The sequence below is a fragment of the Pistacia vera genome, unplaced genomic scaffold (genome assembly GCF_008641045.1).
Source record: "Pistacia vera cultivar Batoury unplaced genomic scaffold, PisVer_v2 Contig630, whole genome shotgun sequence".
Taxonomy (NCBI): Eukaryota; Viridiplantae; Streptophyta; class Magnoliopsida; order Sapindales; family Anacardiaceae; genus Pistacia; species Pistacia vera.
This window is the reverse complement of record NW_022196480.1, coordinates 278,294-419,039: the sequence shown is the minus strand read 5'-3', so window position 1 is coordinate 419,039 and position 140,746 is coordinate 278,294. Positions and strand designations below refer to the sequence as shown.

The 140,746-nt window shown below is 36.4% G+C and overlaps 6 protein-coding genes, 2 long non-coding RNA genes and 4 pseudogenes across 13 annotated transcripts; 10 read left to right on the top strand and 2 right to left on the bottom strand.

Annotated features, from left to right (window-relative positions):
* Positions 1-6,106: 6,106 nt before the first annotated feature.
* On the bottom strand, positions 6,107-6,982 carry LOC116111321. Its single transcript, XR_004125051.1, has 3 exons — positions 6,523-6,982; positions 6,312-6,356; positions 6,107-6,233 (listed from the first exon to the last, which is right to left on the bottom strand). It is a non-coding gene; the product is annotated as an uncharacterized LOC116111321 (long non-coding RNA).
* A 144-nt stretch (positions 6,983-7,126) lies between these two features.
* On the top strand, positions 7,127-10,622 carry LOC116111322 (carbon catabolite repressor protein 4 homolog 4-like). Of its 2 annotated transcripts, none has more exons than XM_031397519.1 (6): positions 7,127-7,301; positions 7,690-7,784; positions 8,847-8,887; positions 9,427-9,475; positions 10,221-10,289; positions 10,507-10,622. In XM_031397519.1, exons 1-5 carry the CDS (start codon positions 7,249-7,251, stop codon positions 10,247-10,249), a joined length of 267 nt encoding a protein of 88 aa, XP_031253379.1. In that variant the 5' UTR covers positions 7,127-7,248; the 3' UTR covers positions 10,250-10,289; positions 10,507-10,622. The 2 variants fall into 2 exon arrangements, with proteins under 2 accessions (XP_031253379.1, XP_031253378.1); XM_031397518.1 differs by having other exon boundaries at positions 7,687-7,784.
* Positions 10,623-22,195: 11,573 nt separating this feature from the next.
* On the top strand, positions 22,196-26,152 carry LOC116111296 (annotated as a pseudogene).
* Positions 26,153-27,832: 1,680 nt separating this feature from the next.
* LOC116111268 lies at positions 27,833-40,082 on the top strand. Of its 2 annotated transcripts, none has more exons than XM_031397466.1 (19): positions 27,833-27,988; positions 28,347-28,470; positions 28,560-28,622; positions 29,473-29,574; positions 29,676-29,844; positions 29,955-30,053; positions 30,853-31,002; positions 31,495-31,534; positions 32,731-32,788; positions 32,909-32,991; positions 36,010-36,108; positions 36,215-36,330; positions 36,423-36,541; positions 36,973-37,043; positions 38,321-38,426; positions 39,027-39,166; positions 39,273-39,431; positions 39,513-39,616; positions 39,875-40,082. In XM_031397466.1, exons 1-19 carry the CDS (start codon positions 27,944-27,946, stop codon positions 40,065-40,067), a joined length of 2,040 nt encoding a protein of 679 aa, XP_031253326.1. In that variant the 5' UTR covers positions 27,833-27,943; the 3' UTR covers positions 40,068-40,082. The 2 variants fall into 2 exon arrangements, with proteins under 2 accessions (XP_031253326.1, XP_031253325.1); XM_031397465.1 differs by having other exon boundaries at positions 27,869-27,988; positions 28,344-28,470.
* A 15,046-nt stretch (positions 40,083-55,128) lies between these two features.
* On the top strand, positions 55,129-66,212 carry LOC116111295. The gene is made up of 8 exons (XM_031397495.1): positions 55,129-55,302; positions 55,396-55,683; positions 55,776-55,835; positions 55,943-56,035; positions 56,253-56,481; positions 57,758-57,864; positions 58,624-58,720; positions 65,881-66,212. The coding sequence occupies exons 1-8, from the start codon at positions 55,297-55,299 to the stop codon at positions 66,210-66,212; spliced, it is 1,212 nt and encodes a 403-aa protein (XP_031253355.1). The 5' UTR covers positions 55,129-55,296.
* A 23,392-nt stretch (positions 66,213-89,604) lies between these two features.
* On the top strand, positions 89,605-91,514 carry LOC116111269 (cytochrome P450 71D10-like). Its single transcript, XM_031397467.1, has 2 exons — positions 89,605-90,552; positions 90,735-91,514. Exons 1-2 carry the CDS (start codon positions 89,653-89,655, stop codon positions 91,344-91,346), a joined length of 1,512 nt encoding a protein of 503 aa, XP_031253327.1. The 5' UTR covers positions 89,605-89,652; the 3' UTR covers positions 91,347-91,514.
* A 44-nt stretch (positions 91,515-91,558) lies between these two features.
* LOC116111270 lies at positions 91,559-99,437 on the bottom strand. 3 transcript variants are annotated; one of them, XR_004125037.1, is made up of 6 exons: positions 99,024-99,437; positions 93,022-93,140; positions 92,728-92,933; positions 92,343-92,647; positions 92,229-92,235; positions 91,559-92,075 (listed from the first exon to the last, which is right to left on the bottom strand). It is a non-coding gene; the product is annotated as an uncharacterized LOC116111270 (long non-coding RNA). The 3 variants fall into 3 exon arrangements; XR_004125036.1 differs by lacking the exon at positions 92,229-92,235 and having other exon boundaries at positions 99,024-99,183; positions 99,268-99,437; XR_004125035.1 differs by lacking the exon at positions 92,229-92,235.
* Positions 99,438-101,291: 1,854 nt separating this feature from the next.
* LOC116111294 lies at positions 101,292-104,321 on the top strand (annotated as a pseudogene).
* Positions 104,322-105,114: 793 nt separating this feature from the next.
* LOC116111260 (ABC transporter C family member 3-like) lies at positions 105,115-111,099 on the top strand. 2 transcript variants are annotated; one of them, XM_031397450.1, is made up of 10 exons: positions 105,115-107,606; positions 107,777-107,863; positions 107,948-108,592; positions 108,788-108,952; positions 109,266-109,560; positions 109,644-109,858; positions 109,941-110,246; positions 110,333-110,396; positions 110,489-110,728; positions 110,815-111,099. In XM_031397450.1, exons 1-10 carry the CDS (start codon positions 105,195-105,197, stop codon positions 110,940-110,942), a joined length of 4,557 nt encoding a protein of 1,518 aa, XP_031253310.1. In that variant the 5' UTR covers positions 105,115-105,194; the 3' UTR covers positions 110,943-111,099. The 2 variants fall into 2 exon arrangements, with proteins under 2 accessions (XP_031253310.1, XP_031253311.1); XM_031397451.1 differs by lacking the exons at positions 110,333-110,396; positions 110,489-110,728; positions 110,815-111,099 and having other exon boundaries at positions 109,999-110,138.
* Positions 111,100-111,905: 806 nt separating this feature from the next.
* LOC116111252 lies at positions 111,906-122,938 on the top strand (annotated as a pseudogene).
* A 3,640-nt stretch (positions 122,939-126,578) lies between these two features.
* LOC116111293 (ABC transporter C family member 3-like) lies at positions 126,579-132,211 on the top strand. The gene is made up of 9 exons (XM_031397494.1): positions 126,579-129,171; positions 129,338-129,424; positions 129,515-130,165; positions 130,357-130,521; positions 130,867-131,161; positions 131,264-131,478; positions 131,558-131,863; positions 131,992-132,055; positions 132,153-132,211. The coding sequence occupies exons 1-9, from the start codon at positions 126,784-126,786 to the stop codon at positions 132,209-132,211; spliced, it is 4,230 nt and encodes a 1,409-aa protein (XP_031253354.1). The 5' UTR covers positions 126,579-126,783.
* A 1,345-nt stretch (positions 132,212-133,556) lies between these two features.
* Positions 133,557-140,746, top strand: part of LOC116111292 — a 9,656-nt pseudogene continuing 2,466 nt past the window's right edge.

Genomic DNA, 140,746 nt, shown 5'->3' with positions numbered 1-140,746 from the left:
ACATTCAGCATGCATACTATGCAATGTTATTGCCCTATTAACATTACTTGTGTAGGGAATTCTTTGATGATTTGATCTTCTAAAAATCCGTGTCATCCGGACATTTCACATGCAATATTAAATATAATATAAATGAAGCAGAAAATCAACATGTGAAATAAGAACACTTTCTTTTATTCATAATACATTTACAAGATATAATGTCCTGAAACCGATAACACGATTGGTTCTTAGGGCATACACTAACACTACACCTATGAGTTATAGACAAATCGGAAACTTGATTTGAGTCTCCTAAAACTACGAGAATGTGTTGCCTATATTCATGACCCTTCCCATAAATATGGAAAATTAGGTCCAAGGGGGAAGAAATGTATCTTCATAAGACACTCAGAACATTCTAAAAGACACGTCTTCATAGGAGAACAAGAAAGTGGTAACATCACTGAGTTTGAATCACGAGATGTCACGTTTTAGAAATCGATTTTCCTAAGAACGGCGAGATAGGTCAAGACTTGCTTCTATATGAAATATAAGACCAAGGCAATTACTCTATTGAAAACCAGTTGGTTATATTACATCCTAGTGGGAGCGATATGGAAGTTGATGAATCAGTTTCAGATCCTCCATTGTTCCCCACTGACGATTCGACTATGATAGCTAGTCCAAGTGGGAGTAACACCAATCAATCTCCAATACGTCGATCAAACAGAAAACAAGTTCCACGTCGACGATTTGAGATTGAAGAAGGAATTTTTCTAGTTACTCCACAAGATGAAGAAGAGCCAATGAATGTAAATGAGGCTCTCAAATGCCTTTCTAAGGAAAAATGGATGAAAGCAATGGAAGACGAAATGAAGTCTATGAAATCAATGGGAATTGGTTGATTTACATAAAGGACACAAAGCCATTGGGAACAAATGGGTTCTTAAAATCAAGCGTAAATCTGATGGCAGTATTGAAAGATACAAAGTTTGCTTGGTCGCGAAGGGGTATACACAACAAGAAGGAATAGATTATGAAGAAACTTTTTGGCTGGTTGTGCAGTTTACCTCAATCCAACTTATTATAGCTATAGTCACTAACATGGATCTTGAATTGTGTCAAATGGATGTAAAGACTACTTTTCTCAATGAAGAATTACAAGAAGAGATCTATATGAAACAACCAATAGGTTTTATTAGAGAAGGTCAAAAACATAAAGTGTGTCGACTTTCAAAGTCAATTTATGGCCTCAAGTAGTCATCACAACAATGGTACATTCGATTTCATAATGCGATAATGTCGTATGATTTCAAAATGATTGATAAAGATCACTGTGTGTATACAAAGAGATCCAATGACAAGTTTGTTATATTTTCATTATATGTCGATAATATACTTATAGCTGGAAATGATAAGGGATTTGTCAATGAAATCAAATGATGATTATCATCTCATTTTCAGATAAAAGATATGGGTGAAGCTGCATATATCCTTAGAGTCAAGATTTCAAGAGATCGCTCAAGAAAATTAGTATCTCTTTCACAAGAGCCATACATTAAGAAAATTCTTAAACAATTTCATATGCAAGATTGTAAACTCGTAGACAACCCTATCGTGAAAGACGAGACTAGTGATAGCAATGGGCCGGGCCGGGCCGGGACCGGGTATCCCTTGGCCCAAGCCTAAGCTCGACCTCATGAGAAAGGCCCAAGCCTGGCCCGGGCCCATCACGGGTATGATAGGTAAAGCCCAAGCCCAGCCCGATGGGCTTTTTGTAACCTCAGGCTCGGCCCAAGCCCGCCCATTTTTATAATTTGATTTTTTAAATATTAATAAATTTGATTTTTTTTTATATTTTTAATTCTAAAAATAGTTTTTAAATATTAATTTATTTTTGAATACTCATCAAATGGAATGAGATTAGGGTTTGGGAAAAATGGGTATATATATGTAGGATAATCTTGTAATTAAATATATAGTATAAAGATAATTTAGGAAAATTAATACTAAAATTATCGGGCCGGGCCGGGCCTGAAGGCGTACCCAAGCCCGACCCATACCCAAGGTCGGGCCTTAAAATCAGGCCCAGGCCCAAGCCCAAACCCGTAAACACTGGGTAAAGCCCGACATTTTCAGGCCGGGCTGGGTACCCGAAAATATCGGGCCCATTGTCATCTCTAGATGAGACTTTGAGTCATAAATTATGTCCAAAGACCCCACAAAAAAAGGAACAAATGAAGAATGTTCCTTATACAAGCGCTGTTGGAAGTCTCATGTATACTATGATGTGCACAAGACCCGACATCTGTTACGTTGTTGGGTTGGTAAGCAGATATCAGTCCAACCCAGGACAAGCACATTGGAAAGCAATGAAGAGAATCTTAAGATAACTAAAGGGAACAACTAATTACTCATTATTTTATCAAGGAAATGATTTACACTTGAGACCGATGCTGATTGGGCAGAAGATTTAGATGAAAAGAAATCTACTTCTGGATATGTTTTCTTACTAAATGGCAAGGTCATATCTTGGAGCAATAAGATACAATCATGTGTAGCCTTATCTACAATAGAAGCTGAGTTTGTAGCATTTTCAACAACAGTGGAAGAAGTCGTTTAGTTGAGATAGTTTATGAATTATCTGGGAATAATTAATGTTGCTATTGAACTAGTGAGAGTAAACTGTGACAGTCAAGCAGCAATAGCATACACTAAGGATCCCAAATATCATGGTAAAACAAAACACATAGATATCAAATACAATTTTGTGCAAGATTTGGTGGCACAAAAAGAGGTGAACATGAAGTACATATCTACGCATGACATGGTTGCTGATCCATTTACAAAGCCTATACCAAGAGATGCATTTAATAGACATGTTAGATCTCTAGGCTTACGTAGATGTTGAATGTACTCATACTTTAAGATTTTCCAAAAAATGTTCACGATTAACTTATTAATATTAAATAACAATATTGTCAATGCTCAATTTCGTTTACTATGGAACATACACTAAGGTGTGTGTGTGTGTGTGTGTGTGTGTGTGTGTGTGTTGTGTAAAGCATGTGGAACAGTTAAAAGATTGACCTTCTCACACAGGCAATCGTCTCCATTCCTTTGTGGGAATGAAGATGAGATGATTTTAAGCTTATTATCTAGGTGATAATAGAGAGTCAAGCTTAAAATATTTAACGTCGTCTAAAACAGAATAAAAATAATGTCATAATGAAATATGACCATAAGTGATAAATTATCATATTTATTACTTTATCTGTCTAACTGCCAGATTAAAGTTCTGATGAATTAAAAATATGTAAAGTGAACTCAAGTTAGACATTGGGCATGTCTGAACTAAAATCTGTACGACATTTACAAGAAAAAAGAGACATGCACTTTATGGAAAAAGAGGAAATGTTGTAGCATGTGATTCATATCATGTGTGCAAAACTATTGACCAAGAGGGTAATGAAAGTCAAAATCTCAACTTTAACATTTGTGAGACCCTGAGATTATAAGAATAAAATCTCATAGAGTACCCTTATTACCATATTCTGTTTTTTGAAAACCTTATTTAATGATTGCTATATTAGAGTGTTGCCAAAGATTAAGATAAATTCAATCTGCTGGGACATTTCTGGAAAAGCAAATTAAATGAAAGTTGCAAAAATTGAGAAAGAGGAAGATTACAATTTTTTGGATTATCACACTACAATCATGTGTATTCATTGGTCGACCAATTATGTTTTGTTTTTTATGTAAGGACAAAACATAATTATGAATACAACATATGTTATGAGATTATTAGCAAAAAAAAAAATTGATAAGTAATTTAGGGTATTGCATACAATATACAACCCAAGTTTAATAATTCGAGAAGTTATATACTCTTAACAGATATATAACTAATGTGCTCTCGATGTATGCATAATCACACGACATATTTACGAAAGTATGAACCTTGAAGAAGTACAAAGAGAAATAGTCTCATCATGTGTGAGTGAGAGATATTAGATATAGGTGAAACACCCATGATAGGACCCACCCAATTTTATCTTGCAGGAGTTTCCTTGAAGGCAATTGTCACATGTATATAAGAGTTTTTTCATTGATGAAAAACACTCTTAACTCTCTTAGGCTCAAAATTTATCTCTTCATTGAATTGAAGAAGGTTGTGGTCTATGCTTGCGATTTTTAAGAAGGAGGTATTTATGCTGTGATTTCTTTATTGCAGTTCGTTTATAAAAATATGATTGCAATAATGACATGTTAATATAATCTTGGGATTGAATTAAGAAATCTGTTATTCTAATTTACTAACAAGTTTAATACGAGTGTGACTGTGGGGGGTTGCTGGAAATGAAGCCAGAGTTGGAAGGTGGGTTTAGTCGTTCAGATTGATGGCAAAGTAGGTGAGGGCATTAGGGTCATTTAGCCTCATTTGGTTAAAACTAACCAAATAATCTGCATGGTAGTAGATTCAAAGTATGAGGGTTTATTGATTATCACTTCTCAGCAAACCTTGGGATTTAAAGCTTAATTTTATATTTGAATAACTATTCTAAGATAATCTTAGCACATATAAACAACATATTTCTGTAGCCCTGCGTAAACTTTTATTTTAAACCACTGCAATGCTTATAAATAGTAGACCTGGCAAAACGGGCGGGTGGACTGGGTACTGGTTGGGTCCAAACGGGTACGGTCCCAATTCGGGTCGAGGTATACGGGTCCAAAATATTGGACCCGTACCCTACCCTATACGGGTATGGGTGGACTCGCGGTACCCATTTTTTCTCTCTCCAGATTTTAATTTTTACGTTTCACCCCAATAGTTTTTAATTATGATGTTACACCCCCAAAATTCCTGCAATTTTAATTTGTTACATTTACACCCCCTAAATCAACTACTCTAAATGCAATTCAATTTAGAATATAAACAAATAGGAACCAAAATAAACAAATAACAAATAAACAAACAATAACATATAATACAAAACTACAAATACCAACCACAATAAACAAATACATAATCATTAATAAACAATTACAAATAAAAAAACAAAACAAGTCAATAAACTATAAATACCAACTAAAATAAACTAATACATAATCCAATATTCAAGAAAAAACATTCTTAGAAGGTTGGTTAGAGTTTCCAACTAAAAGGTCCCTTATGTTCTCATTGTAAACCTCCAATATGCTAATAAATAGCTCATATCTCATGACACCAGTTTTGTCTTTGGAAATATGAAACAACTCCTCTAAAGTCCTGTAGTTCACTCCTCTATTTTCAGGTGTACCCTCCATTGTAAATGTCTTCCCAGTTCCAATTTGTCCATATGCAAATATGCAGACATTATAGCCATCTGGTACTGAAGTCACAATAGGTTTAGTTTGTGCAAAAACAACCTCTGCATATAGTAGAAACCCAGGATTAAATATTTAAACAGTTCAATATCCATTATAGCAATTGCTTTGCATTGTAAAAATCATTCATGAGATCAGGGATTACCTTGATTGTCCTCGGGCTTAAACACAAAATCAAACTTGAATTGCTTTTTAGAAGAATCAGAAGAAACAATTTGTAGCTCATTTTATTGAGAAGAGTCAAATTCAACAACAGAACTGGACCCATTAGTAATTTTAGCTTGATTTAAAGGTCTACATCGGTAGAAGACTCTAATATTGCCTTTCAGCTCAATCACTTCATTGTAAAGCCACTTTCGTTCAGAGGACTCATCTATGTATTTCTTTTTTAAAAGCTCATATTCATTACCTAATACCAAAATAGCAATTAAAATCACTAAAACAAAAGAAAGAAAAAAAAAGACGAGAAACAATTGCCAAAATCAGTATCTGATACTCACTGAGATTCTGAAGATTGTCTAAAACACCAGGGCCAGGAAAACAATCAGTATTCATGTTCTTCACTTGATCTGAAAGACTTGAGTGATCTCTCTTCAAATCCTATAACATAAAGCATCAACATTAATCCCAAAACCAATAAAAAAAACAAAAACAAAGAGAAGACTCTAAATTTTACAGAACTTGATACCAAACAAAGCAATTACCTACACTAACAAATAAACTGAACACAAATCGTTCATTTTCTGAAACTCANCAAAATTTTCCCTAATTAGTATCAGACTAAAATTAAAGCTTACTACCACTCAAACAAACAGTTGGCTCAGTTGGTTCCTCAAAACCAGCACAAATGGCCCTCAGGACAGCACCTTTCTCCAACTTTACTGCAAGAAGCAGCACGTACTTCAGTAAAGGGAAAAACTTCACATTTTTATCTACAAAACATAACATCACATACAGACCTCAATATTGTGATGGTTACATCACCCCTTGATCCTTTTACCAACCTACAGAAAGTGCTCTTATCAACGTGGTTATGTATAACTGAGCTAAGAACACCAATATTGAAACAGAAAGGGAAAAGAAAAGCATTGCATAATGTAACTTTATGTGCCTAAACATACTGAAACATATCAAGATGTACTAAAATTTAATAACAGTACAAAATATTACCTGGACATCTACTCTTCTTTCAGAACAGGACTGTCAACGTCTACCTCAGAGTCTCCCATGCACCTTTCAATTTAAAAAAAATAAATGATTTACCACTAGCTAGGTCACAGATCCTCCTCCCTTTCTCACTCCTGCGAGTCGTACCAGAAGAAGGTACACGCCGCAATCCGACCCGCCAAAGCCGTAATTTTTCTGTTATGGACTACTGCGAGTGGTGGTGGTGTTAGAGGACAGACGACGGTGGTGGTAGAGGCTCGAAAAGTGTGGGTCCTGTAAAAGGATAGAGCGTTGGTGGAAGAAGCAGACCGAATGACTACTGCAAGTGGTGGTGGAAGATGATAGCCCGCGGTGCTGGTGGTAGGGCGGTGGTGGTGGGAGAGCAATTTCAATTTTGGGAGAGAGATTTGATTAGGGGAATGAGTGATATTTGATTTAGGAGAAGGTGTACAATTTTTGGGAGAGATATTGATTTGGAGGGAATTAAATTTTTTTTTTTTAAGATTTTGAGCGTGAATCTGACGTGTGGCATATGCCACGTAGACTGACACATCAGTTAGATATGTCAGTCGGTATTTCAGTCCGCCAATGTAGTCTTATCGTTTAGTTTAGGCGGTTAAACTTAAACCTCAAAACAAGAAGCATTTTAACAAACAGTTGGTAGGCAACAAATATCGATACTCTCTCTATGATTTCCAAAGCTGCAGTGACAAGTCAAATAGCTGTATCATGCTAAAGACATCTCCCATGCTTCATCGGCTGTCTGTTGCCTCCTTCACGAGGTTTCTCTTTCTCGCGATTAAATTTTACATTCAAATTTCTATGCGGTTCGCTTTATTCCATTCTATGCTTCAAAATAATTGTAAATGATTTCGTTCTAGGTTTGATATTATTTTTGTATTATAGTCTTTTCCAGCTGGTTCAACCGTTAGTGTGAACAATGGAGAGAGTTTAAAGAAAACATTTATTTCTGTTTGTTGCCATTGGAGTGACAGAAAAATGTGGTGAACATCTGAATAAGGCAACATTTTTATAAATTTGGCTTGTTTTTATATATGCGTGAGTGCATAGTACATGCATATGCAGATAAGATCGCTTTGTAGAAAGTGCTTATATATATTTTTAATGTATTTTTCTTAATTAGAATTCTTTTGTTCAAATCTTCAACAGAATTTGTTGCAGAAGAATGAGCTCAAAGCCGTCATTAGCAAGCCCAAAATTCATTTCTGTTGAAGGGGGTGATACCCATTCAAGTAAAAGTGATGGTATGCAACTATTTGACTTATCGGTTAATTATTTGCAATCATGCACAACAGACATTTTTTATTATTACTGTCATGATATTGACACTTTGATGTGTATTTTCCCTAACCATGTTTTTACTAAAGATAATTATTTTCGTTCTTGTTACATCTGAACAACAGTCTTGAATCTTGAGTAATCTAACTCTTACCAATGGGAACTCTCAAGATTGATATTTTACAGGAGTTAAGATTCTTAAAAAGCACATGGACTCTAATCTACTTTTACCTTGCTCCAAATATAAAATTAGGCCCGCAAGTTTAGCCATTTTAATGGTAGTGAAGACTGAAGGGCGCACAGTTTGGGAAATTATGTTTGGCTTTCAAATATTGCTTTTTGCCACAATTTTATTGAGATTCAGGATGTACATTGATTATGATGACTTAAATTGTTTGCGAAAATTGTTGAGTGTTCTGACACTACATTCGATGCGGATGCTATTCAATAGTACCAGTGATTGGCAGTTTATCAGTTTTGGAACTTGCTCAGTTGTGCAGGGCAGCTGTGGTCATTTAATGTTATTTTCATCTCATTTTAATTGTTATGCTAATGTTGTAATAACGAAATAACTTGGTATTCCAAGTGATGTGACAACTAATTTGGTTTTACCACATAAATGAAGGGACAATGTTTTAAAGTACATAACTATGTTTCAATGAAGATGTAAGGGGTTCAACTCTCCCTGAGGTTACTACTTGTAGTGACAGGTGTCTAGAGTACAATTCCTTAAACCAAAAATTATTTTTGGATGTATTAAATCCAAATGCATGGTTTCGGGTTTTTATTTGATCTTTGTACCCTCCGTACAAAAGTCAACCAATAAGTTTGCTTTTACCCTCATTCAAAACAGCAGATGCAAAACTTTGGGCATAGCTTCAAATAGAAACAACTTCTGTAGTTGCTGGATGTGGTTTGTGGTTAGAAAGGAAACATTATGATGAACAGAGAGATTTTTGTTCATTGTCTCTATCATAACATCTCGAAATCTGATAACTAAGCATGATTTCTCAAATTTGATATTTCAGGTGTCAATTTCAGTCTTGTCTCCTATAACATTTTAGCACAGGTACGATAAACTTATCACCTGCTGTCAATTGTTAGTAATTTAACTGATGTATTGAGACTTTTTAACCTATCAAGTTTCTTTCATCTTATCTATTATCTAACTGGGTACTTATAGGAAGTTGTTGCTTTTGTTTGGTGCCAATATCACTTTGATTGAAGAGCATAAAGATGTAAAGCATTCTATTTTAAAATCATGGCCTCCCAACTTTATGATACCATGTTTACTTTGTGCTAAAAGCAATTGAAACTTTGGTGGGGAAAAAATGTGACACTTTGAAGGCCAAAAAATATGTAAATTCTTTTGGGTTGCATCGTGCAATTAAAATATAGGGATTTGTGTATTCTATTGGAATGGAGCTCATCTGGTTTTCTATTAAGGTTGAGTTCTATATAAGCTTAAACATGGAATTCAATAGATGTAGTTTTGAGATTTTAAAAGTGTCTGGTGGCTGGTGTATAGAAGTACTTTTTGAATTAGCAGGTCAATTTTTGCAGCTGTTATAGCTGATTCTAATGTGCCAGAGATTGTTTTATTATTAGGTTTATGTGAAGAGTTCTCTCTTTCCACATCTCCATCTGCTTGCCTCAAGTAAATCTTCATACTTTGTTCCATCCCTTTGATAAGGTGCTTCATTGGTTTTCATTTGATTGATGTCAATAGTTTCCATGCTTATGATGCACTTTTAGCTCTAGGACAAAAGATAAAGTTGTGATGTACTTGTAATTGAAATCATTGATCATGCTTTTGTAATAAGCTTTATTCTGACAACATTTGGGTTGAAAACACACAACCTGATTTGTATTCACACACTTTAAAAAACTATGCTTTAGAGCTTCAAAGAGCCTCTTTTCTCTTATCATTGATATTAGGACCTTCTAATATTGCTTAGGGATGGCTTTTCTTTTTGAGCTTCAAGTCAAGGGCTTCTGATGTTTATTCCTTAAAAAAAATATCTATGGAGCTTCAAGAAGCCTCTTTTTTATTCATTGATATTAGGACCTTCTATAACATGATTAGGGAGGGCTTTTCTTTTTGAGTTTTAAGTCAAGGGCTTCTGATGCTTATGGATTGACAACTTCCACTCGTTTGTTGGCAGATTAGGTATCTTATAGTCTGCCATCTGCTTTAGAACTTTTGACTAAAATTTTGTTTTAATTAATGTGATTTGTATTTGTCTGCTTAGTTACTGACTAGTCATCATTTGCTGGCCTAGTCAGTAAAACTAAGCATACATTTTCTGCAGCTGTAGGGGTTGATGTTCATTATACATATTTATTGACACCTGAATAAGTAATTACACGAGTTTTATGTTTATAATCTGTGTGCATCACAGGTGGAAGCACCGGTCAAAGGCAATTGTAACTTTCTGAAGAACTTTGGTGCCGACTTCCTATGCTTACAGGTTTCATTTACGTATATATGTGGTGGGATTGGTGGTTTCTGTCTTTGCTTTAGGCCATTTCTTCCTGCATAATCTATGAATTTTAAAATTTTCTTTACCAAAAACTGTGTTCCTTCATATTTATCATCTAGTCAGGTGCATAAAAGCCTGTGTTCTGCTTTTATTACGGTCATTTTTGTAATATATGTCTTGTGAGGTTTATTATGAGCTTGACCAGGAATTAGACGAGATGACTTTACAAAGCAAATTTGAAGACTGATGGTTATTCTAGTATATATATTCAGAGAAGTGGGCAGAAGCGTGACGGGTGTGGAATTTTTTTAAGGACAACTGGTATGCTGACTTTCTCCTTTTTTGATTCAGGATAGATGTTGCTTTTATTAAGACTATGTGCCCCATTGGATAAATATTTAACCATGTTATAGGAAATACTCGTAAGTTCTTAAAAATATAATCCAATATTTGTATTGATTTCAAACAAATTTTTATTTTAACTGAAACAAGCCATGGGCATCCATAGTTCTATACTATCATGGGTAATTAGAAAAGAACTCAAAATATCTTGACCCTAAACCTTGGTTGGTTACATGTGCTTGGGATATTCTTAAATGGGTGGCATGGGATTGGAATCAGTCTTAGGCAAAAATATTACAAATCATAGTAAAAATTTAAAAATAGTTGGCTGCCCTGATTTTAATTTCTATTGCAACTGGTTGGACTGTCAAGTTACTGAACTTAAAAACTTAAGCTTATAGGTAAGGATGCAACATTTATTTTTAAGTTCTAATATGCCATGCCACTTTCAAGGCATGTGAATCTAACAAAACCACAAAATCTACAAAAAGGGATGAACACAACTTAGATATAACTAATTATTAAGGATTTTCACTTATATCAACAGTACAACCTAGCACAAATATATACACACACTAAATAATTGCAAGTATACCCTTTACACTATACCTATACATAGTTTCCAACACTCCCTCTCAAGCTGGAGCATATATATCTATCATGTCCAGCTTGTTACAAATATAAGTTACCCTTTTACCTACTAGAGACTTCGTGAAGATGTCAGCTAGTTGTTCCCCTGTTCTAACATGATTAGTAGCAATTAACTTTTGTTCAAGTTTCTCTCGTACAAAGTGACAATCCACTTCTATATGCTTAGTCCTCTCGTGAAAGACTGGATTGTTTGCTATATGTATGGCTGCTTGGTTGTCACACCACAAGTTCATAGTCCTTGGGTCACCAAACCCAATTTCTCTAAGAAGATGTCTTGTCCATATGAGCTCACACGTAACTTGTGTCATAGCCCGATACTCAGACTCTGCGCTTGACCTAGCTACAACCGATTGCTTCTTACTTTTCCAAGAAATAAGATTTCCTCCAACAAAAACACAAAACCCAGTCACAGACCATCTATCCACAAAGGATCCTACCCAATCAGCATCTAAAAAACCTTCTAACTTATTATGACCATGATCACTGTAAAGAATCTCACGTCCAGGGGCTCCTTTTTGATACTTCAAAATATGGAGGACGACATCTCAATGAGATGTCCTAGGAGATGACATAAACTGACTCACCACACTCACTAAAAAAGCAATATTTGGACGGGTTACTATAAGGTAGTTTAATTTTCCAACTATTCGTTTATACCTCTCTGGATCACCAAACATCTCTCCATCCTTAGCATTCAATCTCACATTAGGAACCATAGGAGTGTCACAAGGCTTAGCCTCACTTAGACCCATTTCGGTCAACACATCTAACACATACTTGCGTTGAGAGAGAAAAATCCCTTTCTTACTCCAAAAAACCTCAACTTCGAGAAAATACCTTAAAGTACCCAAGTCTTTTGTGTGAAATTTGGAAGCCAAACAGTTTTTCAAACTCTGAATGCCAACATCATCACTGCCACAAATTACAATGTCATCAACATAAACAACCAAAAGAATGATGCCAGAACTAGATTGCTTATAAAAGACAGAATGATCATAAGCACTCTTATGTAAACCAGACTGAGTCACCACTTCGCTGATCCTCCCAAACCACGCCCGTGGAGATTGTTTTAAGCCATATAAAGATTTTCTCAGTTTGCATACCTTTCCTAACTCCCCCTGAGCAACAAACCCCGAAGGTTGCTCCATGTAAACCTCTTCAAGAAGATCACCATGTAAAAAGACATTTTTTACATCAAGTTGGTGAAGAGGCCAACAATATGAAGCTGCAAGAGAGATGAATAGTTAGACAGAGGTCATTTTAGCCACTAGGGAGAATGTCTCAGAATAATTAATACCATACGTTTGGGCATAACCTTTAGCAACCAACCGAGTTTTCAATCGAGCCACAGTCCCATCGGGATTAGCCTTCACTATGAAAGCCCATTTGCACCCAATAGCCTTTTTATTTTCAGGCAGCCCCATTAGAACACATGTATCATTATGTTCTAGAGCCAACATCTCTTCTTCCATAGCCCTTCGCCACCCATCATGAGCAATTGCTTCAGACACAGAGTTGGGAACAGACACGAAGTCTAAAGAGGCAATAAAAGACTTGGAAGATGAAGACAGAGAGTGATAGGAAACAAATGAGGAGATAGGATAGGTACAAAAGCGCTTACCTTTACGGAGAGCAATGGGAAGATCATAATCATGATCATGGTCAGAGGAATTGCTCATGATGTAAGCTGGGTGATAGGAGGACAAGATGGTAGAGGACTATGATGGGTAATGTGGTAAACAAGAAGATCATCAGGGGGTGCTTCAAGAGAAGTAGATGGAGTGGAGGACTCAACATATGGAGTGGTTTCAAAAAAGGAAACATCAGCGAAGATAAGGTACTTACCTAGGATAGGAGAAAAACAGCGATAACCCTTCTGATATCGGGAATAACCCACGAATATGCACTTGAGGGACCTAGGTTCAAATTTGGATGCATAAGGTCTAACATCTTGAACAAAGCACGTGCACCCAAACACTTTAGGAGGAAGAGAGAATAAAGGCTGTGATGGAAAAAGGATGGAGAACGGGATTTGACTACCCAAAACAGAAGAAGGCATGCGATTGATCAAGTGACATGCTGTAGAGATAGCATCTGCCCAAAATTCTGTAGAGACTTTCATGTGAAAAAGGAGAGTACGAGCGACTTCTAATAAATGACGATTTTTGCGTTCAGCAACTACATTTTGCTGAGGTGTATAAACACATGATGATTGATGAATAATACCTCTAGTAGACAGAAAGGAAGAGAAAGGAGCAGAAAAATATTCTTTGGCATTATCACTTCTGAGAATTTTAATAGATGAAGTAAATTGATTTTGTATTTCAACATCAAAGGTACAAAATATGGAGAATAGTTCAGAACGATTTTTCATAAAGTACAACCAAGTTACACGTGAAAAATCGTCCACAAAAATAACAAAATATCGATATCCAGACTTAGACAACACAAGGCAAGGACCCCAAACATCGAAGTCTATAACATCAAAAGGGGTTGTGGCTCTTTTGTTTATCCTAGGGCTATAGGACACTCTATGGTGTTTTCCAAATTGACACGCCTCACACTCAAGGTGTGACACTGACCCTACATTAGGACACAGCCTTTTCAAAATGGGAAGGGGAGGATAACCAAGGCGACCATGTAGTATGGGTAGAGATGAATCACTGGTACACGCAACAGGTTCAGAGGCAGGAGTGGAGACATCATCGAGCACGGCCCCTACCAATAATCCGCCTTGTCCCAAGATCCTGAAATATACAATGAGTAGAAAAAAAGTAAACACCACAATTGAATGCATTAGTAATTTGACTAACTGATAAAAGATTAAAGGGAAAATGAGAAAGGCATAAGACAGAGGAAAGAGACATAGATTTGTTGAGATGGGCAGTACCACATCCAATAGTAGGTGCAGTAGACCCGTTAGCTAAGGTAACCGAAGACAAATTGGGAGAAGGTGTAAATGAGGAGAGAATACATGTATTGCCTGTCATATGGTGGGTAGCACCAAAATCAATAACCCAGTTACTACTAGAAGTGGACAAACAGACTGTAGGATTACCTAACTGGGTTAAAGTAGTGGTAGTCGATGGGATGGATGACTGGGAGCAAGAATTCTGAGTGAGACAAGCATATTCTACTGCGGAGATAGTAACCTGTGATGGGGTGGGTAAGAGACCATCTTGAGTTACAACATGAGCAAATTTCTAAGTGTTTTGCATATTCAGGGGCTTGCCATGGAGCTTCCAACAATTTTTCTTTACGTGACCCTCAGCAACACAGTGAAAGCAAGTACGAGAGCCATTACCACGATTGTTCCTAGGATCACGACTTGTCCCTTTATTACCTTTGTCGTCACCAGACTTCATGCTAGCTAGGGCCACATGATCAACATTAGGATCCTTAAGGGTTTCTTTGTCCTTAGACACTCTTCGATCTTCCCCCTTACTAACTCTGAGAAGTCGAGCAAAGACATCCGTAAGAGAGGGAAGTGTCTCACCGATAAGAAGTTGTGTACGAGCTACCTCATATTCCGATCTCAGTCCAACCAGAAAACATTGCACTACCACTTGTTCTTCTTGTGCTTGCATCATTTTCACGTCAATAGGGATAGGAAACATAGCCTTTTTTTCTTCAAAGGCTTGTTTTATCTCTATCTAATATTCGAGCAATGTCTTCTCTTGCATATTTGTTCGATAGATCTTCAATAACAATTTGTGGGCATGAGACAAGTCTTGTTTAGCAGCATACAAGAACTCTAGATACTCCCATAACCCCTTGACTGTATCACAGTGACCAATCACATCATCCACGAACGAATCAAGAGTCTTTTGAATCTGATTGAAGAGCTTATCATCTTCCATGAGCCATCTTTTTCAAGTTTTATTATCATTTTTTGTTTTCTCATGTGGATCCTCGATTAAATGATCTCCCATATCAATGCTGGACACATATCGTCGGATAATCCGCTTCCATTGAATATAATTCTTTTTTCCCAATAATTTCCGATCAGTAATTTTAGTGGAGGAAGTGACAATTTCAGTCACCATCTTCTTACCGTCCGCTGCCATACTGTCCAGCAAAGAACTCTTAACTCCACAGATTCACAACAATCTCAACCCCAAACAACCCAAGCAAACACAACAACTCAAACAACCAGGATTCACAACAACTCTGGTATCACATTTTCCAACTCCAAGCCAACACAAAGCATTCCCATTTTGACTAAAAAAAATGATTTACTGCACCAAACCAACAATCAGAGAAGGGAGAAATGATTTACTGCACCAAACCAACAACAAAGAAGAGAGAAATTTGAACAAAATGAGCACTCGCCGGAGAGAAAAAAAGAGAAACAGAGTCATATGTCGGCAGAAAACAGAGGGAAGAGGTCAGACGTCGCCGGAAAACAGAAACACGCAAATGGGTTTATGGTTTACGCATCCAGAGCTCTGATACCATGTTACTTTCTATATTTTCACTTATATCAACAGTACAACCTAACACAAATATATACACACACTAAATAATTACAAGTATACCCTTTACACTATACCTATACATAGTTTCCAACAATATTGCAAATTATCTAAAACTTATGGAAGTAGATTCTATGTACGTTCCTGTACCGTGAATTTCATTTTATAGGATTTGAAGGAAAAGGGAACCAAGGTATGTAACTTTAGTTACTATGTCTCTCTTACTGGTTAAAACTTAATTACTGTAGATTTTGGGTTCTATGATTATTTACTTTTCAATTCTTCAGATTTTAATCTTCACCCTGATGAACTTGACGTTGTTCATGAATATTGATCACATCTTTGAATACACGAGTTCCACAAATTGGGAAGTTCTCACCCCATTTTACAAAATAGTGTAAAGTGCAACCCACACCTTCCCATAATCAGTCACATAAACTACAAGTAATAAGTTTTTTCTCTCTAATCTTTGTTTATCTTTCTCTTACTGAAGTAGACTTCTGCTTCTCTTTATAGTTTATTATCATTATGAGATATATTTCTTGTCTATTTTTTCTGTTCATGCCATACAAATGGGTGAAAAGGTACTTCTATCTTCGCACATGCCATAAAAGTTTTAGCGCAAAGATGACGTTGTCTTCTAACAGGTATATTTCCTGTCCTGATATTCTTGCAATTGATAATTTAACTTTGTTGTATGTGAAGACAACAGGGTACTTGTTGCTACATGGTCCTGAATGTTATTTTCTATAATTAACTTGTAAATCTTGTTTAGCTATTATAGCTATCAGTAACTTGCTTTAGTCATTTCAGTTTCTCTTTTTTGAACATGCATGAACCCATTTGTAATCTGTGGCGGGTATTAGCTAGCCTAGTGAGGGAAATAGAAAGATAGACTAAGATAGAGAACAAGTTAGAAATGTGGGACATAAGAAGAAGTAGAAATGGGGGGAATTCAGAAGAATTAGGGAGAGACAGAATATATATTAGAATATGTGTTTGTGGGGCCCATTGGGGTAAGGATGCCAAAACAAAAAATAGGTGGATAAAAAATTTTCATTCATCAAGAGGATATATTTGGATGAGCTAGTGGTATGCTTAATAACCTCATAGAAGTATAGGGAATAATCAATATAATCCTTGCTCCGTGTATAGATTCTTCTTTGATCTTATTCTGTAGACCCTACATATTCGTTTCTAATGAGATTGGTATATGTTTCATGTCCCAAGTTGCATGAGTACGTATAGAAACAGTTTCTGTAAGTTAATGCCTTCTCTGTGCATGAAGTTCATTATTTTTTCTGATTAAATTTTGATGATTAATGGAACACTGATCATACATTATTTTGGGTTTTGTTCTCATATGAATGTCTCTCCTATTGATTTGGTAATAACTCTATTTTGTTGCTTCAGGTGATGTAGATGCTCTTTGGCAAGTGACGTTGATATGATGGATGTTTTTTACCAGTCTTGTTGAATATCTTCAGCTTGAAAATGCATAACTTTTGTTTTGAATCCCAAGCTTGAAGCGAAGAGCTAAATATGATTCGGTGATTACTTTGGGAAGCATATATATATTCACCGTGACATTGCTTAATGGTTTCAATTTCTTGTTAAATCTTGTTTTTGGGGGAAAATTGCATGGTACTCTCAGCTATGTCTCTACTTACCATATATATATATATATATATATAATATTATATATATATATATATATATATATCATAAGAACCCTGTAAAATTGTATTAATATCAATATAGTAAACCAGCAGTTCACTCGATGAACCAAAACATTGCAGATGATAAAACAGTACAGTCGCCTCCAAACTCAAGTCAAAACAACCTCCTAATCTGTATTCATAATTGAATAAGTAAAGATGCTGAGGATGAAATTTTATCCCACTAGAAATTAAGCCATCCACATTAGAATCTTCTCTGCTTATAACTTCCCGACCTTTTTTATTCTAGTGTTTTACTGTTGTGCATGTTCCTAAAGTATTGATTAAATTTATTATATATTGCATTGATTTCCCCCCAATTTCTGATTCTAAAATCTTTTCCAGGAGAGGTTTATCCAAATCTGAAATAACTTTTCTTAAAGGTACTCGTTTCTTTTTTGCTTCTGCTATTTCCATTTGCTATTTGCCACTTATTGGAGTCTTTAAGAATTTATGATTTTGTTAGTTCTCCATATTATAATCATATTATGATACTCCATTCTACTTTTTGATTCCTCAAGTCTGGTATGGAGCAAAAGTTTCTTCACAAATAAAGATTTTGGACGACACTAGCCTTGGTAAAACACCAATGACTTACCCAAGATTAGAAAACCCAAGACGCCTCTTATTGGTTGACTATGTGTAAAAAAGAGACTCAGGTTTAGACCACTTGTTTTGAAATGCCCTTTAGCTTGCAGTTGGGTCTAATCTTATTTATAACTCTAAGCAGGGACACTCAGGAATTAATTTTAGAGGGGGAAAGTTAAAAATATATAATAACATAGGGAAAAAGTAAATGAGTGGGGTCAAATTTAGAAACATTAATACAATATAGTGGGTCAAAGAAAAAAACCAACCAAATTAGTGATTTTTTTTTTTTTTTTTTTTTTTTTTTTGTGAGTGGGACATCAGCCCACACGCATCAATATGTAGGTCTGTCTATGCCTCTAAGTTCTTTAGGCTCTCCTTCTCATGTTCCTATCCTTTCAGTAAAAAAATTGAGCATTTGGGGGTGATGGAAAAGCTAGTTCAATGGGCATGTGTTGTTATGACTATTTTTTGGGTCATTTGGATAAAAGAACAGATAATTTTGAAGCAAAAAAGGGATGGGTTGAATTCTAGTACAAAGCTAGTCGGCTTCTATTTCACTGAATTTCTTGAGATGACCCTTCCTCTTTATTGTTCAGAATTGGGAGGCTGCAGTGATTTGATTAAATGAGTATAGTTTGTGTTTTTGTGGATATCAGGGCCTTTTGTATTTCTATATAAAAAGGAACCTTTTAGTATGTTCTGTATCTTTGGCTAGTTTGGGCTGTCTTTACCCATTCATGCATAGATATTCTGTGGACAGCTTGTCCCTTTTATGCTTACTTTTTAATTTATTTTTGTTGAATTTCTTAAAGGAATAAAATAAATAATGACACTTGAGGTGCTTGCTAAATTTGCTGCTTTTATAAATATACAGGACTCTCTTATTGTTCCTTTGATGTTTTAATTATGTTAACAATCAGCACTTACAGTTTTCTGTTTAACAGAGTAAGAGCTTGCAACACAAAATTCTTCAGTCAGGGAGTATTCCAGATAGTCTTCTTGGTATGAAAGATAGTCCAATTCTGATTTATGCTGTTTCTCTGGAGGTTTTTGAATTTTTTATTATCATTTTCAAATTGATTTCCAGAATTAAGATATCATAATACTAAATAATTTACAGCGCTCAATAAGATTAAGAGACCATTATATCAAAGCATCCATGACGAAGTTTACCTGACAATAGCTGAGGACACTGATACGGTTAGTACTATTGCATACTTTATGAAACTGTGTAATGTTACGTTATTTATTACCTGAGGAGTTGTTTTTGATTTATTTTCATTTTGTCGGTCAAATGCACAAATGAAAATGAAGATTACACTCGAGGGAATATTGCTGTATGTTTTTATAGAAAGTAACTGCCATATTTATAGTTGAGGTTTTTATTTAAAGGAAAGGGATATTGTGTGCCCGAGTAGTTTTATTGTGGTCTTTTTCTTTGTTTTATGTTCCAGTTGCAGATATTTTGAGACTTGTATTATCTGATCTATAATGTAGTGCATTTTTTTTCTTCCAACAAGGCTTTCGTCAAGATGAAATGAAGATAATGAATGACACATTTCTTTGGGTTCAAGTGTTGGTTTCTTGAATATGTTTGCCTATATAGTTTTGGTCTTTTGAAGTGGATTGCGGGCTTATTATGTTAGTACTATTTTATTAAGCAAAATGATTCATGTTTCTTATTTGATAGGAGAAAATAGTGGATAAAGAAAGTAAAGGTTTTTTAAGTGGAGTGTCTTGCTACCATTTTTTAGGGCCTAGAAGTAGCTGCTATTTTGGAAGTTTGTGAACATGTAAGGAAGGTTGAGGGATTTTTTAGGTGTAAAAAGAGTTGAGAATTGCCACTCCCTTTGGCATTAAATTTTGTCGAAGAGGAGTAATCTGTGAATTATTCACTGAAAATTATACCTTATGAGACCACTATCGCACCTTAATAGGACCTATTGGCGGCAATCTAAATTCATTTATTGTGATATGATATTAGATCAAGTTCATAAAATGTTTTGGTCCAATATCCTATTGTGACCTCATTGGACTAGCTAATAGTGGATACACTTCCCTTTTGGTTGCCAACATTGTAGTATCAGTTCCAAGCAACCATTTTTCATTGGTTGCGGTGGCTGTATTTTTATTTCATTGATATCCACGTACAGATTTGGACACTACTTTTTGAAATATTTAATCATGTCATTGCTCTTTCTCTATTAGTGTCATTTTAATCTATTTCTCATTTGATCTTTATTAAAATTCTATAATGGGGAAAGTTTATAATGTGTATTTAGATAAGAGAACAACCAGTGGATAATTAATATTATTATCCAATGCTTTACTAGTTAATTTATTAATACAAGGCGTTATTGTTGGTTCTAATCTTCTATGCTACTGATCCTTTAGATTGTGAGTAACTTTCCAAATTTGTTGGCGCTCAAGTGTTACTGGTGGACCTTTATTAATTTAAACTTGTAGATTTAAACATAATATAAGAGTAAGTTTGATCATGAGATCCTATATTGGAACCACCACATGTCTGCATTTATATTTGTGCTTTATACATTTGAAAGTTTGTTAAATTTTAGCTTTGCGAGTGAGCGGTTGTGGCAAACCGAATATACTATTGATGGACTAACCTATTAGTTAACGTGTTTAGGTCAAGTGGTTACTTCACTGATGCCTATTCATTTATCTGAAAGTTGAAAGAGTGGAGAATCTACTGGAAAGCCCAAACTTCAATTTCATGCGATCTGCCGTTTTTATGGTTTTAAATTTTATTTTTATATCATTTGCTAGTTGGATCATTTAGGAGGTCCTAGGGTTCCATATCTTTGTATTCTCTGGATATTTTTGTTTTTCAAGATTAAGTTTATGTGGATGTCCAAATAGCCCTAAAAGAAATATTGGTAAGAATACATACAAGTGTAGAAATTGTCTGTTACTATAAAAAAAATTAGAGTAAAGTAAAAGAGGAGAGTGTTCTAGTATCTAAAGCTAAGAAGCTTAATTTTCATGGCAAAGCTATTTTTTTGGTATGTTCTTGGCATTAGTTATTAGTGATTTTTAAGGTATTATGTTTCTTTGTTTGAGAATTGAGTAAAATGATTTTTATTTTTTCTTTGAGATTTCTAATTGCTTCACTTTGCAATATTATGGTGGAATATATGTTTACCTTTATGCAATTGATTTCTTCTTTCAATGAAATATCTCGCTTATCTAAATATAATATGAGGGAAAAATTGAAACAAAAAAAATGCCAGGGTTCCTGGGCTGAGATTTTATGGTTGGCTGAGATGCCATTATGGTGCATAGTTTCGTTGGCTTTTGAATTTTTTTTTATGGTTGATTGCTGTTAGAACTTTCAGGACTAGGTGAAGACTTACTATGCCTAAAAGGGCTTTTTAAGCAATTGGGGTTGCAGTTGCTTTTGGAAGCAGATAGGCTGTTAGGATTTGACAGGAATATTTAGAGCTCAGTGTGGTTGATTTTGTAGATAAGCAATCTTAAAGATCACTAAGATCAAATTTGTGAAGAAAGACCTAAATAAGAGTAGAAATATGAAAATAATCACTCCTTGAAAGGAAGACATTCAAGCCTCATGGAAACTGGAAAGCTGCTGGAATTTTCGTGGTGTGTCATACTGGTGAGAGAGTACCTGGACGTTTATACTATGTATCTTTGATTCCTGGTAAATAAACCTGGTTTGCTAGAAGTGCTCTAGGATTAAATGTGATGGAACAATGACTTCACTAGATGCCACCCCCATCCATACACCAACTAAAATTCATGTCCTGCTAAATTTTATTTACAATGTTAACCGGGCCATTAAAATTAAAAAAAATCAAACAAAACTTACCTAAGATGTTCTGACGAAGCATAATTTGTCTCCCTTTAATCCTAAATTTATCATTCTAAGTTTTTCAGCCATAAATCAGTGCTGGATTTCCAGATCAAGTTTCAGTTTCCTCTAACTTTAACACTTTGTTGGATAATTCCATTGACGTTGTCAATAAAATGTGGAATCTCTTGTAATTGAAATATTATTCAACTCATTCCCAACTACAATTGTTTTATATAATTTATGTCATTATTTTCTATAAAATATGTATCATAAGGGCTTGTTGTCATGGATTTACTGTATTCGGTGGAAGGTACACATTTGTCTGGAGCACTTAATAACGTTGAGAAGTTTTATCAAGGCAAGGACACTGCTGATATTATTCAGAGCAAAGTTTTACAGGTATGTGGTCTCTTGTTTCGAGATGCAAATTGATGAAGCATGCCACCCATATGATAGGTTTGTTTCTTTTAATAAAATTCCTTTGTTTCTATTTATATTTCAAGTTATTGAAGGGAAGAATGAAGATACAAAATTCTTCTTGAAAAAAATTAAAATCTGGGACTTTAGTGGTCTCATGCGAATGCCTCACAGATACATGGATTGGAAAGGACAGGTTCTTTCTCCTCTCTTTCACTCTTCTCTCCTCCCTCACACACATGCAAGCACAAAGCATTTGAAGCATAATTTATATACTGTCTCTTGGGCATTTTTGATTTAACTGCTGGCCCTTTCTCATGGGGGCCTGCTGTTGGTGGAGAAGGTGTTCGTACTGAACTTATTCCAAATGTGGAAAGACCATTGGTGCGGTTGCAGGTACCGTCTGTAGTTCTCTTTCATTAAATTTCTCTTGTATGGGATGGAGATTTTCTCAGCTACCAATGGAAAAAAAGCAGGTGTTGATGTTCAGTATATTATCAGAAAATCTGCAATGTTCCTTGGCACCAATACGTATTATATATATTACTTAGTGGTCGATATGTTCTAAACGTACTGTCGTTTTGCTTGTTTCCACTTACTCCATGATTGTTTTGCCTTACTGTAGAAAATGAACAATATTAAATCTTTGACATTACCCTACATGGGGTTGGTTCATGGGTTGCCGACTAACTTTTGGTATTGTTGTCATTTCTACTTTTAGTATATGGCTTATTGGTGGTATGCATCATTGAGATTTTTGTGCAATTTCTGTTATCTTCTTCACGATAGTTACTTACATAATTCATTTTATACAGAAATTTCTGAAGATAAGCTGAAGATCGCTTGCAAGATGCTATCCAGGAAAAATTTGCAGTGTTTGGTGATGTATGTTCTTTGTGGTGACAAAAGAAGTCATTGACTATGTCAAATCTTCTGTCATCTATTTTTCTCTAAGAAACTAATAACTGTTTGAAAATTTGTTCTATTTCTTCAAAAAGAAATTGACTAAAATAAGCTCAAGGCAGTCTTTTAGTTGAACACTCTATTAGTTGGAAATGTTTTCTATTGATTAGGGCATAGGATCATAAGTTAAGTAGACACTCGCATAAACTGGAAGAACTGGAGTCAGGTTTTGGGGATCTTTCTCTATGAAGTTCAATCTAACGTTGTTAAAAGAAATCCCACTGCATTGTTTTCATCTGGTCTGGTTCGGCGTATTGACATAACAAAAGTTTTCATAACCTCGCAATGACTAAAGCAATTTCTAAAGTTCAAGAAAGAGGTTTTAATAGCTTTCTTGTTAATTGTGTTTCAGTATTTTGGCCTACACTATGGATACTATTACTTTAGTTGACAATCTCTTGCGGCTTAAACTCTCTAACTGTTTACAAGAAGTCAAGAACTGCACGAGCTATATATTCTATTAACCGTCCTCATAGCAAATAAAAAGTTGCATTATTATGACCAATGGTATTATAGAAGTTATTTATGTCATTGAATGGCATTTGTAAATGTCACGTATTGATTCCAAGTGTCTATTCATTGTGGCGATTCCTTATTATATATATGGACTATCAACTAATTTTGTGATTTAAATTAGTGACATTATTCAGTAGCCATCTCTTCGTTGCAATTAAATGGTTCAGAAGTTGCAAATAACTGTCTTGACCTTCTCTTGACACCATTAGATGTGCATAAATCATGGGCAAAAAATTGTCACAAATTTAAGTTACAAATTAAGTTGATATAGCTTGACCTCTTATTATTGCACGTTGTGGTGAAGGTACTAGAGAACTGTCTAGTGTGCATTTGTGCACTAAAAATAACTCTAGATTGTCAATCACAAATATATTTGAGATTGTGCGTATGGAAGTTTTTGAATACTTGTTATAGGAAGTATTTGAGTTAATTGTTGGTAATTCTTTGGTTTTGCGAGAACTTTTTGGTTTTGGTATTCTAAATTATGATCCAATTTGTAGAATTATGCAAGAGCGTATTTTTTTAACTTAAGACCAAAGGCACTATTTAACCCACATGGGAGTTAATAATGTTGTGTGTTTTAGTTTCTTCTTTTCTGGTTTTTGTTATACCCTGTTGTAATTTATCATATTCATATTGCAAAAGATCATCAAGCAATTGATATTCTTCTCGCAGAAATTGATATTTATGAGCTTTTGCTTTCAAACACTGCAAGGGAAGGAAAGTTAAACTTGCTCTTTGTGAAGGTGAGTATGTTCAATGTAGCTTCAGCTGCTGTATAATACAAATCAAGTCTGCTGTTGTACATGAATTTTTTTTTTTTTTTTTTTTTTCTGGGTCCAGTTTGGAATCAATTTTGTGTCCTTATATTAGTATTCTTTCATTTTTTTTTTCTTCCAGTTCTGGGTTGTGGAGTTGGGCTGATTAAAATGTTTGGTTTGCTGTACCCTAGTTTGCTGTTTGTTTGTTTGGAATTCAATTCTTACGCTTTTCACATGCATGTCCAAGATTATAGTAAACACAAAAGAAAAAATATTCATGGTCTCTGTCATTTTTGCCTTAGATCACAACACTGAGATTACTAATTGAGACTTTTGTCTGGAACACCCTTGAGTTTGGACAATATGTCAAATGTTATGGTTTTGATAAAACTGTCAAATATTTCAGACTAAGGGCTAGACAATTTAGAAAAAAAATGTGATGTACTTCTGGACTTAAAAATGCCATTTGTGTTTCTGGTATATGGGCTTATGGTGCAAAATGATTCCTTTTTCTGCTATTTTTTACATGAATTGTGGCTGTTGATCTAACATTTAATCACTCCGATTTCAGAGCTTGACGAGAGAATCAGGATTTAAAGAATGAGCTTCAGGCTTTTGATGGTGAAGAGTATGATGAAATCATAGGAGAAGGCCATAGAGGCCTTAAAACGATGGAACTGGAATCTATTCAGTGACACTTTGAGGTAGGCCGCTGGCCCTTTAGTATAAATGACACTTTTTTCCCTGTTTCAAGCTTGGATTATGCTTTCAAAGGGAGGACATGTTGCACTAAATCATATCTATGCAGATTATCAAAACTACACAGTTGCACGGGATACTTTTCTTGCACATTTAGGTGCTACACTGTGGGGATCTATGAGACCATTATATCGCCATCAATTGCTGATGGTGCATTCCACTATTGAAAATATCCTTTCAGTTGTTTTTCATCACTCAGGAGGTATCATGTATGTTTGATTGTTCTAAGGGGGCTTTGTTATAATCAAACATTGTCTTACGCCTAAACTTTATTGATGCAGAAAGTTAGCCAAGTCAACACTTGCCTGTGGATTTGAAGGCTGTTATGGATGGGCTCTCCTCTTTGTTGTTACCTTCACAGAACCAACATTTAGTCCACACATGTATGAAGTTTGCTCTGTCCTATATCTTATTTTATTTTCCCAAAATCACTCCCTGTGATTCTGCATGCACTTGGACTCCATTTTATCTCTTTCATCCTCTATATGGTACTTTCATGTTACATTGTTTTCATATTAGTATTAAGATACTACTATTAGATATTTGTTGTTGTGTCTTTCTTCCATCAAAATGGATATAATTGTCTTTCCTTTCGCATTTATATTGTTAGCCGTACTGATGGTGAGTATTTCAGGTTAACACTTTCAGAGGATCCTGCTTTAGCGATGGCCTTTTCAGTGGCACGGCGAGCAGCAGCTGTTCCTCTGTTGCTTGTTAACGGAACATATAGGAAAACTGTTCGATCCTATCTTGATCTTCCATCCTCCAGTATCAATTGCAAAGGCTGAATGATCACGGCTCTCTGAAAGGTCACCTACTGCCTTAAATTGCCACTTGTTGCCCTTCGCCCCATTAAATCATGAAACATTATATACGTGCTTCTCCTATTTTATTTTTATTTTTTTAATTTTTTAATTTTTTTAAAATTCCTGCATGCAGTATAATCTTCTTGCCTTTGCATTGTCAATATTTATATCCTTTCTCTCAGTTTCTTCATATCCACATTAAATCAGAAAGTTTCCCTCTACATTTCTTAAACAATTGAATATATATAATCTCAGACTTTGTATTATACAAAATTAAAGAATGATATAACAATATCTACTTGTTTTGTTTTGTAGTTAGCTCTCAACCTACACCTAGTATTTTGTTTCTTTGAGCACTCATAGGTCAGGAGTTAGTTAATGAGAATTATACCTGGCAGTCAAACCCAAACCTGCAATACTTTCAAAATAAACAGGTTCATGGTGTCATCTATTGCCAAATGAAAAGCAGGTAAACTCAATCTGACAGATTCCTGACTGGTGTTGTTTCAGTTGAGCATTTGAATCTGAGTCACCCAGTAAGCACATCCCAATTCCCAACATATTTTTTCATATGGAAGCACATCAAAACACTCATTCCCCCTCATGTGTGGACTTGGATGTCTGTTTTCGAGTCTTACCAAATCTGGGTTAATCTTGATTCGAATTAAAGTGAAAATGTGGTGGGTTAGGGTTACTGTTTCTCAATCTAATTAGATTAGCCTAAATTGACCAATTTTGAGATCTGGTTGGGTTAGGATCTATATTTTTTTGAGAAACAGTTTCCCTTGTACCAGTAACAAACTAAATATGTTATTGAATTTGTTGTAACTCTTGGAAGCCAGTGTTATCTCTCTAACCCTTGTTTAATTAAAATTTTGGACAATAATGCCCTTATATTTAAAACAATTTACAGACCACCACTGCCACCCAGTCACCACCACCACTACCACCCAACCACCATGAACCGCCGCTGAAAAGTCGCTAGAGTCCCTAAAAAAGAACAAGATTCGGTGGGAGGCTTAGGGAGGCTTCGATATGGCAGTTTCCGGCCATATTAATGGATGAAAATGGCCATATCAGGCCAGATCGATGGAACTGGCTGTTAACGGCCAGATCTCTTCTAGATCTGGTGAGAATACATCTAGCCTGATATGGCCGTTTTTGGCCATCAATATGATCAGAAACGACCATATCAGAGCCTCTTGGTCACGACGAGGGACTGACGGGGACTTTTAGAGACTTTCGGCAGTAGTTTGCTGTAGCGATAGCGGTGGCAGGAGGTGAGGGTGATTTCGTAATAAATTAAAGTTTTATATAAGCGGGGGTGTTTTAACTAAATCTGAAATATTGGAGGGTTAAAAGAAATTATTCAAAAATTAATAATAAAAATAATATTATATTAATATTTGAAAAAGGGACAATTTGATAATTTAAATAACATACCCACTAATTTATTCCACATAATCAAACATATTAATATAACATATCTACTAATTAACCAAATATATTTTTCTAAAGATTTTTAATAATTTTGTAAGATAATATATTTTTTCAGTAATCGATATTATCAGTAATCGAACATTTCTTAACCTAACGCCCCAAAGTACTATTTATTTTCCTCGAATTCTTTTGTTAATGGCCTTGTTGGGTTTAAGCCAGCAGTGAACGGACACATCAAATTCCACGTCTGTAATAATGACGTGTATTATATTTTCCTCGCGGCCATCGTATTTAACAATTTCAGGGTCGTCGGGCAGAGGTGTGTTCGCAGTGTGTCGACTCTGGAGTCTGGACTCATCATCACATACTCAATGGATCATCACAGATCCACTTTCTTCATTTTTCTTCTTTTACTGGTAACCATCACTTCACATCATTTTCTTTTTCATTCTCGTCTTTCCTTCAATTATCATTTTCTTCATTCTTGCTACCAATTTTAAAAACAACATTTTAGGTATTTTAGAGAATCATTATTTTGTGATAAAATTCGTCGGTCAATCTTTGTTAGAGATAATGTAATGAACTTACCTTTGAATCTTGATGCAGTTGTGATAGAGTTCTTTAATTTATCTTGAATTTCTTGAATTTTGATTTTTTTTTTCAAATGAATTGAACATGATTTATATACCGCTGAATCAAGTAGAATTTTATTTGTTTATATATTTGTAGTGATTTATCTCAAAGAAATACTAATTATGGAGTTATGTTTAGCAGTTCTTAGTATCTGGGTCGTATGGCGCTGAGTCCGGGAATCGTAAAACTGGAAAGTCATCGGTTTTTTCTTTGTTTAACCTTAAACAGAGGAGTAGATTCTGGAGCGAGGGTGTTTTACATGGTGGTATGTACTTGTCATGCTCATCATAATTGTTAAAATGGCTTTGTTATCCTTACTCTTTTTAATTTCATTATGTGTGTGTTAATTTTCAGATTTTGATGATCTGGAATCTTCCAGCCCTGGCAAAATGGGTGCTCTTAATTTCAGCAGGGCAGGTAGTTAGTTTTTGTTTTTCAAATTTTTAGTAAAAGGCTGCTACATATATTGTAATGGTTTGGCCTTTGTCTGCTATAACAACGATGTTACTGTATTCTTCTTTGGAAAGGGCCTAGATAATTCCTTTTGCAAGTTCTCCTTTTTCGTAATCTTTGGAAGTGCTTCTGCAATTGAGACCTCTCTTATGACTGTAGAGGGTAGCAATTTTGTTGAGCATTGTTGTGGAATTTATAACTACTGGTGCTTCTCACTCAAGGATTTGATGATTGTCCTTGAGACTTTAGGCCTGGTAAAGATGTTGAAGACAATTTGCACATCCTATCCTACTTCCCTGGTTCTTCTTCTTGCCTTGGGGTTTGGTGGCCAATTTGGAGGGTATTGTACCTAAGACTTCAGGGCCAGCACCGAAGCATGTCAAAGACCATTTCCTTTTTTCCTGATTATTTGTCATAAGAGAAGGAAAATCTTAAAATTTCCAGGGGCTTAAGATGTGTTTAGTAAATGGTAACATATTGGGTCATCTTCCCTAAATTGTTTAAATCTCTCTAAATTTTCATAATACTTCTTGGTAATCACAATGTTTTTATCTATTTTAAATTTAATGCCATTGGTTGTTCTGAAATCATGTAAATTAGCCAAAATTTAAACATGGGATATTAGTGAATTTTGGTGATAAAACTAGGTTCTTTAATTAGCACCTTGAGTTTATTATTAATTTCTTACTGTTTTTATCTGTTTCCTGAACCTTAAATGAAGATATTTCAAGCATCCCTTAGGAAATAAGGATCATTATTTTGGACATCGGCAGCACCTAAGCCTTCTAATTAATTTTCTTGATTTGTGTTTCAGGTAATATTGCAAATTATCTAAAACTTATGGAAGTAGATTCTATGTACGTTCCTGTACCTGTGAATTTCATTTTTATAGGATTTGAAGGAAAAGGGAACCAAGGTATGTAACTTTAGTTACTATGTCTCTCTTACTGGTTAAAACTTATAATTACTGTAATGATTTTATGGGTTCTATGATTATTTTACTTTTCAATTCTTCAGATTTTAATCTTCACCCTGATGAACTTGAGCGTTGGTTCATGAATATTGATCACATCTTTGAACATACACGAGTTCCACAAATTGGAGAAGTTCTCACCCCATTTTACAAAATTAGTGTAGATAAAGTGCAACGCCATCACCTTCCCATAATCAGTCACATAAACTACAAGTAATAAGTTTTTTCTCTCTAAATCTTTGTTTATCTTTCTCTTACTGAAGTAGACTTCTGCTTCTCTTTAATAGTTTATTATCATTATGATGATATATCTTCTTGTCTAGTTTTTCTGTTCATGCCATACAAATGGGTGAAAAGGTTACTTCTATCTTCGAGCATGCCATAAAAGTTTTAGCCCGCAAAGATGACGTGTCTTCTAACAGGTGAATTATTCCTGTCCTGATATTCTTGCAATTGATAATTTAACTTTGTTGTATGTGAAAGACAACAGGGTACTTGTTGCTACATGGTGCCTGAAGTGATTTATTTTCTATAATTTAACTTGTAAAATCTTGTTTAGCTATTATAGCTATCAGTAACTTGCTTTAGTCATTTCAGTTTCTCTGTTTTGAACATGCATGATATGCCACATATTGTAATCTGTGGCGGGTATTAGCTAGCCTAGTGATGGGAAATAGAAAGATAGAACTAAGATAGAGAACAAGTTAGAAATGTGGGACAATAAGAAGAAGTAGAAATGGGGGGAATTCAGAAGAATTAGGGGAGAGACAGAATATATATTAGAATATAGTGTTTGTGGGGCCCATTGGGGTAAGGATGCCAAAACAAAAAATAGGTGGATAAAAAATTTTCATTCATCAGAGAGGATATATTTGGATGAGCTAGTGGTATGCTTAATAAACTCATAGAAGTATAGGGAATAATCAATATAATCCTTGCTCCTGTATAGATTCTTCTTTGATCTTTATTCTGTAGACCCAATACATATTCGTTTCTAATGAGATTGGATAAATATGTTTCATGTCCCAAGTTGCATGAGTACGTATAGAAACTAGTTTCTGTAAGTTAATGCCTTCTCTGTGCATGAAGTTCATTATATTTTTCTGATTAAATTATTGAGTTTATTAATGGAACACTGATCATACATTATATTTTGGGTTTTGTTCTCATATAGAATGTCTCTCCTATTGATTTGGTAATAACTCTATTTTGTTGCTTCAGGGATGATGTAGATGCTCTTTGGCAAGTAGACGTTGATATGATGGATGTTATTTTTACCAGTCTTGTTGAATATCTTCAGCTTGAAAATGCATATAACATTTTTGTTTTGAATCCCAAGCTTGAAGCGAAAAGAGCTAAATATGGATATCGGTGAGTACTTTGGGAAGCATATATATATTCACCGTGACATTGCTTAATGGTTTCAATTTCTTGTTAAATCTTGTTTTTGGGGGAAAATTGCATGGTACTCTCAGCTATGTCTCTACTTACCATATATATATATATATATTTTCATAAGAACCCTGTAAAATTGTATTAATAATCAATATAGTAAACCAGCAGTTCACTCGATGAACCAAAACATTGCAGATGATAAAAACAGTACAGTCGACTCCAAACTCAAGTCAAAACAACCTCCTAATCTGTATTCATAAAATTGAATAAGTAAAGATGCTGAGGATGAAATTTTATCCCACTAGAAATTAAGCCATCCATCATTAGAATCTTCTCTGCTTATAAACTTACCAGACCTTTTTTTATTTCTAGTGTTTTACTGTTGTGCATGTTCCTAAAGTATTGATTAAATTTATTATATATTGCATTGATTTTCCCCCCAATTTCTGATTCTAAAATCTTTTCCAGGAGAGGTTTATCCAAATCTGAAATAACTTTTCTTAAAGAGGTACTCGTTTCTTTTTTGCCTTCTGCTATTTGCCATTTGCTATTTGCCACTTATTGGAGTCTTTAAGAATTTATGATTTTGTTAGTTCTCCATATTATAATCATATTATGATACTCCTATTCTACTTTTTGATTCCTCAAGTCTGGTATGGAAAGCAAAAGTTTCTTTCACAAATAAAGATTTTGGAACGGACACTAGCCTTGGTAAAACACCAATGACTTACCCAAGATTAGAAAACCCAAGACGCCTCTTAATTGGTTGACTATGTGTAAAAAAGAGACTCAGGGTTTAGACCACTTGTTTTTGAAATGCCCTTTAGCTTGGCAGTTGGGGTCTAATCTTATTTATAACTCTAAGCAGGGACGGACTCAGGAATTAATTTTAGAGGGGGAAAGTTAAAAAAAATATATAAATAACATAGGGAAAAAGTAAATGAGTGGGGTCAAATTTAGAAACATTAATACAAATATAGGGTGGTCAAAGAAAAAAACCAAACCAAATTAGTGATTTTTTTTTTTTTTTTTTTTTTGAGTGGGATCATCAGCCCACACGCATCAATATGTAGGTCTGTCTATGCCTCTAAGTTCTGTAGGGCTGCTCCTTTCTCATGTTCCTATCCTTTCAGTAAAAAAATTGAGCATTTGGGGGTGATGGAAAAGCTAGAGTTCAATGGGCATGTGTTGTTATGACTATGTTTTGGGTCATTTGGATAAAAAGAAACAGAATAATTTTGAAGGCAAAAAAGGGGATGGGATTGAATTCTTATGGGACAAAGCTAAGTCTGGGCTTCTATTTCACTTGAATTTCTTGAGATGTACCCTTTCTCTTTATTGTTCAGAATTGGGAGGCTGCAGTGATTTGATTAAATGAGTATAGTTTGTGTTTTTGTGGATATCAGGGCCTTTTAGTATTTCTATATAAAAAAGGAAACCTTTTAGTATGTTCTGTATCTTTGGCTAGTTTGGGCTGTCTTTACCCATTCATGCATAGATATTCTGTGGACAGCTTGTTCCCTTTTATGCAATACTTTTTAATTTATTTTTGTTGAATTTCTTAAAGGAATAAAAATAAAATAATGAGCACTTGAGGTGCTTGCTAAATTTGCTGCTTTTATAAATATACAGGACTCTCTTATTGTTCCTTTGATGTTTTAATTATGTTGAAACAATCAGCACTTACAGTTTTCTGTTTAACAGAGTAAGAGTTTGCAAACAAAAATTCTTCAGTCAGGGAGTATTCCAGATAGTCTTCTTGGTATGAAAGATAGTCCAATTCTGATTTATGCATGTTTCTCTGGAGGTTTTTGAATTTTTTATTATCATTTTCAAATTGATTTCCAGAATTAAGATATTCATAATACTAAATAATTTACAGCGCTCAATAAGATTAAGAGACCATTATATGCAAAGCATCCAATGACGAAGTTTACCTGGACAATAGCTGAGGACACTGATACGGTTAGTACTCTATTTGCATACTTTATGAAACTGGTAAATGTTACGGTATTTGATTACCTGAGGAGTTGTTTTTGATTTATTTTCATTTTGTCGGGTCAAATGACAAATGGAAAATGAAGATTACACTCTGAGGGAATATTGCTGTATGTTTTTATAGAAAGTAACTGCCATATTTATAGTTGAGGTTTTTATTTAAAGGAAAGGGATATTGTGTGCCCGAGTAGTTTTATTGTTGGTCTTTTTCTTTGTTGTATGTTCCAGTTGCAGATATTTTGAGACTTGTTATTATCTGATCTATAATGTAGTGCATTTTTTTTCTTCCAACAAGGAGCTTTCGTCAAGATGAAAATGAGAAGATTAATGAATGAACACATTTCTTTGGGTTCAAGTGTTGTGTTCTTGAATATGTTTGCCTATATAGTTTTGGTCTTTTGAAGTGGATTGCGGGCTTATTATGTTAGTTACTATTTTTATATAAGCAAAAAGTTCTTATTTGATAGGAGAAAATAGTGGAATAAAGAAAGTAAAGGTTTTTTAAGTTGAGTCTCTTGCTACCAAGGTTTTAGGGCCTAGAAGTAGCTGCTATTTTGGAAGTTTGTGAACATGTAAGGAAGGTTGAGGGATTTTTTAGGTGTAAAAAGAGTTGAGAAATTGCCACTCCCTTTGGCATTAAATTTTGTCGAAGAGGAGTAATCTTGTGAATTATTCACTGATAAATTATACCTTATGAGACCACTATCGCACCTTTAATAGGACCTATTATGCGGCAAATCTAAATTCATTTATTGTGATATGATATTAGATCAAGTTCATAAAATGTTTTGGTAGCAATATCCTATTGTGACCTCATTGGACTAGCTAATAGTGGATACACTTCCCTTTTGGTTGCCAACATTGTAGTATCAGTTCCAAGCAATCCATTTTTTCATTGGTTGCGGTGGCTGATATTTTTATTTCATTGATATCCACGTACAGATTTGGAACCTACTTTTTGAAATATTTAATCATGTCATTGCTCTTTCTCTATTAGTGTCATTTTAATCTATAGTCCCATTTGATCTTTATTAAAATATCTATAATGGGGAAAGTTATGATATGTGTATTTAGATAAGAGAACATACCAATGTGATAATTAATATTATTATCCAATGCTTTATCTAGTTAATTTATTAATACAAGGCGTTATTGTTGGTTCTAATCTTCTATGCTACTGATCCTTTAGATTGTGAGTAACTTTCCAAATATGTTGGCGCTCAAGTGTTACTGGTGGACCTTTATTAATTTAAACTTGTAGATTTAAACATAATATAAGAGTAAGTTTGATCATGAGATCCTATATTGGAACCATCCACATGTCTGCATTTATATTTGTGCTTTATACATTTGAGAAGTTTGTTAAATTTTAGCTTTGCGAGTGAGCGGTTGTGGCAAAACCGAATATACTATTGATGGACTAACCTATTAGTTAACGTGTTTAGGTCAAGTGGTTACTTCACTGATGCCTATTCAATTTATCTGAAAGTTGAAAGAGTGGAGAATCTACTGGAAAGCCCAAACTTCAATTTTCATGCGATCTTGCTGTTTTATATGGTTATAAATTTATATTTTAATATCATTTGCTAGTTGGAATCATTTAGGAGGTCCTAGGGTTCCATATCTATTGTATTCTCTGGATATATTTTGTTTTTCAAGATTAAGTTTATGTGGATGTCCAAATATGCCCTAAAAGAAATATTGGTATAGAATACATACAAGTGTAGAAATTGACTGTTTACTATAAAAAAAAAAATTAGAGTAAAGTAAAAGAGGGAGAGTGTTCTAGTATCTAAAAGCTAAGAAGCTTTAATTTTCATGGCATAAGGCTAATTTTTTGGTATGTTCTTGGCATTAGTTATTAGTGATTTGTAAGGTATTATGTTTCTTTGTTTGAGAATTGAGGTAAAATGATTTTTATTTTTTCTTTGAGATTTCTAATTGCTTCACTTTGCAATATTATGGTGGAATATATGTTTACCTTTATGCAATTGATTTCTTCTTTCAATGAAATATCTCGTCTTATCTAAATATAATAGTGAGGGAAAAAATTGAAACAAAGAAAAATACCAGGGTTCCTGGGCTGAGAGTTTATGGTTGGCTGAGATGCAATTATGGTGCATAGTTTCGTTGGCTTTTGAATTTTTTTTTATGGTTGATTGGCTGTTAGAACTTTCAGGACTAGGTGAAGACTTACTATGCCTAAAAGGGCTTTTTAAGCAATTGGGGTTGCAGTTGCTTTTGGAAGCAGATAGGCTGTTAGGATTTGACAGGAATAATTTAGAGCTCAGTGTGGTTTGATTTTGTAGATAAGCAATCTTAAAGATCACTAAGATCAAATTTGTGAAGAAAGACCTAAATAATAGAGTAGAAGATATGAAAATAATCACTCCTTGAAAGGAAGACATTCAAGCCTCATGGAAACTGGAAAGCTGCTGGAATTTTCGTGGTGTATCATACTGAAGTGAGAGAGTACCTGGACGTTTATACTATGTATCTTTGATTCCTGGTAAATAAACCTGGTTTGCTAGAAGTGCTCTAGGATTAAATGTGATGGAACAATGACTTCACTAGATGCCACCCGCCATCCATACACCAATACTAAAATTCATGTCCTGCTAAATTTTATTTACAAATGTTAACCGTGGCCATTAAAATTAAAAAAAATCAAACAAAACTTACCTAAGATGTTCTGACAGAAGCATAATTTAAGTCTCACTTTAATCCTAAATTTATCATTCTAAGTTATATCAGCCATAAATCAGTGCTGGATTTCCAGATCAAAGTTTTCAGTTTCCTCTAACTTTTAAACACTTTGTTGGATAATTCCATTGACGTTGTCAATAAAATGTGGAATCTCTTGTAATTTGAAATAATTATTCAACTACATTCCCAACTACAGATTGTTTTATATAATATTGATGTCATTATTTTCTATAAAATATTGTATCATAAGGGCTGTTGTCATGGATTTACTGTATTCAGGTGGAATGGTACAACATTTGTCTGGAGGCACTTAATAACGTTGAGAAGTTTTATCAAGGCAAGGACACTGCTGATATTATTCAGAGCAAAGTTTTACAGGTATGTGGTCTTCTTGTTTCGAGATGCAAATTGATGAAGCAATGCCAACCATATGATAGGTTTGTTTCTTTTAATAAAATTCCTTTGTTTCTATTTATATTTCAAGTTATTGAAAGGGAAGAATGAAGATACAAAATTTCTTCTTGAGAAAAAATTAAAATCTGGGGACTTTAGTGGTCTTCATGCGGAATGCCTCACAGATACATGGATTGGAAAGGACAGGTTCTTTCTCTCTCTATTTCACTCTTTATCTCTCTCCCTCACACACATGCAAGCACAAAGCATTTTGAAGCATAATTTATATACTGTCTCAGGTGGGCATTTATTGATTTAACTGCTGGCCCTTTCTCATGGGGGCCTGCTGTTGGTGGAGAAGGTGTTCGTACTGAACTTAGTTTACCAAATGTGGGAAAGACCATTGGTGCGGTTGCAGGTACCGTCTGTAGCTTCTCTTTCATTAAATTATTCTCTTGTATGGGATGGAGATTTTCTCAGCTACCAATGGAAAAAAAGCAGGTGTTGATGTTCATATATTATCAGAAAATCTGCAATGTTCCTTGGCACCAATACGTATTATTATATATTACTTAGTGAGGTCGATATGTTCATAAACGTACTGTCTGTTTTGCTTGTTTCCACTTACTCCATGATTGTTTTGCCTTACTGTAGAAAATGAACAATATTAAATCTTTGACATTTACCCTACATGTGGTTGGTTCATGGGTTGCCGACTAACTAATTGGTATTGTTGTCAATTTCTACTTTTAGTATATGGCTTATTGGTGGTATGCATCATTGAGATTTTTGTGCAATTTCTGTTATCTTCTTCACTGATAGTTACTTACATAATATCATTTTATACAGAAATTTCTGAAGATGAAGCTGAAGATCGCTTGCAAGATGCTATCCAGGAAAAATTTGCAGTGTTTGGTGATGTATGTTCTTTGTGGTGACAAAAGAAGTCATTGACTATGTCAAATCTTCTGTCATCTATTTTTCTCTAAGAAACTAATAACTGTTTGAAAATTTGTTCTTATTTCTTCAAAAAGAAATTGACTAAAATAAGCTCATAGGCAGTCTTTTAGTTGAACATCTATTAGTTGGAAATGTTTTCTAATTGATTAGGGCATAGGATCATAAGTTATAAGTAGAACACTCGCATAAGACTGGAAGAACTGGAGGTCAGGTTTTGGGGATCTTTCTCTAATGAAGTTCAATCTAACGTTGTTAAAAGAAATCCCACTGCATTGTTTTCATCTGGTCATGGATTTCGGCGTATTGACATAACAAAAGTTTTTTCATAAACTCACAATGACTAAAGCAATTTCTAAAGTTCAAGAAAGAGGTTTTAATAGCTTTCTCTGTTAATTGTGTTTCAGTATTTTGGCCTAACAACTATGGATACTATTACTTTAGTTGACAATCTCTTGCGGCTTAAACTCTCTAACTGTTTACAAGAAGTCAAGAACTGCACGAGCTTATATAGTCTATTAACCGTCCATCATAGCAAATAAAAAGTTGCATTATTAATGAACACATGGTATTAATAGAAGTTATTTATGTCATTGAATGGCATTTGTAAATGTCACGTATTGATTCCAAGTGTCTATTCATTGTGGCGATTCCTTATTATATATATGGACTATCAACTTAATTTTGTGATTTAAATTAGTGACATTAATTCAGTAGCCATCTCTTCGTTGCAATTTAATGGTTCAGAAGTTGCAAATAACTGTCTTGAACTTCTCTTTGACAACCATTAGATTGTCATAAATCATGGGCAAAAAATTGTCACAAATTTAAGTTACAAATTAAGTTGATATAGCTTGACTCTCTTATTATTGCACGTTGTGGTGAAGGTACTAGAGAACTGTCTAGTGTGCATTTGTGCACATAAAAATAACTCTAGATTGTCAATCACAAATATATTTGAGATTGTGCGTATGGAAGTAGTTTGAATACTTGTTATAGGAAAGTATTTTGAGTTAATTGTTGGTAATTCTTTGGTTTTGCGAGAACTTTTTGGGTTTTGGTTATTCTAAATTATGATCCAATTTGTAGAATTATGCAAGAGCGTATTTTTTTAACTTAAGACACAAAGGCACTAACTTTAATAACCACATGGGAGGTTAGATAATGTTGTGTGTTTTAAATTTCTTCTTTTCTGGTTTTTGCTATACCCTGTTGTAATTTATCATATTCAATATTGCAGAAAGATCATCAAGCAATTGATATTCTTCTCGCAGAAATTGATATTTATGAGCTTTTTGCTTTCAAACACTGCAAGGGAAGGAAAGTTAAACTTGCTCTTTGTGAAGGTGAGTATGTTCAATGTAGCTTCAGCTGCTGTATAATACAAATCAAGTCTGCCTGTGTACATGAATTTTTTTTTTTTTTTTTTTTCTGGGTCCAGTTTGGAATCAATTTTGTGTCCTTATATTAGTATTCTTTCATTTTTTTTTTCTTCCAGTTCTGGGTTGTGGAGTTGGGCTGATTAAAATTTGTTTGGTTTGCTGTAGCCTTAGTTTGCTGTTTGTTTGTTGTGGAATTCAATTCTTACGCTTTTCACATGCATGTCCAAGTAGTATAGTAAACACAAAAGAAAAAATATTCATGGATCTCTGTCATGTTTGCCTTAGATACACAACACTGAAGAATTACTAATTGAGACTTTTGTCTGGAACCACCCTTGAGTTTGGACAAATATGTCAAATGTTATGGTTTTGATAAGAGACTGTCAAATATTTCAGACTAAGGGCTAGACAATTTAGAAAAAAAATGTGATGTACTTCTGGACTTAAAAATGCCATTTGTGTTTCTGGTATATTGGGCTTATGGTGCAAAAATGATTCCTTATTTCTGCTATTTTTTACATGAATTGTGGCTGTTGATCTAACATTTAATCACTACGATTTCAGAGCTTGACGAGAGAATGCAGGATTTAAAGAATGAGCTTCAGGCTTTTGATGGTGAAGAGTATGATGAAAATCATAGGAGGAAGGCCATAGAGGCCTTAAAACGAATGGAAAACTGGAATCTATTCAGTGACACTTATGAGGTAGGCCAGCTGGCCCTTTAGTATAAATGACACTTTTTTCCCTGTTTCAAGCTTGGATTATGCTTTCAAAGGGAGGACATGTTGGCACTAAATCATATCTATGCAGGATTATCAAAACTACACAGTTGCACGGGATACTTTTCTTGCACATTTAGGTGCTACACTGTGGGGATCTATGAGACACATTATATCGCCATCAATTGCTGATGGTGCATTCCACTATTATGAAAAGATATCCTTTCAGTTGTTTTTCATCACTCAGGAGGTATCATGTATGTTTGATTGTTCTAAGGGGGCTTTGTATAAAATCAAACATTGTCTTTACGCCTAAACTTTATTGATGCAGAAAGTTAGCCAAGTCAAGCACTTGCCTGTGGATTTGAAGGCTGTTATGGATGGGCTCTCCTCTTTGTTGTTACCTTCACAGAAACCAACATTTAGTCCACACATGTATGAAGTTTGCTCTGTCCTATATCTTATTTTATTTTCCCAAAATCACTTCCATGTGGATTCTGCATGCACTTGGACTCCATTTTTATCTCTTTCAATCCTCTATATGGGTACTTTCATGTTACATTGTTTTCATATTAGTAATAAGATACTACTATTAGATATTTGTTGTTGGTCTTTCTTCCATCAAAATGGATATAATTGTCTTTCCTTTCGCATTTATATTGTTAGCCGTACTGATGGTGAGTAGTTTTACAGGTTAACACTTTCAGAGGATCCTGCTTTAGCGATGGCCTTTTCAGTGGCACGGCGAGCAGCAGCTGTTCCTCTGTTGCTTGTTAACGGAACATATAGGAAAACTGTTCGATCCTATCTTGATTCTTCCATCCTCCAGTATCAATTGCAAAGGCTGAATGATCACGGCTCTCTGAAAGGTCACCTACTGCCTTAAATTGCCCACTTGTTGCCCTTCGCCCCATTAAATCATGAAACATTATATACAGTGCTTCTTCTATTTTATTTTTTAATTTTTTTAATTTTTTAATTTTTTTAATTTTTTAATTTTTTTAAAATTCCTGCATGCAGTAGTAATCTTCTTGCCTTTGCATTGTCAATATTTATATCTTACTTTCTCTCAGTTTCTTCATATCCACATTAAATCAGAAAGTTTCCCTGCTACATTTATCTTAAACAGATTGAATATATATAATCTCAGACTTTGTATTAATATCAAAATTAAAGAATGATATACAAATATCTATCTTGTTTTGTTTTGTAGTTAGCTTCTCAACCTACACCTAGTATTTTGTTTCTTTGAGCACTCATAGGTCAGGAGTTAGGTAAATGAGAATTATACCTGGCAAAGTCAAACCCAAACCTGCAATACTTTCTAAAATAAACAGGTTCATGGTGTCATCTATTAGCCAAATGAAAAGCAGGTAAACTCAATCTGACTAGATTCCTGACTGGTGTTGTTTCAGTTGAGCATTTGAATCTGAGTCAACCCAATGTAAGCACATCCCAATTCCCAACATAGTTTTTCATATGGAAGCACATCAAAACACTCATTCCACCTCAATGTGTGGACTTGGATGTCTGTTTTCGAGTCTTACCAAATCTGGGTTAATCTTGATTCGAATTAAAGTGAAAATGTGGTGGGTTAGGGTTACTGTTTCTCAATCTAAATTAGATTAGCCTAAATTGACCAATTTTGAGATCTGGTTGGGGTTAGGATCTATATTTTTTTGAGAAACAGTTTCCCTTGTACCAGTAACAAACTAAATATGTTAATTGAATTTGTTGTAACTCTTGGAAGCCAGTGTTATTCTCTCTATTTCACTTAAATGTCAACAATACACCCTAACTCAAATATATACACACACTCAATAATTACAAATATACCCTTTACCCTTTACACTATATATATACACATAGTTTCCAACACTCCCCCTCAAGCTGGAGTATATACATCTATCATGCCCAGCTTGTTACAAATATAGGTTACCCTTTTACCAACTAGAGACTTCGTGAAGATGTAAGCTAGTTGTTCCCCTGTTCTAACATGATTAGTAGCAATTAACTTTTGTTCAAGTTTCTCTCGTACAAAGTGATAATCCACTTCTATATGCTTAGTCCTCTCGTGAAAGACTGGATTGTTTGCTATATGTATGGCTGCTTGGTTGTCACACCACAAGTCCATAGTCNTTTTTTTTTTTTGCCTATTTACATTTATTGTCAGATCTTATTCTCCTCTAGACAGATGTTAATTCTGACAAATGTCCGCTTTTGTAGTGTTGAATTTTGGTTGTAACTGTTTTTTTTGTTTGTTTTGTCTTTACTTTTTCTTCAGCGATTTCCTTGTATTAATTCAAATTTGAATATTGTTTATGTATTTGTGTCTCTCTTTTTGATTCTAATGTTTGGTCCCATGTTAATGTTTTCCCTTATATTCTTTTAGATCCTTTTGTTTGCTGGTGTCACTTTATAATGTGTCTTAATCATGGTATTACTGTAGGGTTTCATTCGCTGATCCTGTTGCTGTGAGACATTCTCTGGAAATCCTCTCTGATTTGGCGACAAGGGATCCTTATTCTGTTGCAATGGCATTAGGTGACTTTATCATCTATTGAACACTACATATTCTTGTGGTTATACAGCCTCAAAAATATCCTTTTTCTCATGTTGAATCTAATATTTTAGTTGTTTCTATGTGTCTAATATTTACTCATAATCTTGATGCAGGAAAGCTTGCTCTCCCCGGAGGTATTAATCCCAATCTCTGTTGCTTGCATTTTTTTTTGTAGCTATAGCAAGGAGGAAAAATAAAAGAAAAAATAAATTTTTTTTATCTTCACATTTTTCTAAATAATAAACATGTATATTTATTGACTGAAATCATATTTACATGAAGGTGAAAATGAAGGGCACTTCTTGAAATTTTTAGACCCCATGGTTAAAGACCATTATCTAATCTTGTCTCACAATGTTGAGATCTTCTCTTCATTGTCTAAAAAAATTCTTCTACTCTAGGCATAAAACCCAATTATGATAAAATTGCACAATCTTTTAACTCAAGCTCAAAATCACTCATTGCGAACTAAATAACAAGAGAGTGCATCTACTCAATGGAAGTGCTAACCTTTATATTTCACTAATATCAACAGTACACCTAACTCAAATATATACACACTCAATAATTACAAATATACCCTTTACACTATATATATACATAGTTTCCAACACTCTCCCTTAAGCTGGAGCACATATATCTATCATGCCCAGCTTGTTACAAATATAGGTTACCCTTTTACCAACTAGAGACTTCGTGAAGATGTCAGCTAGTTGTTCCCCTGTTCTAACATGATTAATAGCAATTAACTTTTGTTCAAGTTTCTCTCGTACAAAGTGACAATCCGCTTCTATATGCTTAGTCCTCTCGTGAAAGACTGGATTGTTTGCTATATGTATGACTGCTTGGTTGTCACACCACAAGTCCATAGTCTCTGGGTCACCAAACCCAATTTCTCTAAGAAGATGTCTTGTCCATATGAGCTCACACGTAACTTGTGCCATAGCTCGATACTTAGACTCTGCGCTTGACCTAGCTACAACCGGTTGCTTCTTACTTTTCCAAGAAATAAGATTTCATCCACAGAGGATCCTGCCTAATCAGCATATGAAAAACCTTCTACCTTACTATGACCATGATCACTGTAAAGAATCCCACGTCCAGGGGCTCTTTTTAGATAATTCAAAATATGGAGGATCGCATCCCAATGAGATGTCCTAGGAGATGACATAAACTGACTCACCATACTCACTGAAAAAGCAATATCTGGACGGGTTACTGTAAGGTAGTTTAACTTTTCAACTATCCGTCTGTACCTCTCTGGATCACCAAACATCTCTCCATCCTCAGCATTCAATCTCACATTAGGAACAATAGGAGTGTCACAAGGCTTAGCCTCACTTAGACCCATTTCGGTCAACACATCTAACACATACTTGCATTGAGAGAGAAAAATCCCTTTCTTACTCCGAGAAACCTCAACTCCCAGAAAATACCTTAAAGTACCCAAGTCTTTTGTGTGAAATTTGGAAGCCAAAAAGTTTTTCAAACTCTGAATGCCAACATCATCACTGCTAGTGATTATAATGTCATCAACATAAACAACCAAAATAATGATGCCAGAACTAGATTGCTTATAAAAGATGGAGTGATCATAAGCACTCCTATGTAAACCAGACTGAGTTACCACTTCGCTAAACTTCCCAAACCACGCCCGTGGAGATTGCTTTAAGCCATATAAAGATTTCCTCAGTTTGCATACCTTTCCTGACTCCCCCTGAGCAACAAACCCCGGAGGTTGCTCCATGTGAACCTCTTCAAGAAGATTACCATGTAAAAAAGCATTTTTTGCATCAAGTTGGTGAAGAGGCCAACAATATGAAGCTGCAAGAGAGATGAATAGTCGGACAGAGGTCATTTTAGCCACTGGGGAGAATGTCTTAGAATAATCAATACCATACGTCTGGGCATAATCTTTAGCAACCAACCGAGCTTTCAACCGAGTCACAGTCCCATCGGGATTAGCCTTCATTGTGAAAACCCATTTGCACCCAATAGCCTTTTTATTTTCAGGCAACCCCATTAGAACCCATGTATCATTATGTTCTAGAGCCAACATCTCTTCTTCCATAGCCCTTCGCCACCCATCACATTAGAACCCATGTATCATTATGTTCTAGAGCCAACATCTCTTCTTCCATAGCCCTTCGCCACCTACCATGAGCAATTGCTTCAGACACAGAGTTGGGAGCAGACACGGAGTCTAAAGAGGCAATAAAAGACTTGGAAGATGAAGACAAAGAGTGATAGGAAACAAATGAGGAGATAGGATAGGTACAAGAGCGTTTACCTTTACGAAGAGCAATGGGAAGATCATGATCATGGTCAGAGGAAGGAGGAACCAGATCAGAGGGCGAGGCAGTCGATAGAGGCAGTGGATCAGATGTTGCTGCAGGTGTCTCATGGTGCTGGTGAACCCTGCGAGAGTATACTTGGGTGATAGGAGGACGAGATGGTAGAGAACTATGATGGGTAATGTGGTAAACAAGAAGATCATCAGGGGATGCTTCAAGAGAAGTAGATGAAGTGGAGGACTCAACATATGGAGTGGTTTCAAAAAAGGAAACATCAGCTGAGATAAGGTACTTACCTAGGACAAGAGAAAAACAACGATAACCCTTCTAATATCGGGAATAACCCATGAATATGCACTTGAGGGACCTAGGTTCAAATTTGGATGCATGAGGTCTAACATCTTGAACAAAGCACGTGCACCCAAACACTTTAGGAGGAAGAGAGAATAAAGGTTGTGATGGAAAAAGGATGGAGAACAGGATTTGACCACCCAAAACAGAAGAAGGCATGCGATTGATCAAGTGACATGCTGTAGAGATAGCATCTGCCCAAAATTCTGTAGACTTTCATGTGAAAAAGGAGAGTACGAGCGACTTCTAATAAATGATGATTTTTGCGTTCAGCAACTCCATTTTGCTGAGGTGTATAAACACATGATGACTGATGGACAATACCTCTAGTAGACAGAAAGGAGGAGAAAGGAGCAGAAAAATATTCTTTGGCATTATCACTTCTGAGAATTTTAATAGATGAAGTAAATTGATTTTGTATTTCAGCATAAAAGGTACAAAATATGGAGAATAGTTCAGAACGATTTTTCATAAAATACAACCAAGTTACACGTGAAAAATCATCCACAAAAATAATAAAATATCGATATCCAGACTTAGACAACATAGGGCAAGGACCCCAAACATCAGAGTGTATAACATCAAAAGGGGCTGTGGCTCTTCTGTTTATCCTAGGGCTATAGGACACTCTATGGTGTTTTCCAAACTGACACGCCTCATACTCAAGGTGTGACACTGACCCTAGACTAGGACACAACTTTTTCAAAATGGTAAGGCGAGGATGACCAAGGCGACCATGTAGTATGGGTAGAGATGAATCACTAGTACACACAACAAGTTGCGAGACAGGAGTGGAGGCATCATCGAGCATATACAGGCCACCTAATACACGACCCCTACCAATAATCTGCCTTGTCCCAAGATCCTGAAATATACAATGAGTAGGAAAAAAGTCAACACCACAATTGAATGCATTAGTAATTTGACTAACTGATAAAAGATTAAAGGGAAAATGAGGAAGGCACAAGACAGAGGAAAGAGACAGATTTGTTGAAATGGGCAGTACCACATCCAATAGTAGGTGCAGTAGACCCGTTAGCTAAGGTAACTGAAGACAAATTGGGAGAAGGTGTAAATGAGGAGAGAATACCTGTATCGCCTGTCATATGGTGGGTAGCACCAAAATCAATGACCCAATTACTACTAGAAGTAGACAAACAGGCTGTAGGATTACCTAACTGGGTTAAAGTAGTGGTAGTCGATGGGATGGATGACTGGGAGCAAGAATTCTGAGTGAGACGAGCATATTCTGCTGCGGAGATAGTAACCTGTGATGGGGCGGGTAAGATACCATCTTGAGTTACAACATGAGCAAACTTTTGAGTGTCTTGCATATTCACGGGCTTGCCATGAAGCTTCCAACAATTTTTCTTTACGTGATACGAGGGCCATTACCACGATTGTTCCTAGGATCATGACTTGTCCCTTTGTTACCTTTGCCATCACCAGACTTCATGCTAGTTAGGACCGCATGATCAACATTAGGATCCTTAAGGGTTTCTTTGTCCTTAGACACTTTTTGATCTTCCCCCTTACTAACTCTGAGAAGTCGAGCAAAGACATCTGTAAGAGAGGGAAGTGTCTCACTGGTAAGAAGTTGTGTACGAGCTATCTCATATTCCGGTCTCAACCCAGCCAGAAAACATTGCACTATCACTTGTTCTTCTTGTGCTTGCATCATTTTCACGTCAGTAGGGACAGGAAACATAGCCCTTTTTTCTTCAAAGGCTTGTTTTATCTCTGTATAATATTCGAGCAATGTCTTCTCGTGCATATTTGCTCGATAGATCTTCAATAACAATTCGTGGGCTTGAGATAGGTCTTGTTTACCAGCATACAAGAACTCTAGATACTCCCATAACTCCTTGACTGTATCACAGTGACTAATCACATCATCCACGGACGAATCAAGAGTGTTCTAAATCTGATTGAAGAGCTTATCATCTTCCATGAACCATCTTTTTTGAGTTTTATTATCATTTTCTGTTTCCTCAGGTGGATCTTCGATTAAATGGTCTTCTATATCAATGCTGGACACATATCGTAGGATAATCCGCTTCCATTGAATATAATTCATTTTTCCCAATAATTTCCGATCAGTAATTTTGGTGGAGGAAGTGACAATTTCAGTCACCATCTTCTTACCGTCCTCTGCCATACTGCCTAGCAAATAACTCTTAACTCCACAGATTCACAACAATCTCAACACCAAACAACCCAAGCAAACACAACAACTCAAACAACCAGGATTCACAACAACTCTGGTATCACATTTTCCAACTCCAAGCCAACACGAAGGTATAGAGGATTACGAGTGGTTTACCGAATGATCAAACCTGTGGACTTTTGTTGTATAGATACAACTTTCCCTTCCTTCAACGTGAAGTTCCTCAGAATATTCTGATCAAAGCATATCACAAAGCATTCACATTTTGACAAAAAAAAAAAATGATTTACTACACCAAACGAACAATCAGAGAAGAGAGAAATGATTTACTGCACCAAACCAAAAACAGAGAACAGAGAAGACTGAACAGAATCAGCACTCACTGGAAAACAGAAATAGAGGGAAGAGGTCGCCGGAAAACAGAAACAGAGGTCAGACGTCGTCGGAAAACAGAGACGCTGCCGGAAAACAGAGGGAAGAGGCCAGACTTTGCCGGAAAACAGAGGGAAGAGGTCAGACTCGCCGGAAAACAGAAACACACTAATGGGTTTAGGGTTTACGTGTCCAGAGCTCTGATACCATGTTAACCTCTATATTTCACTAATATCAACAGTACAACCTAACTCAAATATATACACACACTCTATAATTACAAATATACCCTTTACACTATATATATACATAGTTTCCAACAGGAAGTTAGAAATCACCAACAAATTAAGCATACTTTTCTAGCAGTAGGACAATACAAAAAAATTGAGATTGAATTTCTTTGAGCTTTTTGTGGATAATATACTAGTTTGGAGAAAGACACGTCCTGACTGTTCATTTTGTTCCTTTGAGTGATCGACCACGCTAAAATCTTTACTGTGCTTGGAAACCTAGCCTTCAAAATTAATATTTCTGGTATAGAAAAGGAAATGTAGAGCCATCAATTGGGCTTTTAAGTCTTGCAGTTCTTTATTATGGAATTGGAACTTCAATTTTAAGAGAATTTTGAATGAAAGGGAAACGAGAGATTTCATTGAGCTTGTGGAGTTGGCAGGAAATATATGAACATTGATGAGACTAAAAAGGACTGAGGATTACGGAATTTTGAAGCTTTGGCAATTACTCTTGTGAATCCTATTATCAATAATGGGATAATCATTTACCCACCATTCATTAGTCTCAAGACAATATGGAGGTCCACAATCCCTCCCAAAATCAAAGTATTGTTGTGGGCTTTAGCCAAGACAAAATCAATACTGGAGATGTGATTCAAAGAAGGTATTCTTTGATGTGCCTATCTCCATGTTGGTGTGTGATGTGTAAAAAAGTGTGGAGAGTGCGAATCACCTTATCCTTTATTGTTCTATGGCTTCAAAATTATGGCCTATAGTTTGTAAAAAATCTAGGATATCATATGCTATTCCAAGTTCTTGGAATGCTTTACTTGCAGAGAATGTTTTGGCTTTTAAGAAGGAAAGAAGGCTAAATCTCTTTGGAGATGTGTCGGTTCAACCCTTTTTTGGGTTACATGTGGTGAGAAAGGAGGTGATGATTGTAAGCCTTTATGGGATAGAGTTTGGCTTATTTCTTCAATTTGCGCTTCACTTTCAAAGGAAATGGGCTCTTCTTTTTTCTTCATACATCTTACACAAGAGTGCACAATGTAAGTATGATGTTTACAGTTTTCTATACGTATTGATCTTGTTTTTGTTATTTCTTACTTGATTTCTAAGACCAGAAAAAGTATTTTGGATGTAGTTGTCATCTTCGACTTAATTTTCTATTTTCTTTGAGTTCATGCACGGAGACTGCAACTTTGAAGGCTCTACTATGCTCCTTCTAGCAACACTGAAATTCTGTCCAAATTGTATGAAATTGTCTTCAGCATTCTCGATAAGGTTTGTCCTTATTGAAGCTTTCATTCATATTTGAGAGAAACTTTGTGTTATTTTCATATGTTCTTGCTTACTGAATATGATTTTTGGACTGTAGAGAGAAATTTTCTCTTTCTTTTTAATTAATTTTTTTTTTTTTTTTTACTTTCGTAGCAATAACATTTTTTGTTTGTCCTATGATGAATTTGCGAATTGGTTGATTGAAAAAGTCACGTTTTTATCATCACAAAAAACATTACACCTTCTTGCTATTTAAATGTCCTGGGATTTTTATGTTTTGGTATTATTAGGTTTTAGGTATGAGGTTTGGGAATAAAATTTAGGGTTTCATATAGGCATTTTGGCAGTGTCATGATTCATTAGTTCCACTTTTTTTTTCTAATATTTAAGTTCATTCTTTACACGAATCTGGAGGTAATTTTTCTTTCCCACTTTGGTTTCATTTTTTAGTGAGTAATATTTCTCAAAGAATCTTCAGTTTGTGCTTTTTGTTAATATGGCAGGAAACACATTTAGAAAAAAAAATGTTTGCTTTGATAGTTTTTTTGTTGAAATATTTATGGGGTTGTTGGGAAATTACTTGAAATTGACAATGTTTTGCCCTCTATTATTGTTTTTTTTTTTGGATAACATGTTATACCTACTGTTTAGTTTCTTAACCTTGGTGCTTTCTTGTGTTTCCTTGGAATTCACTTGCCAAAATATGATTTGATATTTTATTGATATTCAGGTTGCTGATGTCCCCCAAAAACGTAAGAAGGGCATGTTTGGGACTAAAGGTGGTGATAAGGTGAATAGAACTGATGAGGAGGATGATATTTGTAATCGGAACATTTTACTGTTCTGTCTAAAATGTCATCAGTGTCATTGCCTAAAATGTCATCACTGTTGTCTATTTTTACTTAATACTTTATATATATATATATATATATTAACCTTGTAAACATATCTCGTGCAAGAAAATCTAAATAAAATGAACAAATGTAAAATTTTATTGTGATGCCTGTACAATTTCAGTTTATTTTTTTCTATTTAAATTTGTCAAGATTTTTACATGGCAATTATTTTCTGTAGTTCATTCACTTTCAAAGTTATGAGATATCTATTCCTTTCTTGCAATGCTCGTTACTCTTGCTAGTAAATTGTATGGTTGTTCATATTTTCCTTTCCCATGAACTATGTTGGAACTTATTATCATCTCCTTGCTTATAAGTGGTAGAGTTAACTGTAAGTGAGTAGTCAAAATGTCTGAACAGTAGTAGCCTATAAAAATATTATTGCCCCTTATTATAGAGTGATATTGTTGACTTATGGGGGCCAGTCTCCTGCTACTTGACGTGCTCCCTGAAAAATCAGTTAAGCATGTAGGATTATCTACTTCTACCTATTGGTGCTAGGAGGTACTTACAATTCATATTCGCATGTTTTTAGTTGTGGGGCTATGTGTTACCTTTTAAGGATTAAATTGTGCATCTTCCTAGTAGCTTAAGCTTTTGTGAATGTTGCTTATTTTGATTAGATGGGCTGCATGATTGCATTTATCTGTCCTTAATCAGATTTTTTTTTTGTTTGTTTGATTAAGTGTGCCTTATTTCAGATTTTACCAGTAAATTAGAATGTGGAGATAATCCCAGAACATATGCTATTAAATTATTATCCTAATCGTTCTCCTTAAATATTGGTTATTGCATTCCTACTTAATCTGGCATTGAATGTTTTTTTAGTCAATTATCCGGAGTAACTTGCAATATGCTGCCCTAAGTCTTTGAGGAGACTTCCTTTGGATCCGGAAATCCAGCATTTCTGCATCGTGCTGTGCAGGGTTAGTTTTTCTACTAGGGGTCTTATTTTTGTAACATTTACTTGTGTTGGCACATTACTTTATTAGTTTCTTTATGCTGCATGCATTTAGGTAGCATTTCAGTACCAAACATTGGACTTGACATCTAGTTTATGCCTGCCAAGTTTTGTTATCTGTTTCCTTGCGGAGTTGTTGATTATGAATGTCTTATTTTTTTTCTTTAAGAAACGAAATTTACTTATCCTATTGCTATGAAAAAACAATTTTTTTTGAAGTAAAGTATAATGTAATGAAGTAGGATTCTATCCATCCTATACTCACAAAACTTTTTGAAAAAACAGTGCACATATCTAGGAAAGAGGACTGCTAATCCATTCAGAGAAGGGGAAATTTTAGTTTCACAAAAGTTCTTTTAGTTAGAATCTTTAGCCTATAGTCTCACCACCACAACATTGCTGTAACCATGTCTTAAGATAACTCTTTTTATCCTGTATCTTCAAACTTTGAAGATAAAAGTTTGTTGTTCAATATTTATCAATTTATACATCAATGGTACATTTTAGTTTATTTTAATATTTTACTCTATTTCAATAGTTTGTTTATTATTCATTCTGTTTCTTTCAATTATTTGTTCTATAGTTTTTCTTTTCTTTTTTTTTTATGTCTAAGATCCCATGTCATGGAAAATATAACAAAAGTAGGATGATTAATTTTTTTTTTTTTGCCTTTTACATTTATTGTCAGATCTTATTCTCCTCTAACAGATGTTAATTCTGACAAATGTCCGCTTTTTAGTGTTGAATTTTGGTTGTAACTGTTTTTTTTGTTTGTTTGTCTTTACTTTTTCTTCAGCGATTTCCTTGTATTAATTCAAGTTTGAAATTTTTGTATGTGTTGCTCTCTTTTTGATTCTAATGTTTGGTCCCATGTTATGTTTTCCCTTATATTCTTTTAGATCCTTTTGTTGCTGGTGTCACTTTATAATGTGTCTTAATCATGTATTACTGTAGGGTTCATTCGCTGATCCTGTTGCTGTGAGACATTCTCTGGAATCCTCTCTGATTTGCGACAAGGGATCCTTATTCTGTGTGCAATGGCATTAGGTGACTTTATCATCTATTAACACACATATCTTTGTGGTTATACAGCCTCAAAAATATCCTTTTTCTCAGTTGAATCTAATATTAGTTGTTTCTATGTTGCTAATATTTACTCATAATCTTGATGCAGGAAAGCTTGCTCTCCCCTGGGTATTAATCCAATCTCTGTTGCTTGCATTTTTTTTTGTGCTATACAAGGAGGAAAAATAAAAGAAAAATAATTTTTTTATTCTTCACATTTTTCTAAATACAACATGTATTTTTATTGACTGAATCATATTTACATGAAGGTGAAAATGAAGGGCACTTCTTGAAATTTTTTAGACCCCATGGTTAAAGACCATTATCTAATCTGTCTCACAATGTGGAGATCTTCTCTTCATTGTCTAAAAAAATTCTTCTACTCTAGGCATAAAACCCAATTATGATAAAATTGCACAATCTTTTAACTCAAGCTCAAAATCACTCATGCGACCTAAATACAAGAGAGTGCATCTACTCAATGGAAGTGCTAACCTTTATATTTCACTAATATCAACAGTACACCTAACTCAATATATACACCACTCAATATTACAAATTACCCTTTACAAATATATATACATGTTTTCAACACTCTCCCTAAGCTGGACACATATATCTATCATGCCCACTTGTTCCAAATAATAGTTACCCTTTTCCCAACTAGAGACTTCGTGAAGATGTCACTGTTGTTCCCCTGTTCTAACATGATTAGTAGCAATTAACTTTTGTTCAAGTTTCTCTCGTACAAAGTGACAATCCCTTCTATATGCTTGTCCTCTCGTGAAGACTGGATTGTTTGCTATATGTATGCGCTTGGTTGTCACACCACAAGTCCATAGTCTCTGGGTCACCAAACCCAATTTCTCTAAGAAGATGTCTTGTCCATATGAGCTCACACTAACTTGTGCCATAGCTCGATACTTAGACTCTGCGCTTGACCTAGCTACAACCGTTGCTTCTTACTTTTCCAAGAAATAGATTTCATCCACAGAGAGACCTGCCTAACAGCATAGAGAAAACCTTCTACCTTACTATGACCATGATCATGTAAAGAATCCCCACGTCCAGGGCTCTTTTTAGATATTCAAAATATGGATCGCACCCAATGAGATGTCCTAGAGATACATATGACTCACCATACTCACTGAAAAAGCAATATCTGGACGGGTTACTGTAAGGTAGTTTAACTTTCAACTATCCGTCTGTACCTCTCTGGATCACCAAAAACTCCCCATCCTCAGCATTCAATCTCACATTAGGAACTATAGGAGTGTCACAAGGCTTAGCCTCACTAAGACCCATTTCGGTCACACATCTACACCATACTTGCTTGAGAGAGAAAAATCCCTTTCTTACTCCGAGAAACCTCAACTCCCAGAAAATACCTTAAAGTACCCAAGTCTTTTGGTGAAATTTGGAAGCCAAAAAGTTTTTCAAACTCTGAAGGCCAACATCATCACTGCTAGTGATTATAATGTCATCACATAAACAACCAAAATAATGATGCCAGAACTGATTGCTTATAAAGATGGAGTGATCATACACTCCTATGTAAACCAGACTGAGTTACCCCTTCGCTAAACTTCCCAAACCACGCCCGTGGAGATTGCTTTAAGCCATATAAAGATTTCCTCAGTTTGCATACCTTTCCTGACTCCCCTGAGCAACAAACCCCGGAGGTTGCTCCATGTGAACCTCTTCAAAGATACCATGTAAAAAGCATTTTTGCATCAAGTTGGTGAAGAGGCCACATATGAAGCTGCAAGAGAAATGAATAGTCGGACAGAGGTCATTTAAGCCACTGGGAGAATGTCTTAGAATAATCAATCCATACGTCTGGGCATAATCTTTAGCAACCAACCGAGCTTTCAACCGAGTCCATCCATCGGGATTAGCCTTCATTGTGAAAACCCTTGGCACCCAATAGCCTTTTTATTTTCAGGCAACCCCATTAGAACCCATGATCATTATGTTCTAAGCCACATCTCTTCTTCCATAGCCCTTCGCCACCTACCATGAGCAATTGCTTCAGACACAGGAGTTGGAGCAGACACGGAGTCAAAGAGGCAATAAAAGACTTGAAGATGAAGACAAAGATGATAGGAAACAAATGAGGAGATAGGATAGTTACAAGAGCGTTTACCTTTACGAAAGCAATGGGAAGATCATGATCATGGTCAGAGGAGGGGGAACCAGTCAAGGCGAGGCAGTCGATAGAGGCAGTGGATCAGATGTTGCTGCAGGTGTCTCATGGTGCGGGTGAACCCTGCGAGAGTATACTTGGTTGATAGGAGGACGAGATGGTAGAGAACTATGATGGGTAATTGTGGTAAACAAGAAGATCATCAGGGATGCTTCAAGAGAAGTAGATAAGTGGATGACTCAACATATATGGTTTCAAAAAAGGAAACATCAGCTGAGATAAGGTACTTACCTAGGACAAGAGAAAAACAACGTAAACCCTTCTATATCGGGAATACCCTGAATATGCACTGAGGGACCTAGGTTCAAATTTGGATGCATGAGGTCTAACATCTTGAACAAAGCACGTGCACCCAAACACTTTAGGAAAGAGAGAATAAAGGTTGTGATGGAAAAAGGATGGAGAACAGGATTTGACCACCCAAAACAGAAGAAGGCATGCGATTGATCAAGTGACATGCTGTAGATAGCATCTGCCCAAAATTCTGTAGACTTTCATGTGAAAAAGGGAGAGTACGAGCGACTTCTATAAATGATGATTTTTTGCGTTCAGCAACTCCATTTTGCTGAGGTGTATAAACACATGATACGGTGGACATACCTCTAGTCAGAAAGGAGGAAGGAGCAGAAAAATATTCTTGGCATTATCACTTCTGAGATTTTAAATATGAAGTAATTGATTTTGTATTTCAGCATAAAGGTAAAAATATGGAGAATAGTTCAGAAACGATTTTTCATAAAATACAACCAATTACACGTGAAAATCATCCACAAAATAATAAAATATCGATTCCAGACTTAGACAACATAGGGCAAGGACCCCAAACATCAGAGTGTATAACATCAAAAGGGCTGTGGCCTCTGTTTTGTCCTAGGGCTATAGGACACCTATGGTGTTTTTCCAAACTGACACGCCTCATACTCAAGGTGTGACACTGACCCATACTAGGACACAACTTTTTCAAAATGGTAAGGCGAGGATGACCAAGGCCCATGTAGTATGGGTAGAGATGAATCACTAGTACACACAACAAGTTGCGAGACAGGAGTGGAGGCATCATCGAGCATAACAGGCCACCTATACACGACCCCTACCAATCTTGCCTTGTCCCAAGATCCTGAAAATACAATGAGTAGGAAAAAAGTCAACACCACAATTGAATGCATTAGTAATTTGACTAACTGATAAAGTTAAAGGAAAATGGGAAGGCACAAGACGAGAAAGAGACAGATTTGTTGAAATGGGCAGTACCACATCCAATAGTAGGTGCAGTACCCGTTAGCTAAGGTAACTGAAGACAAATTGGGAGAAGGTGTAAATGAGAGAGAATACCTGTATCGCCTGTCATATGGTGGGTAGCACCAAAATCAATGACCCATTACTACTAGAAGATACAAACAGGCTGTAGGATTACCTAACTGGGTTAAGTATGGTAGTCGATGATGGGATGACTGGGCAAGAATTCTGAGTGAGACGAGCTTTCTGCTGCGGAGATAGTAACCTGTGATGGGCGGGTAAGATACCATCTTGAGTTTAAACTGCCAAGCCCCTATTTTTATTTAATTCATCGTCCATCACACACCCCCTTTTTCTAAAGGGCAGCATCAACAGCAAGTGAAGTTGATCACAAAAATGGCTTCAAAACTCTTCTTCGTATAAATATTAATATTAATAATCCAAAAATCCTACCGAATTTCTGTCTTCTCAAACCAACCAACCTAAAATCATGGCGGTAAGTTAGACGTTAAATCACTTCCCAGATCTCATTGTCTATATCTAACTACTCAATTTACTTAATAGAAATTAATTTCATTTTTATTTGCAGGACTCTTCAGGAACCACTTTAATGGATCTGATAACGGCCGACCCGTCCACAGCGTCGGCAACGGTGACGGCGTCGTCGGGATCGACGGCGCCGTCTACGGCTGCTCCGCTATCAGTGTCGAGCGGTGGCGGAGGGATTCCGACGAAGACGACATTGGGAGAGAGGAAGTCAAAGAGAGCGGCGTTGATGCAGATCCAGAGCGATACCGTTTCCGCGGCCAAGGCCGTTTTGCATCCGGTTCGTGCCAACATCAATATCATGCCGCAGAAGCAAAAGCAGAAGAAAAAGGTTCCGTAATTTCTCTTATTTTTTTTTTTATCTAAATTAGGCTAAAGGAAGTGTATATGTGAATGAATTTGAATTGAAAGCAACATTTACAGCCGGTTTCGTATGCGCAACTTGCCAGGAGTATTCATGAACTAGCTGCTACTTCGGATCAGGTGAACGTTGCCTTTTTTTTTCAAATTAATTTTCAAATTTTATTTATTTATTTTACTTGCAGTTTGTTTAAAATTTTAATCTTCTGTTTTGTATGATTTGTGAATAGAAAAGTTCACAGAAACAATTAGTTCTCCATGTCTTTCCGAAGCTTGCTGTGTATAATTCTGTTGACCCTTCATTAGCGCCATCGCTTCTCATGGTATGTTATAGTTCTCTAATTATTGTATACATCATTGTTCTATCTGATTGAGTAGAAGCTTACTTTGTTTTTGTATAGTGAGTTAACATTAACAATTTCATATTTGTTTTCGTGGGAACGCTCTTGTAATAAAGGAAACACAATAGATTCATTTATTTATAGAACACGTTTATTGTGGTTGATGCTTGATATCTGTTCGTTTTAATGAATTCAACAGCTTGATCAACAATGTGAAGATAGGAGTGTACTACGCTATGTCTATTATTACTTGGCCAGAATTTTATCCGATACTGGGGCGCAAGGCTTAAGTCCAGGTGGTGGGATCCCCACTCCAAACTGGGACGCCCTTGCTGACATAGATGCTGGTGGAGGGGTGACCAGAGCCGATGTGGTTCCGAGAATTGTTAACCAGCTTACAACAGAAGCTTCAAATCCTGATGTTGAATGTAAAGTGGTTTCCTAGCTTTACATGATATGCAAATTTTTATTAATTTGATTGATTGAGTAGTTTGAATATTTACATGCTTTCACAAGTAATATATTGATGTTCATATGTACTTAAGTGCTTTTGCAATTTACTGTTTCAACTAATCTTAAACCCTTGAAGGTTGATCAGACCCTGAAGACCTATGTTTAGTGTCATTAGTTAGCATTATGTATGTGACATTTCTTTTCTAATTGTGGAATTCTGTCTGTTGTTGTCTGTTCTAAGGTTAATTTTTCTTAAAAATATTCTACCAAGAATTGTTGGAGAGGTTCATTAAATTGTTCTTGATACATTTATATTTTGAAGTGACAAAAGTTTGGTTGTACTCTCCCTCATGCTTCCTACTTTTTTTCTTTTTTTTTTAAAACTTCTTTTGTGTTTGTCAGCAGACAGTTTTTAGTTCTTTTTTATCTTTTAGTAGGAATCAAGAGATTTTATCAGAGGGTTGAAATTGCAGTAATAGTGTACGAAGCACTAATATGCAAAAGTCAAAAGATAATTTACTACAATTAACTCCAAATTTAGCCACAACAACCTGCCAATATTTAAACATAAAGAAGAAAGAGATATCATCAAATATTTAGAAATCCTATGGGATAGAATTCCTTTTTTTTTTTTTTTTGGGTAATTTGGAAGAGAGAAAGAGCTGAATTTTTGAAGGAAAAATTAGTGAAGAGGTTGGTGGCCTATGGGACATAATTCATTTATTTGCCTCTCCTTGGCCTTGTATGACCAAGGAGTTTAAAGACAGTTCCTTTTCCTATTTTAATTTGAATTTGAATGAGTTTTGTGATAGTTTGTTCTTGGAGTTGTAATCTTTTCCCTTTCATTTTGGGGTGGTATATTGGTTTGGGTAATTTTGTATAGTTGGTGAATGTGGTTGACTGGGTTCAACAGTTTTACTAGTCTTTGATCTCTGATAACTTAAGTACTGATTCACTTGGAAATTATATGGATGAGACTTAGTAAAGTTGTCATCACTCACTTCTATTACTGTTTTGGCTAGATTCTTTTTGAATAATTTCTTTTAGAATTTTGTATTAAATTGTCTACCTTTCTCTTGTGATATATTGTGATTGAGGCAACAATAGTGCATAATGTAAGTATGATGTTTACAGTTCTATACGTATATGATCTTGTTTTTGTTATTTCTTACTTGATTTCTAAGACCAGAAAAAGTATTTTTGGATGTAGTTGGTCATCTTCGACTTAATACTTTTCTATTTTCTTTGAAGTTCATGCACGGAGACTGCAAGCTTTGAAGGCTCTTACTTATGCTCCTTCTAGCAACACTGAAATTCTGTCCAAATTGTATGAAATTGTCTTCAGCATTCTCGATAAGGTTTGTCCTTATTGAAGCTTTTCATTCATATTTGAGAGAACTTTGTGTTATTTTCATATGTTCTTGCTTACTGTAATATGATTTTTGGACTGTATAGAGAAATTTTCTCTTTCCTTTTTTTAATTTTAATTTTTTTTTTTTTTTTTTTACTTTCGTAGCAATAAGACAATTTTTTTTGTTTGTCCTATGATGAATTTGCGAATTGGGTGATTGAAAAAGTCAGCGTTTTATATCATCACAGGAAAAACATTACACCTTCTTGCTATTTAAATGTCCTGGGATTTTTATGTTTTGGTAATTATTAGGTTTTAGGTATTGGAGGTTTGGGAATAAAATTTAGGGTTTCATATAGGCATTTTGGCAGGTGCATGATTCATTAGTTCCACTTTTTTTTTCTAATATTTAAGTTCATTCTATACACGAATCATCTGGAGGTAATTTTTCTTTCCCACTTTGGTTATCATTTTTTAGTGAGTAGATATTTCTCAAAGAAATCTTCAGTTTGTGCTTTTTGTTATATATGGCAGGAAACACATTTAGAAAAAAAATGGTTTGCTTTGATAGTTTTTTGTTGAAATATTTATGAGGGTTGTTGGGACAATTACTTGAAATTGACAATGTTTTGCCCTCATTATTATTGTTTTTTTTTTGGATAACATGTTATACCTACTGTTTAGTTTCTTAACCTTGGTGCTTTCTTGTGTTTCCTTGGAATTCACTTGCCAAAATAATGATTTGGATATTTATATTGATATTCAGGTTGCTGATGTCCCCCAAAAACGTAAGAAGGGCATGTTTGGGACTAAAGGTGGTGATAAAGAGGTAGAAATAGAACTGATGATGATGATGATGATTTGTAATCTGAACATTTTACTGTTCTGTCTAAAATGTCATCAGTGTCATTGCCTAAAATGTCATCACTGTTGTCTATGTTTTACTTAATACTTATATATATATATATATATATATATATATATAGCCTTGTATAACATATCTCGTGCAAAGAAAATCTAAATAAAATGAACAAATGTAAAATTTTATTGTGATGCCTGTACAATTTCAGTTTATGTTTTTCTATTTAAATTTGTCAAGATGATTTTTACATGGGCAATTATTTTCTGTAGTTCATTCACTTTCAAAGTTATGAGATATCTATTCCTTTCTTGCAATGCTCGTNCTCCAAAAAACACCAAACACCAAAGCTATAGCCGATTTTCATTCTCTCCATCAATTGAACTATTCAGATACCATATCTTAAACATTATATCCGGCCTCCAAGCACCATAGAAATCACTGCTACTTACGTATTACAATACAATCGTTTTTCCAAGTTTTCTTTTACTGCCTTTTTATACTTTTTTGAGGAATCTTTTTGTGTCACTACATTCATAAACCCTTGTTGGGGAATTTAGGGTATTATAATACAATCGTTTTTCCGCACAACAATATAATTGATAATTTGGTTTATATAATTTTTAAATTAATTGTTTAGATTATATGTTTATTACTTCAATATATATTTTATTGTAAATTTATCAACTTAAATGTTTTCTCCATTGTAAATTATCCTTGAATGTAACATTTCTTTTAAACTATTGGATTATCATGAATTTGTGTTACAATTTTATGTTAAAATAGCTTGACCCATTATTATGATAAATAATCTTGGGTTTGTTGCTCGAAACCTTACGAGGTTTTCTCCATAGTATATAAACCGCGTAGGTATCCAAAAATTACCCTAAATTCCCTAATGATACCCAAATGATATAAAATATAGGAATCGACAACTTTTCCCCACCCAAGGTTTGGCCTAGTGACATTTCCCACCCAAAAAGTCTCTAAACAACACTTTTACTACCCAATGTTATGTTTCGTTAGTAATTTCTATTAAATACAGTGCATTTTTGGTGTAAAGACGAAAATGTCATTTACTATTTAACTTAAAAATATCCTTTCCTACCTTAAAAATTGTCAATTTCTCCCTACTTTTTTTGAGTGAGAAAATAACTAGAAAAAGGGAAAGAAGATCAACATCGACGCGTGCTAACGTGCATCAAAAATAGTGACTATGATAACGTGAGTCGATTCAAAAATTTTGAAATTTTTTTAGGTGACACATCACCAGTTTGACCCACCGGTCAAACTGGTTAAATCAATCAACCCGAGACCTGGCTTCTTTGTTGGGTTTAGCCCCAAGTTGCTTTTTAAAACATTGATAATAATATTCCTATCCATATTCCCAGTCCTATTCCCAAAATACTTGTTTGTTTTATTATTTGAGAAATACTATTCTATTTTTCTAATTACTTTTAAACCCCTTCAGTTTATTAATTTAATTAAACACTCCACAGAAAAAAAAAGTTTAAAAATTAACAAAAACACCCCCACTCACCCATAGTTACCAGATTCCGGTAACCATCGTCGGTGGTTGTTGGAATCTGTCACAATAGCGTAGAAACGATCAAAAATGGTCGAAAAAGGCCGATCTGACCTTTTCCGGTCATATCCACACTGGATCTGGCCGTCGTTGACAGCCAAATCTAGTATTTTGCGACTGTTGAAGGCTAGATATGGCAGTAGATCTAGCCATATTGACGCACAATCAACTAGATCCGACCGGTCTGCGTGGTAACGCCATTTTTCGGTCAAATTCCGACGGTGCTAGCCGGAATCTGACACTGTGGGTGGATGGGGGTGTTTTTGTTATTTTACAAAAATTTTATATATTTGGGGTATTTAGTTAAATTACCAAACTTAAAGGGTTTTTTTGTAGATTTTTCAATTTTACCTCGTAATACTCACCCTATTTAACTACCCATATTATTCCCAAAATCCTATCCAAAATAACAAAACAAACAGACCCAATAATTTTTCTTCCACTAAAAGGAAAATTATTTTGAATCCATGATATATATTTGTTTCACAAGATTTATTTCTTTATTGTAAATTACAAGATATAAATATGTTGTAATTACAAGATATTATTAATTGATTTATATAAATCAAATAAAATTTAACAAATATTTTTCAAAAAATAAAAATAATGTCCCTTACCCTCACAATTTATCTTTTTGTATTTTAGGCATTCATGTAACCGTTTTTCACCTAACACCATCGACTAAATTGAATATTATTTAGTTAATTTAAAAGATAGGAAAAATAAGATTAATACTGCAATACTAGTTAATATATTGTAAAATATTAACTGAAAATATGTACTATACTATTTTATGCTATACGCATAGCATATGTGACCCAGTGTATATGATAATATATGGACCCAATATTATCAATTAGGTAGATCGACTTAAAACCACTTTTTTAAAACCCGGACCGAAAGGCAACCCGCTCTGTTGTCCCAGTCATGGTTCAACTAATCCAACCGATTGGACCGCCGGTTGGACCAATGACGTCAGCACATTAAAAAAAACCTTTTTTTTTTTTTTTTTTTTTTTAAGATTTCCATTTTTTAATAAGATAATAACAACTTAATTACTATCTAACATGATTTAAAGTTCAAATTCAATAACAATCCCAACATAGTTTAAGTATTTAATAACAATCCAAAGTCTAAATCCAAACATGATGTTGTATTCATCCATTACATATTAAATGATAAAATACATAATAATTAATAACAAAACATTTGGTGTAAGTGTTTTTTCTTTGATCCGTCTCCATGTTGATTGAGCTTCACACATTAGCATCAAAATTCATCACCATTACCACCATCATCATCATCGTTACCATTACCATCTTCTACGTAAATTTAAGTAAAAAATAGAAATCATAAGTTAAAACTTGTAATTTAATTTAAATAGATACTAAGTTGCTTAAATATTTGAAACCAACCTTCTGAACCATCGGTTGAATCATAAAAAGAAGGGTGATCAACAACTCCAGCAAGAATAAATCCTTCTTCATATAACATTTGTTCCAACTCCTCATAATTAAGTTCACTGACCTCCTCTTCATCGTCAACTATCCAACCTTCAGTTTTGTCCATATTTTCATAATCAATAGGATTGAAACTTATTCTAAACCCCACAAATCACAAACTCAATTAACCCCCACAAATTGCTAAACCCTAGAAACAACAAACATCATTCAACCCAAAAGAATAAATAAAACCCATACGGAAACCAGGAACTTAACCACTTCAATACAAATTCAAAACGTAATAAATCCTAAATAGTAGCCCCAAAAGTAAAATAAAAAATCAAACCACCACCGTGACATCGTCTAATCCTAAACGTAAAATCTATCAACATTTCAAATCCCGTTTGCTTTGAATCCTCTCTCCGTCTCAAACTCCCAAAGGTTGAACCACCAACGTGACACCGTCTGATCTGTCTTGACATCTCCATAACTCCATTTTCTGGCCTAATCACCATCATGACATTTCAAATTCCGTTTAAATCTTGTCTTTACTCTCCAATTCCCTATTCATTTTTTATTCAATATTATGCAGTAACTAAGCACGACTCCACTTCAGTCCAATCGATCACCGATTCAACTGCCCTAGTAGGCATGACAATGTTCCCCGAAATTTCGGGGACCCCCAGCCCCATATGGGGTGGGGGAGTCCTAGTTTTTTCGGGGATAAGGGCAGGTGTGGGGGTGTTTTAATCCCAGTCCCTGGGGATGGGGCGGGGATGGGTGATGCCTTTCCCCCGCCCCGGCCCGCCCTGTATATATATATATACTTTTCATTAATATCCCTATATTTCACCTAATTACATAATTATCTTGCCTATATAAACCTATATTTTTCCGATTTCCCTCACCCTAAACAATTGAACAAGAACAATCCCTAACCCATATTTATGTAAAGTTAATTATGTTTAAATGATTAATTTAAATGTTTGTCATGTGGATGAAAATTAACTATTGTGTTTGGTAATGCTCAAATTAAGTTAGGTTTATGTAAAGTTAAGGGGAAAGGACAGGCCTCCAACATTTCTCTATGGGGCGGGGAAGGGGAATTTTTTTCTTCTCGTGACGGGGATGGGGCGGGGGTGGGGAGTGATTTTGAAAAAGGGGATGGGTACGATGAATGAGATCCCTGCCCCGCCCCGCCCCATTGCCATGCCTATGCCCTAGGTAAGAGAAATCTTAAAATCGGTTGTATATTGTGTTGATCGATTTCCAGCAAAGGAAGAAGGCGTCGTCGCGATTTCAGAGGCTTGAGTTGCGATCGATTTCAGTAACAATTTCAAACTCAAAGAGTGGATTTCATTGAGATTGAGTGGCGATTTGTATGGGATTTCAAATTTTCATATTTGTGTTAACATTTTTTCAAGAGGATTTTGAGTAGAGAAAAGAGAAATCAGAGTAATTGAGAAATTAGAGATTTTTTCCCCTTTTCAGACGCTGGACCGGTTTTTCAATCATTCTGGTCTGACAGACGGTTTACACTGTTTACACGATTTATAACGGTTCATTTATTAATGCTGGGTTTTATGTTGACTTGAACTGGACAAGTGACCGAGTCCCAGTCCAATCTGGCTTTTAAAACAATGCTTAAAACTAATTTTCATATAAATTGAAATTATTATATGATAAATAGCTTGAAATCCATGCTATTTGAATATGATAGAAAAATGATTTATCTCTCATCATAGATAATAATCACAAAACATTCATAATTTAGTATTATTACTTAAATTCAATGTATTCTTCTTAATCTTAAGTTTACTTCAATCAAAATGGAAATCTCAAAAATATCTTCATACAGAATTAGATTTTCTCTTAAGTTAACTTTAAGAGACTATCTAAGCTTTTTATAATATTTTGACAAATGGTCATCACAATAGTAATATTTGATTTGATATTTTTATTTTATTGTCATTAATTTTAAATATTAATCACGAATAAAGTCTCGTTTGATTTTTTTTTTAAATAAAACTTAGATTTCTTATGAGTTATATGAAAATATAAGTGATACAATTCGACAACAAAATGAAATCATACAGACAATTTAAAAGAAGAAAGAGTTAACAATTACCTTGAGCTGGATTCGCCATGTATGAGATTTCAAAATTCCAATGTTTTGGGGATTGGTTCACCTTGCTCTTCGTCATAATCAAAGATGAAACATCTTCTGGATCTGGATTCTTCCATCGCTATTTCTGGCTTTAGGAAATTCATAATCCCAAACACAACCATTTATTAGTAGCTATCCATCCCCACTACATTGGTATATCAAGTTATACTCAACATACAATGGTCGTTTGTCACAACAACAATCCTGGAATGCTAAAACGATGCAGCAGCTAAAGCTTATGGTATTCTTCAACGAACGTTGCAGTTGCTGTAGAAAAGTTCCATTATTTGGATTGTAGAAAATTCCTGTACAACAAAAATTATTAGTGTAACATCATATATTTTTTCATTAAATAAGAAGAAATGAACTCTTCCAGTGTCCCAAACGCTGAAGGCATACAAAACCGCATCAAATCCCAAGGTTCATAAAGATTATTTTGGATAGGTGTGCCATTCATCAACAATCTTCTGGGCATGACAAATCGCTCTATGAGGACTTTATATACAACCTGTTGTGGTTCAATCATTAAAGTCTTTTGAATGAGAAAATCATAAGAAAATCGAGAAAAATGTTTCCATTAAAATATTAATTTCACCTACTCAAATCTAGTCTTATATTAGACAACTAGCAAAAATTTACTCAAAATACACACTAGTAATCACCTGGTAAAGTTGAGAACGCTAGAACGATGCAGCAGCTGAAGCCGATGGTATCATTTAACGAACATTGCGATTGTTGTAGAAAAGTTCCATTACTTGGATTGCAGAAAAATTCCTGTACAATGAAAATTATTAGTGTAACACCATATATTTTTTCATTAAATAAGAATAAAGAAATTCAAATCATACATAATGGGAGTGAGTGAAGAAAGCCAATGACTGCCAATTTCTTGTAGATATCACCCTCCTCTGCTTATTAAACAAGCTATGTATTCTTCTTCATCTCCTCTGAGTTCATACCTACAGGCAAATCAACCAAATCATGATTTACTTAGTTAAAAATTTCTAACAGCTGACCAATTAAAAAGTGTACATGTTTCTTCAAACTAAATTCAGGAAACAAGCATTATTTCTCAAATTGTTCACACTTAAAAACAATGAAATGGTATTTTGATGCATGAACTTGCTCACTGTTATTCTCTCTATTTCTTTTTCATGTCAACAGTACACCCTAACTCAAATATATACACACACTAAAATAATTACAAGTATACCCTTTACCCTTTACACTGTATATATAAACATGGTTTCCAACACTCCCCCTTAAGCTGGAGCATATATATCTATCATGCCCAACTTGTTACAAATATAGGTTACCCTTTTACTAACTAGAGACTTCGTGAAGATGTCAGCTAGTTGTTCCCCTGTTCTAACATGATTAGTAGCAATTAACTTTTGTTCAAGTTTCTCTCGTACAAAGTGACAATNCTGAAATGAGTGTTGTGGAATTTTTCTTTCAATTCGAAGTTTTTTCTTTAGTGACATAATTGTGTTGATTTTCATTATGGCTTGTAAAAACAATGATTCTTTTCAATCTATTAGTGTGAAATTAGTTGGAAGTAAGAATTATTTGTATTGAAGTTATGTGATGAAATATTTTTTGGAATGCAAGAAGATGTGGAGGTATATTGTTGGTACCAAGGTTCTGAAACCCGGACTGGACCGGGCGGTCGAATCGGTCGGACCGCTACCCGCTTGCATTTCCGGTTTGAAGAGAGCAAATAACCGGGATTTGCCATTAAGCCGTTTCAAACCGCGGTTGGACCGTCGCACTGTAGCAAACCGACAGTCTAATCGGTATTTAACAGATTTCCGATCCACACATTTCCGGTTTAACACATGAAATAAAAAAAAAAATTAAAAATTAAAAACAATCACATGCGCACACATAAAAGTCAAACTGTCAAACTCAAACCAAACCCTCAAAATTTTTATTAAAAAACACATTTTTAATTTGCTTTTGAGCTACAGATACAGAGCCGTCTCCCCTTCTTCAATTTTTCACTTTTTCATCTGGTTTGCCGTTTGCTACTACCATTCACGATCTCCTCCACTCTCTAGTCGAGTCCTCCTCTTCGTGTCCTCCATTCGTGATCTCAGAAGTCAGATCTCCTTCAAGCTTTCAGCTAAACTTCAGCGATTCAGCCTCACGTCTTCACTCTTCAGTCTTCAAGTCTTTGGTCTGCAGTCTGCTCTACTCTGCTTCAGCGCTTCATTCTTCAACTTCTAGTCTTCCAGTCTTCAACGTGAACTCTTCAATCATCACCATCGCCATTGCTGATCTGCCGGATAAGTCATTTTAGCTCAGATTTCAGCTTCAGCCTTCACATCTGTTGCTGTCTACCGTCGTCTACCGCCATCTACGAGCTGCCATTTGTCGTGACCAAGTAACAATCTACAGATTCCTATCTTTTCTGTCTTCTATGCTTTATGTACAGATTTATGAACGCTTACAGATTCTATCAAGTTTACTACTTAAAAGAAGTCATATGATTAAACACAGCCCTTAAATTGTCAAAACGAAATTTAGATTTTGTATTGGTTCATTCTATTAGGATCTTGTATATATGTTTATTTGCTTCAAAGAGATACTTCATGATCAAAGTTAGGGATGATTAATAAAGTAGAAATTAAGTTGTAATGTAAAATAACATTAGCTGGAAAGATGTGTATAGGGTATGAGAAAGTGGTACTGGAAGTCAATAGAATGTCATTCATGTGTCTTGCAAATAATAAAATTTTATTTTATATATATAGAGTCAATGTTCTTTACAAGTGATGCCCTATCCGGGGCAAATTTTTTGAATGTTCCACAACTACATGAACTTGAAGAATGAAGAGATAAAAAATAAAAAATGAGAGTCCTAGTTAACCAAATGCCTCAAGAAATTAAAATAAAACTAAAATATCAACTGGCTCTTTCTAAAATGGGAAAAACAGTGAAGGAAGCAAATAATTAGGCTTTACTAATTAATACCAGAGATTTGAAATAAGGTTTAGCATATTCTATATCCTATATGAATCTAAGGTGATAAAGTAGTTAGGTTCATATAGGATAACAAATTGATTGTTGGTTGCCACTTGCCAGGGGAGAGAATGTCATCATCTTCGTCGCACTAACTTATCAGCAGCGTCCATTCTCGCAACTTTTCGAGAAGAATAAGACCAGATATAGCATGGGGACATGTTCTTGAGAGTGGTTGATAAAGATGGAAAGAAATATTATCTGTGTCTTATTGTGCAAGGCTAAGAGTGGTGGTATTTTCAGAATGAAGCAACACCTAGTAGGAGTAAAAGGGATATTGGAAAGTGTCTGAAGGTTCCATTTGATGTTAGATTCAATATGAATGAATCACGAAAGAATAGAGTAAAAAATAAGGAAAAAGAGATTTCGGAAGCATGACTCCTTTTGGTGTTGTAGTACATGAATTTGAGGGTGATCAGTTAGATGAAGAAATAAGAGGTTTTACCATCACAAATGACATGAATGAAGGTGGTAGTAGTGGCGGTAAAAAACAATTTACGAGCAGTAAGAGAAAGAAAACTACGGGGGTTAGTAATTATTCTGCTCCACGAACTACTTTGGGTCTCAGCCTTCAATTATGAGTGTTTTGGCTGGAAAAGATGCAAAGTGGAGAGCAGACATGTCTGTTGCACGATTTTATGATGCTTGCATCCCGATGAATGCTTTAAATTCAATTTATTTTCAGCCTATGTTGGATGTTGTAGCTGCAATTGGCCCTGGTATAAAACTTATTTATGATGATATGCGTTGTGAATTTGTTGAGAGATGCTAAGAAGGAAGTCCAATTAATTGTTGACAATTATGAGAGGATTTGGCAAGAGTTGGATGTACATTAATAGCTGATGGTTGGACAATACTTGCCATAGATCATTGATTAATTTTCTTGTGTACTGTCCTAAAGGTGTTGCTTTATAAAATAGTGGAGCTTCAGATGTTGTAAAGGATGCCTTTACATATTCAAGTTGTTTGAGGAAATGGCTTTATGGGTTGGACCAAACAACATTGTCCATATTGTCACAGATAATGGAGCAAATTATAAAGCTGCTGGAAGAATGCTGTCTGAGAAGTATGAGAATATTACTTGGTCACCCTGTGCAGCCCATTGCTTAAATTAATTTTGAAAGATATATCTGAGTTGGACCACTAGTGCATCTTGCAAAAGTGCTTCTGAAGTAACCAAGTTTGTGTATATCACAAATTTTGATAGCTTGGTTGAGGAAAGAGAGGTACTAGCTTATAAACCTTTAACCATGTTTTGTCAATTTATTAATAAACATTTTGTAATAATTTACTAACATCTGTTATGTATTGTATGTATCATTTGAACAGGGTTGGAGAGAAATCATACGACCGGGTGCAAACTCGGTTTGTACTACTTTCATTGCATTAAAAGTCTACATGAGCATAAACGACTTGCAAGCTATGGTGACTAATAGGTTTTTGTGGACTCTCGATATGCCAGAAGTAGTAAAGGCAAGAATGTTGTTCCCCATAATCTAGATAATGAATTTTGGGATAAAATGGGTTACGTTTCCAAAATTGTGGCTCATTGATGCGTTGTTGCGAATTGTGGACTCCGATGAGAGACCTGCAATAGGATACGTGTATGATGGCATGTACAGAGCCAAAAAGCGATCAAGGAGTTCTTTAGAAAGAGAAAGATATTGTACAAGCTTAACTGAAATTATTAAGCAGCGGGGGGATTTGCTTTGCATCGCGACATTAATGCTGTTGCTTATTATTTGAATCCGGCTTTTCAATATGACCGTGCAAGTTTCTGCAGGAAACCAGAGGTTATCCGCGGTTCTTGATGTTGTCGATAATAAAGCAAGTGCATTAAAGTTGAACAAGACAAGAGTAGTGGACGAAAGTAGAATATATGAGATCGCGAGGGAAAGCTTTCTCTTGAGCTTGCCTTCAAACTTGCAGAACCACACGACCTGGTAGTAATACTTATTAAATTTCTCAATTTTAAGTCCAATTTCTAAGTTTGAATGTTTATTTGATTATTTCATATGGTTAACACTGAACACTCTTAAACTTTTAATAGATGAATGGTGGAGGAATATGGGTATTACTCCACAGTTACAAGAGTTTGCAATTAAGATTTGAGCCAAACTGCAACCTCTTCGGGAGTGAGCGAAATTGGAGTATTTTCGAACGTATCCATACAAAAAGAAGGATAGATTGGAGCATCAACGGTTGAATGATTTGGTTTTATCCATTAACTTGCGTTTGAAAAATAGGTATAAAGCATTGGCAATTTTAATATTTTTTTATTCATATTTTAGTGATATTTTTATTGGCAGTCTTTCAGGATGTGTTACAAGAAAAGCAGTTGTGATCCTATCGATTATGAAGGCATTGACAGAACATAATTTTGGATTGCTGATGATGAACGGAGGGTGATGACTTCAATTTAGATGAATTAGAGCAAGCACTTTACGAAGAAGGATCTATTCCTGTCGGTGTTGATGGTCAACCCTATTATGATTCAGCAGGTGGTTCACAAGGTTGTTTCTAAACTTTTAACCAATTTGGTAACTATTTAATTTAAATATCAAAAAACAATGTACATTATAAATTTTAACTTATGTTTTTAATTTTTGCTAAATTTGTAGGTGATGGTGATATAATGACGATGACTCGGATGTGATGTTGATAATCAATTTAGGAGGGTTGACCCGTTGAAGAATTTGCTTGGTTTCCTTTTTCCCTTCGCTATCGTGTGCTCTATTGAATTTTTTTGTGGTTGGGTTGGTGGAATGGATTGATTATGTAATTTTATATGTTGGTTGGTGGATTGGCAGGTATTTTGATATTTTATAATTTGATGGTGGCCGTTGGTGGATTCATATTTGATAATTGAATTACTTTGTAATGACTTTAATGTTGTTTGAAACTTTAGAGTTTAGACTTTAGACTTGAGGATTGAATTTGTAAACTTTAACTATCAAACTTTGATGGTTTATTATTTGTAGCCTAGGGTTGGTTTGATGGTTTTAAACTTTAATTAGATGGAGAAATTATTGTTTTAGAGTTGGTTGATGGTTTAAACTTTAATTAGATGGAGAAATTATTGTTGTAGAGTTGGTTTGATGGTTTTTAAACTTAATTAGATGGAGAAATTATTGTTGTAGGGTTGTTTTTTATGGTTTTTAAACTTTAATTAGATGGAGAATTTGAATTTTTTGGCTTTTTTACGTTTTTGCTTATTTCAGCATGCTGATATCAGCATGACATCATGCTGACATCAGCATGGTGACGTCACAGTCACCGGTCAAACCGTCGAACCGAGAACCGACATTTAGCGGGTCGGCTCCTAGTCCGGTTTCAGAACATTGGTTGGTACTTCAGGCAGTTAAGGATGATAGATTGAAAAACATCCAGAAATTCAGAAGTTTGGGATGTAAATAATTCGAAAATCATCATTTGGATAAACAACTATGTTGAGCATTTTATAAGTATGCAATGGCTAAAGTATGAAATAACCAAGGAGGTTTAGGAACTGTTATCTCTCATTTCTCTTAAAATGTCAACAGTACACCCTAACTCAAAAATATAACACACTAAATAATTACAAGTATACCCTTTACGCTTTACACTATATATATAACATAGTTTCCAACACCTCCCCTCAAGCTGGAGCATATATACTATCATGTCCAACTTGGTTACAAATATAGGTTACCCTTTTACCAACTGAGACTTCGTGAGATGTCAGCTAGTTGTTCCCCTGTTCTAACATGATTAGTAGCAATTAACTTTGTTCAAGTTTCTCTCTACAAAGTGACAATCCACTCTATATGCTAGTCCTCTGTGAAAGACTAGATTGTTTGCTTATGTTGGCTGTTGGTTGTCACACACAAGTCCATAGTTCATGGGTCACCAAACCCAATTTCTCTAAGAAGATGTCTTGTCCATATGAGCTCACACGTAACTTGTGCCATAAGCCCGATACTCAGACTCTGCGTTGACCTAGCTACAACTGGTTGCTTCTTATTTCCAAGAAATAAGATTTCCTCCAACAAAACACAAAACCCAGTCACAGACCATCTATCCACAAGGATCCTACCTAATCAGCATCTAAAAAACCTTCTACCTTATTATGACCATGGTCACTGTAAAGAATCCCACGTCCAGGAGCTCCTTTTAGATATTTCAAGATATGGAGGACCGCATCCAATGAGATGTCCTAGGAGAAGACATAAACTGACTCACCAATCACTGAAAACGCAATATCGGACGGGTTACTGTAAGGTAGTTTAACTTTCCAACTATCCGTCTGTATCTGTCTGGATCACCAAACATCTCTCCATCCTCAGCATTCAATCTCACATTAGGAACCATAGGAGTGTTACAAGGCTTAGCCTCACTTAGACCCATTTCAGTCACACACATCTAACACAACTTGCGTTGAGAGAGAAAAATCCCTTCTTACTCCGAGAAACCTCAACTCCGAGAAATTACCTTAAAGTACCCAAGGTGTGAAATTTGGAAGCCAAAAAGTTTTCAAACTCTAATGCAACATCATCACTGCCAGTGATTACAATGTCATCAACATAAACAACCAAAAGAATGATGCTAGACTCGATTGCTATAAAGACAGAGTGATCATAAGCACTCCTATGTAAACCAGACGAGTCAACACTTCGCTAAACCTCCCAAACCACGCGTGGAGATTGCTTAAGCCATATAAAGATTTCCTCAGTTTGCTACCTTCCTGATCCCCCTGAGCAACAAACCCGGAGGTTGCTCCATGTAAACCTCTTCAAAAAGATACCATGTAAAAAGGATTTTTTACATCAAGTTGGTGAAGAGGCCAACGATATGAAGCTACAAGAGAAATGAATAGTTGGACAGAGGTCATTTTAGCCATTGGGGAGAATGTCTCAGAATAATCAATACCATACATCTGAGCTAAACCTTTAGCAACCAAAGAGCTTTCAACCAAACCACAGTCCCATCGGGAGCTTCACTGTGAAAACCCATTTGCACCCAATAGCCTTTTATTTTCAGGCAACCATTAGAACCCATGTATCATTATGTTCTAGAGCCAACATCTCTTCTTCCATAGCCCGTCGCCACCTATCATGAGCAATTGCTTAGACCAAAGTTGGGAACAAAACAGAGTCAAAGAGGCAAAAAAGACTTGGAAGATGAACATAGAGTGATAGGAAACAAATGAGGGATAGGATAGGTACAAGAGCGCTTACCTTTACGAAGAGCAATGGGAAGATCATGATCATGGGAGATGGCGGAACCAGATCAGAGGATGAGGCAGTCGATAGGGCAGTGTGATCAATGTGCTGCAGGTGTCTCATGGTGCTGGTGAACCGTGTGAGGAGTATACCTGGGTGATAGGAGGACGAGATGGTAGAGGACTATGATGGGTAATGTGGTAAACAAGAAGATCATCAGGGGGTGCTTCAAGAGAAGTAGATGAGGTGGAGGACTCAACATATGGAGTGGTTGCAAAAAAAGAAACATCGGCTGAGATAATGTACTTACCTAGGACAGGAGAAAAACAACGATAACCCTTCTGATATCGGGAATAACCCACGAATATGCACTTGAGGGACCTAGGTTCAAATTTGGATGCATGAGGTCTAACATCTTGAACAAAGCACGTGCACCCAAACACTTTAGAAGGAAGAGAGAATAAAGGCTGTGATGGAAAAAGGATGGAGAAGGGGATTTGACCGCCCAAAACAGAAGAAGACATGCGATTGATCAAGTGACATGCTGTAGAGATAGCATCTGTCCAAAATTTTGTAGAGACTTTCATGTGAAAAAGGTGAGTACGAGCGACTTCTAATAAATGACGATTTTTGCGTTTAGCAACTCCATTTTGCTGAGGTGTATAAACACATGATGACTGATGAATAATACCTCTAGTAGACAAAAAGGAAGAGAAAGGAGCAGAAAAGTATTCTTTGGCATTATCACTTCTGAGAATTTTAATAGATGAAATAAATTGATTTTGTATTCCCGCATAAAAGGTACAAAAAATGGAGAATATTTTAGAACGATTTTTCATAAAATACAACCAAGTTACACGTGAAAAATCGTCCACAAAAATAACAAAATATCGATATCCAGACTTTAACAACACAGGGCAAGGACCCCAAACATCAGAGTGTATAACATCAAAAGGAGCTGTGGCTCTTTTGTTTATCCTAGGGCTATAGGACACTCTATGGTGTTTTCCAAACTGATACGCCTCACACTCAAGGTGTGACACTGACCCTACATTAGGACACAACCTTTTCAAAATGGGAAGGGGAGGATGACCAAGGCGACCATGCAGTATGGGTAGAGATGAATCACTGGTACACGCAATAAGTTGAAAGACAGGAGTGGAGACATCATCGAGCATATACAGGCCACCTGATACACAGCCCCTACCAATAATCTGCCTCGTCCCAAGATCCTAAAATATACAATGAGTAGGAAAAAAGTAAACACCACGATTGAATGCATTAGTAATTTGACTAATTGATAAAATATTAAAGGGAAAATGGGGAAGGCACAAGACAGAGGAAAGAGACATAGATTTGTTGAGATGGGCGGTACCACATCCAATGGTAGGTGCAGTAGACTCGTTAGCTAAAGTAACCGAAGACAAATTGGGAGAAGGTGTAAATGAGGAGAGAATACCTGTATCGCCTGTCATATGGTGGGTAGCACTAGAATCAATGACCCAGTTACTACTAGAAGTGGACAAGCAGGCTGTAGGATTACCTAACTGGGTTAAAGTAGTAGTGGTCAATGGGATGGATGACTGGGAGCAAGCATTCTGAGTGAGACGAGCATATTCTGCTGCGGAGATAGTAATCTATGATGGGGTGGGTAAGAGACCATCTTGAGTTACAACATGAGCAAACTTCTGAGTGTCTTGCATATTCAGGGGCTTGCCATGAAGCTTCCAACAATTTTTCTTTACGTGACCCTCAGCACCACAGCGAATGCAAGTACGAGGGCCATTACCACGATTGTTCCTAGGATCACGACTTGTCCCTTTGTTACCTTTGCTATCACCAGACTTCATGCTAGCTAGGGCCGCATGATTAACATTAGGATTCTTGAAGGTTTCCTTGTCCTTAAACACTCCTTGATCTTCCCCCCTACTAACTCTGAGAAGGTGAGCAAAGACACCCGTAAGAGAGGGAAGTATCTCACCGGTAAGAAGTTGTGTACGAGCTATCTCATATTCCGATCTCAACCCAGCCAGAAAACATTGCACAACCACTTGTTCTTCTTGTGCTTGCATCATTTTCACGTTAGTAGGAACAGAAAACATAGCCCTTTTTTCTTCAAAGGCTTGTTTCATCTCTATATAATATTCGAAATGTCTTCTCTTGCATATTTGCTCGATATATCTTTAATAACAATTCGTGGGCATGAGACAAGTCTTGTTTACCAGTATACAAGAACTCTAGATACTCCCATAACTCTTTGACTGTATCACAGTGACTAATCACATCATCCACGGACGAATCAAGAATGTTCTGAATCTAATTGAAGAGCTTATCATCTTCCATGAGCCATCTCTTTCGAGTTTTACTATCATCCTCTGTTTCCTCAGGTGGATCCTCGATTAAATGGTCTCCCATATCAATGCTGGACACATATCGTTGGATTATTCGCTTCCATTGAATATAATTATTTTTTCCCAATAATTTTCGATCAGTAATTTTGGTGGAGGAAGTGACAATTTCAATCACCATCTTCTTGCCGTTTGCGGCCATACTGTCTAGCAAAGAACCCGTAACGCCACATATTCACAACAATCCCAACACCAAACAACCCAAGCAAACAGAACAATTCCACCAATTCCCAACAATCCTAACACCAAACAACCCAAGCAAGCACAACAACTCAAACCACCAGGATTCAGAACAACTCTGGTATCACATTTTCAACTCCAAGCCAACATAAAGCATTCCCATTTTCACACAAACACAGAACCATATTTCAGACAAAAGACCTGCAAAAAAAAAAAAAATTTCTACACCAAACCAAAAAATCAGAGAAGAGAACCAACACTCAGAATCAGCACTCGTCGGAAAAAAAAGGAGAACAATGATAAACAGAGTCAGACGTCGCCGGAAAACAGACACAGAGTCACACGTCTCCGGAAAACAGACACAGAGGTCAGACGTCGCCAGAAAACAAAGGGAAGGGGTTTGACGTCGCCGAAAAACGCAAGGGACGGGTCAGACATTGTCGGAAATCACAAGGGAAGGGTCAGACGTCGCCAAAAATCGCAAGAGAGGAGTCAGACGTCGCCGGAAAACGCAAGGAAGGGGTCTGACGTCGCCGAAAAACACAAGAGAAGGATCTGACGTCATTGGAAAACGCAAGGGAGGGGTCTGACGTCGCCGAAAAACCCAGGGAAGAAGCCAGCACTCGTCGAAAAACTGAATCACGCAAATGGGTTTAGGGTTTACGCATTTCAGGCTCTGATACCATGTTATCTTCCCTATTTCTCTTAAAATGTCAACAGTACACCCTAACTCAAATATATACGCACACTAAATAATTACAAGTATACCCTTTACCCTTTACACTATATATATAAACATAGTTTCCAACAGGAACATTTGGAAAGTTGTATGCACAATCCAACTTTGCAAAACAATATCAGTTGGAATCTAATATTTCAACCCTCCAACCAAACAATATGAGTGTTTAAGAGTTTTATTAAGCGATGACAGATTTTTGGGATTAGTTGACTTTTACAGAATCAATAAAGTTACAAGCTTTTGAATTGCATATTGCTCGTTGAGAAAAACAATGACTAGTTCATTTTTTTATGGCTCTTCATAATGAGTTTAAGGGACTCATGAGACAATTTTGCATCATACCCTACTTCCTTCTGTTGATTCAATTGTTAGTGAGTTGTTAATAGGAGAGATATGTCTTAAAACTCAAACATAGGAAGGAATTTTTCCCACACCTACTCTTTCTGTTTTAGCAATACCTTCAAGACCACCTCCAATTATCAAAGCATGCCCCATTTGAAGGTTGGTTATGATGAATGTAATTTCTACATGCAAAAAGGTCATTGGAAGTTTCAAAGCTAATAAACATGGGACACCTACCACCACAACACCATCCTCTACCATGGCTATTGGGAAATCAATGACCTTATAAGCTTCCTCAGCCTAAAATTGCAGTAGTTGTACTGTCATCAAACTCATTTGGGTTCGGCGTTACACAATCTCCCAATTCCTCAATAGTTGCACTTACTAAGCAGTTTCAAAAGTTTCTTGCCACACAACCACATGTTATGTCTGTCTAGTATCCTATAGATTAATTTGTAAGTTCTTCAGGTATGTCTTCTGCCAAGTGTCTGTCTTAGGCATTTTTTGGAAGGATTGTTTTGGATTTTTCTGGATGCAAAATTGTCCTACAAAGTCCCTCAAACTCATCACAAAGAGCCATAAAAAATTGAACCAGTTGTTCTTTTCTACGAGCAACATATGGTTCACAAGCTCGTGACTCTATTGATTCTGTAAGAGCCAACTGATCCAAAAGATCTGTCATCCTTGAATAAACCTCTTGACGCTCATATTGTTCTATTGGAGGGCTCAAATATCATATTCCAACTGATATTGTTTTGTAAAGTTGGATTGTGTATACAATCTTTCCAAATGTTCCCAAAACCTCTTTGACTATTTCATACTTAGCCAATTACATACCTATAGAATGTTTAATAGAGTTGTTTATCCAAATGATGATTTTCGAATTATTTACATCCCAAACTTCTAATAATTTTGCATATTTTTCAATATTATCTTTAGGTTTTTCTCGAAGTACCAACAATATAACCCCACATCTTCTTGCCTTTCAAAATATCTTTCATCAAATAACTCCAATACGCATAATTCTTACTTCTAACTAATTTCACACTAATAGGTTGAAGAGAATCATGTTTTCAATATCCATAATGAAAACTAGCACAATTATATCATCAAAGAAAAAACTTCCAACGAAAAGAAAAAAATTTTAAAATAGGTCCTTCCAAAAAATCAAATTACATGGCAGTCCCAAAACTTTTTGAACCTGTAAACAGACCCCAAATGTATCCTACATGTTTGAAACCTTGCAACCAGACCCCTACGTCTAGATAAAATTCAAAACAATCATTCCACAAAACATAAATTTTACGATAGTCCTAAAAGTTTTCAAACCTGTAAACAAACCCCAAAGATATTGTACATGTTTGAAAACATGCAGCCAAGCCCCTGCAATCTGGCTTTCTTCAATTTGGTAAGCCTTCCACTAGAAAACCATAATCCGCCCAACCAAACAACAAGTACAACCAACCAACAACAATTAATGCACAAAATCACTCGCTAATTCAGCCACAAACCAAGTCACACGCTCAACCACAAGAATCACCCACAAACTCAACCACAATTCACCACAAGAAGAAAACAAAAGGAGCTACCAAATACCCTTGGGATCATCTGCTCTAATATCATACTAACATAATCAAAGATTCAAAGAAGACTCAAAAAAGATTGAGAAAAAAAAAAAAAAAAAAACTAGCGTTATATATTACATTAACCAAAAGAAAAGATAAAAATACAAAGAGTACATACAGATACATGTGTGTACACATGTGTGTGTGATATATAAAAAAAAAAAAAAAAAATCAAAGATTCCCTCAATAATTTATGTGACGTTATAATGACTAAAATTTGTAGAAATTGCGTATTCTGTCATTATAAACCAAACTTTTTATAAATCAATTCTCTAAGTTTCTTCTCTCTCAACTCTTTTCAATATATATAACCACTCAAAAAGTTCGGACTTTTTGAGTGATTATATAAATTGAAAAGAGTGTAAGAAAAAACTTAGAGAATTGCTTACAAAAGCTTAATTTACAAAGACCCAAAATATACAATTTATACAAATTTTAGCCTACTGTAACATTACATGAATACCATTGAGAGAAGCTTGGATTTTTTTTTTTTTATTGTTTTTATAGAGCAAAAAAAAAAAAAAAAAATCAAAGATTCCCTTAATATATATAAGAAAAAGTACATATTGATAGAATTTGAGGTGAGTCTGACTCCTCACCCAATAAGGTCTTGTTGAATGGGAGGATTACCCTTTTTTATAAACTAGTAGGCTTAAGCGTGCCTAGTCGGTGTGGGACTCCAACACTTCCCCTCACTGTCAAGCCCATATGTTAGGTCATGCTTGTTTTTGGAGATAGTTGTCGACTCTAACTTTTCACCCGCTGGTCAAGCACTCAACTCAACTGAACCTGAGCTTGATACCATGATAGAATTTGAGGTATGCCTGACTCCTCATGCAATAAGGTCTTGTTGAATGAGAGAATTACCCCCTCTTATAAATCAGTAGACTTAAGCGTGCCTAATCGGTATGAGACTCCAACACATATAACTCATAACACTTTATACTAATGTTTTAAGACCCGATCTAGGTCTTGACCTAGTCAAGGGCTTGGATCCCAAGTTGACCGGTCTAACATGCTAACGTTAGCATAATGATATCATACTGATGTCAATATGTGACATAATAAAAAATTAAACCCTAAAAATTAATTAATTTCTAAAAGCTCATCATTAAACCAAATTTTGTAGTCAACTCTTTTTAATCCTAAACGCGAAACATTACCATTACTCCATTGGGAATCATAACTATAGCAGCTAACGAAAGCTCATCTTTGAACTTCTTGACAAAGTTTTTTGGAATGCTCTGCAGTTACCCGAATCAAGTTAGACTGCATTTATCTTGAAGTATCATAATCAAAGAATGACATGTCAATGATATAAATTGTAGAAGAAGATTCATATATTGTGATGAAAATACCGGTCTGAGATATCAATTAGATATTTTCACGACATATATGTCCATCCTGTTACTTGATTTTTAGAAATCGATATGCAGATTAGAAGCAGGTAGGTTATTACAAGCAAATACAATTTTTCCTTATAATACCTAGAAATTTCTTGACCATTCCTACGTGTTTACCGAGTTGGAACTACTTTTAGACCCTTGGTAGAATTACCCAAGTTAGCATTCTACAAAGTAAGTGATCTCAAGGGGATTTAAACAGCTGAGCTCATGGTTGAAACTAATATATTAGAAACGAGGATCAGCAAATTGAGAGCTATGGACCATATTTTGTGCAGATATAAATAATAAGCTTGTTAGGGAAAATTTTGTTGAGATATATTTTCTCTAATATACAAAGGGGACAAAAAAAAAACAAAAACAAAAACAAAAGAGCCTAAAGATTCATTACTAGACAGCTAGCTTAAATTCACTTTCCACGTTTTCCGGAACAATCTCAGTGCAGACAAGGATCAAGGTGACTAAGAACTCAACATCCAGAAGACCCTTAAAGTTCTTTTTCTTCCTCATTTCGCAGTTTCCCTGCTAACCAAACCGATTTCTCACTCCTCATCAAACTCATATAGGCCTCTTAAAACTAAAAAACAAAACTTTAAAATACCCTCTTCTCCTTTACCCACTTACTTTATCAGCCAGCCAAACAAACTGCTGGTTCTTACCAAACTCATCCCTGACAAAAGCAGGTTATCAAATTGTTCAATTAACCCTCTACATATCCTCCATGTTTATTCTAGTCTTTAGGTTCTTAAAACTATACAATCAACCAACCCTTACACAACTGTCTTCACAAGCTTAATTTAATTACTCTTAAAACCCAAAAAACAAACTTCTGGATTCTTCCAGAATCTCATATACTCTTTCTCTATTCAATCTCCCCAACTAATAAAATGTAGAGATAATCTGCAAAACAACTAACCTAACAATCCCAATTTCACACAGAACAACACACACAATCAAAACTGAAAGAGAAATCAAGAAACAAGAACACGGATTTTACCGTGGTTCAGTTACCCAATATAGGATAAGCTACATCCACGTTGAGCTCCAGAAACTTGGGGCTCACTGCACTAAAGATTGAGTTCAACAACAATACAACCAAGATTTACACCCAATCACTCAAACACTGCGAAACTCTCTCTCACAATAAACTGCAATCTTTCCCATGAGAATGGGAAACACAACCCTTAAAACGTGATTACAATCAACCACCCAAGATTACAACCTGTCAAAGAGATTCACAACTAAATCTAACAGAGAATTTCTAAGCTGAAGAACAGTATGACGAATTGCGTTTTTCGTCAAAATGAATGCTTGATGTATACTGTTTTGAGGTGGGATAATGCTGGCCGTCAGATGTTGAAATCTTTCAATGGTCTGGATCTCTTTATGTGGCAGATTGAGTAAAACGACAGCGTTGAACTTAAAGTTCAACGACATCGTTTTTGTGCTTCACATTAACATAAAAGTTCTAATTTTTACTTTGATCAATTTCTTATCTGGTTAAAAGCTTTCTACTTCACCTCAGAGACATACATATTAGGCTCCAAAATGAAATCAACCAAACAAAACAAAACATACCCAAGAACAAAAAACACAGAAAAGACCAAAATTCAATTACCCTTTAATATTCTCTAGCCAAATTTTTCTCAAAATAACAAGATTAAACAAGCAACATGGTTTACCAGTTTCCTGTCTCTAATGGTTGATGAGAGAATAAGCTTGTGAAAAGAGGGGCGTGGCATTTGTGAAAACAGACAGAAGAAGATATGACGTTTAAGTATATGAGCTTTCAGATCTTCTTCTTTGTCTTCTTCTTCTCCTTCACTGCTTCTAGTCAGAAGGCTTAAACACTAAACCAAAAAAACATGAAGTCCAGATTTTCAATGTTTGCTCCAGAAAGAATCAATGAAACACAAAGTCACAACCGTAACAATAATATCGGACGGGGGAGCCGAATGTAGTGCTGACGGAAGCGGACGGCGGACCGAGCGGAGTGTAGTGAGGATTGGTTGATTGAAAATTTCACTCAACGGCGCGAAGAATCAAGATTGAAGGTGAAGAATGAAGCTTGAACACAGAAGAACGAAGATTTTCATTTGAACTGACCCGGTTTTTTTCAACAGACCGGTTGGACCGGAGGTTCTCTGCCGTTCCTTCGGTCCAACCGCGGGTCAAACCAGATTAAAACTTAAAAGTCCATTTGTTTATTTTCTCTTATCATATTCCTACTAATATTCCTACTATTTTTAAAATACACATTTGTTTCTATCATGAAAGAACTATTATATTTTATTCAATTATTTTTAAATCTTTTAAGTTTATTTATTTAACTAAACATCCTCAAAAAAGTTTAAAAATTAACAAAAACACTCCCACCACCCACATTTATCAGATTTCGGCCAACACTGTCAGAAGGTAGCCGAAATCTGATACAATGGTGCACTACCGATTGGATCTAGCCAGTGGTGCACTACCGATTGGATCTAGCCAGTAGTGCACCGATATAGCATTTTTCAGTCAAATCTACTGTAGATCTGGCCGAAAAATGTCAGATCTATGGCCAAAGATCTGACCGTTGACAGCCAGATCTTGGTCGTAGCTAGTCGTCAACGACAGCCAAAATATGACTATCGTTGTTCATCAACATCAACCATACCTTTGACTGTCGTTGATGACCAAACGCAGCCAGATCTTACCGTCAATGGCTAGATCTAGCCGTAGATCTAGCCTTTTCTAGCCAAATCAGCGGTGGATTTGGCTAGAATGCTCCGATCGACGACTTCGGCCACCCTCCGACGGTGGTGGCCGGCTGCCGATATTTAGTGGGTGGTTGGGGGTATTTTTATAATTTTTAATGTTTTTATTACAGGGGTGTTTAGTAAATTAACAAACTTAAGGGGTGTTTTGTTAATTTTTAAATCTTATATCGTTATTCCCACCCAACTCTTAGGGCCCGTTTGGTACACAATTTTTCAGTATTCTATTATCTATTCTATCCAAAATACACATTTATTCTCTTATGCTCAAAATATTATTCTATATTATTCTATTTATTTAAACCCCCTAAATTTGTTAATTTAACTAAACACCCCTTAAAATTTTTTTTAGAAATTGACAAAAACATCTCAGCAACCCACATTTGCTAGATCTCGGCCACCACAACTAGAAACTTTCCAGAATCTGGTATAATGGTGCACTATCGATTGAATCTGGTTGGTGGTACGCTAATCTAGCCATTTCCAGCCAGATCCACCGTAGATTTGGCCGGAAAAGGCCAGATCTTTGGCTATAGCCAGTCATCAACGATAACTATATCTTTGGCCATCATTGATGACCAAATGCGATCAATGGCCAAATCTAGCTACAGATCTGGCATTTTTCCAGCCAGATCCACTGTGGATCTGGCCGGAAAATGCCATATCGGCGTACGACCAGCCAAATCTAGCCGATCGTGCTCCAATACGGCAACTCCAGCCACCCTCCGATGTTGGTGGCCAGCTGTCAGTATTCAATAGGTGCGTTGAGGTGTTTTTATTAATTTTTAATATTTTATTATAGGGGTGTTTAGTAAATAAACAAACATAAGGGGTCTTTTTATTAATTTTCAAATCCTACATCGTAATACCCACCAAATTTTAATTTTTTTCAAAATATTATTCTAAAAAGTATCAAAATAATGAACCAAATACACCCTAACCATTTTAAAAATATTATTCTAAATACTAAAACAAACACACCAAAAAATGTTGGTGTGACCGGCCTGGTAAATACCCCTGTTCCCAATCCAACCCATTAAACCGGAGTTGGGCCGAGTTTTAAAACAGTGTCTTATACTACCATGATTGATATTCTTTTGTCATGCGCATATGATCTTTATAGTTATGACTACACCCCGCACAGATGAGCAAATCTGGGAGGTGGGTTGCTTTTATTTTGTTTGGAGAGTGAAGTTCAGACTTGGTAATCAAACATAGAATTTTCCAACATTTTCGAAAATAGTTTTAGGCTTTGGATAGCGTCAACTTGGAGATGAAGTTAGAAAGAAAGAAGGGAAGCTAGATTCCAGTGGCATGTTTTTTCTTTCTATTTTACGAGTTTCAGTTAAAAAAAAACTAAATCAAGGCACGGAATTTTATTGTATATGGTAATTTGGATTTTGCAGTTACTGAGAATGGAGAGAATTGGAGTATGGGTCAGAGGCGGTTGGTTTGTCTTGGGCGTGTGCTACTCAAGAAAAGTAAGATCTTGGTGCTTGATGAAGCTACTGCATCCGTCGACACTGCTACTGATAATCTGATTCAGCAAACTCTTCGGCAACACTTCTCTGAAAGCACAGTCATAACAATTGCACATTGGATCACTTTTGTTCTTGATAGTGATATGGTGCTGCTGCTAAATGAAGGTTAATGGTCAGGTAATTTACTGTTTTTGGCATAGAATCCATCATCATCAAATGTTATTGATCTGTCATTGTCTTGTTGTAGGACTTATCGAGGAATATGATTCGCCAACAAAGTTGCTAGAGAACAAATCATCATCACTTGCACAAATTGTTGCAGGTCAAATTCCAGTTCCGATGAGAAGTTAGCTGGAAACGGAAGCCTGAAGGCCACAAGTTAACTAGCGTATGTTAACAATGTAGTATTTGTTTGTTTGGCCAAAGAACAAGCAAAAAACAAAGAGAAAAACAAGAAATAGCAATTGATACTTTTGTTCACCTGAAGTAATGAAATAGGTATGCAAATAACAAAACTTTCAACCCAAACAAATTTAGGTCAAAACCCACCAACCAAATAACAATTGCTTAATCACAAACCACCCAAATGAAAAGACCAAAAAAGAAAGAAAAAAAGCATTTGTCAATAACTGTGGAGGTCACATCACGGTTGCAGCATGGCCTTGCTCACTACGCTACTGTGAAAAGAGGGGCGTGGCATTTGTGAAAACAGACAGAAGAAGATATGACGTTTAAGTATATGAGCTTTCAGATCTTCTTCTTTGTCTTCTTCTTCTCCTTCACTGCTTCTAGTCAGAAGGCTTAAACACTAAACCAAAAAAACATGAAGTCCAGATTTTCAATGTTTGCTCCAGAAAGAATCAATGAAACACAAAGTCACAACCGTAACAATAATATCGGACGGGGGAGCCGAATGTAGTGCTGACGGAAGCGGACGGCGGACCGAGCGGAGTGTAGTGAGGATTGGTTGATTGAAAATTTCAATCAACGGCGCGAAGAATCAAGATTGAAGGTGAAGAATGAAGCTTGAACACAGAAGAACGAAGATTTTCATTTGAACTGACCCGGTTTTTTTCAACAGACCGGTTGGACCGGAGGTTCTCTGCCGTTCCTTCGGTCCAACCGCGGGTCAAACCAGATTAAAACTTAAAAGTCCATTTGTTTATTTTCTCTTATCATATTCCTACTAATATTCCTACTATTTTTAAAATACACATTTGTTTCTATCATGAAAGAACTATTATATTTTATTCAATTATTTTTAAATCTTTTAAGTTTATTTATTTAACTAAACATCCTCAAAAAAGTTTAAAAATTAACAAAAACACTCCCACCACCCACATTTATCAGATTTCGGCCAACACTGTCAGAAGGTAGCCGAAATCTGATACAATGGTGCACTACCGATTGGATCTAGCCAGTGGTGCACTACCGATTGGATCTAGCCAGTAGTGCACCGATATAGCATTTTTCAGTCAAATCTACTGTAGATCTGGCCGAAAAATGTCAGATCTATGGCCAAAGATCTGACCGTTGACAGCCAGATCTTGGTCGTAGCTAGTCGTCAACGACAGCCAAAATATGACTATCGTTGTTCATCAACATCAACCATACCTTTGACTGTCGTTGATGACCAAACGCAGCCAGATCTTACCGTCAATGGCTAGATCTAGCCGTAGATCTAGCCTTTTCTAGCCAAATCAGCGGTGGATTTGGCTAGAATGCTCCGATCGACGACTTCGGCCACCCTCCGACGGTGGTGGCCGGCTGCCGATATTTAGTGGGTGGTTGGGGGTATTTTTATAATTTTTAATGTTTTTATTACAGGGGTGTTTAGTAAATTAACAAACTTAAGGGGTGTTTTGTTAATTTTTAAATCTTATATCGTTATTCCCACCCAACTCTTAGGGCCCGTTTGGTACACAATTTTTCAGTATTCTATTATCTATTCTATCCAAAATACACATTTATTCTCTTATGCTCAAAATATTATTCTATATTATTCTATTTATTTAAACCCCCTAAATTTGTTAATTTAACTAAACACCCCTTAAAATTTTTTTTAGAAATTGACAAAAACATCTCAGCAACCCACATTTGCTAGATCTCGGCCACCACAACTAGAAACTTTCCAGAATCTGGTATAATGGTGCACTATCGATTGAATCTGGTTGGTGGTACGCTAATCTAGCCATTTCCAGCCAGATCCACCGTAGATTTGGCCGGAAAAGGCCAGATCTTTGGCTATAGCCAGTCATCAACGATAACTATATCTTTGGCCATCATTGATGACCAAATGCGATCAATGGCCAAATCTAGCTACAGATCTGGCATTTTTCCAGCCAGATCCACTGTGGATCTGGCCGGAAAATGCCATATCGGCGTACGACCAGCCAAATCTAGCCGATCGTGCTCCAATACGGCAACTCCAGCCACCCTCCGATGTTGGTGGCCAGCTGTCAGTATTCAATAGGTGCGTTGAGGTGTTTTTATTAATTTTTAATATTTTATTATAGGGGTGTTTAGTAAATAAACAAACATAAGGGGTCTTTTTATTAATTTTCAAATCCTACATCGTAATACCCACCAAATTTTAATTTTTTTCAAAATATTATTCTAAAAAGTATCAAAATAATGAACCAAATACACCCTAACCATTTTAAAAATATTATTCTAAATACTAAAACAAACACACCAAAAAATGTTGGTGTGACCGGCCTGGTAAATACCCCTGTTCCCAATCCAACCCATTAAACCGGAGTTGGGCCGAGTTTTAAAACAGTGTCTTATACTACCATGATTGATATTCTTTTGTCATGCGCATATGATCTTTATAGTTATGACTACACCCCGCACAGATGAGCAAATCTGGGAGGTGGGTTGCTTTTATTTTGTTTGGAGAGTGAAGTTCAGACTTGGTAATCAAACATAGAATTTTCCAACATTTTCGAAAATAGTTTTAGGCTTTGGATAGCGTCAACTTGGAGATGAAGTTAGAAAGAAAGAAGGGAAGCTAGATTCCAGTGGCATGTTTTTTCTTTCTATTTTACGAGTTTCAGTTAAAAAAAACTAAATCAAGGCACGGAATTTTATTGTATATGGTAATTTGGATTTTGCAGTTACTGAGAATGGAGAGAATTGGAGTATGGGTCAGAGGCGGTTGGTTTGTCTTGGGCGTGTGCTACTCAAGAGAAGTAAGATCTTGGTGCTTGATGAAGCTACTGCATCCGTCGACACTGCTACTGATAATCTGATTCAGCAAACTCTTCGGCAACACTTCTCTGAAAGCACAGTCATAACAATTGCACATTGGATCACTTTTGTTCTTGATAGTGATATGGTGCTGCTGCTAAATGAAGGTTAATGGTCAGGTAATTTACTGTTTTTGGCATAGAATCCATCATCATCAAATGTTATTGATCTGTCATTGTCTTGTTGTAGGACTTATCGAGGAATATGATTCGCCAACAAAGTTGCTAGAGAACAAATCATCATCACTTGCACAAATTGTTGCAGGTCAAATTCCAGTTCCGATGAGAAGTTAGCTGGAAACGGAAGCCTGAAGGCCACAAGTTAACTAGCGTATGTTAACAATGTAGTATTTGTTTGTTTGGCCAAAGAACAAGCAAAAAACAAAGAGAAAAACAAGAAATAGCAATTGATACTTTTGTTCACCTGAAGTAATGAAATAGGTATGCAAATAACAAAACTTTCAACCCAAACAAATTTAGGTCAAAACCCACCAACCAAATAACAATTGCTTAATCACAAACCACCCAAATGAAAAGACCAAAAAAGAAAGAAAAAAAGCATTTGTCAATAACTGTGGAGGTCACATCACGGTTGCAGCATGGCCTTGCTCACTACGCTACGATGAGGCGGCTGGCCCCCAAGGGAATCTACAGGTACCATTATCCCTTAACGGTTGATTTGAGAAAGTTAAGGACTTGGGGATTTTGTAGTTATATTTGAGAAAGTTAGCTCAGAGTTCAAGTCAACTTGTACGAGGTCAAAGTCTTCGAATCGAAGGATAGCATGTGAGTGTATAGTATTTTTCCCCCCTGTACAAATGAATGCATGGTATCATTTTCTCCAAAACTCGTGCTTGACAAACTTTCTATGATGCCAAGATATTTTGTGACATTGCTAATCTTTCCGTTGGCATGATTACAAGTTAATCCAAAAGCTCCATTATTTTATCGAAAAAGTCGTACTTTAGAGTTATGAGTCAGCGATAATCAACGACGTGACGATCCCTCAATCTTTTGGCAAGAGATAAGTCACAAGTTTTCTATAGTAAGGTTGACGTAGAATGTCTAGTAGATGAATTTCAGAAGAGACTGTATGTCAGATGTCGAAACACGGGCATACCAACTTAAAACAGTCATACTTTTTTTATTTGAGAGGAGTTACGAGGTCCATAAGATATAAGGTCGTTTTCAGGCCCAAAATCCACTTTTTCGGTGTTTCGGGGCCGTTTCAGTTTTCTGCACATTTTTCTTATTTTATAATTAGTCAACAGTTAGGATCTTCTTTTTTAATTAATTTAGATTTTATTTTCTTGTTGATTAGGAATCTTGTTAGGATTGATTGGCATCATCCTATATAAATATATTATTCCTTTTTTTAAGATATAGAATAATTTTCAGATTTTCTTTCAAACTTTATGAATTAAGTTTATGTGATTAAGACTTATTTATCAACACTAAAAATATAATCGTACTAACCTTATTTTTACGCTAACTCATTGCGTCAAAGACAAAATAAGAACATCTCTCTCTATGCTTTCGACGAACTCCACTGGATAATATGCATTACAGCAAGGAAATATGTTACACTTATCAATAATTGTCAAAGAACTGACAAGACTCGTGTAACTAATAGTAAACGGTGCCCAAAAACCAACCAGTCGCCCAGATAAAAACAAAATGAAGCCAGCCGCTTGCAGCTGTAGAGAGAAAACTTGCATAGGAAAGCTATGCTAGCTATGCAATTTGTATGTCTGTCTAACATCTAGATAACAAGTGTTTAATGGATAGATGTATTTATAGAGATGATGTGATGCATTCCACTCATTTAAGATTTTATTGTTTATCATAATGTTACAAATCAGAATCTGCTCTCATACCATGTTAAAAATCGAAAAGAATAAAATAAAGAACAACAACAATATGTGAAGAATATCAACCATACAAAGACACAATATTTTACGTTGTTCAGCATAACTCGCCTACATCCACAAATGTGAGAGATCCACTATAATTCTATGAGTACGATGCAAGTGTTCATCATACCATCAACCTAGTACCTTTACATAGGCGGACATCATATTCTTATAGTGTTTAATACCCTTCTTGTAGCCTCACATTCTCGCTTTCTTTACTTCCCTCTCTCATAACTTTAAATTAGTTTTAGCCCCTTTATTTATAAGTAGAATAAGATATTCTTTTTTTACAAAGATTCATATTCCTAATCCTATTAGAACTCCCCTAATTTAATTCATTCTCCTATTTTAACTCTAAATAAAATCTTAAACCAATTCTCATTTCCTAATACAACTCAAAGTAAAGGAAAAAAATATTCTCAATTACAAATTCCTAAAATAGAAATTTGCCTAAAACTTAATTCTTTTTTCTTCTTGCTTGCCTTTGCTTCATCAATTACCAAAAAGTATTCACATTCCAATAATTAATCATCTAATTACAACTAGTAAAACGATATGTGTCTACCATGTACTAATCTGAATGCAAATATGGAGATTCAAATCTTTGCCACAGTAATAAAATCCGATAGCAAAAAATTCAACACCATCAAGTGTCACTTCCTATATTATTAGTGAATAAGTCTAAGGTTCTAATAATAATATTTGGACCCTACATATAATTAAGCAAACTCATTTTGAGTGAAGGATATTTATTTACGTGAAACTCAAAAGAAATTTCATATAGGCCAAAGCGAACCATGCCTACTTTATTAAATTTGAGATTTGACAATTGATATTAGAGAGAAGTTCATTAGGTTGAACTTTTGGATTTGACCATTGGTATCAAAGCAGGGCTTATTTTGATGGAATTTGAAATTTGACAATTGATATTAGACAGACAATATCTATTTGGTTGAACACAACATCGCAAACGATATATTTTAAGTGAAAAACACTTGCCAACCAAAGAGTCCATCATTAGAGTGTGAAGACAGATTGATGGTCACCTAAAGCTTATCAGATTAACCAGCGGCGGATGCAGTACTGGTTGAGCCCACCCTCAAATTTAAAAAAAAAATATTAATATGTACAATTTTTGGATTTTGATCTATCCAAACAAAAATATTAATAGATAAAAATATTAATGTGTAATTAATTTTTATTTTAACCCACCCTAACAAAAATTTCTGGATCTACACTTGAGATTAACCAGTGTGTCATGTGCATTTTACCATGTAAGTTAACATCATAAGTGGTGGATTTTTATTAACTTTATGATAATTACTATTACGAGTAAACATTTCTATATAAGTGAGGATTATTGGCCCTTTTGATTCATCATCTTAACAGAGGAAAGAGTTTTGAAATTGGTTCTTCTCCATGGAGTTTCATATTCCTTCTTTCAACCTCATCATCTCCTTTCTCTTGTTCTTTTTCATGGCAGTCAAAATAATAAAGGGACACAAATCCAGGAGTTCAAGCTCAAAGATGCCCCCAGGGCCCTGGAAACTACCACTAATTGGAAACTTGCACCAGCTGGTCGGTTCACAACCCCATCGTCGCCTGAGAGACTTGGCCACGAAATATGGACCTTTGATGCACCTCCAGCTTGGTGAAGTTTCAACCGTCGTTGTTTCTTCCGCAGAGATTGCCCGAGAAGTTTTGAAAACCCATGACCTCAACTTTGCAGACCGGCCCTTTCTGGTTTCCTTGAAGTTGGTGACTTATGACCATACTGATATTGCTTTTGCACCATATGGAAATTATTGGAGACAGCTCCGAAAAATTGCAACCATAGAGCTATTAAGTGCAAGACGAGTCCAATCACTGCGATCAGTCAGGGAAGAGGAGGTCTCAAATCTCATTAAATCCATACAGGCTAATGAAGGATCAGTAATCAATCTTAGTGATGAAATTGTCAAGTTCACATATGGCATAACAGCCAGGGCGGCTTTCGGAGAAAGATGCAAAGATGAAGAAGCTTTCCTATCATGCGTACTGGAAATCATAGAGGCAGGTGCAGGTTTCTCCATTGTTGATTTCTACCCTTCTGTTAAAGCAATTCAGGTGATTAGTGGAATGGATCTGAAGCTTGAGAAGCTGCATCAGAAGAGTGATGGAATACTTGAAAATATCCTGAATGATCATAAAGAGAAGGAGAGGACAAAAATTGACGAAAGAGAAGTAAAGGAAGATATAGTTGATGTTCTTTTGAGAGTCCAGCGGGAGGGTGACCTTGAATTTCCCCTAACTGACAACAACATCAAAGCAGTCATCCATGTCAGTATAATAATCTCTTTAAATGTATTATTATTATTCTTTACAATTACTACAAGGTCTTTTCACATACATATATATGTTCATTCGACATATTTTATGAGCACAAACAGACAATATAGATGCCCTTAAATGAGCACTGAATAAATTATGTCCAAGCTGATAACTTTTAATTTTTTAATCAGGATATTTTTAGTGCTGGGAGTGAGACATCATCAACGGCTTTACAGTGGGCAATGCCAGAATTGTTGAAAAACCCAAGGGTAATGAAAGAGGCACAAGCTGAAGTAAGACGAGTCTTTGATGGAAAAGGATATGTTGATGAAAATGGCATTCAGGAATTGAAGTACTTGAAATCAGTGATCAAAGAAACCCTGAGGCTGCACGCTCCTGTACCTCTTTTACTTCCAAGAGAATGCAGAGAGAGTTGCGAAATCAACGGGTACACGATTCCTGAAAAGACTAGAGTGGTTGTTAACGGATGGGCAATTGGAAGAGATCCTGGAAACTGGAACGACGCTGAGACATTTTATCCTGAGAGATTTCTTGACAGTTCAATTGATTTCAGGGGAGCAGATTTCGAATACATTCCATTTGGAGCTGGAAGGAGAATTTGTCCAGGCTTAACGTTTGCACTACCAAATATTGAGCTGCCACTCGCACAACTTCTGTACCATTTTGATTGGAAGTTCCCAAATGGGATGAATCCTGAAGATCTAGACATGACTGAGGTCTTTGGTATAACTTTAGGCAGGAAAAAAGACTTGATGCTGATTCCTATTCCTTATCGTTCTTAATCTTAATCTCCCAACAACATATAGATCTCATGAGATTATGATCGATGTTCGTGTAGATGTGCAGTGTGTAAAATGGTTAAGCTTGTTAAACTTGTTTACTTCGAATAAGTAATGTCAAGGGAAATAAATTAAAATGATTTAAAGTTTTCGGGGCTATTTGTTGTTTAATATTGTTAAATAATTTGTTCAGATTGACAGAAATTAATAGGTTAAATACAATGCTATAGTGCTTTCACTTCAAAAATAGAATTGCTTTATCGATTAAAGGATTTAATTCCAAAGCAGATTACAGTAACAAAAGAAACTGGAATTTGCCCTGAGATTGTATTCTACAAGTTGTGTAAAAGACGATGACTTGTTCTCGAGCAACTTTGTCTGGAAAATCATATTCCTCAACAAGTCCTACACCAAGATATTGAAAAATAATTATTGTTACCGTGACAATAACGCAACCAATAAAAGAATATCCAGACTCAGGACTACAGAAACCGCAATTAAGAAGAAGAACCATATCACTATCAATAACAGAAGTTATCCTCTGTGCAATGGTTACGACTGTGCAGTCAGTGAAGTGTTGTCGACAAGTTAGCTGAATCAGAATATCAGTAGCAGTATCGACAGATGCATTAGCTTAATCAAGCACCACGAATTTACTTTTCTTAAGTAGCACACGCCCAGGGCACAACAACTGCCTCTGTCCCATACTTCAATTCTCTCCATTCTCAGTAACTGCAAAAACCATATGAACTTATGCAATTAAATTCTGTGCCATTATCAAGTTAGAACAATTTTACAACTTGTATGATAGAATAAAAGAAAAGACAACTCTGAAATCTAGCTTCCCTTCCTTCTTTCTAACTTCATTTCTAAGCTGGCACTTACCCAAAGCCTAAAGCCAATTAGACAGATATTAGCAAAGTCACAACATTGAATGTTGGATTTAGGAAGAAGCTTATCAAAAAACTGATAGCTACAAACAAATTTAAATAGACTCACCTCCCAAATTGTCATCTGTGTATTCTTCAAGCGGGTACAGGTTGCTCAGTACAGTCCCTTCAAACATGGTCGGATCCTGAGGAATAATGCTTAGTCTTGACCGCAAATGATGATGTCCAATTGAAGAGATAATGATTCCATCTATCACAATCTGACCAGCTGCAGGTTCCACAATGCGGAACAATGTTTGAATGAGAGTAGATTTAACACTACTAGTTGTCCCTTCTATGGTTGTTTTCATCCCTCCTGGGAAAGTGCATGTGAGAAACTCACAACACAAGTGGCATGTGTGAGGCGTAGCGAACCTATATCATAACCATAATCATTTATAAAGTTTAAGTGAAAAAGAATAAGAGTCACGGAAATCTAAATCGAGTAAAATTACCTGCTAATCACGAATGTGAACTTCTCTATGTAATGGCCAAGAATGGTCAAACCGGCTTTCTTCTATCAAAAGAGGCAGCTAACTAGGAATAGCACAGTACTACCTCCACTGATGTAATCTTGTTCTCCAGATAGCAAAGATTCCATATTCCACAGCTTGTATGAGATTTAAATTGAGTCCATATGTCACTGCTAAGCCCGCAGTTGCTTCAAAGAAAAAAGACAAGAAAAATTATTCTCAAGTCCTGTCAACAGCGATAAGGATGACCAAGGATTGGAGGAGTGACACACATACCTGGATCAATAATTCTCTTTCGGATAGAGATTAACAAAATCAAAGATAATGCAGCTGTAAGAAGAGACAACTTATCCAGATCCAAGCACAGTCATTCCATAGAGCATGAAATATGAAAACTGGGCCAAGAATATCCATCCATTAGCTTCATATATGTGTCTTGAAACCTTGATTCTTGATCAAAACTCTTGATAGTTGTTGACCCTGAAATTGTTTCTGCAAAATGTTGTATCACTGGAGCTTGGCATACTCCAATCTCTTAGGAGTGAAGTTCTGTGTACTTTTTCTTTTTCTTAACGGGTAGTTTAGTATTTTTACCCTAGTTGTATATATATGTAACTTTATACCTTGTATTATTCTCTTTTTTCATGGTCAATTGTAATATGAACCCTAGCTTTTCTTTCTCAATCTTCTTTGAATCCTCTTTTAATCTTTGAGTATGTTAATATGGTATTAGAGCATATGATCCTAGAGGGATTCGGTAGCAGTTTTTGTTCTCTTCCTGTGGTGATTTGTAGCTTAATTTGTGGGTGATTCTTGTAGCTGAGTGTGTAGCTCGGTTTGTGACTGAATTCGTTAGTGATTTTGTGCATTAATTGTTGTTGGTTGGCCGAATTGTGAGCTTTTGGTTGGGCGAATTATGGTTTTCTGATGCTGAATAAGGCTGAGCTTGTGGTGAATTGTAGGTTGGAGGCTTAACCAAATTGAAGAAACCAAGATCCTAGGGGCCTGGCTACAAGTGATCAAACTTGCACAACATTTTTGGAGTCTGTTAAAAGGTTTGAAAATTTTTAGGACTGTTGTGTAATTTATGTTTTCTGGAAGGACTAAATTTTTTACTTTTACCCAAACACAGGGGCCCGAGTGCAAGTTTTCAAACCTACAGGATATTTTTGGGGTCTGTTTATAGGTTTAAAAACTTTTAGGGCTGTCTTATAATTTAATTTTCGTAAATGAGTGTTGTGGAATTTTTCTTTCAATTCGAAGTTTTTTCTTTAGTGACATAATTGTGTTGATTTTCATTATGGCCAGTAAAAACAATGATTCTCTTCAATCTATTAGTGTGAAATTAGTTGGAAGTAAGAATTATTTGTATTGGAGTTATGTGATGAAATATTTTTTTGGAATGCAAGAAGATGTGGAGGTATATTGTTGGTACTTCAGGCAAGTCTAAGGATGATTAGATTGAAAAACATCCAGAAATGTCAGAAGTTTGGGATGTAAATAATTCGAAAATCATCACTTGGATAAACAACTCTGTTGAGCATTCTATAAGTATGCAATTGGCTAAAGTATGAAATAACCAAGGAGGTTTAGGAACATTTGGAAAGATTGTATGCAGAATCCAACTTTGCAAAACAATATCAGTTGGAATCTAATATTCCAGCCCTCCAACCAAACAATATGAGTGTTTAAGAGTTTTATTAAGCGATGACGGATCTTTAGGATTAGTTGGCTTTTACAGAATCAATAAAATTACAAGCTTTTGAATTGCATATTGCTCGTTGAGAAAAACAATGACTAGTTCAATTTTTTATGGCTCTTCATGATGAGTTTAAAGGACTCGTGAGACGATTTTGCATCATACCCTACTTCCTTCTGTTGATTCAGTTGTTAGTGAGTTGTTAATAGAGGAGATACGTCTTAAAACTCATACATAGGAAGGAATTTTTCCCGCACCTATTCTTTCTGTTTTAGCAATACCTTCTAGACCACCTCCAATTATCAAAGCATGCCCCATTTGAAGGTTAGTTATGATGAATGTAATTTCTACATGCAAAAACGTCATTGGAAGTTTCAAAGCCTGAGGTTAATAAACATGGGACACCTACCACCACAACACCATCCTCTACCATGGCAATTGGGAAATCAATGACCTTATAAGCTTCCTCAGCCTAAAACTGCAGTAGTTGTACCATCATCAAACTCGTTTGGGTTTGGCGTTACACAATCTCCCAATTCCTCAATAGTTGCACTTACTAAGCAGTTTCAAAAGTTTCTTGCCACACAACCACATGTTATGCCTGTCTAGTCTCCTATAGGTTTGCAAGTTCTTCAGGTATGTCTTCTACCAAGTGTCTGTCTTAGGCATTTTTTGGAAGGATTGTTTTGGATTTTTCTGGATACAAAATTGTCCCACAAAGTCCCTCAAACTCATCACAAAGAGCCATAAAAAATTGAACCAGTTGTTCTTTTCTACGAGCAACATATGGTTCACAAGCTCGTGACTCTATTGATTCTGTAGGAGCCAGCTGATCCAAAAGATCTGTCATCCTTGAATAAACCTCTTGACGCTTATATTATTCTATTGGAGGGCTCGAATATCATATTCCAACTGATATTGTTTTGTAAAGTTGGATTATGTATACAATCTTTCCAAATGTTCCTAAATCTCTTTGACTATTTCATACTTAGCCAATTACATACCTATAGAATGTTTAATAGAGTTGTTTATCCAAATGATGATTTTCGAATTATTTACATCCCAAACTTCTAATAATTTTGCATATTTTTCAATATCATCTTTAGGTTTTTCTCGAAGTACCAACAATATAACCCCACATCTTCTTGCCTTTCAAAATATTTTTCATCAAATAACTCCAATACGCATAATTCTTACTTCTAACTAATTTCACACTAATAAATTGAAGAAAATCATGTTTTCAATATCCATAATGAAAACTAGCACAATTATATCATCAAAGAAAAAACTTCCAATGAAAAGAAAAAAATTTTAAAATAGGTCCTTCCAAAAAATCAAATTACATGGCAATCCCAAAACTTTTTGAACCTGTAAACAGACCCCAAAAGTATCCTACAGGTTTGAAAGCTTGCAACCAGACCCCTACGTCTAGACAAAATTCAAAACAATCATTCCACAAAACATAAATTTTACGACAGTCCTAAAAGTTTTCAAACCTGTAAACAGAACCCAAAGATATTGTACATGTTTGAAAACATGCAGCCAGACCCCTGCAATCTGGTTTTCTTCAATTTGGTTAAGCCTTCTACCAGAAAACCATAATCCGCCCAACCAAACAACAAGCACAACCAACCAATAACAATTAATGCACAAAATCACTCACGAATTCAGCCACAAACCAAGTCACACACTCAACCATAAGAATCACCCACAAACTCAACCACAATTCACCACAAGAAGAAAACAAAAGGAGCTACCAAATACCCCTGGGATCATCTGCTCTAATATCATACTAACATAATCAAAGATTCAAAGAGGACTCAAAAAAGATTGAGAAAAAAAAAAAAAAAAAACTAGCGTTCTATATTACATTAACCAAAAGAAAAGAGAAAAATACAAAGAGTACATACATATATACATGTGTACACATGTGTGTGTGTGTATATCAAAAAAAGAAAAAATCAAATATTTCCTCAATAATATTTATGTGATGTTACAATAGACTAAAATTTTTAGAAATTGTGTATTCTCGGTCATTATAAACCAAATTTTTTATAAGTCAATTCTCTAAGTTTCTCTTCCCACACTCTTTTCAATATATATAACCACTCAAAAAGCTCGGACTTTTTGAGTGATTACATATATTGAAAAGAGTGTAAGAAGAAAAACTTAGAGAATTGGCTTACAAAAAGCTTGATTTACAAGGACCGAAAATATACAATTTATACAAATTTTAGCCTACTGTAACATCACATGAATACTATTGAGGGAATCTTTGATTTTTTTTTTTTTTTTTTTTNGGATCTGTTATTGAATGTGGGGGTCTGTGTTTTGACACGGAAAGTTTGATTTGGGTCATTGATTTTTGTTTTAACAGTCATAGATCTGTTACTGGTTTGGATCATTTTTTTTTTTTTTTTTTCAATAATTCGCGAATAATTCGCGAATTATACGGATATTCCAATAATTCGCGAATAATTCGGCAGCCATTGTCAAAATACATATATACGCGAATTATACGGCTAACCGTATAATTCGCGTATAAAACGCGTATTTACTAACTAGGGTAACATCACATATAAATTATTGAGGGAATTTATATACATATAGTAAGAATAAGAAAAAGTACATATTGATAGAATTTGAGGTGAGTCTGACTCCTCACCCAATAAGGTCTTATTGAATGGAAGGATTACCCCCTCTTATAAACCAGTAGGCTTGAGCATGCCTAGTCGGTGTGGGACTTCAACACTCCCCCTCACTGTCAAGCCCATATGTTGGGTCATGCTTGTTTTTGGAGGTAGTTGTCGGCTCTAACTCTTCACCAACTGGTCAAACACTCAGCTCAACTGAACCTAGGCTCTGATACCATGATAGAATTTGAGGTGTGTCTGACTCCTCATCCAATAAGGTCTTGTTGAATGGGAGGATTACCCCCTCTTATAAATCAGTAGACTTAAGCGTGCCTAGTCGGTATGGAACTCCAACACATATGACTCATAACACTTTATAGTTTATACTAATGTTTTAAGACCTGATGTAGGTCTGGACCTGGTCAAGTGCTTGGGTCCCAAGTTGACCGATCTAATGACGTCATGCTGACATTAGCATAATGATGTCATACTGATGTCAACATGTCACATAATAAAAAATTAAACTCTAAAAATTAATTAATTTCTAAAAGCTCGTCATTAAATAAAATTGTGTAGTCAACTCTTTTTAATTCTAAACGCAAAACATTAACATTACTCCATTGGGAATCATAACTGTGGCAACTAAGGAAAGCTCATCTTTGAACTTCTTGACAAAGTTTTTTGGAATGCTCTACAGTTACCCGAATCAAGTTAGACTGCATTTATCTCGAAGTATCATAATCAGAGAATGACATGTCAATGATATAAATTGTAGAAGAAGATTCATATATTGTGATGAAAATACCGTTCTGAGATATCAATTACATATTTTCACGACATATATGTCCATCCTGTTACTTAATTTTTAGAAATCCATACGCAGATTAGAAGCAGGTAGGTTATTACAAGCAAATACAATTTTTCCTTATAATACCTAGAAATTTCTTGACCATTCCTACGTGTTTACCGAGTTGGGACTGCTTTTAGACCTTGGTAGAATTACCCAAGTTAGCATTCTACAAAGTAAGGGACCTCAATAGGATTTAAACAGCTGAGCTCATGGTTGAAACTAATATATAAGAAACGAGGATCAGCAAATTGAGATCTAAGGACCATACTTTGTGCAGATATAAATAATACGCTTTTTAGGGAAAATTTTGCTGAGATATATTTTCTCTAATATACAAAGGGGACCAAAAAAAACAAAAAAAACAAAAGAGCCTAAAGATTCATTACTACACAGTTAGCTTAAATTCACTTTCCACGTTTTCCGGAACAATCTCAGTGCAGACAACGATCAAGGTGACTAAGAACTCAACATCCAAAAGACCCTTAAAGTTCTTTTTCTTCCTCATTTCGCAGTTTCCCTGCTAACCAAACCGATTTGTCACTCCTTATCAAACTCATATAGACCTCTTAAAACTGAAAAACAAAACTTTAAAATACCCTCTTCTCCTTTACCCACTTTCTTTATCAGCCAACCAAACTGCTGGTTCTTACCAAACTCATCCCTGACAAAAGCAGGTTATCAAATTGTTCAATTAACCCTCTACATATCCTCCATGTTTATTCTAGTGTTTAGGTTCTTAAAACTATACAATCAACCAACCCTTACCCAACTATCTTCACAAGCTTAATTTAATTACTCTTAAAACCCAAAAAACAAACTTCTGGATTCTTCCAGAATCTCATATCCTCTTTCTCTACTCAATCTCCCCAACTAATAAAAGTTCTAATTTTTACTTTGATAAATTTCTTATCTGGTTAAAACCTTTCTACTTTACCTCAAAGACATACATATTAGGCTCCAAAATGAAATCAACCAAACAAAACAAAACATACCCAAGAACAAAAAACACAGAAAAGACCAAAATTCAATTACTCTTTAATATTCTCTAGCCAAATTTTTCTCAAAATAACAAGATTAAACAAGCAACATGGTTTACCAGTTTCCTGTCTCTAATGGTTGATGAGAGAATAAGCTTGTGAAAAGAGGGGCGTGGCATTTGTGAAAACAGACAGAAGAAGATATGACGTTTAAGTATATGAGCTTTCAGATCTTCTTCTTCTTATTCTTCTTCTCCTTCACTGCTTCTAGTCAAAAGGCTTTAAACACAAAACCAAAAAAAATAAAGTCCAGATTTTCAATGTTTGCTCCAGAAAAAATCAATGAAACACAAAGTCACAAACCTTAACAATAATATCGGACGGGCGGAGCCGAATGTAGTGCGGACGGTGGACCGAGCGGAGTGTAGTGAGGACTGGTTGATTGAAAATTTCCGTCAACGGCGCGAAGAATCAAGATTGAAGGTGACGAATGAAGCTTGAACACAGAAGAACGAAGATTTTCATTTGAAGTGACCCGGTTTTTTCAACAGACCGGTTGGACCGGTTCCTTCGGTCCAACCGCGGGTCAAACCAGGTTTAAAGTCCATTTGTTTATTTTCTCTTATCCTATTCCTACTATTTTCAAAATACACATTTGTCATCCTATTATGAAAAAGAGTGATGCTATGGGTACTAACGGATGGGTACTAATCTGTGTACTAACTAAAGCATAGTACTCGTATTATGCGCATAGTACGGGTACTATGCTTTAGTTAGTACACAGATTAGTACCCATTCATTAGTACCCAAAGTATTATTCTATGAAAAAATTATTATATTTTTATTTAATTATTTTTACACCTCCTAAATTTGTTAATTTAACTAAACACCTCTAAAAAAAGTTTAAAATTGACAAAAACAGTCCCACTGCCCACATTTGTCAGATTTCGGCCACCACCATCGAAAGGTAGCTGAAATCTCATACAATGACGCACTACCGACTAGATCTGATCGGTGATATACCGATATAGCATTTTTCGACCAGATCTACTGTGGATCTAGCTGAAAAATGCCAGATCTACAGTCAAAAATCTGGTCGTTGACAGCCAGATCTTGGCCGTAGCTAATCGTCAACGACAATCAAGATATGACCATCATTGACCATCAGCGCCGACCATACCTTTGGCAGTCGTTGACGACCAAACGTAGTCAGATCTTGTCGTCAATGGCTAGATCTAGCTGTATATCTAGCATTTTCCAGCTAAATCCGTGGTGAATATGGCTAGAATGCATCAATCAGTGACTTCGGCCACCTGCCGATGGTTGTGGCCAGCTGCAGGTATTTAATGGGTGAATGGGGGTGTTTTTGTAATTTTTGATGTTTTTATTACATGTGTGTTTAGTAAATTAACAAACCTAAGGGGTGTTTTTGTTAATTTTAAAATCTTACCTTGTTATTCCCACCCAACTCTTAAGGCCCGTTTGGTACACAATTTTATAGTATTCTATTCCCTATTCTATTCAAAATACACATTTATTCTCTTATTCTCAAAATAGTATTCTATATTATTCAATTTTCTAAATTTGTTAATTTAACTAAACACCCCCAAAAAAATTTAGAAATTGATAAAAACACCCCAACAACCCACATTTGCCAGATTCAGACCACCACTGCTGGAATAGGCGGAATCTGGAATAATGACGCACTAACGGCTGAATCTGGCTGGTAATGCACCAATCTAGCATTTTTCAACCAGATCTATTGTGGATTTGGCCGAAAAATGCCAGATCTTTGGCCATAGCTAGTCATCAATGACGACCATATCTTTGGCCATTGTTGATGACCAAAGGCAGTCCTATCTAGCCATTAATGGCCAGATCTAGCAAAATCCATTGTGGATCTAGTCAGAAAATGCTATATCGGTGTACGACCGGTCAGATCCAGCCGGTAGTGCTCCGATACAGTAACTCCGACCACCCTCCGACTGTGGCAGCCAATTGTTGGTATTCAATGGGTGGGTTGGAGGTATTGTTGTTAATTTTTAATATTTTATTATAAGGGTGTTTAGTAAATAAACAAACATAGGGGGGTCTTTTTGTTAATTTTCAAATCCTATATCGTAATACCCATCTAATTTTACTTTTTTTCAAAATATTATTCTAAAAAATATTAAAATAATGAATCAAACGCACTCTAACTATTTCAAAAATACTATTCTAAATACTAAAACAAATACACCAAAAAATGTTAGAGCTGTGACCGGCTGGTAATCCAACCCATTAAACCGGAGTTGGGCCGAGATTTAAAACAGTGTTTTATACTACCATGATTGATACCTCATTTGTCAAGCGCATATGATCTTTATAGTTATGACTACACCCCACGCATGGCACTTGTGCTGCGAGGTGTAAAATGCACATTGTTGGGAGGGATGAAACTGGCACAATAGGCAGAACAGGCAGTGGTAAATCAACTCTCATTCAAATGTTGTTCCGGATTGTTGAACCTGCAGCTGGTCAGATTATGATAGATGGCATCAATATCTCCTAAGTTGGACTGCATTTATGGTCAAGACTAAGCATCATATCTCAGGATCCAACCATGTTTGAAGGCACTATAGGAAGCAATTTGGACTCTCTTGAAGAATATACAGATGAGCAAATCTGGGAGGTGGGTTGCTTTTATTTTGTTTGGAGAGTGAAGTTCAGACTTGGTAATCAAACATAGAATTTTCCAACATTTTCGAANTCAACGGCGCGAAGAATCAAGATTGAAGGTGAAGAATGAAGCTTGAACACAGAAGAACGAAGATTTTCATTTGAACTGACCCGGTTTTTTTCAACAGACCGGTTGGACCGGAGGTTCTCTACCGTTCCTTCGGTCCAACCGCGGGTCAAACCAGGTTAAAACTTAAAAGTCCATTTGTTTATTTTCTCTTATCATATTCCTACTATTTTCAAAATACACATTTGTTTCTATCATGAAAATACTATTATATTTTATTCAATTATTTTTAAATCTTCTAAGTTTGTTAATTTAATTAAACATCCCCAAAAAAGTTTAAAAATTAACAAAAACACCCCCACCACCCACATTTATCAGATTTCGGCCAACACTGTCAGAAGGTAGCCGAAATCTGATACAATGGCGCACTACCGATTGGATCTAACCAGTGGTGCACTACCGATTGGATCTAGTCAGTGGTGCACCGATATAGCATTTTTCAGCCAAATCTACTATAGATCTGGCCGAAAAATGTCAGATCTACGGCCAAAGATCTGGCTGTTGATAGCCAGATCTTGGTCGTAGCTAGTCGTCAACGACAGCCAAGATATAACTGTCGTCGATCATCAACATCAACCATACCTTTGGCTGTCGTTGATGACCAAACGCAGCCAGATCTTACCGTCAATGGCTAGATCTAGCCGTAGATCTAGCCTTTTCCAGCCAAATCCGCAGTGGATCTAGCTAGAATGCGCCGATAGACGACTTCGGCCACCCTCCGACGTTGGTGGTCGGCTACCGATATTTAGTGGGTGGATGGGGGTATTTTTATAATTTTTAATGTTTTTATTACATGGGTGTTTAGTAAATTAACAAACTTAAGGGGTGTTTTGTTAATTTTTAAATCTTATATCGTTATTCCCACCCAACTCTTAGGGCCCGTTTGGTACACAATTTTTCAGTATTCTATTATCTATTCTATCCAAAATACACATTTATTCTCTTATTCTCAAAATATTATTCTATATTATTTAATTTTTTTAAACCCCCTAAATTTGTTAATTTAACTAAACACCCCTTAAAAAAATTTTTAGAAATTGACAAAAACATCTCAGTAACCCACATTTGCTAGATTTCGGCCACCACAGCTAGAAACTTTCTGGAATCTGGTATAATGGTACACTATCGATTAATCTGGCTGGTGGTGCGCTAATCTAGCCTTTTCTAGCCAGATCCACCGTGGATTTGGCCAGAAAAGGCCAGATCTTTGGCTATAGCCAGTCATCAACGACAACTATATCTTTGGCCATCGTTGATGACCAAATGCGATCAATGGCCATATCGGCGTACAACCGACCAGATCTAGCCGGTCGTGCTCCAATACGGCAACTCCAGCCACCCTTCGATGGTGGTGGCCAGCTGTCGGTATTCAATAGATGGGTTGAGGTGTTTTTGTTAATTTTCAATATTTTATTATAGGGGTGTTTAGTAAATAAACAAACATAGAGGGTCTTTTTGTTAATTTTCAAATTCTACATCGTAATACCCATCAAATTTAACTTTTTTCAAAATATTATTCTAAAAAGTTTCAAAATAATAAACCAAACACACCCTAACCATTTTAAAAATACTATTCTAAATACTAAAACAAACACACCAAAAAATGTTAGAGGTGTGACCGGCCTGGTAAATACCCCTGTTCCCAATCCAACCCATTAAACCGGAGTTGGGCCGAGTTTTAAAACAGTGTCTTCTACTACCATGATTGATATTCATTTGTCATGCGCATATGATTTTATAGTTGTGACCAGTGGCGGATCCAGCCACTTTTTGCCCACCCTCAAATTTTTTTTTTTTAATATTAATATGTAAATTTATATATTTTGGCCCACCCTAAAAAAAATATTAATGGACAAAAATAGTAATGTATAATAAATTTTTATTTTGGCCCACCCTAAAAGAAATTCCTGGATCCGCTACTGGTTGTGACTACACCCCGCACAGATGAGCAAATCTGGGAGGTGGGTTGCTTTTATTTTGTTTGGAGAGTGAAGTTCAGACTTGGTAATCAAACATAGAATTTTCCAACATTTTCGAAAATAGTTTCAGGCTTTGGATAGCGTCAACTTGGAGATGAAGTTAGAAAGAAAGAAGGGAAGTTAGATTCCAGTGGCATGTTTTTTCTTTCTATTTTACGAGTTTCAGTTAAAAAAAAACTAAATCAAGGCACGGAATTTTATTGTACATGGTAATTTGGATTTTGCAGTTACTGAGAATGGAGAGAATTGGAGTTTGGGTCAGAGGCGGTTGGTTTGTCTTGGGCGTGTGCTACTCAAGAAAAGTAAGATCTTGGTGCTTGATGAAGCTACTGCATCCGTCGACACTGCTACTGATAATCTGATTCAGCAAACTCTTCGGCAACACTTCTCTGAAAGCACAGTCATAACAATTGCACATTGGATCACTTTTGTTCTTGATAGTGATATGGTGCTGCTTCTAAATGAAGGTTAATGGTCAGGTAATTTACTGTTTTTGGCATAGAATCCATCATCATAAAATGTTATTGAGCTTTCATTGTCTTGTTGTAGGACACATCGAGGAATATGATTCGCCAACAAAGTTGCTAGAGAACAAATCATCATCACTTGCACAAATTGTTGCAGGTCAAATTCCAGTTCCGATGAGAAGTTAGCTGGAAACTGAAGCCTGAAGGCCAAAAGTTAACTGGTGTATGTTAACAATGTAGTATTTGTTTGTTTGGCCAAAGAACAAGCAAAAAACAAAGAGAAAAACAAGAAATAGCAATTGATACTTCTGTTCACCTGAAGTAACGAAATAGGTATGCAAATAACAAAAATTTCAACCCAAACAAATTTAGCTCAAAACCCACCAACCAAATAACAATTGCTTAATCACAAACCACCCAAATGAAAATACCAAAAAAGAAAGAAAAAAAGCATTTGTCAATAACTGTGGAGGTCACATCACGGTTGCAGCATGGCCTTGCTCACTACGCCACGATGAGGCGGCTGGCCCCCAAGGGAATCTACAGATACCATTATCCCTCAACAATTGATTTGAGAAAGTTAGGGACTTGGGGATTTTGTAACTATATTTGAGTTAGCTCAGAGTTCAAGTCAACTTGTACGAGGTCAAAGTCTTCGAATCGAAGGATAGCTTGTGAGTGTATGGTATTTTCCCCCCTGTACAAATGAATGCATGGTATCATTTTCTCCAAAACTCGTGCTTGACAAACTTTCTAGTTTCTATGATGCCAAGATATTTTGTGACATTACTAATCTTTCCGTTGGCATGATTACAAGTTAATCCAAAAGCTCCATATTTTATCGAAAAAGTCATACTTTAGAGTTATGAGTCAGCGATAGTCAATGAAGTCATTGTCTTTGAGAAAAAAGCGTCCACAAGAATCAAGGATTAAATTATTTTTGTTTACTTTATCTTATTCAAAAACATATGAAAAAAAGATGATTCTGTAAGGGCATATTAAATCTTTTTGTTCTAACTCATCCCAACATACAAAAAATTCAATTGTGACCCAAAAAGGATGGAGCCTCATTACCAAATACAGCATGTTTCCTTCCCTTTCTTCACTCAGTCATCTTCACTAATGGATGCAGGTACTGGTTTTCTTCTCAAACCCATTTTCTTGCATGGGTTTTCTGCTTCATTACACTTAGTTTTGTTACTCTTGTTAATTATCTCTTGGGTTTGCAAGAATCTGAAAGTAAGTGTTGATCAAAGCAATGAAGGGTCAAAGGACCGGTTTAACAAGAGTAAGAGAGTTTTGTGGTATAAGCAGACTTTGTTTTGTTGTTTAGGTGTTTCAGTGTTTAATCTTGTGCTCTGTTTGTTGAGTTACTTCTATTGGTATAGAAATGGGTGGTCTGATGATAAACTGGTGGCCCTTTTTGATTTAGGGCTTAGAACACTTGGTTGGGGTGCAATTTCTGTTTATTTGCATACCCAGTTCTTCAATTCTGGTGAACCAAAGTTCCCTTTTCTATTGAGGGTCTGGTGGGGTTCTTACATGTCTATTTCTTGTTATTGTCTTGTTATTGACATTGTTCTTTACAACAAACGAGTTACTGTACCAATTCAATATGTAGTGTCTGATGTTGTCTCTGTTATAACTGGACTGTTTTTCTGCTATGTGGGGTTTTTGAGGAAACATGAGGGTGAAGAAACAATTCTTCTTCAAGAGCCCCTTTTGGATGGAAACAGTGCAAGTGAAGATGTAGTGTCACCAATTAAGACCAAAGGATCTGATAATGTAACCCCTTTCTCAAAAGCTAGTTTTATTAGTATCCTTACTTTCTCTTGGATCGGTTCTCTAATTGCCGATGGCAATAAGAAAACTTTAGACCTTGAGGATATCCCTCAATTAGATAGCAGTGATAGTGTAGTTGGGGCCTTTCCAATTTTCAGAAATAAGCTCGAGGCAGAGTGTGGTACAGGAAGTGGAATGACTAGACTCAAACTAGTGAAGGCACTGTTCTTCTTAGCATGGAAAGACATTCTTTTGACAGCTTTCTTAGCTCTTGTAAACACGTCATCCTCATATGTTGGCCCATTCCTCATTGACACTTTTGTCCAATACCTGAATGGGAAGCAGGAATATAAAAATGAGGGGTATGTTTTGGTTTCTGCTTTCTTTGTTGCAAAGCTTGTGGAGTGTCTCGCCCAGAGGCAATGGATCTTTCGGTTGCAGCAGGTCGGAGTTAGGGTCCGAGCGGTCATTATTGCAATGGTATACAATAAGAGTTTGACACTTTCATCTCAAGCGATGCAGGACCACACCAGTGGGGAAATCATTAATTTCATGACTGTTGATGCTGAGAGACTTGGTGACTTCATGTGGTACATACATGATCCATGGCTGGTGATCGTGCAAGTTGGTTTGGCCTTTCTGATCTTGTATAAAAATCTTGGGCTAGCATCGGTTGCTACAGTCTTTGCAACTATAGTTGTTATGGTGGTAAATTTTCCATTTTGGAGAATGCAAGAGAAGTTTCAAGACAAGTTGATGGAATCAAAAGATAAAAGAATGAAAGCAACTTCTGAAATTTTGAGGAACATGAGAATTCTCAAGCTTCAGGGATGGGAAATGAAGTTTTTGTCTAAGATTACTGAGCTAAGGAAGAGTGAGGTTGGATGGTTGAAAAAACATCTTTATTGTACAGCTATGGCCAGTTTTATCTTCTGGTCTGCCCCCAGTTTTCTGTCTGTAGTCACATTTGGTGCTTGTATGATTTTAGGTATCCCACTTTCATCTGGGAAGATTTTATCTGCTATTGCAACTTTCAGGATTCTTCAAGTACCAATATATGCTCTACCTGACACAATTTCAATGATAATTCAGACTAAAGTTTCCCTAGATAGAATTTCATCTTTCATCCGTATGGATGACTTGCAGTCTGATGTTGTTGAGAGGCTGCCAAGAGGTAATTCTGATACATCATTGGAGATAATTGATGGGAACTTTTCTTGGGATCTTTCATCCCCTAATCAAACACTGAGAGATATAAATTTGAAGGTGTCTCATGGTATGAAGGTCGCAGTTTGTGGAACAGTAGGCTCAGGTAAATCAAGCTTAATTTCTTGTATCTTAGGGGAAATACCCAAGATTTCCGGTATCCTTAAGTTGTGTGGTACAAAGGCTTATGTTGCTCAATCACCATGGATACAAAGTGGCACAATTCAAGAGAACATTTTGTTTGGTAAAGAGATGGACAGAGAAAGTTATGACAGAGTTCTTGAGGCATGTTGCCTGAAAAAGGACCTGGAAATCCTCTCTTTTGGTGATCAGACAGTTATTGGAGAGAGAGGAATCAACTTGAGTGGAGGACAGAAGCAAAGAATACAGATTGCACGCGCTCTCTACCAAGATGCCGATGTCTATCTGTTTGATGATCCTTTTAGTGCTGTTGACGCTCATACAGGATCTCACCTCTTTATGGTAAAATCATTTCCTAATGTCATTATATTTAATACAAGTTTTAACTTCCCCAATTAACTTAAAATATGGCCACTACTTATGGCTCTGATTCATTTGAGTTTATTATGATTATTAAATATCCATACAAACTATTGCACTAAACTAAACTTGTCCCTCTCTTTGTGTAACAGGAAGTTTTGATGGGCCTTCTGTGTTCCAAAACGGTGATATATGTAACTCATCAAATGGAGTTCTTACCAGCAGCGGATCAGATCTTGGTAGCAAAATGCCTTGCATTTCTTCTCTTAGTGAACTACATTGCTCACTTTCTTAACCTACTAACTTCACTTATACCTTATTAGGTAATGAAAGATGGAAAGATTGTGCAAGCTGGAAAATACCGTGACATTCTAAATTCAGAAACCGACTTTATGGAACTCGTGGGTGCACATAAGCAAGCTTTATTAGCAATTGGTTCAATGGAGGAGGGACTAGTTTCCGAAAAAATTATCGAGGACAGCAGTGGCCCAAATAGAACTACTGAGGTTGTCAAGAAAGAAGAAAACAAAGATGTTCAGAATGATAAATCAGATGAAGTTGCAGAGTCGAAAAGGCAGCTTGTTCAGGAAGAAGAAAGAGAGAAAGGTAAAGTTGGGTTTTCAGTGTACTGGAAATATATCACAGCTATATATGCAGGAGCTCTTGTGCCCTTTATATTGCTCGCACAGATTCTTTTTCAGACCCTTCAAATTGGCAGCAATTATTGGATAGCTTGGGCATCACCAGTGTCTGAGGATGTAAAACCTCCAGTTGGGAGCTCTACTCTAATACTTGTGTTTGTAATTTTGGCTATTGGAGGTTCCTTTTGCTTGCTTGCCAGAAACATACTTGTTGTAACGACTGGGTACAAAACAGCCACTCTGCTCTTCAATAAAATGCATATGTGCATTTTCCGGGCCCCCATGTCCTTTTTTGATGCAACACCTAGTGGACGAATTCTGACCAGGGTAAGTGAAATTTATGTTCCATATAATTCATTGGCTAAAGCAATTCAATACTACTGTATTTGGATTTCTATTATGAATATGTTAGCTAAAGATAGGATTTACCTTAACCTTTTTTTGTTCTCTTAATTTTTGTTTTTGTCAAAATTATTCCAAGTAATGAATATTTGCTCATTTTTTCTGTTTTTGCTCTTATAGGCTTCTACCGACCAAAGTGCTGTGGATTTGACCATTCCCATGCAAATTGGGGGTTTTGCCTTCAATATGATCCAGCTTCTAGCAATCATTAGTGTGATGTCTCAGGTTGCTTGGCAAATTTTTTTAGTTTTTATTCCAGTGCTTTCCATCTGCATATGGTATCAGGTAATCTTTTTGTTCTCTCCAATTCTCATAAATTATCCTAATCATCGCTTTATATCAAATATTTAGTATCACCACATGTTTTCGGTGTCATTATTCTTATTGTATATTTTTTTCCCAATGGATATTAGATGCTTTAGATGATATGATTGTACTGTGTTATATCTCTAAGTAATAGATCTTCCAAAAGCATTTGCAGGAATTGTTAATAGAAATATGATTGTGTTCAGTCTCACACTCATTGTGACATTAGTATACTATCTTGCAGTTTACCCATTTTTTGAAAAATAATTTCTCACAATTTTTCATTGTGCAGCAATATTACATTTCCTCAGCTAGAGAACTTTCGCGGTTGGTTGGCGTATGCAAAGCTCCAGTGATACAACATTTTGCAGAAACAATTTCAGGGTCAACAACCATTAGGAGTTTTGATCAACAATCAAGGTTTCAAAACACAAATATGAAATTGATGGATGAATATTCTCGACCCAATTTTCATGTTGCTGGTGCAATGGAATGGCTGTGCTTCCACCTGGATATGCTGTCTTCGATAACATTTGCCTTCTCTTTGGTTCTCCTAATTTCTGTGCCGAACGGCGTCCTTAATGCAGGTGTTGGTTCATCTATCATATCATTGGCTATTCTTCTTGCTACAATAGTATAGAGCATTAAACAAACTTTTTCTCTTATATAGCAATTGCGGGCCTAGCCGTGACATATGGGCTCAATCTTAATATGTTACAAGCTTCTGCAATATGGAACCTTTGCCGTCTGGAGAACAAGATTATATCAGTCGAAAGAATGCTTCAGTACTGTAGTATTCCTAGTGAGCCACCTCTTGTAATAGAAGGAAGCCGACCTGACCCTTCTTGGCCATCCCATGGAGAATTTAGCATACAGGATCTGCAGGTAATTTTACTTGCTTTATACTACCATGCTCCTATTCTTTTCTCACGTACACCTGATCATTTTGATTATGATTATGACATAGGTTCGCTACGCTCCACACTTGCCACTTGTGTTGCGAGGTTTAACATGCACTTTTTCGGGAGGGATGAAAACTGGCATAGTAGGGAGGACTGGCAGTGGTAAATCAACTCTCATTCAAACACTGTTTCGGATTGTCGAACCTGCAACTGGCCAGATTATGATAGATGGCATCAATATCTTATCAATTGGACTTCATGATTTGCGGTCAAGGCTAAGCATCATTCCACAGGATCCGACCATGTTTGAAGGGACTGTACGAAGCAATTTGGATCCTCTTGAAGAATACACAGATGAGCAAATTTGGGAGGTGGTTTGATTTTAATTTGATAGTAGAATGAAGTTTATACTTGGTAATTAAATATGGCTAGCTAATATGTATTTAAATGGTTTTAGGCTTTGGATAAGTGCCAACTTGCAGAAGAAGTTAAAAAGAAAGAAGGAAAACTAGATTCGAGAGGCATGTCTCTTCTTCTTTCTATGGTATGAATTGTAGTAAAATTATTCTTACTCAAGGCACAGGATTCTGATTGTATTATATGGGTTTTGCAGTTACTGAGAATGGAGAGAACTGGAGTATGGGTCAGAGGCAGTTGGTGTGTCTTGGGCGCGTTCTATTGAAGAAAAGTAAGGTCTTGGTGCTTGATGAAGCTACTGCATCTGTTGATACTGCTACTGATAATCTGATTCAGCAAACTCTCCGACAACACTTTTCTGACTGCACAGTCATAACAATCGCTCACCGGATAACTTCTGTTCTTAATAGTGATATGGTTCTACTTCTAAATCAAGGTTACTATGGTTATGTTGAGTTTGATGTTCATGACATAAATTCCATTATCACAAAAGATTATTGACTTTTCCATGTCCTGGTGTAGGGCTCATCGAGGAATATGATTCGCCAACGAAGTTGTTGCAGAACAAGTCATCATCATTTGCACAACTTGTTGCAGAATACAGTCTCAGGTCAAATTCTAGTTCTGATACGCATTTATCTGGAAACTGAAGTCCTCCAGTTACTGTTGTATGTTAACAATGTTCTACAGTAAATAATGGTAGTATCCAGGTGAGCGAGTTAATTAGCGGTTATAAATGTAATTTAGGACTCTAATATTAGTGATTGTGCTCACTAATAAACTTCCTTTGATATTGTAATATACTTGCACTGAGTTGCACATCAAATGCTAAATAAAGAAAATGAATCTAATCAAATCCAATTGTGGCGCCGATGTTTTCTATTTAACAACATGGTGTAGTTCTTTGTCACTGCTGTTGGGCCTCTACAAGTTTTCCAGGTACTCAGTTATCTAACATCAATTGAAGTAACTAAAATCAATCTACAAAACAATATCAGTCAAATAGATAACAATGCGCAATCATAAACCACTCAAACCAAAATATCCAGAAAAAAGGCACTTGTCAACAACCGTGGAGGTCACGCCATGGTGGTAGCATTGACTTTCTAGGTGGTGTTACTGTCGACAGAGGAGGCCTCACCACGGCAGATGAGGCGGCTGGCCCACAAGGCCTCTAGAACTGTTGATAGAGCCAATGCTGTATTACCCATCACCAATTGATTTGAGAAATCTCGCGTTTGATTTGGGAAAGTTAGGGATCTTGTGACCATATTTAAGTCAACAGACCAGAGTGCGAGCGAAACTTGGGCCAGGTCAAAGTCTTCTAAGTCAACTTGTGGGAGAAGTACTTTTCCCTCTGGACAAATGCAGGCATGGTGTCATTTTTTCCAAAGCTCGTGCTTGTCTAATTTTCGGAGATGCTTAGATATTCTGTACATGTTAATGCTAAAGCCTCAATTATTTTACTGAAAAAATTAATAAAGTAAATTGTCTTTTAGAAAGAGATGTTTGGAAATTACAACAATCGAGGATTCAATTATTAAAGTTTATTTTTTATAGGGAAAATCGGAAAAGAATAGGAAAAAATAAGATTATATGGAGGGATACTAACTCTTCTTGTTCAAAGTTATCTCAACATACATGAATTTGTTTCCCAACCCAGAAAAAAATGAAGCTTTTTTATTCAATAAACCATGTTTTGTTAACTTTCTTCATGCACTCATCTTCTCTAATGGATGCAGGCACTGGTTTTCTTCTTAAACCCATTTTCATACATGGGTTCCCTGCTTCATTGCACTTAGTTTTGTTACTTGTGTTATTTGTGTCTTTGGTTTGCGGGAAACTGAAAGTGCGCGTTGGTCATGACAGTACTGAAGAGTCAAAGGAGAGGGTTAAGAACAGAAGGGTTTCGTGGTATAAGAAAACTTTGTTTTGTTGTTTAGGTGTTTCAGCGTTTAATTTTGTGTTGTGTTTGTTAAGTTACTTCTACTGGTATAGAAATGATTGGTCTGATGATAAACTGGTGACCCTTTTTGATTTAGTTCTTAGGACACTTGGTTGGGGTGCAATTTCTGTGTATTTGCATACACAGTTCTTCAATTCAGGAAAAAAAAGGTTCCCTTATCTGTTGAGGGTCTGGTGGGGTTTTTACATGTCTGTTTCTTGTTATTGTCTTGTCATTCACATTGTTCTTTACAACAATCAAGTTTCTGTACCAATTCAATATGTAGTGTCTGATGTTGTCTCTGTTATCACTGGGCTGTTTTTCTGTTATGTGGGGTTTTTGGGGAAACATGAGGGTGAAGATGCCATCCTTCTTCAAGAACCCCTTTTGGATGGTAATACTGCTAGTGAAGATGTAGTGTCACCAATTAAGCCCAAAGGTTCTGATAAAGTGACCCCTTACTCAAATGCTAGTCTAATTAGTATTCTTACCTTCTCTTGGATGGGTACTCTAATTGCTGACGGCAATAAGAAAACTTTAGACCTTGAGGATGTCCCTCAATTAGATAGCAGAGATAGTGTAGTTGGGGCCTTTCCGACTTTCAGAAATAAGCTTGAGGCAGAGTGTGGTACGGGAAGCGGAGTGACCTCTCTAGCGCTTGTGAAGGCACTGTTTTTCTTTTTTTGGAAAGACATGCTTTCGACAGCTTTTCTAGCTCTTGCATACACGTCAGCCACATATGTTGGTCCATTCCTTATTGACACTTTCGTCCAATACCTCAATGGGAAGCAGGATTTTGAACATGAGGGATATATTTTGGTTTCTGCTTTTTTTGTTGCAAAGCTTGTGGAGTGCCTCTCCCGGAGGCACTGGTCTTTAGTTGGACGGCTGCGGTCGAGTTAGGTTCCGAGCAGTCATTATTGCATGGTCTACAATAAGGGTTTGACGCTTTCGTGTCAAGCTTGCAGGGCCACACCAGTGGGGAAATCATTAATTTCATGACTGTTGATGCTGAGAAGACTTGGTGACTTCATCTGGTACATACATGATCCATGGCTGGCGATCGTGCAAGTTGGTTTGGCCTTTCTGATCTTGTTAAAATCTTGGGCTAGCATCGTTTGCTACAGTCTTTGCAGCGATAATTGTTATGTGGTAAATTTTCCGTTTTGGAGAATGCAAGAGAAGTTTCAAGAAATTGATGGAATCAAAAGATAAAAGATTGAAAGCGACTTCTGAATTTTGAGGAATGAGAATTCTCAAGCTCCAGGGTGGGAAATGAAATTTTTGTCGAAGATTATCGAGCTCAGGAAGAGCGAGCTGGATGGTTGAAAAACCTTTTCTGTACAGCAATGGCCAATTTCATCTTCTGGAATGCCTCCAGTTTTCTGTCTGTAACGACTTTCGGTGCTTGTATGATATTAGGATCCCACTGTCGTCTGGGAATTTTTATCTGCAATTGCAACTTTCAGGATTCTTCAAGTCCCAATGTATGCTTTACCTGACACATTTCAATGATAATTCAGACCAAGTTTCCCTTGATGAATTGCATCATTCCTTCGTCTTGATGACTTGCAGTCTGATGTTGTTGAGAGGCAGCAAAGAGGTTGTTCTGACACAGCATTGGAGATAATTGATGGAACTTTTCTTGGGATCTTACGTCCCCTAATCAAACACTAAAATATAAATTTGAAGGTGTTTCATGGCATGAGTCGCAGTTTGTGGAACATTGGCTCAGGCAAGTCAAGCTTACTTTCTTGTGTTTTAGGAGAAATACCCAAGTTTCGGTATCCTTAGGTTGTGTGGTGCAAAGGCCTATGTTGCTATCGCCATGGATACAATGGCACGATTCAAGAAAACATTTTATTTGGTAAGGGATGGACAGAGTAAGTTATGCAGAGTTCTTGATGCGTGTTCCTTGAAAAGACTTGGAAATCCTCTCTTTTGGTGATCAGACAGTTATTGGAGGAGGGGATCAATTTGAGTGGAGGACAGAAGCAAAGAATACAGATTGCACGTGCTCTCTACCAAGATGCCGATATCTATCTGTTTGATGATCCTTTTAGTGCTGTTGATGCTCATACAGGATCTCACCTCTTTAAGGTAAAATCATATCCTAATGCCATTATAGTTCGTGGAAGTTTTAACTTTTGCAACTGAACTTATGAAAATATGGCCAGTACTTACGAAATTGGCTTATTGGAATCGCCATCGCACTAAACTAAATTGGTACTTTTCTTTGTGTAACAGGAAGTTTTGCTGACCCTTCTGTGTTCAAAAACAGTGATATATGTAACTCATCAAGTGGAGTTCTTACCAGCAGCTGATCTAATCCTGGTAAGAAAAATAACTTGCATTTCTTCTCTCATTGAAGTGCATTGCTCACTTTCTTAACCCTTGAACTCAACCTTATTAGGTCATGAAAGATGGAAAGATTACACAGGCTGGAAAGTACAGTGACATTCTAAATTCAGGAACCGACTTTATGGAACTTGTGGGTGCTCATAAGCAAGCTTTATCAACAATTGACTCCATGGAGGGAGGACTAGTTTCCGAAAAAAATAGTGAAGAAGGTGGTGGCCCTAGTAGCACTAGCAGGGATGTCATGAAAGAAGAAAACAAAGATGTTCAGAATGATAAATCAGATGAAGTTGCTGAGTCGAAAGGGCAGCTTGTTCAGGAAGAAGAGAGAGAGAAAGGAAAAGTTGGGTTTTCAGTTTACTGGAAATATATCACTACTGTATATGGAGGAGCTCTTGTGCCCTTTATATTGCTTTCACAGGTTGTCTTTCAGACCTTTCAAATTGGCAGCAATTATTGGATTGCTTGGGCAAGTCCGGTGTCAGAGGAAATGAAACCTCCTGTTGCGGGCTCTACACTAATAATTGTGTATGTAATTTTGGCTATTGGAAGTTCCTTTTGCTTGCTTTCCAGAAACATACTTCTTGTAACCACTGGGTACAAAACAGCCAGTCTGCTGTTTAACAAAATGCATATGTTCATTTTCCGTGCCCCCATGTCCTTCTTCGATGCAACCCCAAGTGGACGAATTCTAAATAGAGTAAGTGTATTTATGTTACTATACAATTCATTGGTTTAGTCACTCAATATTGGCCTATCTTAGCTACTAATACAAAGTAATTAATAGTTGCTCATTTAATCTGCATTTTTTCTTATAGGCTTCTACTGACCAAAGTGCTGTGGATATGAACGTTCCCATGCAAATCGGGGGTTTTGCCTTCGGAATTATCCAGCTTCTAGCAATCATTATTGTGATGTCTCAGGTCGCTTGGCAGGCTTTTATAGTTTTTATACCAGTGATTTCTACCTGCATATGGTATCAGGTAATCCTTGTGTTCTCATCAACCCTTATAAATTATGCTAATCATGGCTTTATATCAAATATCTAGCATCACCTCACGTGATTGTTATGATAAAATATTTTATTTTTCCAATGAATACCAGATGCTCTAGTTGTAGATGGTATGATTGTACTGTGTTGTATCTCTATGTTATAGATTTTCCAAAAACATTTGGGAGAGTGTTAATAGAAATTTGATTGTATTCGGTCTCAGACTCTGTTGGAAACCCCCTGTAACACAAAGCTCACAGCAACCAACAACCCACACACACGGAATAGGCAAAGAGATTTGAATGACAATTGTATTAATAGCTACTGAATGAAAGAACAGAACAAATGCAATTTGCAACATGATAAATCCCAGCAGTTCGAGGGATGGGGACCTCCCACCTAATTTCCAGAATTAATCTATATCCTACCCTCCACTCTTTTCCCATTTATAAGCAAGTTATTCCCTTCTGTAACAGATTGACAGCCCGTCCAGCCACCTGTCCAGCCTCATAACAGACTCTACATACTAACAACTTTTATTGCACCCCTCAACCCTGAAAACAAACTCATACCCGACACCTCTTTATTCTTATTCCTTCTTTGCCCTTGGATTTATAGACTTTGTATGGGAGGTCTAACAATACCCGCCCCTCGAAGTGCCACCTTGTCCTCAAGGTGAAATTGAGGGAATTGACTGTTATCACCTCAAGGGTTCCCATGTGGCATCGAAAGTGGGCGATCGTGCCATCGAATGAGAACCTTGTAGTGCCATCGATAAGAGTCCTCACACCAGCACCTTAGCTGGCTGAACTGCACAAGTCCTCGGTGAGAAAGGGGGTAGAGGCTGTACAGGAACGAGCTATGTAGGCTGTGTTTCAACTGAGATACGTGAAAGACCGGGTGAATGCGGGCTGTCGGGGTAGTTCTAACCTGTAAGCTACTTGACCGATTTTATTAAGATCCGGAAAGGTCCATAGAACCTAGGACTCAGTTTTCATTCAACCTTGTGGCCAAAGATTTAAATCGGTAGAGGTGTAGGCGCAGGTACACGGATCTCTGGAGAGAACGACATTCCTGCGATGTCGATCTGCTGTGTTTTCATGCGACCGTGCTACTTCCAGGTTGTGTTTAAGGTCCTGTATGATGGCATTTGCTCACTGACTGTTGGTTTACTTCAGCAACCTGGGAAGGGTAGTCTGTGAATTTCAGGAGAACCGGGGGGTCACGGCCATGCAAGGCTTTGAACGGTGTCATCTTGGTAAGAGCGATGATATGCGTATGTACCAAAATTCAGCCCATGGTAACCAATTCGGCCATTGACGGGGCTGTGAGCTACAAAAACAGCGAAGATATGCCTCCACACACCTGTTGACCACTTCGGATTGACCATCCGTTTGAGGGTGATAAGCTGGGCTAAACTTCAAAGCTGTCCCGGATACTCTGAAAATCTTCTGCCCAAATTGACTCATGAAAAGTCTTGTCTCTGTCGGTAATGATGGTTTGAGGGAACCCGTGAAGCTTCACTATGTCTTTCATGAACAGTAGGGCCACTTCCTTAGCTGTATACGGGTGCGATAAGAGCAGAAAATGGCCATATTTGGTCAAGCGGTCAATTACAACCAGAATGGTATCGAACCCTTGGCCGTGGGAGTCCTCCAATGAAGTCCATTGTCAAGTCATCAAATGCCTGCATGGGTAGGAAGAGGCTGAAGTAATCCGGCTGGTTTCAAAGCTGAGTGTTATTGACTTGACTATGGTGCAGACTTTACATAGTTCTGGATATCCGTCTTCATGCCTACCCAATAAGCGATATTGGCTACCCTTTATATGTCCGGAAGAAGCCGGAGTGGACCACCAGTTGGGCTGAGTGAAATTCAGCAAGCAATTTCTGGATGAACCGAGAGTTTTTTGGCAGAACCAGTCTGTCCTTATACAATAAACAGCCATGGCGAAGTCTGTAGTTTGGTCGGCTATTGGGTGCTACAACCAGATCCTGAATCATCTGTCTAAGTGTTTGGGTCTTGATGAGCTTATTGTCAATTCTTCAAATTCTGTAAAAGACTCACTGACAAGGATGATAATTCTGGTTCTTCTTCTCGTCGGGATAAGCATCGGCAACCTTATTAGTGGTTCCTGGCAGTAGTGAATATCGAACGAAAATCCCATTAACTTGGATACCCATTTTTGCTGTTCTGGGGTTTAATCCGCTGACTCTTGAGGAACTGGAGGCTGCGTTGGTCTGTGCGGATGATAAACTTTCTGCCCAATAGGTATGGACTCCATTTGTGTACCGCAAACACGACGGCCATTAACTCTCGTTCATAAACTGATTTCTGTTTAGCGAGGGGAGAAGGCTTTACTTAGGTAAGCTATGGGTCGTTTGTTCTGAACTAAGACAGCCCCTATTCCGGAACCCGAGGCTGTCTGTGTGAATCTCGAATGAAGAGTTGAAATTCGGGGCTGCCAGAACAGGTACTGATGTCATGGCATCTTTTAAGGCCTGAAAGGCCTGTTGTGCTTCTTGGTCTAACTGAAGGAATTTTTCTCAAAGTTGTGAGCGAAGGGCAATGGTGGTATCCCTTTACAAACCTGCGATAATAACCTGTTAATCCCAAAAACCACGAAGACTCTTCACATTGGTGGGTGTGGGCCAAGAAACCATCGCGGCAATTTTTCGCGGATCGCCTCGACCCATTGGCTGAAATTAGATGCCCCAGATATTCCAGCTTCTGTGTCCAAACAAACATTTTTTTAAATTTCCAACCATTTGTTTCATCCAGATCCTAAGAGTGTGCCGCAGGTGGCTTGATGTGGGATTCCAAGTCGGGGCTGTAAATCAGAATATCATCAAAAAAAAACAAGCACAAACTACGCAAAACCGGTTTAAATATGCTATTCATCAGAGACTGAAAAGTCGAGGGGCATTGGTCAAGCCGAACGGCATAACCAGAAACTCGTAGTACCCGTCATGTGTTCGAAAGGCTGTCTTGGGAATATCTGTGTCCTGATTCTGATCTGGTGGTATCCTGATCGAAGATCGAGTTTAGAGAAAAGTTTGCCCTTGCTAATTCATCCAGCAGCTCTCAATGGTGGGAATGGGAATTTGTCCGGAATTGTTATGGCGTAAGAGCCCTGTAGTCAACGCAAAACCTCCAACTTCCATCTTTTTCTTAACCAGCAATACCGGGTGGCGAACGGACTGATGCTGGGCTGAATGATTCGGGCAGTAACATTTTTCCACCAACTTCTCAATCTCTTTTTTGAAAATAAGGATACCGATAAGGGCGGATGTTAGGGATTGGTGCTCCTTCTTTAAGGTTTATGGCGTGGTCAGGGTGCGGTGTGGGGAAGTTTGGTGGGTTGGTCAAAAAGATGTCTAAACGATTACAACTGCCGAACTCTTGGGCTGACTTCCTCCTCTGTGGTCGTGACAACTCTTCCCAAGAGTAGCATTCTACCAGAATTCCTCCCATTATGGTTGAGGGTCCGAAACATGGACTTTAGGGAGACAGTGCCTTCACCAAGGACAGATTCCCTTGTAAACTAACTCTGATCCCACACCCTCAAAACTCATCGTAATTCTTCAGTTAGCCCAGACGTCTCCTAATGAGTCAACCAAGTGATACCCAGAACGATGTCAGCTCCTCCGAGTTCAAAGGGAAAGAAATCCGCTTAATCTGAATCCCCTGCACATCCAAAGTAATGCCGACATACCCTTTCTCTTTCACAGTTACGCATTTCCCACCATTACCCAAACATTTTCCCTTTTTCTACTGCAATCCCCAGCTTTTCAACCAGCTCAGAGAAATAAAGTGTGCGAAGCTCGCTGTCAACCAGCACACACTCTGACCCAATTGACCCTTTACCTTCAAAGTCTTGTTGATGATAAACCCACGATGGAGTTCATGGACGCGGCTAAGTCGTTTCCCTCTTGACTGTGATTTTCTTCATTTTCCGTGGGGATTTCGTTCTTCTCAGAGTCGTCGTCGTCTAACACCAGTAGTATCTGTATGATTTGCTCGACAGCGGTGATTGGGCCCAAATTTTTCGTCACATCGGAAGCACAGCCCTCTTTCTCTTGTATTGGATATCTGCTTCAGACAACCGCCGGAAACCCCTCCGAACCCCTCGGAAACTCGCGCTGGCCATTTCGGTGATCTCTCTTTCCTTTCGGGTGTTCGTGACAATGCGATCTGGCTTGGATCTGGAGGTTTGTTGCGTTGGGCACAGGGGGGTCGGGTCGGATCTGGGTTGCTGGGTACTTTTGCTGGATTGGACCACCATGTGGCCGATTTAAATCTGGGCTGTAGGAAACGCGTGAGTAGCCTTCCCTGGAAACTTGGGCCTTGAATGATTTGGGCCGACACTTATCCATGATCCAGTTTTCTCTTCCACACGATGGGCCTGCTCAATTCTCTTGTAGTGAACTGGGCCTTAACACTCTTAGTTCAGCCCGTTATTCCTCTCTAAGCCCATTAATAAATAATCCCATCAATATTCTTCCCCTAAATCCTTCAATGGTGCTGTATGGGACTCAAACTCCTCTATATTCAGTCACGGGTGAGTGCTGTTTCAGCGCCACCAGTGCTTCGTTCGCAGAGCTTGGAATGATGGTCGGAATCTGGTGATTAGAGCAGCCTTGAACTCATCCATGTTTTGAAAGGTTCTCTCCCTCCATCCATGGTACCAATTCAATGCTCTACCCTATACAGACTGCCGCGGCTTCCACCATCTCTGATGATCCAAATTTGTTTAGAGTGAAGTATCGATCGAAGCGGAAAGTCCAACCAAAGGGATCTTCTCCACTGAAAATTGGTAATTCCAGTTTCGGCCTTTCTTTTCTTCCTCACTTTCCCCACGTTTTCTGTTCTGGTTCGGTCATTCCTGGGTTCTGTTTTCTCGTCATTGGAGTGAGGACTCCCTTTTCATGGTTTCGTTTCATCCCTCTCCTCTCTAACCTCATCAATTCCTCATTTCAATCAAGTACTCCTTAAGACTTCCCACATCTGTTTTTACTGAACTCATATCTTCCTGCACAGCCTTCATCTCTTTTCCACGTTTCCATTCTACCTTCCATCTTCGACTTGACCATTCCTGCTCTGATACCAATCTGTTGGAAACCCCTGTAACACAAAGCTCACGGCAACCAACACACACACCACAAGGCAATAGGCAAAGATGATTTGAATGACCATTTGTATTAATAGCTACTGAATGAAAGAACAGAACAAAGCAATTTAGCAACTGATAAATCCCAGCAGTTGAGGAGCTGGGGACCTCCCACCTATTTCAGAAATCTATATCCTACCCCACTCTCTTTCCCATTATAAGCAAGTTATTCCCTTCTGTAACAGACTTGACAGCCTGTCCAGCCACCTGTCCAGCCTCATAACAGACTCCACAATCGTAACAACTTTTAGCACACCTCAACCCCTGAAAACAAACTCATACCCAGCACCTCTTTATTCTTATTCCTTCTTTTGCCCTTGGATTTATAGACCTTAGTATGGGAGGTCTAACAGACTCATTGTGACATTAGTATATCTTATTATAGCATACAATTTGTTGACATATAATCTCACAACTTTTCATTGTGCAGCAATTACATTCCCTCAGCTAGAGAGACTTTCGCGGTTGGTTGGAGTATGCAAAGCTCCCGTGATACAACATTTTGCAGAAACAATTTCAGGGTCAACAACCATCAGGAGCTTTGATCAAGAATCAAGGTTTCAAAATACAAATATGAACATGATGGATGGATATTCTCGACCCAAATTTCATGTTGCTGGGGCAATGGAAGGCTATGTTTCCGCATCGATGTGCTGTTCTATAACATTTGCCTGCTTGGTTCTCCTAATTTCTGTCCGGATGGTGTCATTAATGCAGGTAACCGTTCACCTATCATTTTGTCGCTTATTCTTCTCGCTACCAATAGTATACAGCATTAAACACTTTCTCCTTCTAAAGCAATTGCGGGCCTAGCTGTGACATATGGACTTAATTTAATACATACAAGCTGCTGTAATATGGAATCTTTGCAATCTGGAGAACAAGATTATATCGGTCGAAAGAATGCTTCATATTGTAGTATTCCTGTGAGCCACCTCTTGTAATAGAAGGAAGCCGGCCTGACCCTTCTTGGCCATCCCATGGAGAAGTTGGCAAAATGATCTGCAAGTAATTTTACTCGTTTATACCACATGCTCCTATTCTTTTATCATGTACACATGATCATTTGATTATGATTATGAATAGGTTCGCTATGCCCCGCACTTGCCACTTGTGTTGCGAGGTTTAACATGCACTTTTTGGGGGGATGAAAACTGGCATTGTAGGGAGAACAGGCAGTGGTAAAACAACTCTCATTCAAACACTGTTTCGGACTATTGAACCTGCAGTTGGCCAGATTATGATAGATGGCATCAATATCTCATCAATTGGACTTCATGATTTGCGGTCAAGACTAAGCATCATTCCACAGGATCCAACCATGTTCGAAGGGACTGTTCGAAGCAATTTGGACCCTCTTGATGAATACACAGATGAGCAAATTTGGGAGGTAGGTTGGTTTTAATATTATTGTAGAATGTAGTTTAGACGTTGTAATTGAACACGGAATTTGCTAACATTTTCTAAAACGATTTAGGCTTTGGATAAGTGTCAACTTGGAGATGAAGTCAGAAAGAAAGAAGGGAAGCTAGATTCCAGAGGTATGTCCCTTCTTCCTATTGTATGAGTTCAAGGCACAGGAATCTTATTGTATATGGTAATTTGGATTTTGCAGTTACTGAGAATGGAGAGAACTGGAGTATGGGTCAGAGGCAGTTGGTATGTTTGGGCCGTGTTCTACTCAAGAAAAGTAAGGTCTTGGTGCTTGATGAAGCTACTGCATCAGTTGACACTGCTACTGATAATCTGATTCAACAAACTCTCCGGCAACACTTTTCTGACTCCACAGTCATAACAATCGCTCATCGCATAACTTCTGTTCTTGATAGTGATATGGTTCTGCTTCTAAATCAAGGTTGGTATGATCTTTTAAAATACGATGTTTGGCATAGAATCCAATATCATTGAGCTTTCAATGTTCTTGTGTAGGACTTATCGAGGAATATGATTCGCCAACGAAGTTGCTGGAGAACAAGTCATCATCATTTGCACAACTTGTTGCAGAATACAGTCTCAGATCAAATTCCAGTTTTGAGAACTAAGCTGGAAATTGAAGGCCACAAATTAGCAAAACACAATCCAATAAGAGTTAAAAGTTACTGGTGTATAGATATGTTCACTAGTATTCTTCTTAATTTGATTTTGTCGTCTACTTGCTGATAAAATGCTTAATAAAGCAAAGCCATTTTAGCTTGAATCTGTAATGGTTTCTGATCAAATGCTTAATAAAGCAAAGCATGGTTTCTCTATATATGTGCCAATAAATATTATAACGGCAAAGTGGTAAGTTCCTAAAGGCAAGGTATTAAATGGGTTTAGGTAAAACTCATCCATAAAAACTAGTTCAAGGAAATAGGGAGTCAAATCACACATATATACATTATAATAACCCTATCAACTTGACGATGTTAGACAAATATAATTTCTAATACCCTTCCTCACGTTCTACATGCAAGGTCAGTGTTCAAACCTAAAAAAACCTAACTATGATATTATGATAAATCAAAGGAGAACCAATATATTCAAGAAACTAAAAAAGAGAAGGCTAAGGTTTTATGATAAATCAAAGGAGAACCAATATATTCAAGAAACTAAAAAAGAGAGGCTAAGGTTTCATTCATAAGAACAACATCAAAAACAATTGTTAAGTGGGTTTGGGTAGAACTCATCCCTCAAAGCTAGTTTAAGAAATGAGATAGTTCAATCACACATATATATATACCATAATAACCCATTATCTTGACGATGTAGGACAAATACGATTTCTAAGACTCTCCTCCACGTTCGACATGTGGGACCATGATTCAAATATAAACAAATTTGACTCTAATATTATGATAAATCAAAAGAAAATCAATATACTGAAGAAACTCATACTAGAGAGAAGGGTATCCTTATACATTAAAGATATAATAAATAGGTTCCAAGGAAAAAGAAAAAAAGACTAAACTACCCTTATACATGAAAAATATTAAACTACCCTTTATATAATAATTATAACAATGTATACTATAGGGTCACTATATGAATGGTGATTTGGTGATATAACAACGTACAATATAAATAATGAATAGATATGTGAAATGTATTATCAAGAATTTAGTGGTAATAAAAAAGTGTAGTTTGATTAGATTAAGAGAGACATGTGATGTAATTTAAGATTTAATTAGTGGATAATTTAAACTTAATTTAGAATCTCCATGGTTCTATATATTTAAAAAGTCTAATGCAATTTCACTGTCAAATATCTTATCATCTTGTTCTTGCTGGTTGAAAAAAAGCTTATTATATTTCTTCTCTCTGACCATTGTACTGTTTCTCTGCTTCTGCAGAAGCACTTTTGGATACTTGTGCAAATTTGTTCTCTTCTCTCTGATAAAATTCTTTCATTTTATTCTTCTGAGAAAATTTCATTAAGGTCCCTAGAGTTTTGGTCTATGTCATTCAACTACCACACATTTCATAATGTAATGTTTTATTTGAATTATAATAAAGAAGATAAATTGTTGTTTATTATGAAAATCTTTTAGATATTTATATCTAATTTCTATGGATGTAAATGAAAGAAGAATATCATTTTACCAAGAATATATTTCATACTCTTGGTTTTTTCTTTAAATGAAAAATCGCTTTTATTTTTGCTAGTGACGTATAACTATACAATTGACTTCGAGAAAATAATAATAGTAATAATAATAGCAATTCAAGCATGTGAGTAAGTCTAACCTTTTAAAAAGTAATGGCTCAAAAAAAGCTATACAACTTGAGCAAAAATCAAATCATCGCTTACTATTTTTTCAAGTACATTATACAAAATAAAATTAGGGTTGCGTTACCGTAACTTAAGATTTTAACACAATTACGATAGTTCATTTATCCAAATTCTATATTTTGAGTTAAAGTGGGTGGTTTGCAATGAAGTATTTTAAACTTTGGGTATTTGCTTAAAACCAAATAAATTCAAAGAAGTTGATCTTGGAAAAATGGTACATTCCATTGCAATTTGTGGCTATTGTTCCAAGAATATGGAGTAGATTTTTCAATTCATGCAATCAATTTCTTGATAGAGACAATTTTAAAATGTGGATATTGAGTTGTGATCCATAACTATAAGTGCCTCCCCAACCCACCCACTCACTATAACAAATTGACAAAGAATTGGCCAAAATTTCCAATCATATTCTTAAGGTGGAGCCCTTATAGCCATTTTTTCTAAATTAAATAAGAATAATCCAATTTTTGGTCCCCAAGAAAATAGACAAATAATGGTATTTCCTGCCTTGGTGAGCACACAACCCAAACTCAAATATGATGGGTCAACAATTTTGTCTTATATTTTACTAGAGAGTAAACCTTCTTTTTATAAAGTCCAATTGACATATTAAAAGAATCTAACCATATGATAATTAAAAAATATATGTATATAATGTTGGTAAAACTTATAAAAAGACAAAGTATAAGTTTATTAGCATATAAATGGAGATCCTACCTTACCTAATTGGTGAAGCATGAGTTTGGAAAAAGTGGTACCTAGAAAAACACCCTAGAGGTCCCATATTTTTATTGCACTATCAATCTCACCCTTTTAGTTGTAAAAATATCATAAATATTTGGGTTAAAGCCATAGACCCGATGATGTATAATAAAATGACAAAAATCTCTCCCTTTGTAATAGGGATGACAAACCCTTTAGTCACTAGAATTAATTGTATCCAAAGAGTCTTGTGTTCGAGTTCTAAGAGAAACACTTACTACATTTATACAATTACCTTGGTCATTGAGTTTGTAGGATGTTTTATGACTCCAAGGATTAGGTAGGATCTAATATGGGCCTGAATACCTCGTCATTAACGAATCGTTAATAAGTCGTTAAAATTTACACTATTAAAACTTCATAAATATTACCAAATTACCCTTTTACCATTTATTTTAACACTTAAAATTTAACATCAAGAGAATTTTAGTTATTTCTAAAACCTTAAAAGGAAATTATGTTATTGTATCATATCTTAAGGGGATTAATGTTACTAACCTTGTATATCCTTTTCCTTTTGTATTTCTTCTCAAGGGTATGGTATCATAATAAAGAGTAAAGTTATTTTTACAATTTCCTACTCTCCTCCCCAAGCAAATAAAGTGAAAAGAAACATTTCAAATCAAGAGAATTTTAATGTGGCATGTGACAGGGTCAGCCCACTCACTCATGCCAAATTTGACAAAACTTTTTAGGCACAAATTTCCAAGCATAACTCAGATGATGGAGTGGAGCCCAAAAACTTTTTTAAAAGTTGAATATGACAAAAAGCTATGTTTGGTCCCCAAGAAAATCAACATATTAATAAATAATGACGCTTCAGTTTTTCTTGTTGACCACACAACTCAAGTATCAGTAACTCAGCAATTTTGTTTTATGTCACACTAGGGAGTGAAGTGTATTATTTTTTTAATTGAAATTAATTAATGATTTAATAATTTTCATTGATCCCCTGTTTCCAGGAAGCTGTTATATTTTTTAATTTCTAGAAAGTTGCTCTGTTTTTCAAGGTAGCCCGAAGTACCTTTTAAACTAGCTTTTGATGATGCATTCTATCATAAGGGCTATCAAATTTAGTAATATTACCATATATAATTATTAAACTTTTTTTTAATAATTAAGGTGTTTAACTAATTTACACCTATTTTAACTAATTTTTATAATCAGTACCGTACATTATTGAACAATCATAATTGATAACATTAAAGATCTCGTATTGACGTGAGGTTCAGCCTCTCACTGTCCACGCTCCTTCCCTGGAAAAAAAAAGCCAAGTTTTTGTTCCCCTTTAGCTTCAGTTCTTAGCTCTCTCCGTCTCCCCAGTCTTGGTGGACACGTTAACTATCTTCCAAGAATCCGTCTTTGACTATCTGTTTGTCTCTTTTGGGCTCCCTTGATATATATAAACACACATCAAATTGAGTCTTCAATATTCACAGGTAGAAACCTCAAAGCTTCGAAGTACACCTCTTTTTGCTATAAACTCTCTAAAAAATGGAACTTTTTGATTCAGCAAAGGTTGTTTTGTTAACTTTCTTTACACACTCTTCTTCTTCACTCATGTATTCAGGTACTAATTTTCTTCTTAAACCCATTTTCCTACGTGGGTTCTCCGCTTCGTTGCACTTAGTTTTGTTACTTGTGTTATTTCTCTCGTGGGTTTGGAAGAAACTGCGAGCGAGTGTTAGTCATAGTACTGAGGAGTCGAAGGAGAGGTTTAAGAACCGAGGGGTTTTGTGGTATAAGCGGACTTTTGTTTGTTGTTTAGGTGTTTCAGTGTTTAATCTTGTGTTGTGTTTATTAAGTTACTTCTATTGGTATAGAAATGGTTGGTCGGATGATAAACTGGTGACCCTTTTTGATTTTGTGCTGAGAACACTTGGTTGGGGTTCAATTTGTGTTTATTTACATACTCAGTTTTTTAGTTCCGCTGAACAAAAGTTCCCATTTTTATTGAGAGTTTGGTGGGGTTCTTTCATGTCTATCTCCTGCTATTGTCTTGTTATTGACGTTCTTCTTTACAAAAACCATGTGTCTTTACCAATTCAGTATTTGGTTTCTGATGTCGTCTCTTTTATCAGTGGGTTGTTTTTCTGTTATGTGGGGTTTGTGAAGAGAAGTGAGGGTGAAGACACCCTCCTTCAAGAACCACTTTTGAATGGTAATTCAAATGTAGGGTCAAGAATCAAGTCCAAAGGGGCTGATAAAGTGACCCCTTATTCAAATGCTGGTCTATTTAGTCTTTTAACTTTCTCTTGGATGGGTTCTCTGATTGCTGTCGGCAATAAGAAAACATTAGACCTAGAGGACGTCCCTCAGTTAGATAAGGAAGATAGTGTAGCTGGGGCCTTCCCAATTTTCAGAAGTAAGCTTGAGGCAGAGGGTGGCGTTACCACTATAAAACTGGTGAAGGCAGTGGTCTGGTCAGCATGGAAGGAAATTCTGTTAACAGGTTTCCTTGCTCTTTTATACACAATGGCCTCATATGTTGGCCCCTATCTCATTGACACTTTTGTGCAATACCTCAATGGGAAGCGGGAATTTGAAAATGAGGGGTATGTTTTGGTTTCGGTGTTTTTTGTTGCGAAACTTGTGGAGTGCCTCTCCCAGAGGAACTGGTTCTTTCGGTTGCAGCAGCTCGGAATTAGGATCCGAGCAGTTCTTATTGCAATGGTGTACAACAAGGCTTTGACACTTTCATGTCAGGCGAAGCAGGGGCATACCAGCGGGGAAATCATTAATTTCATGACTGTTGATGCTGAGAGAGTTGGTGACTTCAGCTGGTACGTGCATGATCCCTGGATGGTGCTTGTGCAAGTTGCTTTGGCATTGGTGATCTTGTATAAAAATCTTGGGCTTGCATCGATTGCAACTCTATTGGCAACAATAATTGTTATGCTGGCGAATTTTCCTTTGGGGAGATTGCAAGAGAGGTTCCAAGACAAGTTGATGGAATCAAAAGATAAGAGGATGAAGGCAACTTCTGAGATTTTAAGGAACATGAGAATTCTTAAACTTCAGGGATGGGAGATGAAGTTTTTGTCTAAGGTTGTTGAGCTCCGAAAGAGTGAGGCTGGATGGTTGAAAAAATATGTTTACACTTCAGCGATGACCAGTTTTGTCTTCTGGGGTGCTCCTACTTTTGTGTCCGTGGCCACTTTTGGCGCTTGTATGCTTTTAGGAATCCCGCTTGAGTCGGGCAAGATCTTATCTGCTCTTGCAACGTTCAGGATTCTTCAAGAGCCAATCTATAATCTTCCTGACACAATTTCAATGATCATTCAGACTAAGGTTTCGCTTGATAGACTTGCATCTTTTCTATGTCTTGATGACTTGCAGACTGATGTTATAGAGAAGCAGCCAAGAGATAGTTCTGATACAGCAATAAATATAGTTGATGCAAACTTCTCCTGGAATATTTCTTCCCCAAATCAAACGCTAAGGGATATCAACTTGAAAGTGTTCCATGGCATGAGGATTGCAGTTTGTGGTACTGTTGGTTCGGGTAAATCAAGCTTACTTTCGTGTATCCTGGGAGAAGTACCCAAGATTTCTGGTAACCTTAAGCTGTGTGGTACAAAGGCTTATGTTGCTCAGTCGCCGTGGATACAGAGTGGCAAGATTGAAGACAACATCTTGTTTGGTAAGGAAATGGACAGAGAAAGGTATGACAGAGTTCTTGAAGCATGTTCCCTGAAGAAGGACTTGGAGATCCTGTCTTTTGGTGATCAGACTGTTATAGGTGAGAGGGGAATTAATTTGAGTGGAGGACAGAAGCAAAGGATACAGATTGCGCGTGCTCTGTACCAGGATGCTGATATCTATTTGTTTGACGATCCTTTTAGTGCAGTGGATGCGCATACAGGATCTCACCTCTTTAAGGTTACTTCTGTTTCTATCATAATGCTTTTACTTCTTGCTGAATTTAAGTTTATTCAACTAATATTGCCCTATGCATGAGATGAGTGCTTTGCCGTTAGACCGTTTATTTTTAATTTTCTTCTTTAAGGAAATACTTAATGGAACGGATACTTATTCTTCTGTGCAGGAAGTATTGCTGGGTGCTTTGAGTTCAAAAACGGTGATTTATGTTACTCATCAAGTGGAGTTCTTACCTGCTGCTGATCTTATCTTGGTGAGCAATTTATATTACTCTTCTTTTCTACTGGATTCCATGGCTTCATTTTCAAAACACATTAAATCTATTCATACCTTGCTTTGTTAGGTGATGAAGGATGGAAAGATTACACAAGCTGGAAAGTACACTGAAATTCTTAATACAGGAACTGATTTTATGGAACTTGTGGGTGCACATAAGCAAGCTTTGTCAGCTCTTGATTTCATAGAGGGTGGGCATGTTTCTGAAAAAATAAGTACTAGCAAAGAAAATTGTAGCACAAGTAGTAATGGTGGTGTTGCTAAAAATGAAAAACATCAAGATGTTCAGAATGATAAAGCAGATGAAGTAGCAGAGGCAAAAGGGCAGCTTGTGCAAGAAGAAGAGAGAGAGAAAGGTAGAGTTGGGTTTTCAGTGTACTGGAAGTATATCACTACAGCATATGGAGGAGCCCTTGTGCCATTTATATTGTTGGCACAGATTCTCTTTCAGACCCTTCAAATAGGCAGCAATTATTGGATGGCTTGGGCAACTCCTGTGTCTGAGGATGCAAAACCACCTGTTGGGGGCTCTACACTAATAATTGTGTACGTAGCTTTGGCTATTGGCAGTTCCTTTTGCATCCTTGGCAGAGCAACACTTCTTGTAACGGCTGGATACAAAACGGCCAGTATTCTCTTTAATAAGATGCATCTGTGCATTTTCCGTGCCCCCATGTCCTTCTTTGATGCAACCCCAAGTGGACGAATTATAAACAGAGTGAGTGTTTATATATATCTTTTTTTTGTGATATCAGGTGATTTAACATTGGCGTAATTGTTTTCAAAATTGTCTTCTCTGGTTGCAACAGAGTAATGTTTTTCTGTGTTTTCCTAATTTTTTGAATATCAATATTATACCAAATATTAAAAATTTGAATATTCTTAATTTTTGTGCTTTTGCTTGTATAGGCTTCTACCGATCAAAGTGCGTTGGACTTGAACATTCCGTTTCAAGTTGGGGCTTTTGCATTCTCAATGATCCAGCTTCTAGGAATCATTATAGTGATGTCTCAGGTTGCATGGCAGGTTTTTCTTGTTTTTATCCCTGTGATCGCCACCAGCATTTGGTATCAGGTAATCCTTCTGCTCTTGGCGACTCTTCTAAGTTATGCCAAATTATGGCTTTGCATCAAATCTCCTATGCAATCTTGACTATTACCTCATGTTTTTTTGTATTGTCTTTTGTTTTATATAGTTTTTCTATGAGAATTGTTGATTTTCTGGATTATGCATCTAGTTATAATTGCGTATAAAACATAGTTATTAAAATGCTCTTGGTCATATCTGTATTCCCTTATTTTCTAAGTTACAGAATTTCCACAGAAGAGTTAATATAATGTGATTATGCGAAGTCCGTTCATTGCCATAGTTTTTACCATTTTCTGATGGTTGATTTCTGACAGTGATATAATTTTGCAGCAATATTACTTACCTTCGGCACGAGAACTTTCACGGTTAATTGGAGTATGCAAAGCTCCAGTGATTCAACATTTTGCTGAAACAATTTCCGGGTCAACAACTATCAGGAGCTTTGATCAAGAATCGAGGTTCAAAGACACAAATATGAAACTGATGGATGGATATTCTCGGCCCAAATTCCATAGTGCTGCTGCAATGGAATGGCTATGCTTCCGCCTGGATATGTTGTCTTCTATAACATTTGCCTTTTCTTTGATTTTCCTAATTTCTATCCCGAAGGGTGTAATTGATCCAGGTGATTGATTAAGCTATCTTATTGCTAATGTTTCTGGGTATTGACAGTAAATGTTAAAGCAGAGATTGAAGGAACTGTTTCTTTTCTTTTTCTTTTTTAAAGCACTTGCGGGATTGGCTGTGACATACGGGCTCAATCTAAACATGTTACAAGCTTGGGTCATATGGAATCTTTGCAATCTTGAGAACAAGATTATTTCAGTTGAGAGAATACTTCAATACACTTGTATTCCTAGTGAGCCACCTCTTGTAATAGAAGAAAGCCGGCCCGACCGTTCTTGGCCATCGCATGGAAAAGTTCACATCCATGATCTACAGGTAATTTACTGGTTTTATACTTCCATTCTCTCATTCTTCAATGACATATGCATAATCAATTATTATGGTTCGGGCGTAGGTCCGATATGCCCCACACATGCCACTTGTGCTGCGAGGTCTCACTTGCACTTTTCCGGGAGGGATGAAAACTGGCATTGTTGGGAGAACTGGAAGTGGTAAATCTACTCTCATTCAAACACTTTTCCGGATTGTTGAACCTGCAGCCGGTCAGGTTATGATAGATGGAATCAATATCTCATCAATTGGACTGCATGATTTACGGTCAAGACTAAGCATCATTCCTCAAGATCCAACCATGTTTGAAGGAACTGTACGAAGCAACCTGGACCCTCTTGAAGAATACACAGACGAGCAAATATGGGAGGTAGGTTGATTTAATTTGATTGTAGTATGAAGTTTTTCCTTGTTACCTTTCCTACTAAATCTGACATTCAGGGATTTCAGTCTTTGTTCTTGAAGATGGTTTGCTAACATTTAATTAAATTGTTTTAGGCATTGGATAAGTGCCAACTAGGAGATGAAGTAAGAAAGAAGGAAGGGAAGCTAGATTCCAAAGGTCTGCCTCCTCTTCTTCCTCTTCTGTGATTTCCAAATTTTTCGAACCTAATTAAGGCACATAAATTTTATTGTATATGGAAATATGGATTTTGTAGTTACTGAGAATGGAGAAAATTGGAGTAAACTGAAATTTGAGATCCAATTCCAGTTTTGAGAAGTAAACTGAAATTTGAAGGTAAAACCTTAATATAAAACACAGTTCTGCTGAGTTTCTTGATGATGACGAAAATAGTATTGTGTTAATCTTGATTATGTTGTACCAAAGAAAATAGAAGTTGTTAATGTAATCTTAGTGATGCTTTATTACAGATTAGTACACCAGTAAACTTCTTATTTTAATATTACAATCTACTTGAATGCAAATCAGAGTATTTTACATTTCAGTTTCTGTTTGTGTGCAGAGTGCTTGATGTTTAGAATTCCTTTTTTATGGTAATACAAAGTTAGAATCGAACAGTAGTGATATATGTGTGGATATGTGTTGAAATTATATATATTCTCATTGGATGGATGTTCATGAATCTGTTTGAGTTTCACACCGATTAGACACGCTCAACTGAAGGGATAATCTTCTCATTCAATAAGACCTTATTGGGTGAAGAGTCAAGTCTATCTCAAATTCTATCATGGTATCAGAGTCCAGGTTTAGTTGAGTTGAATGTTTGACTAACGGGTAAGGAGTTAGAGCCGACTTGACTTATAAGAGAGGATAATTCTTCTATTTAATTAGACTTTATTGAGTGAACAGTCAATCACATCTCAAATTCTATTAGTATTTATCTCCAGAATGTAATATTATAGTAAATTTCTTTATCTGGAAATTGATGTATTACATAAAACAATTCAATGAATGTCTTAATATAAACAATTGTAAAGTGGTTTGTTAGTCACCATGACAATTTTTCCAAAGCTTTAGGCACAATTTTCCAACTAAATTAGAACGTAGCAATATATTATTATTGGCCCCAAGAAAAAATTATAAATTACTTGTTGAGCACTCAACTCAACAGGCAGCTTTGTAAACAAGTTGAAGGAAAAGAATAGTTAAAAGTGTAATGAGGTTTCCTGCATTATAATATGATAATCTAAATATTAGCTGAAGGATAAAGTGGTAATCCTTAGCTTCTAATAGAATAATTATCGGGTAGTTGGTAGAGCTTACATAATGGTTTGTTTAAGACCATGGTGAAATCCGACAAAGAATTTGACACGTGGGTCAACTTCTCTCTCCCTTCTCCTTCTCGCGACTTACCTGGAAAGGCGCCAAATTTTGTCTCACTTCAGCTTTGGTGCTCAGCTCTCTCTCTCTCTCTGTGTCAACTTTGTCTTGGTCGACAAGTTAACCGTCTTCCAACAACCCATCTTTTGTCACTCACTCAATACATTATATATTTATATCCATACATAAAAATCTAAAGAGTCTTCGAACTTGAGAAATCGAGCTTTTTGATTCATTAGGGCATGTTTCGTTAACTTTCTTTGCACACTTATATTCAATAATGTATTCAGGTACTGAGTTTCTTCTCAAACCCATTTTCTCAAGGGGGTTTTCTGCTTCATTGCACTTAGTTCTGTTACTAGTTTTGTTATTCTCGTGGGTTTGGAAGAAACTCAGTGAGAGTGTTAGCCATAGAATTGAAGAGTCAAAGGAGAGGTTCAAGAAAATGCGGGTTTTGTGTTATAAGAAAACTTTGGTGGGTTGCTTAAGTGTTTCGGTGCTTAATCTTGTGTTGTGTTTGTTGAGTTACTTCTATTGGCAGAGAAATGGTTGGTCTGATGATAAAATGATGACCCTTTTGGATTTAGTGGTGAAAACGCTTGGTTGGGGTGCAATTTGTGTATATTTGCATACCCAGTTTTTTGATTCAGGTGGACAAAAGTTCCCATTTTTATTGTATCTTTTTTTTTTTTTCCTTTTTTTTACTTCTATGTTTTCTGTCAGTGTAAGCAATCAATATAAAAAGAGAAAGCATTAATTTTTTTAAAAGGCCTTGGTGTTGGTTGCGAGAGAGTTTTTGGCTGTTGAAAGTGCAGTAAACGCAGGGTATGGAGTTATGGACAGAGCATATTGTTAATGAAGAATGCTTGGCCTAAAGTTTTTAGGTTTTGAGATTGTTTAAAGGGAAAGTTTGGTTTTGGCTGTGCTTTTGGGTTGTCTGCGTTCTTCTCAATTGCTTAGACGGCTATCACCACCCTTTGGCCTTGTAGGGTATAAAATTTCTTGATTTTATAGGGGTTTGATTTGTGTTTGTTTCGTGTTTGTGCAATTGTATTAGCACAATAGCATTTAAATTTTAGTTCATTTCGTTCATATTTCATGGATTTTGCTTTGAATATTAATGAATATTCAAGAACTTGGAATCATTATATATATCTTCATTATCGGGAGTATCATCAAATATATATGAATGTCACATAAAATTACTTAGAAGACTCTTTGGGCATGCTGGCCAAAGTGTTCGGATTACCAACAAAAAATATATATGTATATATTTTACTATTCATCGAGAATCATTATTCGGCTAGTTCACAAAAACAAACAGACAAAGAAATTTTGGGATTTGTAACCTGCGGTATCATGATTAATCCGTTTTCTCTCACCAGGAGAAATAAATGTCTTATATTTGTTAGTTCTGCAGTTTTGTGCTCAGTGCCCCAAGGAAGTTCTGAGTTCTCAAAGTAGTCAACTTTCCCACAACCACCTTACAGGTTATGTTCCCCACCGTTGGGAAATTTGACAGAACTTGAATCATTGGACCTCTCCTTCAACAAGGCTGGAGGACAAAAACTGGTAGAACTGGTAGCTGAGACATTTCTTTCAGCGTTAAACATTTTGTATACAACCAATTTTTGGGATCTATACTTCAGGAAATCAATTTAACACATTTCGAAACGATTCTTAGAATTGAATTGAACTTGTTAAGAGAAATGTATGAAGATCTAGTTTATTGCCAAATTATGCTGCATATCTCAAATATGGTCAACATGATGTGTTACATATTCTATAAATCAAACTGTAAAAGTGCTTTCTAACCGCTTGTTTCACACGGAGCATGAGCCATATCTACTATTGGATTTACCATTGATACAGTGAAAAAATAAACCATTATTGAATCATAGCTAAAGATGTGAATTTTACCACTAAAGTAAAGAATAGACAAGTTTGAAAGTGCCCTTTATGACTTAAGGTTATAGATTGGCTTCTAGATCAGAATTTTTTTGTCATCGTCTGTCACTCACCTGCAATCAACTTTATCTTTTATCTTATTTCCTTGTATTAAACACTACAATGATTACTTGACTGATAAGTTCAATCATCCTTTTCCTGAAAGATTTGTATTGAATAATAAGTTTTGATTTTTATTCAGAAAGCAAGAACTTGTTCAGCACACAAATCAAAATGCAGAGTACATTGTGAGATCCATTCCAGTTTGAGAAGTAAACTAGAATTGAAGGCGAAACCTTAATAAAAACAGTTCTGCTGAGTTTCTTGATGATGATGAAAATAGTGTTGTGTAATTTGATTATTTTGAACCAACAAAAAGCGTGAGATCTTGAAGATCAGGTTAGAAGTTTTTAATGTAATCTTAGTGATGCTTTATTACAGATTATGTAATAACTGATATTTTATCTACTTGAATGCAAATCAGAGTATTTACATTTCAATTTCTTTTTGTGTGCAGAGTGTTTGATGTTGAAATAACTATATTCTCATTGGATGTATGTTCATGTATCCATTCCAGATGTGTATATATTATAGTAAATTTCCTTAGTGTCCCTTTTTGGAAATTGAAGTATTACATGAAACTATTCAATAAATGTTAAAAATTGTGAAGTGGTTTGTTAGTACCATGACAATTTTCCAAAGCTTTTGGCACATTTTTTCAACTAAATAGAAACGTAGCAATATGTTATGCTTGGGCCCAAGAAAAATATAAATTACAACTCAAAAGGCAGCTTTGTAATCGGAAATTATTAGCAAAAAAGTTGAAGAAAAAGAAGGTTGAGTGAAAGAGGGCGAATATTAGCTAAGATTAAAGTGGTAATCTTTAGCTTGTATAGTAATAATGTTAGTGGATAGTTGGTGAGCTTTCATATTACATAATGGCTTGTTTTGGACCATGATGAATCCCAGCTTGACACGAGGGTCAACTTCTTTCCTCCGCTCAAACATCGAAAGGCACAAATTTTGTGACACTTAGCTGTAGTGCTTAGCTCTATCTCTGTCGACAAGTTAACTCTCTTCCAATATGTCACTCACTCACTCTTTAGGTGGTTTTTTTTTTTTTTTTTTTTTTTTTTTTTTTTTTTTTTTCAAATACATATATATTTATATATATACCTACAAATGAAAAGGTCCTCAAATTGAGAAACGGAGTTTTTGATTCAACAGAGCATGCTTCGTTAACTTTCTTTCTTTACACTGTCATATTCAACTAGTACTCTGGTGCTGAGTCTTCTCAAACCCATTTTCCTACGTGGGTTTTCTGCTTGATTACACTTAGTTCTGTATTCTGTTACCAGTTTGTTATTCCGTGGGCTTGGAAGAAATGAGAGAGACTGTTTGTCATAGTATTGAAGAGTCAAGGAGAGGTTTAGAAAACCCGGTTTTTGTGGTATAAGCAGACTTCAGCCTCTTGTTTAGGTGTTACAATGTGTCTGTAGAGAGTACACGGGACATCAAATTCCATTTTAATATTATTTCAGTAGGTGTACATGTGTCTGTAGCAGAGTACAATATGCATGAATTCTTAAAAAACTACTCTTCCACGTGCAAAAATATATAAAATAAAGAAAAGAAAATAGAAAAAAGAAAGAAGAATGCAGATATAATTTTTTAAGGTTTCCTGCATAATGGATGTTTAAATATTAGCTAGTTGAAGTAGCGTTCGTTAGCTTGTACTAGAATAATAATGTTGGTAGAGCTTACATAAGGGTGTTTTGCACCATGATGAAGCCTATGACGATGTCCAAGAGCCGCCAAACACGTGGGTCAACTGAGTCTTGGTCGACAAGTTAACTCTTTCCAACAACTAATCTTTTGTCACTCACTTAATACATTATATATTTATATCCATACATAGAAATCGAAAGAGTCTCGAACTTGAGAAAGGAGCTTTTTGATTCAACAGAGATGTTTCGTTAACTTTCTTTACACACTATATTTAGTTATGTATTCAGGTACTGAGTTTCTTCTCAAACCCATTTTCTCACGGGGGGTTTCTGCTTCATTACACTTAGTTCTGTACTAGTTTTGTTATTCGTGGGTTTGGAGGAGAAGAGAGAGAGTGTTAGTCATAAAACTGAAGGGTCAAGGAGAGGTTTAATAGAAGGGGGGTTTTGTGGATAATAAAACTTTGGTTGGTGTTTAAGTCTTTCAGTGCTAATTTGTATTGTGTTGTTGGTTACTTCTATTGGCATGAAATGGTTGGTCGGATGATAAAGTGGTACCCTTTTGGATTAGTGGTGAAAACGCTTAGTTGGGGGGCAATTGTGTTTTATTTGCATACCCAGTTTTTAATTTAGGTGACAAAAATTACCATTTTTATTGGAGTTTGGTGGGGCTCTTACATGTTAATCTCCTTTATTGTCTTGTTACAGACACTGTTCTTTACAGAAACATTTGTCGTTATCAATTCAGTATTTGGTATCTGATGTTGTCTCTGTTATCCTGGGTTGTTTTTCTGTTATGTGGGGTTTAAAGAGAAGTGAGGTGGAAAATACCTCTTCAAGAACCCCTTTTGAATGGTAATTCAAATGTCAGTGAGATGTAGGGTCAGAATCAAGTCCGAGGGGCTGATCATGTGACCCCTTATTCAACTGTGGTCTATTTAGTTTTTACGTTCCTTGGATGGGTTCCTGATTGCTGTCGGCTATAAGAAAACATTAGACCTTGAGGATGTGCCTCAGTTGGATAGGCATGATAGTGTAGTTGAGGCTTTTCCATTTTTAGAAGTAAGCTTGAAGCAGAGGTGGTGTGGGGAGTGGAGTTACACCACTAAGACTGGTGAAGGCATTGATTTGTTAACATGGAAGGAAATTCTGTTAAAGGTTTCCTTATCCTTTTACACACCATGGCCACATATGTTGGCCCATATCTCATGGCAATTTTGTGCATACCTCACTGGGAGGTGGGAATTTAAAAATGAGGGGTATGTTTTGGTTTCTGCTTTTCTTGTTGCGAAATTTGTGGAGAACTTCTCCGAGATACACTATTTCTTTCGGTTGCAGCAGGTCGGAATTAGGATCCGAGCAAGCTTGTGCGATGGTGTAAATAAGGGTTTGAAACTTTCATGTAGGCGAAGCAGGAGCGCACTAGTGGGGAAATAATAAATTTCATGACGGTCGATGCTGAGAGAGTAGGTGATTTTAGTTGGTCCAGCACGATCCAGGATTGTGGTTCTGCAAGTTTTTGGCCTTGTTTAATTGTATAGAAATCTTGGGCTTGCATCTATTGCAACTTTTTTGGCAATAATAATTGCTATGGTACCGAATTTTCCTCTGGGGAGATTGCAGAATAGGTTTCCAAGTAAAGTTGATGGAATCAAAAGATACGAGGATGAAGGCAACTTTGAGATTCTAAGGAACATGAGAATTCTTAAACTTCAGGGATGGGAGATGAAGTTTTTGTCTAAGATTGTGGAACTAGAATGGGTGAAGCTGGATGGTTGAAAAATATCTTTACCCCTCTGCCAGACCAGTTTTGTCTTTTGGGGTGCCCCTACTTTCGTGTCTGTGGCCAATTTGGTGCTTGTATGCTTTTAGGAATCCCGTTGAGTCGAGCAAGATCTTATCTGCACTTGCAACGTTAAGGATTCTTCAACAGCCTATCCAAAATCTTCCTGACACAATTTCAACCATAATTCAGAACTAAAGTTTCACTTGATAGGATTGCATCTTTCCTAAGTCTTGATGACTTGAAGCTGGATGTTGTATGGGAAGCAGCCAAGTGGGTGATAAGAGAATGACATAGCTGAGCGCGAACTTCTCCTGGGATGTTTTCCCCAAATCAAACGCTAAGAGACATCAACTGAAAGTGTTCCATGGCATGCGAGTTGCAGTTTGTGGTACTGTTGGCTCGGGTAAATCTAGCTTACTTTCCTGTATCTTGGGAAGAACCCAAGATCTGGTAATCTTAAGCTGTGTGGTACAAAGGCTTATGTGCTCAGTCGCCGTGGATACAGAGTGGCAAGATTGAAGACAACATCTGTTTGGTAGAGATGGACGAGAAAGTATGACAGAGTTCTGAAGCATGTTGCCTTGAGAAGGATTTAAAAATCCTTCCTTTTGGTGATCAGACAGTTATAGGTGAGAGGGGAATCATTGAGTGGAGGACAGAAGCAAAGAATACAGATTGCACGTGCTCTGTACATGATGCTGATATTATCTGTTTGATGATCCTTTTAGTGCTTTGGATGCACATACAGGATCCCACCTCTTCAAGGTTAAATTGTTCCAATCACAAATGCTTTCATTTTGTGGAATTTATTTTTATTCAACAAATTTAAGCATAAATATTTCTCGATAATGGATTGTGGTATTCTTCTTGTTTTTTCCGGCTTGTCAAGGGAGGGAGCAAGTTTTAAACCCACATGCTCCCCATGTCGCCCTTTCCTAGGTAGCGTTTTCCTAGGTCACCTCTTTCGAAACATTGTTAGCCACTCTAGACGGTTTCACTCTGGGTGGCCTACCTCCATGTCGCCCATCCTACTTCCCTCCAAGGCTTTGAGACCCAATGTTCACGTTGGCCCACTTTGGACAGCTTCACTCGGGGGGCCTACTCCTAGGGTCGCCCTTCCTATGTAGCCATGCCCCCCTCCTTTCCTTCCAATAAGGTCCACGTTAGCCTACTCTGGATGACTTCACTTTGGGTGGCCTACTCTCCAGGTCGCCCCTTCCTAGGTAGCCCCTATCGGAACATGGGCTGGGCAAGGTTTGGCTATGATATCATTGATATACCCATCTAACAACTCAAACAATTGGGTTGCGCAGTGGGCCTTTTGTGGACTTGGGTAGAATTCTCATTAGAAAACCGGTTGCCAATGGGGCTTCCAAGCCCTTATAACAATATGGCCCCTTTTCCCTTCTAATGTGAGATCCTAACAAACTATTAATTTTTTTATGTGGCAGGAAGTTTGCTGGGTGCTTTGACTTCAAAAACGGTGATTTATGTCACTCATCAAGTGGGTTCTTACCTGTGCGGATATCTTGGTGAGCAATGTACATTACTCTTTTTTGTGTTTAATTGGGTGCATTACTTCAAATTCTAACTCATAACTCTATTCATCCCTTGTTGGTTAGGTAATGAAAGATGGAAGATTATACAATCTGGAAAGTACAGTGGAATTCTGAATTCGAACGGACTTTATGGAAATTGGGTGCACATAAGCAAGCTTTGTCAGCTCTGGAGCCATCGATGGTGCGCCAGTTTCAGAAAATGTAAATACTAGCAAAGAAAATTGTGGCACAGTAGTAATGGGGTGTTGTTAATAAAGAGAACATAAAGATATTCAGATGATAAGCAAAGCAGAGGAAGTAGCAGAGGCGAAAGGGCAGCTTGTGCAAGAAGAAGAGAGAGAGAAAGTAGAGTTGGGTTTGGGTGTACTGGAAGTTCATCACTACAGCATATGGAGGAGCCCTTGTACCATTTATATTGTTGGCACAGATTCTCTTTCAGGCTCTTAAATAG

What these genes read in the sequence shown, in the direction of transcription:
- LOC116111322 (XM_031397518.1), top strand. Translation starts at nt 7,249, where the DNA reads ATGCTAAAGACATCTCCCATGCTTCATCGGCTGTCTGTTGCCTCCTTC. An exon ending in CCATTCAAGTAAAAGTGATG is followed by an intron (nt 7,785 to 8,846) that starts GTATGCAACTAT and finishes TTGATATTTCAG; the next exon opens with GTGTCAATTTCAGTCTTGTC. An exon ending in CCTATAACATTTTAGCACAG is followed by an intron (nt 8,888 to 9,426) that starts GTACGATAAACT and finishes TTTTATTATTAG; the next exon opens with GTTTATGTGAAGAGTTCTCT.
- LOC116111268 (XM_031397465.1), top strand. Translation starts at nt 27,944, where the DNA reads ATGGATCATCACAGATCCACTTTCTTCATTTTTCTTCTTTTACTG. An exon ending in AGAGCTAAATATGGATATCG is followed by an intron (nt 31,003 to 31,494) that starts GTGAGTACTTTG and finishes AATCTTTTCCAG; the next exon opens with GAGAGGTTTATCCAAATCTG. An exon ending in GACCATTGGTGCGGTTGCAG is followed by an intron (nt 36,542 to 36,972) that starts GTACCGTCTGTA and finishes CATTTTATACAG; the next exon opens with AAATTTCTGAAGATGAAGCT.
- LOC116111295 (XM_031397495.1), top strand. An exon ending in AGCAAAAGCAGAAGAAAAAG is followed by an intron (nt 55,684 to 55,775) that starts GTTCCGTAATTT and finishes CAACATTTACAG; the next exon opens with CCGGTTTCGTATGCGCAACT. An exon ending in TCTTCAGCATTCTCGATAAG is followed by an intron (nt 57,865 to 58,623) that starts GTTTGTCCTTAT and finishes ATTGATATTCAG; the next exon opens with GTTGCTGATGTCCCCCAAAA.
- LOC116111269 (XM_031397467.1), top strand. Translation starts at nt 89,653, where the DNA reads ATGGAGTTTCATATTCCTTCTTTCAACCTCATCATCTCCTTTCTCTTG. An exon ending in ACATCAAAGCAGTCATCCAT is followed by an intron (nt 90,553 to 90,734) that starts GTCAGTATAATA and finishes TTTTTTAATCAG; the next exon opens with GATATTTTTAGTGCTGGGAG.
- LOC116111260 (XM_031397450.1), top strand. Translation starts at nt 105,195, where the DNA reads ATGGAGCCTCATTACCAAATACAGCATGTTTCCTTCCCTTTCTTCACT. An exon ending in CAGGATCTCACCTCTTTATG is followed by an intron (nt 107,607 to 107,776) that starts GTAAAATCATTT and finishes TTTGTGTAACAG; the next exon opens with GAAGTTTTGATGGGCCTTCT. An exon ending in GAACGGCGTCCTTAATGCAG is followed by an intron (nt 109,561 to 109,643) that starts GTGTTGGTTCAT and finishes TCTCTTATATAG; the next exon opens with CAATTGCGGGCCTAGCCGTG.
- LOC116111293 (XM_031397494.1), top strand. Translation starts at nt 126,784, where the DNA reads ATGGAACTTTTTGATTCAGCAAAGGTTGTTTTGTTAACTTTCTTTACA. An exon ending in CTGCTGCTGATCTTATCTTG is followed by an intron (nt 129,425 to 129,514) that starts GTGAGCAATTTA and finishes TTGCTTTGTTAG; the next exon opens with GTGATGAAGGATGGAAAGAT. An exon ending in GTGGACGAATTATAAACAGA is followed by an intron (nt 130,166 to 130,356) that starts GTGAGTGTTTAT and finishes TTGCTTGTATAG; the next exon opens with GCTTCTACCGATCAAAGTGC.